The 144,179-nt window shown below is 44.6% G+C and overlaps 2 protein-coding genes across 6 annotated transcripts in view; one reads left to right on the top strand and one right to left on the bottom strand.

Annotated features, from left to right (window-relative positions):
• Positions 1 to 19,927, top strand: part of SUGT1 (SGT1 assembly cochaperone of MIS12 kinetochore complex) — a 126,665-nt gene extending 106,738 nt beyond the window's left edge. For all 5 annotated transcript variants that reach the window (XM_088481965.1, XM_088481962.1, XM_088481867.1 and 2 more), the window contains exons 12-14: positions 7,791 to 7,878; positions 13,834 to 14,015; positions 19,459 to 19,927. In XM_088481965.1, the coding sequence (XP_088338091.1) occupies positions 7,791 to 7,878; positions 13,834 to 14,015; positions 19,459 to 19,560 (372 nt within the window). In that variant the 3' untranslated portion in view covers positions 19,561 to 19,927. The remainder of the gene's footprint in view (positions 1 to 7,790; positions 7,879 to 13,833; positions 14,016 to 19,458) is intronic.
• A 7,350-nt stretch (positions 19,928 to 27,277) lies between these two features.
• Positions 27,278 to 94,004, bottom strand: CNMD (chondromodulin). The gene is made up of 7 exons (XM_088476148.1): positions 93,886 to 94,004; positions 91,976 to 92,116; positions 73,348 to 73,488; positions 48,398 to 48,511; positions 41,991 to 42,144; positions 40,350 to 40,540; positions 27,278 to 28,075 (listed from the first exon to the last, which is right to left on the bottom strand). The coding sequence occupies exons 1-7, from the start codon at positions 93,955 to 93,957 to the stop codon at positions 27,860 to 27,862; spliced, it is 1,029 nt and encodes a 342-aa protein (XP_088332274.1). The 5' UTR covers positions 93,958 to 94,004; the 3' UTR covers positions 27,278 to 27,859.
• Between the last annotated feature and the right edge of the window lie 50,175 nt (positions 94,005 to 144,179).

Here is a 144,179-nt window from a genome sequence, read left to right as displayed (position 1 = left end):
ACCAAAGGTCCTGTTCTCTCAACTGCCTATCCATTGTATGCGTCACGTCCGCCTTCTGCTGCTCCACCTCTAATCCGCCCTGCAGTCTCCTCCTATGAGCAATTCCTCTGGCCACGGGGTGGACTGGAGGCCTAGCAGCAGAGGGCCAGCCCAGGGACGAAGCACTCACAGTAACATTGCAGGTGTCCTGCCCAGTGGAGGAGAAGTGCTGAATACTCATCCAGACGAGGTCAGATTTCTGCATGAGACAGGCTGAGTTTGATCCGTGGGCCATAGTTTGGCCACCCCTGCCTTAGAGTAGTGCACATAGTGCTTTTAAACTAGAAAACCACAAAAAGTGACGGCATATTCAGATGGTGCCATAGGGGTATTAAAATATTGGATAAGTGACCTTATGTCACTTATGCAGTGTGTTAGATGTCCCTTAACCAACCGGCTAGGTTTACCTATTGGCAGTGCTAGCCCTGGAAACATTGATGTGAAGAGAACACCTGTCACTGGAGTGATTCAGCCTTGGAAATGCTACATGCAACATCTTTACAGTTGAATTGTTTTGAGGTGGAAAGAGTTTCCCATACTAAAGTAATAAATCTAGAGCAAGTTTCTCCACAAGCTGCCCTTTCTATCCAGCACTTAGGTGGGCTGTTACTTTATCTCTGCAGGTCTTCATTACAGGAGTCTTGCAGCAACAAAGTTATACCCCTCAACCTTACTATACATGAAATGTATCATAGCAGAATGCACAGCTGATAAAATAACTTTTAATAGACAGTTTATATTCTAGCTGTCTATTAAAACAAAGAAACTCAGCTGTAGGAAATGCTTTTTTTTGAAGTTATAAGTTAAATATTCTACCATTTTGTATGTCTTTATGGCATGGTTTTAATGTATTGTTACACTTTGGCACAGCAAGTAATGTGGCAGCTACTGTTCATTATGAAATACAAGTATGCTAAGCAGTGCTTTATTCTGTAATATTTTCTTATTCATCCTCTGTACTTACATTGAAAATGCCAAGGATGAGCCAGGACAGGGTATTCAGGCCATTTTTTAGTTATTTCACCCCACTCTACAGAAATACTAATAGAAAGGATGGAGGAGAACACTTAGTGCTGGTATCCCTATCCTGTCACCTACTCACTTGGGGCACCCTATTTAATGCAATAGGCCCCTTATTACTTTTTGTTTAATGATTACCAAAAATTAACACCTTAAGGTGCATACACACGTAAGGATTTTTTGAACGATTTGTCATTAACGACGACGTAATCGTTCAAAAAATCGTTTAGTTTCTGAGTTATAACGATGAACAATAATTGTTCAAGCGCGCTCCCATTTGTAGTTATCGTTCATCGTCCATTTCAGACTGTCCAACATAACAATTTTCATTAAGGGAAGGAACATTTTTCGTTCAACGTTGTAAAAATCATTCATTACACTTCAAAAAATCGTTTATACTACAGAGAGCATTAGGAAGTTCAAATATGAGGTAGTGGGTTTCTCAGATCTCCCCCATCTTGGGTTCCGTAAACTCAGGGGTGCTCTGATTTGATATGAAAGTTTACCTGGTTTTCAAATTATATGCTTTGTTAGACTTTCATATTATAACTACACTTCTGATTTATTTCAATTAGAAAATTAAAGCATTCTAACTATTAAGTGCAGGCTTTATTATGAAAACCTAGAAAAGTCTAGAATTTTAGCATTTCTGCATTTTGGAAAGTTGGATTAATACTGGAGCAAGAAGAAGTTATGGATAAAAAAAATACACACTTTGCTATTAGTTTCAATTTCAATAATAAAAACAATTACATAAAAAACACCCTAAGAACTATTGGTATTTTTAAATAATCAAAGTCTTCTGGAAGCTGCATATTAACCCCTTCTCTGCTGGGCGAGTGGGGCTCATTCTCCGGATATGCAATAAGACTACAGAGGATGAGCTCCACTGCCCTCCGCAGAGAGGGGAAATATAAACTTTCTTACCTATCCCTCACCTGTCCCAATGACTGGATCGGGATCACAAAGTGACATCTGCACGCTCACGCCGACATCGCTTTTGGAAGAAAGAAATTAATACAAATGATGGGGGGAAGGACTTTAAGTCCCTCTAACTCATCGCATCGGGAAAAAAGCTATAATTTGTGTGGATACAGCATAAAAAAACTGATATTAATGTTCGCATCTGACGAGCGCAAATGTGATAGAATTACCTCTGCACAAGGGTGAGAAAACACTCATTAGCAAAGGGGATAATTGGTCAGTTCAATTACCCACACTTGCAGTAGCCCTGGATTTGCTGATTTGTTTTACAGCCTCTCAGAGCTGTGTACAAGAACCTATGGTGAGACGGGGGTAGATGTGGTGCTGTTGATGACATTTCCACACCGTTGCAACAGCACTTTGTCCCGTTCAGGTCTAATTCAATTGACCCCTATAGGTTTATTCTTTCTTTCCATGTACTTTCCATAGTGTTCGCTGGTTAGTTTAGCTGTGTTGCACATAGGGTAAAATGTATTATAGTACCATGATTATTCTACAAGTCAGATTGCCATAATGCAGTATGCTAAAGTCTCTTCCCTCCCATGAAACCACCTTTTGAATGCTGCCTCCCAATCTTCAAGCTGACAGACCCCCAAACCAACATTGTCCTGCATCAATCAGGACAGTTGGAAGTATGTAGTGCAGAGCCCCCTATGTCTTAGACAAAGCCCCATGGAGCGTCTAAATTCCATTTTCACAGGACTCCTATTACTTCCTGGCTAGAACCTGGAGGGAGGGAGGGAGGGGGGGGGTGGTAGGGATAGAATGTTTTTGGTCCTCTAGCTCACCCCACCCACTGCCTCATTTCTGAGTTGAGTAGCAAAATTAATTCCCCTGTTGTGTTTACTAGGTGGTAGCCATATCTGTAGCTTTTAATGTTTGTTGAAAAAGAGAATAAAAATATGGATTCAGCTAGCTAGCCCAGGGAGCAGAGGAAGGCAACATGTGGGCCTTGTACTGATATTAGTTTTTACTATCTGCAGTTGAGCGAATAGATTAGTACAGGTTGTATTTCGTAATGACAGAAGTCAGTTAGGGCCCATTCTTTCCAAGTGCTAGTGTCAGCTCAACACTCTACAAAAGGCTCCTTGTTGCAGGGTCTGCAGGGCTCCCTGGGATACAGTGGTCATAGCTAATGCTTGTAACACTTCTTTCACAGTTCTCCAGCGTAATAACAGGAAGCCTGCCTTCCTAAATGTTTCTATAGTACAGGTGGCTCTTGCACACTTGAAGTATTATATGCCCAGGGAAGTATGCGTTACCATGGGGTTAGGATTTTGATTAAAATGTCGGGTCATTTTGTAAGGGAAACTGGTCAGACTCATGTTCTCTAATAGTCCAAGGAAGAGGAGCCAAGAAAACTTTGGCGAACTTTCTCTTTGAGTCGAAGCATTTTTAAAAAAGCAGTTTTATGCTTAATTCACAAGTAGGATTTTGATTTGGTCTAATTTACATCCACACATAATTTATCTTATATTTTATGCATCTTTTTTTTCTCACATTCATCTTATGTTTAAGTTGTTTCCTTACTTGGGCATCTTTTATTTGTTTGCACATACTTTGTCTTTTAGTGCATATGGCTCTATCTTTATCTTGCTCACTTATATATGTTTCACAAAGTGTCTGCATTAACCGTATAGCATGCATGGGAACACTAACATGGCAATAGCACTAAAACTGCTTGTCCTCTTGTCTCAATAAAGCATGAAAACCACGTACGTGTAAATTAACTCTTAAGGCTACTCACATTTTCCTGTTAAGTAAGGCGCTTTTACGGCTATTATCATTAAAAATAGATTAATTTACTTTTGATGATACGGTCCACAATAGTGGATTTGAAAATATTAACTTTTTTTTTTCTATTTATCCAATGTAAATTAGTTGGATTTAATACTATTCAGCATGAAAAACTCAAGATTCTCCTGGCCTCAAACTTGTTTGGAAAAAAAACCCAGCACCTTTATATTTACTAGTTATTTATTTTCCTACAGGTAAACTGTGGTTTAGATATGAGCTAGGACATGCTAAACCTGCACCTTTTCCAATTCCAACACCCCCTATAACTTCACTATTTACAGCCATAGTTTTTTTAATCATTTTTAGAGGGCATTAAGCTGGCTGATATGTCCACTCTTGAACAACAGTAAAGATAACAACCTAGATGCTCAAATGCAAAATAAGCAGCACATTGTTGATAATGGTTAAACCCTAATAACCAGAATACAGTGAGACAGATATAATATTGATCTGTTAGATGCACTATTGTTCAAGTTAAGGAGAAATTAAATAAAGGAAAATGTACTTCCCTTAGGAGCCTTGCTCAATCCCAGATGAGATTTTTCATGATTCTCAAAATATGACATAATAGGTAATATTCAATACATATGGAGAAAAAAACATAAAGGGAACATAGTGTAATACAACACACACACAATTTATTGTTTCCATAAAAACATCAAACAAATACAAAAGTCAGGCAAGTTGGAGGTTTACTAGATACTAAGTAGGCATGTAGATATATTAGAGTTGCAGGCTCCGGAACTCCTTTCTGGACAGTCCCACTACCGGAATCCGGGTCAGCTCCAATACAATTCAAGGATAGCACTCCTGTCACCTGCTACCTTATCTTATATATAAAATTCATTGGTCTATTTGTCTGTATGTCCGGTTATGCATTGGGATACTCCTGCACCATTTGGGATGAAACCAACGTGAGGTGGTCCATTTGGATCCTGGCCAGGTTTTAAGGGGGTTAGGGTCCCGGTCGGACCTTATGTTGGTTTACACTGGCCAGAACTTTGACCCAGGAAGCCTGTTCTGAGCCTTCCACTAGATGGATTTGGACAAAAAATTCACAGAGTAGTAACATTGGATCCCAGAAGACATACTAGGGGGTTGAAGTACCAGTCGGACCTCCTGTTAGTGTACGCTGGGAGGTATTTTGATCCGGGAGCCTGTTCCGGGCCTTCCACTGGATTGATTTTGATGAAAACTTCACATAGGGGTGGCAATTGGTCTAGGAAGTCTAATAAAGTGGTTGGGGTCTCGGTCGGACCTCGCAGCGGAGTGCGCCAGACAGAACTTTGACCCAGGGAGCCTGTTCTGGGCTGTCCACTGGATGGATTTAGATGACATCACATAATAAAACTTAACTTGAAGATTTAAACCCAGGCAACATCGGGTACTTCAGATAGTATCTCATATGTCCACACTGCCCAATGGACTATCCACATCCATACACGTGTATAGACAAATCTGAAAGATCTGACTGGTCAGCACTTGGTGTGAATGTCTGGATCTGATAACCATCATTAATGCAGTTGGATGATGACCCTTATAAACAGTCAGATGTGGGTATTGTTACACAGGGTTTATCATCTATCTTGATCAGTTATCTTCTAAGTTTCCAGTCATTTCGTCAGTGATGACAGTGATCCATAAATGGTCAAATAACTAGTAATTTATGTCATTATCTCCTTGGAGTGCTTACTAGTTCCATGGCAAATTTGTGACCCTTGAGCTGCAATTGGTAGCCATTTAGGTCTAAAATGTCAAAATTGTAGCATCTATGGGGAGCTCTTATAAAATTCTGCTTGTAACTATGATGGTCACCAATAAAATGGTTATGTTGACATTGACAATGTGTATTGCTATAAATAGTCCATTATTATGTCAACTAAGCAAAACCCATCACCAGACAGGTCTTAAAAAGATGACCTTTATAAAATGAGTCGTTAAGTAAAAATCACTGAAGATCATAACATCACTGGCTAATAGTGGCCTGGCTGGAGAAGATGAAGGCCCAAGTTGAATACAGGCTACATTTTAATTTTTTTTTTAAATTCTAAAGTCTACTTTACTGGTAATGAATGAGACACTGAACAAGAGTGAGCTATACCTTTAGTCAAGCAGATAGGACACCAGTCACCAGATGCTGAATATAAGAGAATGATGGATAGTAAAGCTGATTGGTCATTCCTGCTTGGTACCCATATCACTGAGAACCTGTACTTCTTGCCAGCAAGCTACTCTGATCCCAGTCCTGTCACAATATCGGACGCTGTTACTGTGCCAGCAGATTTTGAGCTGGCTATCTGGCAAATCTTCCAGGCATTACTAGTAAAATAATGCCAGGAATAAAGCCAGTCTACTTTAAGAGCTGCGTAAAGTAAGTTGGTTTAAAATATGTTTAGTGTAATTGTGTGTGGTATTTAGTTTTTTCAAACTATGGGGGGAATTCAGTTCCTGGTGATGTGCAGCTGTGCATCTCTGCAATGCCCGACTGCGCACATTTCAGCAAATTACGGTAACATGTTCATTGCAAGTTTTCCCGAACACCTCTATGGGCTGCGACGGAAACTTGTGATGCCAGCAGACTGTATGGGCTGTTCAGATGTGGCACGTTGCATCGATGTCAGCGAGTAGAGTTCGCCCTTATTAATGGACTATTTTAGCATCTGCAGTTGAACTGTTTTCTGCAGGTAAAGATCCATGGATTGTTTAACAAATACAACTATATGATTGGAGTTTAATTCTGAATAACAATATGTTTGGAATAATGTTAATCTGATCTGTGCACTTTGTTTACTACATAGGATAGATGGAAAGTGGTATTCAGTTGGTAGATGGCAATGTTGTCGTAGAATAATAAGATTGTGTTATACAGTGAGGCTGTCAGTGGAGTATGTGTCCTGTATAATTACAACAGTGCATTCATATGTGTCACAATCAAGCATGTCTTCTAGTCAGAGCATGCATACATGCATACCTTGTACATTCATAGGTGTTCTGACCAGTGTGTACATACATTTGTTGTGTCCATGCATGAATTGGAGTAAACAGTAATGTAAGCCAGGGATTAGGCCAAACCATGTTCATTGTTGTAAGGCCTAATCTGCAGCCTTAATAGTTAATACTGGCCAGAAGTTTGAAGCAGAGTAGGTAGGAGAGGTTAGGACCAGGGCAGGAGTCTGTGAAGTAGTGAGAGGAGGAGAGCTGTTTTGAGGTCTCACCTGTGAGGTGCATGTTGTAACAAAAGCTGCCAATGACATGTCATGTTCTTTTTTTTTTTTCTTCTCCCACTTCTCTTTTGGTATCATGCGCTGAACACCTATAGCAGGGGTCAGGGAACTTTTTTACCTTTTACCCCAAAAATATATTCAGATACGCCGATGTTACCCCCTTGATCTGAAAGGAAGGAAATCATATAGTAGTGCCCCCATAGATATGGCCCTGTAGTAGTGCCCCCATATAAAGCCCCTGTAGTAGTGCCCTCATATAATGCCCCTGTAGTTGTGCCCCCATAATTATGCCCCTGTAGTGCCGCTTGTTCCAAAAAAACCCACCTTAATCCCCGCTCCTGCATCCGCCGCCGTCCTCTCTGCCCGGCTGCTCCTCGGAACTATGGGAGAGACGTTATGAGAGCCGGAAGCTGGAGTTCAAAAGAGAACTCCAGCCTCCGGCTAAAGTGGCGCTGCAGGGAAGGAGCCGGGTGCCCGCTGGTAATAACATGCCAGCGGGCGTCTGGCTTAGAGCCTCCCTGCGGCACAGCCGGGCATGCATATGAATCATTCTATATTATAGAATGATTCATATGCATGCCCGGCTGTCCGTCCATTACCCCCAGGAATTTCATTTTTACCCCATGTGGGGTAATTTACCCCTGTTCCCTGACCACTGACCTATGGCTATAATGTATGCTGTCTGTATAGGACAATTACTTGATGTGATTTCTCTTTCTATTTTAGATTGAGATAAAAATGAAGAAGACTGAAGTGATGCGGTGGGATAAATTAGAGGGCCATGCAGACCAAGAGATAAAGCACGTCACACCAGGTATTTGGCCTCCATTAGAAGAATACTTAATGACCATTATTTTCTTTCATGTTTAAGATGTTTGCCTTACATTTCTTCATGTATAGGTTGTTATATTTTGGTCTGTAGCACATAGACTTTTCTTCACTTACTGGGTGAGCAAGTTGTGGATTGCGACCTATGGGGTATTGTGTACTGTAGCACGCCCTGAGATTGCCGGGCTAACTGCGATCATGGTATCAAATTACCTTGTACATTGAGTTCTTATGTTACTTGCTGGAATTTCACTCACCCCCTGAGTCTTTCCCATAGGGAAATGCACCAATGCTCACAGCTGCTATCCTCAGTAGATGATGCAGTCCTCTGCTATTGAATGGTAGACATTCAAGAAAATCCACTTTGCATCACCCTGCCCGTGGATATCCAGGCCTGCAAATCTATCACAGCATCATTTACATCAAATACAGACCTTGTTTAAAAGTGGCCTGTCTTCCAGTTACGCATCATATTTCCACTGAATATATTCCTGTCAGATTGAGGGGACCCTGTCATGGACTTTTAAAATGCACCATCTGGCTGAGAGTGGAACTGTATCATAACCTAAGACAATGGTTCCCAAACTGGGTGGCGATGCATTTGCAGGGGTGCTACGGGTTTGTGGTCCAGGACCATATCAAATTATTTATAGTCGATTTGATAGGCAAAACCAGTAATAGTGGCTGCCAATCATAAAATGGTGGACAGGATTGCAAATCTGTTTGTCCACACATCGCATAACTAAACCAAAGGATGACAGGTAACCACAGTTTACTTAATGTATATTTTTCTGAATTTCTCAATAAGAAAATTTTGGCCTAGGGGTGCCGTGACAAAAATGCTGATACTCCAGGGCGCCGTGATTCAGGAAAGTTTGGGAACCACTGACCTAAGGTTAAGTTCTCACTGTTCTTACTTTGGACTATTGCTGAGTTTTACTGTACTAAGTTCTAGGCCATTCCTATCTTCAGTCCTACTAACAGTCTAGGTTATAAGGATATACAGGCTTAAGTATAAATTGCTTAATTAGAATTGGCATTGGTTTATTTATCGAACGCTTGCATCTTTAGATTTCTTTCCTCTATTGATATTTGAGTTTGTCATCTTATCCATAACTCTTTGGTCAGTATGAGGCAGAATGAATACATTTACACAGATTTGTTACTTTATTATTAGCTGTATCAGGAGATACCTGACCACTCATCATTAATGTCACCCTTTGGTAGCAGAATAGTTTTTTTTTTTTTTTTTTTTTATAGAATAATTGTATGTAATAGTTCTCTTCATTCTATGTACTGCACAGTGCTTGGTTGAGTTAATGTACCTGAAGCTGGGTACAAACCTTTGCGATCCCAGTCTGATGGGGTTAAACGCTCCCGATCAGCCAAGCATTATATCACTATCTCATAAAGTGGCTTTTTGTAAAGTTAATTTAAGACTTTATAAAAGAAGTGCAGCTCCGATGTAGTTTTGTCTATTTGTGTGGGGTTTCATGTAGGTTTTCAGGCCAGTATAGTGCTATCTGCAGGAATGCAAAATTATAGATCGTCTAATGGGAAGAGAGCATGACTAATGGACCCACATGCAAAATAAAGATTTTGTTCTGTCTGACAGCATTATTTATATTACCTACAGGAAGTATAGAAGCTATGCTAGGGCGGAGGGAATAGTCCGTTTTTAGTTGTGTGACATAGTGTTTTCCCCATATCAAAAGGGCTTGTTCTTTAAAGGTACTCTTGTAGGTGTTGGCAATTTTCTCCTGTTGCACGCTTTTAATAGGACACCTTTTGCATCTTACAGGTTCCATGTGATTTTTCGTATTAAATTGACAAAAACATACTTTGTTGTGCTCTTTCCCATTTAAACAAACAAGTCTTGCAATTTACTTAAGTTCAAACCAAGAAGTATTTTAGAAGACAAACTGATTAGTTAAAATGAACAGAGGGGGTCCAAAAAGAGCAGAAGGCAGGCCTTTGAAGTTAAGTACACAGAGTCAGAATATTAATAAATGTTTCGTAATGGGTTAATAAGAGTTGTGATGCCAATTGACATACAGAAAATAAAATAAAGCAGAAATAGAAACTGAAAACTCAATCTGCTGCCTTGGGAAGGCGAGATGGTGGAGAGTGTCTAATAAAAGACTCACCGGACCCTACATTTTTGCACTTATTGAGTCCCCCTTCCTTGTGATCTCATTGTGGGGGATGTGCTGATATGATATATAACTCTTTTATTACTATGTTGTTTATGAAATTCTATTACTAGAACACCTCTCTTCTGGAGCATAACAGATAAAATTACATCAACCAATTTAAAGCGCAACAAGAAATGCTGAGGCTAAATAAATCTACCAAACAGGTTATCATTTTCCAACAATATACATGGGAAACATGCACGTTCGATAGATACTCTCCCTATCCTCTGTGCACGTCTGGTATCTTTAGAAGACCTATTTTATGTGACCAGTTTTTCTCAAAGAGATACTAAAAATTATGGTATTGTGGTACAGTATGTGGAGTCCGATCGAAATATATAATGAACTCACAGTGTTAGGAATGTCTGACAGTAAGAATCTCCACATAACATTTAAATAAAGTGACACAAAGCAGATCGCTAAAGTGAGTATCTATGTCCATTAAACCTTACAGGGATTTGCTGCAAACATTATTGAAATCCACTAATATCTATGGGAGATATCATGATAATGTTGTTATATTATTTTTCAAATTCTTGATTATGTGATAATCATGGTAACATCTATGAATTCTGTAGACTTAGTGTTATGTGCATTTGCCTGCATCTGTCTGTTTTCTACTTTTATAAATTTGTAAAATATAAAGGTAAACTGCGTGATGGAAAACTGAAAACATGTTACTGCAGAATTAATTCACTGGGGAACAAAAAAATATATTATTTTTCTTGCCAAGGATTTAAGATCAGTTTGAGAGTACTGTTTTCGCATTAGATCTTCGCTATAGCCGAATTGGCTCCAGTTTTCAAATTATTGAAAAATTATAAAATTCTATTTTCTCCATTTGAAGTACCTTACTAATCTAGGCCTGCTTTACTTAACAGAATCGACTTAGTTTTGCTTTTTTAACAACTACCCTCTTTCAACATTAGCAAGAATTTGTTTTATTTGTGATAACATAGCTGGTAGTCACGTTTGAGACACACAACACATTCATATCTCCTCACTAACGCTGGGAGGAGGCGTGGCAATGCACTGCTGAGCCTGCTGGGACATCCTCAGACCACAGCCACGCCTCCTCCCAGCATACAGGGAGGAGCAACTGAGAGGACCGAGTGATGCAGTTAGCACACCTCCTATTCCTTTGTTCGGCCCTCTCTCTGTTTCACCACAACCAATTTCCCACCGTTTGGGCTTGTTTTGTTCAGTACATCCTAGGCTTTTGTTGGGAGGTAGCACTGAATATGTGAAACAAAACGTTTTCGCCGTAAAAATTAGCTTCTCGGAGACGGTGTACTAACAAATCTGATGTTTTTTGTAATATTTGTGTCAAATATAGTGTTGCAAAAGAAAGAAAAAATATAACTGTATTCGTAAAACAAGCGTATCAGGCTTTTTTTAAATGTTGCATAAGCCAGCAAGACAAGATTTGGGTGCCTCACAAAGTTTATAAAACCTGCGTGGAATCACTCCGCAATTGGACTAAAGGTGATCGAAAAGCACTTAATTTGGGCATACCTATGATGTGGTGTGAGGAAAAAGATCACTTGAGTGACTGCTGTTTTTGTGCTGTAAATGTGAAGGGTATGAATCGATTTAAGAAATGCAAATGGGAATACCCAAGTATGAATTCTGCAAAACAAAAGATACCACATAGCGAAGATTTACCTGTACCATCATTCAGTTCTTTGTGCGAAGTTGAATGTGATGATGTGGAAATGTTAATTTCATCCAGTGCATGTGACAACACAGATGAAAGTGAGTGTGAAGAAAGTTCCTCTACTCCAAACAAATTTTCTCACAAGGAACTAAACGATTTAATTTGTGATTTGAATTTATCGAAAAAAGGAGCTGAGCTTTTAGCATCCAGACTTCAAGAAAAGCACTGTCTTCAGCCGGATGTTACTATAACGTCATATCGAAATAGAGAGCAAGCCATACTGCCATTCTTTAGCCAAGTTAACAATCTTGTGTATTGCAACAATATTCCGGACTTCTCCAGATGATGGGCTTACCAGAATATCGAGCAGAAGACTGGCGGCTCTTTTTGGATAGATCTAAAAGGAGATTAAAATGCGTATTACTGCACAATTGCAATAAATTTGCGTCGATTCCCAACGGTCATTCAACAAAACTGAAAGAACAGTATGAAAATATCAAGTTAGTCTTAGAAAAAGATCCTTATTCTCTGCATCAGTGATCTGTTTGTGTCGATTTAAAAATGGTAAACTTTCTTCTTGGGCAGCAAAGTGGATATACTAAATATCCTTGTCACATATGCTTATGGGATAGTTGTGCAAAACAAAAGTACTGGCAGCAAACCGTATGGCCTCCAAGAGAAGTTACAACTGTTGGAGAAGCCAACATCATTCATGAGCCCTTAATTGACAGGAAACAAATCATACTGCCGCCTCTCCATATCAAACTGGGTTTAATGAAACAATTTGTAAAAGCATTGGACAAGTCAGGTGACTGTTTCAATTATATTTGTCGAACATTTCCATCTCTTCGTATTGAAAAATTAAAGGCGGGACTTTTTGACGGCCCACAGATACAGAAACTGGTGAAGGATCCAAATTTGACCACATCTATGACTGAAACCGAATCTGAAGCATAGCTGAGTTTTATGTGTCTGTCATTCAAAAAATTTTAGGCAATCACAAGGCAGACAACTATCATGAATTAGTCCACAACATGCTAAAATGTTTCAAGAAAATAGGTGCCAACATAAGTATTAAAGTACATTTTTTATACAGCCATTTAGATCGCTTCCCGTCCAATCTATTAGATTTAAGCGAAGAACAGGGTGAACGGTTCCATCAGGACATTCAGGTAATGGCAGAAAGAGATCAAGGAAGGTGGGATCGCCACATGATGGCCGATTACTGTTGGAGTCTGCAGAGGGACTGGCCGCAACAAGAATACAAAAGAAAATCCTACAAAAAACGGTTCTGATAGCTTCCTAACATTTATGTATGTAATTATCCTGTGTCTTTTTATAACATTTTACTAAATTTAATCAGAATAAAATAATATATCTTTTTAGCTATTTTTAACATTGTTTAATTTAATTTTTCATAAATATTAAAGACATATGCATATCTCAAAAACTAGAGCCAATTGAAAAATAAGCATGACATATTCATTATCAGGAGCACAAAATTAATCGAAATCAACTCTTAAATCCTTGGCAACAGATTGACTGTTCCCCAGTGATACATTATGGGACAGAAGGTATGTATGTAATATCTCAATCAGTATATATATATTAGAGATGACGTTCGGTTCGGTTTTGGCTCTGATCTCCCCGACATGTTTAGAGCAAACAGTCATCTTTTTCCATGAAAGATTTTTTGCCTCGTTCTGAAATCTAAACATGGCGTAAAGAGCCAAGCCAAAACTGAACTGCTCATCTTCAATATATATTGGAATTATTTGTTGTTAGCAGGGATAGATTATTTGCATTATTGTGTAATCCTCAGAGGATATTGCCCATTAGTGGACATATAATGATATCTAGAAAGTAATAGCAGTATGTACAATATTCATGCATTTTGCATCCTGGATGCTTGAAAATTGATGAAATGAAATTATACAGGGAAAAGAGAATGGTGTATGGCAAAGGTTAGGCTCTTATTTTTAGTATGTGAAATGTAATAAAAGACCTGTTTACTTCAGTGCAGTTTGTGTAAGATATACAATGCCCTCTGCACAGTTTATTTTAATAAAAAATATGCCTGTGTTCCTAGAATCCATGCACAAATATCCGTCATCCTCTCATTATACCAAGAACTGGGATAAAATTGTTGTTCAGATCAAAGAGGAGGAGAAAAATGAGAAAATGGAGGGAGATGCAGCACTAAACAGCCTATTCCAGCAGATTTACTCAGATGGCAATGATGAAGTGAAACGTGCCATGAACAAGTCATTTGTAAGTATATAATAAAACGTGTTTGTGTGTCTGTATGTCTCTAGCTGTGATGAAACACATATTAATGCACCATTATTTTATATTTGTCAAGTAAAATAAATAAAAAAAAAGAAAACCCAGAAAGTGGAATATACTTGAGAGCCCTCCTATATCAGTGGTTCTCAAACTCGGTCCTCAGGACCCCACACAGGTTACTTTTTCCAGGTCACCCTGCAGGTGCAGAGGTGTAGTCATTACTCACTGACACATTTTAAAACATCCACAGGTGGAGCTAAGTATTTCACTTGTGATTCTCTGAGGAGACATGGAAAACATGCACTGTTTGGGGTCCTGAGGACCGAGTTTGAGTACCTGTGTCCTATATGATTCATTGTGATCTTTCCAACCGCTTAGGATGCTTATTCTCCGCAAACCATATTCCCCTATGCAGCCAAGTCACCGAAGACTTGAAATTAACCCCTTTGCTACTAAGGACGAGTGCCACTGTGTCTTGTGAACACTGCAGGTGTTCAAAAAGTGAGTGGGGCTTACCTAAAACGATCTCCCTTATAGTTTCCACTCAAACCTGGGACAGATCGAGGCTTAGCATAATTATGCAAATATCCCGAGGATGTCATTAACCATCGCTCTTCCAGGATAAACATTGCAGAAATGTTTAGAAGCCAGAAAATAGTGGAGAGAACATTAAAAGTGCTTTTCATAAATTTTTTATTGTATATATTCTATGGGAAACATTAAATTCTCAGGGATCTGTAACCTCGATGTTCAGGTGCGTACATAGTGATGTTAGTGATCACAAAGTGCCTTCTTCTGACCGTTCTGGTCGGCACTTCATGGCCGTCAGAAAATTGAATTGTATTTATTTTGAAGTTTGTTCATATTTGTGGTGATGGGTTTATGATATTTATTTTTGCAAAATGCTACTTGTGAGAAATTGATATAGTTTATAATATTTTTTGCTCGATCAGCGCTGTAGAGAAGTGTCCCAGTACAGCCAGTGCGCTTCATATAGAGGTGAATGATCTCTATATTAAAATCTATTTCCAATGAGAGATGGGGAAACTGTTCTTAATTACAATGAAGTTCATGTTTGTCAAAATGTTCCCAAGCTCACTGTATGTATATATCAATATAATGATTGTGTAAGGTCCGTCCCGTCTCCAACATGCATGCGCAATGGGAACTGGGGCGCATCCAGCCCCACCAATGTTTCCCACTGCTAGGTAGAAGGATCAGACCTAGCGCCGCGAAAGAGGAGGACCCAGCCAGCCACCACAAGGGGTGTTTGGGGTACGGGACGAGCAGTAGTCAGAGTGGGGGTGGAGCAATGAAAAGATGGGATGGGGCCAGACAGAGTGGGGAGAGGCAGACTAAGGTGACCCTTTACCCTTTACTAGTATATCTAGTAACAGCGCTGACCTATCCAGACTCCACCAGGCATGTTGGCATGTGAGACAAGACAGACCAGGGGAGAAGTACCAACACAGTGTAACTGTGGCTGGCTGGGGTGGCCGACATTTAATGTGTCCATATTATTGCTATACTCCTTACAGAATCACAAGTCAGATAATTAGTAATGTGGATCTTTTAAATTGGAAAACATGCACTCTTAGGGTTCCCTGAGGGCTGGTGTGGGAAACACTGATATAAAATAAGAAGTCAGTAAATTAATGTTTAAACTATGTATTCAAAATCTACCTCTTCTAAAAAGAAAGGAAGTCTTAATATGTATGTTTACGCTGATCTATGTAGCACATAGCACCGCACAATACACAGATCGCACATATTGTAGTAAGAAGAAACAAAATGCGATTTTTAGACTTTATTTATTGAAAAACTTACTCTAACTTAGGAAGGGGGTGGGGGGGGGGGGTATACAACAACAGTAGGCAGGATGGTGTAAATGTTGTATCCCCTACGATGGATGGATCAGGTGTAACCGATGTTACTTGGCTGCCAGGTAGAATATTTTGTTGAACCACTCTTTTGTCTTTGTTTTTTTAAAACAATATGTTTTATTAGGGTAGACCAACAAACAAAGGAGAACAAGTTGCAGAATAGATTATACAGGCTTTTGTGAAAAATATCAGAAATATATAAAAAGCCACTAACCAGATATAGGAATAAAACAATCGTTACACATGCATGCATATATTCCTTCTAAAAGCAGACTACAGAAACCTAGTCAAAAAAGGTGCAACTGAAGGGAAAACTAGTATTTAGCAGTCTACATTTTAGTGTTAATAAAAAAATATAAGAAGGAAAGGAAAAGGAGAAAGAAAGAGAAGTATCAAAAGAAAAGCATGTGTTAGGTGTTGCCGGGAAGATAGCATGGAGTTTAGTGGGTACTAAGTACCATCGGGTACGGACTTTATAATAAGATTCCCTAATTGCTACACTAATAGAGGCTTTGGCTGTATGCAGTCTGATTTCCTTCCATTGTTCCTTGTCTGGAGCTAGGGATAGATCAGGTTCCCAAACTAATTTGTGTGGCTCACGAGTAGGGGAGTTGGGAGCTAAAATGGAATTGTAGATTACGGAGATGTTTTTCTTCCGTCCATCCGAGTACAGTTATAAATGTTCAAATGGGGTAAGTGAGCATAGCGTGGTAGATTTAATTTGAAAGCGGAGGAAACTAGCAATTTGAAGATATTGATAGTGACACAAGGAGGGGAAGCTAAAGCAGTACGTACTGTAGGTCTGCAAACGAGGATGGGGCAAATTTATCTTTGAGGTTGATGAAACGTTCAATGCCACGGTTGCGCCACAAAGCGGCCATTTTACTTACCATCACAGCCTGAGGTAAAACCAAAGATAATCCCATAATGGTGTCAGTGGGGAAGGGTAGGAGGAGAGATCACGGTTAGCACAGAGCTTATCCCATAACTGGAGAGCAAAGGCAATAGTGAGAACCGAGTAAGCCAAGGCTGGTCTACACCATCTGGGAAGCCAAACCAGGGAACCAACTGAGCCTACCTGAAATAAGGAGTCTTCAATATCCACCCATGCCTTAATCCCTGGGGCAGAGTGCCAGGACACAATGTGGTTGAGTTGGCATGCTGAGTAGTAGGAGTGTAGAATAGGAAGGTGCAAACCACGCAAATCTCTACGCTTGGCCAGAATAGGCTTCCTAAAGCAGGTTTTTGACACTTCTCTTTTCTGTGTGTTAAGATAACTCTATATTCCAAATTCCTGTTCATAAGTTAATGTTTAAGCGCACACTTCACATATACTCTCTTCCAAGCCTGGTATAGCTATATAGATTCTGTTTCTTACAGGTAGACCTTAGCTTGAAAAACCTTGTGTTAAGAACTTATTGCTCAGACTAGCAAAAATAAAATGTCCCAGTATAATGACGCCGTGACACTTGTGCTGTCAGCTGAATTGATTGACCTCTGCTGATTTTATATCATTATTAAGAGGAGATTTGTACAAGTTACGATGCAGAATTGAGGATGGGCTGTAGGTTGGCAGTCTGGAAGTTGATAAGCCAGTTAGCAAGAAATTTGTGGTGTTCTATTCGAGATAAAATAGCTGATATTGTCGACATTCTGAATGATGAAGTGAGCAACACAGAAAAGGTAAAAAGCACCATATACCAACAAATTAAAGTATTGAACATTGTTTTTTGCTGGACATATAAATTAAATTGAAAAAAATTACTTTTTATATTAAGTTGATGTTTGGGGCATCCAGCTCTTACAAAGTCAGAAGTTTTAAACTGGATCTCTGCAGTCTGAGTCTATACGGAGAATAATAGAGGTCTTGTTAGTAGAGCCTTGGTGCACCCCTAAGGACAGTAGGAATGATGTACACAGAGTGAAAGATAACAGTAACGGTGTGATATTGGTACATATGCAGTTTATACTGCCAAGGTGTTACAGGGATTTTATTGGGAATGGGTGAGGTTTCATATAGTTTATAATTATTATTTATTATTGAAAATGCATTGGTTGCATTACTTGTAATGCACCATTTATAATCATGTACATTATAAGTAAGCTTTAATAGCTAATGTTGCAGTGTAGCTGGGACAGTGGAGTTTTACTGCACTCACTTTTGGGATATCGTCAGCATTAATTAATACGAATTCATGCAAACAAATGCCTAATAATTAGAGGCGTCACTCATGGCTAAGATAATAGGAGCAAGCTGTCTCCATAGTAACAGGAATTGGGTACCTATGTCCGTCCAGTACGTATTCTACTACAGCCGCTGGAAAAAAAAGATGCTGCAACTTGTATCTACCATAGAATTATAGAACCGCTGAATTATACAATCATTTAATGACTATCTCAGTACACTAATATCCATTTGTGCTTAGATATAAATATTTGGCCACAAAGGATTGAGTAGAACACATGACTAAACCCCAGTTATGTTTACTGGTTACAATTTATAGATTTGTTTTCATCCTCTTCCTCCTTATTTAATTTTCCTTCCTGATCACTTTATTTGCTGTGAAATCCTGTGGTACCTATCTATTTCGTTAAAAACAAAACAATATTGTAAAATGATGTGACGGGCTCATAAAATTGGACACAAATAAATTTTGCTGCTGGAATAAGTTTTTCCCCGGCCTGCAATTGTACCAGCTTCTGGATAGAAAAATGACTGATGCAGAATAGAAAATTAACATAATCTTTTTGTGCAATAAAAACCTTCTAGCTCTATTTAATGAAAATGGAATGTGACTAATAACCATTTAACAGGAGTTTTACTTTAGCAGCGTGAATTTGTAAGTCTGAAATTTTGCTAAGGGAAAAAAAAAACACCTTTTCTTCTTTCCGGCATAAAGATTGTTCACAATGAGAGCATCAGTCACGTAGTAATGCAATTACTGACACAAGGGCGCTCTGTTCCCTTCTCTCATTTGGTGGGGTAGAGGTGAGAGATCAGGAATACATTATTCCAGTCTTCAATAATGGCATGGAAAAATCTATAATAGTCATCCATACTTCCTATTTCTAACCTATTTATATTATTGAAATCCTTGTAGCCTATATTACCTGGTCACAAGGGAGGGATGTATTAAAAGTGGTAGGAAGGAAATATATGTAGTCACAAATTAACAAGATCATAAATACAGTATCAAATACAGCAAGTTTGTCTGAACTTCTAGTGATTAAGTTAAAGCAATTATATAATTGGGCTTTTATACGAAGCTCAACACTGTCCTACAAGCTAAGATCTCACCTGTTTTACAGGGGAAAGGGACTTGTAGTAAATATATTGGCTTTATAGCTACGTGTGAATATTAAGCTGTAATGGCTGAGAGTTATTTCTGGCTGTAGCACAAGCTCTGTGTATGCCTTTTATGTCCAGCTTTATCCTGTCATCTGCACACGTGTCCTGCTTTCCATGTGTATGACAAGCTAGCAATGTTTCATGTTTACCTAAAATGTAACTTGTCTCACTGCAATTACTGTTCCCTGCCTTACAGATGGAGTCTGGGGGTACAGTTCTTAGTACAAACTGGACAGATGTGAGCAAAAGGAAAGTGGATGTTAATCCTCCAGATGACATGGAATGGAAAAAATTCTAAGTTTTCATCCAAACAAGATAATGAAAATTGAAATCTAGTGTCCAACAACTGGTTCAGTGTTTCATCTCCTTACATCTGTATGTTTTGAAAATGCTGTTCTTTACCCAGTCACATCAAGAATGCTTCGTGTTCACTGCTCCTTGCAGCGGACTGAGTCATAAGTCTATTTTATCCATTTATTCCAGTGCTATGGGAAGGAGCCAGCCTGGGAGTATGCACCACGCTTCCTAATGTGCATTCTGTTATTTTATTAGTACTCGGGCTGGTAGAGTTAATCACTTCTGAAAGTCTACTATAAATCTCTGAGTGACCTACTGTTTGCCCTTTTACCAACTGCAAAATATAAATATAATTTTTGAAATAAAAACGTGTTGCTTATTTATTTTTCTTGCTTTGTAATATACAGAGGTTCTTGCTAAGCTCTCTGCAACTTTATACATTAGTACTTTGTAATTTATACAGTAGCTATGAGAATAGATGTCATGTTTCATTTGCATACTGAATCGGAAAGCGTGACTGTTGATTGGCATTACTGGAATAAGCATTTGAACTGTGGGAGTTGTACATTGCATATCATTCATGTGTTTGTCACTAAATAAACTAAATTGATTTGTACAGGTGTAATCTCGGGACTGAATGAGAAATGATCTAGAGGAAGAAATGATTATTTGGAAACCTATAATGCATACATTTCAAATTCCATTTCCAAAATGATGTACAGGTACAGATCTGCAATTTATTATAGTCATTAAATATTGTTGTTTTTTGTTTTTAAAAAAAGCAATTTATTTTGTATATATTTTCAACAATGTTGCCACTTCCATAAGCACAGTAATATTTTCACACACTTGACTTGTATTAACATGCAAGAAATGAGAGCACTTTTCTATACAGAATAATGATCACCATGATTATGCTATTTCTCATCTGGGCTAAGTACATTTCCTTGTGTGCACACTCTAGAGACAGATGCTCTCCCGGTGGCTAGGATTTGGGAATTACTTGATGCCATCTAACATGAGCTCATGACTACTGAATCCCCTACCACGCCTCTTCTCCTCCGTCTTTGACTCTCTTAACCTTGCAGCTGAGGATTATGCTCCTACTTATTTTCTTTCATCTGGTCACCTCTGCTTCATCTTTTTCACTTGGAACTTCACATTTGATTTGTCTCATTAATTACTAGCACAATCTCTCCACTGGTATATTGCTATCTCTTTCCATGCTGTAATGATCTAATTTGCTCCACTAGACTTCAAATTGTTTTAAAGTTCTAAATCTAATATGGTTTATCTATAGAACTAAGTTACAGTATAGTCCCCCCAACCTGGCTTCTGCCATCTATAATCCCTGACATCATTGCTTGTAGGATCAAGGAATAATATCCTACCCCATTTCCCCCACGCTGTTTGTTCTTCCATTTCTCTGTGGCGCTCTGGGGCTCATGCAAAGTTGACCTCAAGTCATAGTTAATTACACCCACATTGTGTGCGTGGAGATGAAACCAGAACCAATCCTTATGCTTGGTTTCATAGCATTGTTATCAGTGTGCACTTGTATCAGTCCCTGTCCCTGGTGCAAACAGGCATATCTATGTGTACACATAACTGCATAGGCTGCAATTCCATAGACCAGAGGTTCCCAAATGCGGTCCTCAAGGCTCCCCAACAGGTCAGGTTTTAGAGATCTCCATGGTTGAGCACAGGTGGTTAAATCAAATTGACCGAGGCACTAGTTAAGTCACCTGTGCTCAACCATGGATATCTCTAAAACCTGAACTGTTGGGGAGCCTTGAGGACCAAATTAGGGAACCTCTGCCATAGACTCACTGATCTTTGCCTACGTGTGAATGCCCGTTCACACTCTGTTACACCCCTACAGCCACCAGTGCAGATGTGACTGAGCGGAGTACGGATCCGCATCGCACATATTTGTAAACATCCGCAAAACAAATACATTCAACTCTGCATCGGCCTTCTGTTCATATACTACCCCTCTCAGCGGCCCTCTGCCTGCTGTAGGTTATCGCTTCTCCTGTATGCAGAATTAGATGTAGGTGCCCCATTCTTACTTCTCTGGTTTACTGAAAAATCAATGTTTTGTTGTCAATGTCTCCATGAATGATTCAAAGGCATTAGAAGATACTGTTCTCCCTTTTTATAACCGTGCCCCCACACAACTTTTTTGCTGTGAATACACCTGTAGTAAAGTATATTGTTTCCATTATATTGCATTCTCTTTATAATACCACCCATTCAATAATGCCAGGTTTTTTTCAGTCATTTAAACGGTCTGTAAAAGAGGGAGCTATGTAGTAAAGCAAGCAGCACATTATCTTTTCTTCATTTATTTTTTTAGGACGGAAGGCTTACACTTTTATTTTAAACTGTCCCTAGTCGTTAGAGTTGCTGGTCAGTGCATCTATCTATCTATCTATCTATGGGCCATATTCAATTGCAGGCGAAAAGCCTTTCTCGGCAAAAAGTTTTCGCCAATGGCGTCCTTTCGCCTGTCTGAAACTTTCCGCCCTATTCAATTGCAATGACTTTTTGCCTAAGCGGAAAGTCAATGCATTCAGATAGGTGAAAAAGATTTGCCTCTGAATGGAGGCGGAAAAAAGTGCAGTTTTAAGGTGCAGAGTTGCGGGAACAACCGTGCAGTGTTAGGACAGTCCCCCAAAGCTAAACTGCGTCAAAAAAAGTAAAAAAAAAACCTTTAGAACACTCCGAAAAAGTGCAAAATCTAGCTAAATAGACTCCAGGGCGGGTCCCCAAGTAATCCCCAGTTGTTTTTATCTTTGCAGATGTTTGCGGCAGGTGGATTTTCCATGATTTTTAAAACTTCACTTTAGCAACTTTTAATTATGCTAGCCCCCATTTTCACGTACCCCAAATTTGCTGGAACTGGTTATTTTGATGAAGAAATATTGCAAACTGCTATTCTTCAACCAATATGCAAATACAGTAATTAGCACCTATTGAGACCATTTAAGTACCCCAAATACTTTCAGCAGGGCTATTCGGGGGTATCCATACTGATCCCCCCCCATGTCAGTGCATCTTTTAGGGGGTGTCAGCCTAATTCCCCAAAAGTGACAGCACTTTTCGCCTGTTTGAGTTTCGCTGGGTTCCGTTTTCGCATCCCTTGGAATTTAATAGGGAGAAAAACCAGCGATGTAGGTGGAAAGTCCGGGACTTTTCTCCGATGATTGACTATGCCCCTAAATCTGATAACTACAGTATGTAAAGCTGCACTTAGACCGTAGAGCTGTGTGTATTTCTATTTACATGTACATTTACTGCATGTTATTGTATAGTGTTGTTCACATGTACATTCACCGCATGTTAGTGTATAGTTCTGTTCACATGTAAATTTACTACATGATACTGTATAGTTCTATTCAAATGTACATTCACTACATGTTAGTGTATAGTTCTGTTCACATGTACATTCACTGCATGTTAGTGTATAGTTCTGTTCACATGTACATTCACTGCATGTTAGTGTATAGTTCTGTTCACATGTAAATTTACTACATGATACTGTATAGTTCTGTTCACATGTACATTCACTACATGTTAGTGTATAGTTCTGTTCACATGTACATTCACTGCATGTTAGTGTATAGTTTTAACCATATGTACATTCACTGCACGATCCTGTATAGTTTTATTCACATGTGAATAGAACTATACAGTAACATGCAATGAATGTACATGTAAATTACTTTTTTCCTTTTTTTTATTTGCTCTTTTAGGTCTCACAATTATTAGTTCAGCTGAGTTTGATGTAGTAATGTACATAATGTAATCTTTTCACCTATACAAAAAAAACACAAGTGCCGTATCCATGTAATAAGAGAGCATATTGAGTGAATTGTCACTGTCACAGTATCATTAATACCTTCTAGGATATAACACATTCGCTAACTTAAATGTTGAAGTGTGATGAAGATGTGCTCCCTTCATGAACATGAGCCTAATTATCTCACTGCTAATGTGCACTTCAAAACTCTTGAAACAGCAGCAATTTGGTTTCTACTTTTTTTTTAGGACACTGCAATATTAAGAAAACATGAAGCTTTTAGTGTTAATACTGAGTAAGATCCACTGTTCCAGCTATTAAAAACAAGAAATTAAACATAACATTTGCAAAGCAACCATATAGTGGTGTGACTTTACCATAGCAGTTCTTTCATTGTGTAATTGGATTATTCTAATGCTGGGTACACACTTCACAATATGTCGCTCATCCTATTGTCGAACAATAGATCATGTGTACAGCCAATATGACTGTGAACTACGTTGCTCACAGACATTCCGTCGGCCTTGCAGCACAGCCGATGCCGATATATGTGAAAGATATATCAGTGCATCCGGCTACGGGTATGGGCTTTATCGACTGATTCATCTGCTGACCGATTCATCGTCAGTGTGTACCCAGCATAAACGTATGTGAGCTGTTGCAAGAATGTGCAGAATGTTCATGTGGACAGTCCTTTAGTCATAATCTCTGTAGGTTTCGGGACTTCGATGACCTGTAGCAGAGCAGAGACAGAGCCCACACAGCACACTGCCTAATTCAGAGGTGCACACAGTTTATCGATGTTAGAAGTCCTGCTCATATGTCCCGATGGTTAACCACAGGGTCACTGACTGAATTTAGACATAGACACGGGTGTGTCGCAGACAGTGACTGTGTCTAAAGATGCAATTGTGCTGACACAGGATGCCGTGTTCACATGGAGAAATGGCACCTGCCATTGAGCTGGTGCCAGTTTCGATGGTGCGTCTGAAGATGCAGTGAGGCGGATCAGTGCCGCGGTCTGTGGGCGTCTCAGGAAGTTCCAACTGAATCATGGCATTAGCATAAAGACACTGGCACCTCTAAATGCACCTCTGAGTCAGGCCCACAGTGTAACGTCTCCGGGTATTTAGGTTAAACGTTCTCTTGGAAACTTCTTGGCATCTGCAGTAATGCTTAGTTCTATGATAACTTGCCTCAATGAGGCCATTTCCAACACAAGCTAAAATGCAGTAGTCGCTAAAGCTGGTGCTCTGGATGTTTTACAATCCTTGACGTTACACCTGGATTCATTGTATACTGTGCAGATGTCCCATTAGCTGTTTGATGAATTATAGTGATCTTAACTTTTATCAGCAAGTTGTAGAATTCTGTGTTAATAAAAACAAATGCCTTAGCTTATTATAAATGAACTGATAAATGGGATATGTGAATCTGTGCGCTAAATAGGGTTTCTGGTTTTAATGTTTAGGTAATTTATTTTGTCCTATATGTGAAATAAAGTATTTTCATTAAAAAAAGAAAATATATATATATATATATATATATATATATTAGTCCAAAGTTACCGGCACTCCTTTCCTCAAACAACTGCCCTGGTGCCTGTCCTATATAAATCCATGAACACAGCAGTTGAGTGCCGTCCATTCTGCTGTGTTCACACACACATATATATATCTATCTATCCCCGGACAGCAGGTACACCAGCGCTTTTGTAATGGGCCTCCACAGGTGGCAGCTGCCCTCTCTACTGCATAGGGCTGAATATATGGGATGCAGTCAGGATACTGGCGGCCGCTATCCTGGCCGCCGAAGTACCAACACTACAAGACCGACATGGGACTAAAGATAGGTGTCACGAAATCCTGACACCCGACATACCAAACGAAGCCGGGTGTCTTAGGTTCTCGCCAGGGGGGGTTTAGGCACCCCTGGGGGAAGTTAAACACCCCCCGAGAGGGTTAGGTTTAAGGTGTGGGAAGGGGGGGGGGTTTAGGGTAGGGAGAGGGTTGTGGTACTTACCACCCCCTTTTAGGATACCGATTCCGAACATATTTTAGACTTGCAGAGAGCACTGTAGTAGGCCCCGCCCACATTCCCTTGATGACTGATCGTGATGATCCTTGGCCTAAAACCTGCCTGGGAGAGTTACTTACACAATGGTGACAACAGCAACACAATCGTTTCAGTGGTTCTGAAGTTTACCGCAATCAGACCAACAGATGTTGTCATTATTAAGTTAATAGAAGTACTCCGTGTTACCCAGGTGTAAATATTCTTCAAGTTATTACGTTTTATTATGTGATGTCGTCCAAATGCATCCAGAGGAAGGGCCAGAACAGGCTTCCTGGGTCTGACAGCTCTTTGGTTCTCATATTGAGAGTCGACAGCAACTGATTCCAAATGTAAATGTCACACCTAGAATCAACTCCAGACCTTTTACCTGCTTTTGAGTCGATAGCCCCATTACTTTTGGCCCCTTAAAAAGTGGGAGGCACATATAGAAACCGTTGTAATTCCTACACCGTTCACCTGATTTGGATGTAATTACCCTCAAATTAAATCTGAAAGTCTGCTGTTAAAGCACATCTTGTTTGTTTCATTTCAAAGCCATTGTGGTGGTGAATAGAGGCCAAAATATGAAAATTCTGTCAATGTCCCAATATTTATGCACCTGACTACATGGGAGAAAGAGTGATCTGGTTTCTGTGCAAGAATGAATAAGTAGGGGCGGTGCATTAATCTTTTTTCTGCCTTTTTATGGGGTGAGGGTTTTCACTTTTTTCTGTTTTAGTTAAAAAAAAAAAAAAACGCGGAATTCGCTCAGATAAATAAGTCTATAGTCAAATTACCCACAACGACTTTTAAAAAGATTATGTAGTGAATTAGAACCCTGATATATAAAACGAAAACCTAAAATGGGGCACATGTAATTTCCATCCACTTTCTGACAGCTTTGTCTACATGGTTAAAAAATTGGTTTAACTTACAGCTAAATTAATTGAATAATATACTGTTTTGTAAAAAAATAAAATCTGTTCTACACTGCAGACAGTACCAAGAATCCTATTTGTGTAAATCTTAAGGTTTAATGGCACAGTCCCATGGCTTCCAAAGAGTGGTGAGGTCACCGTATTGTGCTATAATAGCAGCTACTCCCCTCCATTCAGGGAGGAGTCAGATAAAGCGAAATTACAGTACATGGTCTCCGCAATGTGGGGCGTGCTATGAAAAAGACACCTTTCTTTCCCCTTCATATTTTAGCCTAAACCAAGCAGTAAAAATAACACTAAAATGTACTGTCAACATTCTGGTGTCTGTCAATATTCAGAACATGCCAAAATTCTGACCGGATATCTCAATGTGTACATTACAGCTTATGTACAGTACTAATATTATATGTAGAAGTCCAATTTGCAGTAACCATGGCAGCCATCCAAATAATAGCTAATTGGTTATTCTGACACTATGCAAAGTTTGGACCCGATTCCAATGTTAGGAAACGAGCCCTATTGTCTGTCTTTCTGTCTCTCTCTCTCTGTACAGAGAGACACACACACAACGTGTGTATCTGAATTGGGTGCCAAGGAAAATGTGCTGTAATTCATAGCACTTAAACATGCATTTTGCTTTTATTTTTATCATGTCTATAGATAGTGCTAATCGTATTGGGCAGTCCTGTACAGAGACTATAATCTTCCACATCAGTGTAGGATGGACAACATACAAACTCCACACAGATAGGGGCCTGCTTGCGATGGCACATTTTTCTGTGCACAGCTTTCATAAATATCCAACATCCTAATAATTCCTTCTAATGTTTTTTTGTGCCAAACATTTCATTTTTGTGAAAAAGCAAAACATGCATTGATTTACATATGACAAATTCATAGTGTAAATGGCATTAGTAATTTTATTGCAGTTAGGTATAAAATATGCTGAAGTTGTGAATGATATATTACACTGTCAAAAATTATAAATAGTTTTTCAAATATTCTAATATCATTATCCAGAAATCACTGCTTTGAAGGAGCAGCGAGCATGATGTGCTTCTGCTGTGTGAAATGGAACGGATTCAATAACAACAGGGTGCAACGTCACTTAGATTTATTTACACCAAGCTACAGAAATGTGAAACACTGCAATGCATCAAGTTCACCTTTTGAAATTAACTCTTCTCAAATGACGTCGGCAAATAGGTCTCATGGCTGGACCGGTTTCTACATTACAACACTAATCCAGAAAATGGTAAATCTTTCCATAAAGGCTAATATATGCACATTCAGTGCAGGTACAGTACCTATCAAACCAACCCATTCCACTTAATGAATGTGTCATCCTTCATTAATTTAGTTCTTTATTTACAAGTTACGTGTCAAATCACATTTTCAGACCTTGATTCTTTTATACATTTTGTGTTTTTTGTTCCGGTTTGGGCATTTTCTCATTAAAAATTCTTTTTTCTCCCAGTCTGTTAATTTCCAATCCATCGGTGTTACACCACTCCTAGAATGCGTGCCACCCACCAGCTGCAGGGCATGACAATTCTGCATGCTGAGCGACACCCCTGATAGTTGTATGGAAATGGATAATAGCCACCGAAAGGCTCGCAGATTCTCTGGCAGTGGGTGTAGCTTCTTCTGCAGTCAATGCAGCATATTCCTTGGTGGTCCAGCATGGGGTCAAATGTCATGCCACCTTCTCCTTCCAGCTGGCATAAAAACATATAAAACAATATTGGTCATTCTAAGCAATAGCACAGATATCAGCATTAAGTGTGGAGATACTTTGAGAAGTGGGCAACAGACACTGTATTTCTGATATATATATATATATATATATATATACATATACATACACATACACCCTTTCATCTGCCACTATGGACAGCAATGCAGTCTGTACTCCCTGTATTTGTGTGGGTTTTCTTTGGCTGCTTTAGGTTCCTAACACAGTCCAAAAACATACTGGAGGCTGACCTTAGTGTGTTGATGTGGTAGATATTACAGGGCTACAATGGGGGCAGGCAGGGATCGAAGTTAATTATTTATACAGTATATATTGGGACTTCAGAAATAAAGGAGAATATATCAGTACAGTATAATAATTCCTGCTTTATCACGCTATGGCCATAGGGCCTAATGTTGACCTATTGCTACAAAGAGGGTAAGATTGGCAGCCACACTTCTTTTGAGCCTGGGTGTGTGTGTAATGAGTGGTAGTATATAGGGCTGATTCTGCAAGGAATGTAATTGCTAAGCTGCACGCAGGCTATAGATATACTGTATGATGTATGCACGCAGGCTATAGATATACTGTATGATGTATGCACGCAGGCTATAGATATACTGTATGATGTATGCACGCTGGCAGCTTTGCAATTCCACCCTTGCAGATCTGATAATGCAGCAGGAGGCATCACGCCCCCTGGCCATTAGATATCCGAGCTGCATTGTCCAACGCAGCATCGGATAATCTTCGTACCATTGGCCGGCTGCGATGACCCATGGGGTCCCGCAGCCGGCCGCTGCAGTTTATAGGAAGAGGCCAGGAAATCTCCGTCAGCTGACTGAGATTCTGGCTTCTTCCATCCCCCCCAACGGCGACAACACGCCTCCATTTCGGGAAACGGAGGCCATCGCCACCCCCAAACAGCATGCAATGCTGAATTAGGCCCATAGTGTTCAGAGGTTCCCTGATACTTGTAGTTCCACATCGCTGATAAGCCACAGCAGGTTGCCTGCCTCGATATGGAGGAAGTAATCACTCGCTGAATACCTACAGCCATGGGGAAAAGGGGTTATACAGTAAGATTGTTTCCCATTTGAAGACAATTTATATTATGGGGTTTCTGTAAGTCTGCAGATCAAAAGCTATTTATGACAGGTAAGCAATCATATTTTATGAGCGCATGATTTGTGCAAGCTGCATTGGAATAACACAATTTAGGGAATATTTTGTATGAACTCCTTCAAATTTGTATTACTAGCGCTAGAAATTGTGCCATAATGTAACAAATTATAAACCCGAAAATTTTAATGATCATGAGTATACTGTTTATGCAATTGTATTATTTTATGAACACAAAAAAGGCTTCTTTTGATGATGGGAATCACATGAGGCACTTTGGTGAAATGAAATAAGGTCTCAGCTTGATATGAAATGCTATGCAAAGCATTAGTGTGATTTTTATTTTTTTTATACCAACACCACGGTCTAACAGGTAGAACCTGAGAAAATATCAGGATATAGGGGCAGATTCACTTACAACCCCGCGGCTAATTGCCACGCCGGTCCAATTGAATTGCCGGGGATTTCTCGCCCTGGAGTTCCCGAGTCCCCGCAGTCGGACTTTACCTCACAGCTCCTGGAGGTGCGAGGTAAAGTCCACTTAAAAAAAAAACAAATTGGCCTCGTGCGTGGGGGAAAAACACATTGATTCCGCAGTTTATGCAGAATCAATGTGTTCACGCGCGTGAGTCCCGATTTTATGGTGCGGGGAAAAAGGCTATTTAATAGCTTTTCTCTGCGCCACGGAGATTATGGACGCCAATTAATCGCGGGGACAACCCCGCGGCTAATTGAATCTGCCCCATAGTGTGGGACTATGTAGATGTAAGTTATGGCATACTGGAAGAGATACAGTGCAGGCTTAGCACAATTAGGCTGATGCAAACACCACCAGCTTGCATAATGTAAGTTGTGTAAAATTGCTCTGGTCCTGCCAGGGAAACCACCTGCATGTATACACTCCTATGAATGGCGGGGTCATTCTGGCGCATGCGTCTGGAGGGGAGGAACAGAGTGCTGTAATGTAGGCAAGATCAGTCAAGTATTTTTAATGCACTATCGCTGCTCTAGCCTGACTTCGCTAACAGTCGATTGGTTGCTATGGGATACAGGTATTTAGTACATATATATATATATATATATATATATATATATATATATAAAAAAAAAAACAAGTTAAATGTAATGGAGAGACAAACAAACATACTAAATGGGTTCAATATTCATAGGGTGCTTTCAAACTATACTGTTTTTTCTAAATCTAAGTTTTCCTTTTATGAAGTTTGTTAGAGCTGAAAGTGCAGTGTCAGCATTCCTTTATTCATGGTCTTGTGAGTAGATTGTTAGGATGAAGTTGGAAGAACAATACTTTATTGATAGGCCTGACAAGATCTCCTGCAGGGGATGAATACTGATGAAATATAGATATCTGAGCTCGCTTTAAATACTCACATGTTAAATCACTCAAATGACATTGATTAGGAAGCCAAGCAAACACCATATTGATTTTCCAGAATGCATTGCTAGTTTCTATTTCTTCTGCTGGGATTGCATTGGGTTTTTTTATATTCTTTAGCAAAAAAAACCATTTTCTTTAAATTCCCTTTATTGTGCATTAGAGTACTGAAATATATTTTGAGCAAAGATAAGGAACAAGTAGTGTGTATGCATCAGAGATTTCACAATTTAAATGACTGTTTGTGAAAACATTGTACACCTTGGAAAGCATAAAATGCTCAGCAATCTTAGAGAAGAGCGGTTATGGAAACTGCCTGCTACGTGGGCTTCATGTAAAGTGCTGTTTGCAGAGGGGAAGTGTATTGCTGAATTACCTGCCACAAGAACTTAGGTGAGTGTAATCTGTGATCCTATATACTAAGCAGCATGGAGAGGCAACTTTCCAGTATCACATAAATACTCCCCCATGTCGCACAGCCAACAGCAGTAATATCAAAGGGATATGTTATAACGTGCTGCAAGGTGAATGCAGCTCTGCATCAATCCAATGCTAGAGACTAAATCACGGGAAGTGCACTGTAAGCACAGGCTGACATTTCTGTCAAATGTTGACTGGTCCAATAATACTACACTCAGCACCCAGCTCCAGGTAGTACACGAAACAAAGGGCCTGATTCAGCAAGGATGGCAACTGCTAAAGCGTACGCAGTCGATTGTTGCGTACTGTGCATGCTTATGCATCGCAGTACGCTAATGCCTCACTGCAATCGGGACTGCGATCGCAGTGAGTATGCAGACCCATCGCAGAGTCACTGACAGGAAGTACCGTTTGGGGGTGGTGGGAGAAATGCAGACGTGCCAGTGCATAAATTAGCTACTGTGATGGCATACGCAGCTTTGGAGTTTCACTGCGTGCGATGAGGTTAGCAATTTATAGGTAAGGTCAGGGCATACTTGCCGACATTCAGCTCCCTCCTTCCGGGAGGGAGCTGAATGCCTGCATAGAGGGGGAGGCGTGGCCGGCTATGACAACGTTTTGGGGGTGGGGCCAGGGGCGTGACTGCACGAACGCGTCATCGTGGCCCCGCCCCCTCTTCACAATGCCAAAAATAAAGGCATTGTGAAGCAGGGGGCGGAGCCACGATGACGCGAATCGCGTCATCGGGCATCCCCGCTGCGGGGGTTTCTAGTAGTTGTGCGGGGGGCAGGCGGCAACCGGGAGGCTAGCCTGCCTTTCCGGGGGGTCGGGAGCGGCACCCGATATTCGGGAGGCTCCCGACCAAATCGGGAGGGTAGGCAAGCCTGGGTCAGGGCTGCAGTAATTCTGCGTGAGGGGTCGATGGTACTCTGTTTCTGATGTTTGAGGAGGTTTGCAAGGTATTACGGATGTGAGAAAGGGGAAGTGGGCGTTTGCATGTTGTCCGTGCGAGTGTTTTGCGATTACAAGTATTAGCATACTTTCGCAGCAGACCTGCATCACCGATCCTTGCTGAATCAGGCCCATTGTCTGTATAGGCTACACATGTTTCCATTGAAATCAATCTATGATATTTGTATTATATATGTTTAAGCTGTATTTGCCCTATTGTGACCACTGGCTCAAACCATTGGGAGGGAGTCGCATTTAAATTTGTTGCGGGTATGTTCTCAAAAGTGATCTACTTCTGCCTGTGCCAAAAGGTATCTTGATGATCACTATGATCCTCTTTATAAACCTTTAATATTATTTTGTACAAGAAATTACTTTCCTAACAGCCATATACATTTAATAAAAAGTTTACTTGTAGACTCTCAGGGGTAAATTCACTAAGATTTGAGTTTTTTTTTTTTTTTTTAATCTCTATTTGCATAGTCGACTCTCAGGTGATCTTCCCATTTTTCATCTCGCAAATTTACTAAGAAGTGAGTTTAGCTGAAAGTGAGTTTGCCGATGGTGATGCAGATCGAGATATCTCCCCCGAGTTGCAAGTTAAGATGAGGTGACTCACCCGAGATTGCAGTGTTTTCTCTCTGCACAACTCTCCCGAGCTAGCAGCCTAAACATATCAGTGGGATATGTGAAGGCTGCTTGTCTGTTATATCTGTAAAAGAAGGGTTAAATTTTTTTTTTTTTAAATGACGTAGGTTCCCCGCCAAAAGCATAACAACCCCGGACTGGTCAGCCAGTCCTGGTTTCAAAAATGGCCAGTCCAGGGCTCCCTCTCCCGAAACCCCAGGGCTCTTCCCCGCACCCCTGGAGCGGTGGGTACACGGGTAATAAAATGTTAAATAGTAGTAAACTATTGTATATGACAGTGGAACTACAGGTGCCAGCATGCCTGCCCCTTGGTATTTGTGGAACTACAAGTGCCAGCAGGCTGCCAACACCCATACCCCCACTGTAAAATAAATAGTTAAAAAAACTACAAGACACACACCGTATCTAGTACAACTTTATTCCATACACCTAACACACTCACACATACTTACCTGTACCAGCCGGTCGGTCCTCTTCTCCCATGTAGATTCCACGGATGTACCTGAGAAAGGTCCCATACTCCCCTCCATTCTGGTGCCGCTCTCCGTAGTATCCATGATCTTGGCAAAACAAAAGAAAACGAGTTACGTGAACCATGTCGAACAGGTGTAAGTATATGTTGTCACATACTGTATACTTACACCTTGCGAAACGACATGTAGTGGACGCTCATTGGCTGGGACCCATGTGGAACCAGCCAATGAGCAGCCGCTGCATGTAAAGCTGCCGCTGATTGGCTAGCGGCCCATGAGAAAAAACAGATGATTTCGGTCAACTGTCGTTTCGCGAGGTGTAAGTATACAGTATGTGACAACATATACTTACACCTGTTTGGCATGGTTCACGTAACTCGTTTTGTTGTTTTGAAAAGACCCCTGGATGCTACGTAGAGCAGCGTGAGAATGGAAGAGAGTATAGGATTTTTTTTTGGGCAGGTACATCCGGCTTTCTACATGGGGCAAGGGGACGTGAACATCTGGCAGCAGGTAAGTATGTGTGAGTGGAATAGGTGTATGTAATAAACTTTTACTGTATACCGTGTGTGTGTGTGTGTGTACTGTCTTTGTTTAACTATTTATTTTACAGTTTGGGTATGGGTGCCGGGAACCTGCTGGCACCTGTAGTTCCACAAGTGCCAAAGGGCAGGCATGCTGGCACCTGTAGTTCCCCTGTAAAATACAATAGTTTACTACTATTTAACACTTTATTACCCCATACCCACAGCCCAGGGGTGCGGTGAAGAGCCCCGGGCTTCAAACCAAGGGGTTTTGGGAGAGGGGGGACCCCTTTTTTGGGGGGTCCCCACCTCCCCTGAGATCCCCAGCCTGGCCTGACCAGCTTGAGGTGTTAATGCTTTGGACATGGAGCCTTGGTGATAGGGGGTATAATGCCACAGCCAGGAGACCCTGTCAGTTTGGGTCCGGTGCTGGTTTTAAATATAGGTGGACCCCTACGCATTTATTTTTCCCCTTTATTTAAAACCAGAACTTGCGCTGCAGCCTGGTGCTGGTTCCTAAATTAAGGTGGAATCCTACTTGTTTTGTTCCCTATAATTTTTTGGGAACCAGGACTGGCTGACAAGTCCGGGACTGGTTATGGCTTTTGGGGGGCGCGGACCCTACGTAATTAAAAAACAAAAAAAACACTTTTTCATATTTACAGGCAAAAACATACACAAATCACACTGATCTGTGTATGTTTCTGGCAAACTCGCAGCTCCGGGGGTGAGTGCTTAAAACTTCAATTTGGCAGAGAGTTTGCTGTCATCTCACCCGAGATTGACATCTTGATTCTTGGTAAATCTGCGAACTGTGGCCCTCATTCAGAGCCGCTCGTTAGCGGCAGTACGCTCGTTCCGAGCGATGTTTGCACATCTGCGCATGCGTACGGTTTTTAGTACGCATGCGCGAACCAGTCAGTGCGGCCGAAAATCGTTTGTACGCTATATAGCGAGTGCCTGCTATTTTGAGTGACAGAATGAGGCGTATATGGGTGGTAACAGGGGAAGGTGCTTGAAAATGGGGAGTGGAGATCCGAACGCAGGCGTGCTTAAAGGTCAAAACGGGCGTTTTATGGGTGTGTATATTTAAAACAGCAGCGTCATTGACCACGTCACTGGGTTATTTTAGAGCCAGAACTGCTCGCAAATTTGTGGTAGCAAACACCAACCACAAGAATAGCGAGCAGTTCATACGCTGGTCGATGTACTCGATTAATCTAATAAATAGCGGACATGACGTATGGTGCGAGCGGCCAGGGGGCGTTTTTAACAAATAAACGAGCGTATGTTTTGCTCGTTCGTTCAGACTTAGAGGTGTGAACAGACTGCAATGTGCGTACGGATCATTTGAATAGCCACCCCTTGTTTTTAAACGAACGACCGCAAATAGTGAACGGCTCTGAATGAGGGCCTGTGTATTTTAGGTGAAAAGTACTTCCAAGTTTGCCAGATGGTGATAAGATTCGAGTTTGCGATCTCACCTGTTTTATGAGTGAGAAGAGATAACTCTCTCCCGAACTCACCAGAGTTTGCCTTTAGTAAATTTGCGAGATCAAAAACATGCCTGAACTCACCCGAGATTGTCATTTCGACTAATCTTGAATCTTGGTAAATTTACCACTCAGAGTTATCTCGGCAGCCAAGCATCAGGGATCACGGTGTGCGTCTCAGCCCTTCCAAGTTAGAACAGCATGGGAATTGGTTCAACCAGATTTGGCATACTCTCTGGCACCAAAAGGAGATCAACAACAGCCCCCTGCCCTTTATGATACACACTACAGAAGTTGGTAGTTATGATACTGCTGAAAAAGGGACCTCCACAAACGTGAACCATAGAGAAAATGCAGTGAGTACAATGGTAGACACAGCCCAGGGTTCATTCATTACTTTTATGAAGTCAGAAGACAAAATACCTTGGGACAAACAACAAAACCTCGGGAGAAAATGTGTCGGGAAAATATGATGACTACAGTTTCCTGAGCTACAGCTTTATGGAAGCATTTTCTTCTGCAGATTCCCTTTGTCTTAAAAAATAGGATTGGAAAACTGGATAACACCATAGACCAGAGGTTCTCAAACTTGGTCCTCAGGACCCCACACAGGTCACGTTTTCCAGGTCACCCAGCAGGTGCACAGGTGTATTCATTACTCACTGACATAGTTCCACTGATGGAGCTAATTATTTCACTTTTGATACTGTGAGTAGACCTGGAAAATATGCACTGTTTGAGGACTGAGTTGAGAACCTGTGCCATAGACAAGGAAGGACTCTCTGATGAATACTCCTCACTACCAAACCAAAGTAGCAGAATACTAACTACACTCCCTGTTGTCCATTGTCACCTGATCCAGTGAGGGAGAGTATCTCTCCATATAGTCAGTGGATACCTACAGGGCCAGCTCTACCATTAGGCAGCTTTAAGCAGCTGCCTAGGGTGCCGGGATCTGGGGGGTGTCACGGAGTCTTCCATTCCCACTATTAAGGATGTCTCAGAGAGAAATTGTTGTTGTACTAAATGCAGGTGATGACTTCTAAGACACCGCCTCCTCACTTTCACCTGAGGGGCTGGAAAGTGGGTCTTGGTGGAGGTGGGGGTGGTTCAGTAGGCTGAAGTTTTGCCTAGGGTGCCGAGACACCTTGCATCGGCCCTGGATACCTAAGCAACTGGAGGAGATCACCTATCAGACCAAATCTGTTTCATATAAGTGAGTTAAGGCTGGAACCATAAGCTGAACCAGAACCTGCAGAATATGGACCTTCAGTCTACATCAATTACATATTCTGAATACATTGGTTCTGAACACAAAGATACCATTAAAGATTTAGCAGAACATTAAAAAAGGTATTTGTAATGCTGCATACACACCAGAGCCGGCCCTAGGCATAATAAGCGAATGCCTAGGGGCATTCCAGGACTCTGCCGCAGTTCCCCCCCACTGGCGCTGCATGCCCCTTCCCTGCTGCCGTGTGGAAAGCCGTGCTGGGACCAAGTGGCTGATCCCAGCATTGGCACAGCCTGAGGAGATGTGTCCCCTGTGGGACACATCAGCGTCTGGCGCCGTGGAAGAATAGGCGGCAGGTAGCCGGCGCTGGGACGGAGTATGTGTTCCCAGCGCCGGTCAAACATTTGGTGCGGCAGGCAGGACCTGGCTTACTGTAGCCCATCACCCGGTAGACTTGGTACAGCGTCTGCCACGGCGGGTGTTTGGCTCTGCCCGCAAGCAACCAATAGGAGGCAGACGCGACGAGCCAATCGCAGCTTTCCGCGTCATAGCCCCACCCACTTGCGGCGTCTTGTATCAGACGCTGCTGAGCGGGAAAAGGCAGAACGGCGGCGGAGAGGGATGAGTGAATACCTCCCGAAGAGAGCATCGTGGCAAGAGTTCCGGCGGCTGCGGAAGAGGCCAGAAGACGCCATGATCAACAAGGAAGACAGGCGGTGTCGGCTGGGAGAAGCAAAGAGGCGGTGCCGCTGGCCAGGACGAGCCAGCGGCTCGGAGAGGACTGCTGGGGTGGAAAATAAAAGCCAACGAAGCTCCCCCCCGCAGCCTCTTCCAATGGAGCAGGTAGGCCCTCCATGAGGCCTACCATATACCCCCTACCTAGACCACCAGGGTTGTCAGGCACTAGGCTTGTGGGGCCACTGTCGGGCAATAGGCCCGTGGGCATATAGGCGGGCGCAAGGCCCTAAAGGGAGTTATTGCCCTATTAGGTGTAAGTAACCTGGGTACTAGGCCCAGGTCACTATTGAATAAAGTAGGTGGGCACTAGGCCCGTGGCCAAAAGGAGGGCCACATGTTTTTATGGGGCACCAGTCAATATTTTGCTTAGGGCACCAAATGGGCTAGGGCCGGCTCTGATGCATACGGTCAGATTTTGTTAAATATTTGAACAATAACAATTGTAAAAATCGTTCATATCGTTGACATGTTGGGCATGCATCGACCAACGATACTCGTGCCCGCATGTCAGATAATGATATCTGACATCGACTGTGTTTGCAGCAAGATTTGGACGATTTCATTTATTTTAAATAATGTCAGAAATCGTTCATCGTTGATAAAATTGTTCAAATCGTTGATGAAATCGTTCAATCGCTCATCGTTATCGTTGAATGAAATCGATGATCTGACAAATCTGACCGTGTGTATGAAACATAACTGACTGTTAAGCAATTAAAAGTTATGGCTGAACCATCACTAGCAGGTAGACAAGAAACATAATATTCCTGATTGGTAAGACTCATGCTATCAGATTGCGGGGAGGGGCTATGCTGCAATGGAAAATGATCTGGTGTTGGGATGAAGAGTTATACCCATCTTGTAAAAAACCCTCTCCTCATTGTGGGCCTGATTCAGAAATGGACGTAATGCCGATATTTATGCAGATTGAACGATTGTTAGCCATTGCGCATACGTGTAAGCTGTATTGTGCAGGCGCATCGATTGAACTGTGATTACGCTAACACATAGGATTCACTCGCAAAGTGAGTGACCGGTAATCAGCGTTTGGGAGAGGTAACAGCGGAAACATTTTCTGGGCGTGCGTATATCAGTCAGACACCCACTGCGTCTACAACAGGATAGACTAACTTAGATGGCTGGTGGCCGCCTGATCTGCGTTCAATGTTTCAGGTTGTGTGTGTGAGCATCGGTGCAGAGATGCTGTCAGTGGGTGTCTCTAAGCACTGGACAGTGAGTCATTAGCATATTTTCACAATTGCGATCTGTGAGAGATCGCAGCCGCGATTGGATATGAATCATGCCGTATGTGTGTACGCCTAAGTATAGTTGCACCCCTTGAATAGCAACATGATTTATTCCAGATGCAAGTTACTTTTTTTAAAAATGTATTTACTCCCAACTCAGATTCAGCTGCATAATGCTCAAAGGAGACGGAAAGCACAAAAAGATACCAGTAGGTAATGGAAGCAATTTGTACCACACATTCTGAACTATTTTGTAATATCATTTCCATCAGTTTCTCCATAAATGCCACTGGCAGGATGTACAAATGAGTGGATAGAGTTATGTTCACCATCCACCCTAATCTATAATCATTATTTTTATTATCATCCTTTATTTATATGGCGCCACAAAGGTTCTGTAGCGCCTTACACAGTACATAAATGAGCACACAAGAAAAACAGTTAATAGTAATATAAAACAATGCAGGACAAGGCCTGGTTTATATACATAGCTGGATAACACAAGCAGCAGGGCCTCAGCAACCAAATGTTAGGTGCCATTGGGCAGTTAGGAGTACATGATAGTATAAGTAGGGATAGGAGAAGCACGTGAGGGACGAGGGCCCTGCTCCTGAGAGCTTACATTCTAAAGGGGAGGGGCAGACAGACAGGGGCGACACAGATGGGGTAGATAGTGAGGAAGGAGCATGGAGCAGTGGGTTAGGATATATGCTGCGGAATGTGTGTGTTTAAGATGACCTGATGTTATGTCAAAATTAAGTCCTTCTTACATCTATCTCTATGACAGAAACTAGATTTTGTTTATCTGTTATTTACATGAGAGATAGACAAAAATTAAAGTGCTACAACTTTATTTTGTACGTTACATTTTAGCATCTAAATACATCCAGCTAAAAATGCAGCTATTATGGGACTGTCCCGCCATCCTAATACTGAATAATTTAGTCCCAGCTTCTGGGTGCTATGCCATACTCCCGTGAGTGGGTGCATCTCACATGCTAGACCCACCCACAAATGGGTGCAGGTCCATTATGAGAGGAAAGCTGGGTATGAAAATTTCTGTTTTAATGAGACAAATGCTGAAATCATCTGTGTTCTAAAAGTGGCTATTGTTGTTTTATGGGAGGGTGAGATGTTGATTTTATGCATGCTGTATGTATTTAGTCAGGATACACTACACTATATCTACAATCTGGAGCATGGTTGGTTTTAAGCAAGACTTAGGTTTCTATTTCCCTGTAATTTTATGACACAGGACAGAAGGTTATATAATTCTAGGCTACTCCTGTTTAAAGGCGACCATACATCAATCAGTTAGGGCAATCTGCCTTTTGCAGATGATTGTGTAAGAAAATTGGCAATTTATGGGGTTCACCAATAGCGGATTCTGGCCAAGAAGTGATTGGAATTTGTGAATCAAGATGTCCAACATGTTGGATTTTGCCGACCAATTAGAGCTGTAGATTGTTAGTGTATGGTAACAATCGGTCGATTAGCCGACTGTTACTAGTAAAATGATGATCCTTTCACGATTGGCGGATCCTTACTTTGGTGAAAATTATCTGCAAATCGCTGGTACACATCGCTATTGGTGGATTGGAGAATTGTTAAATCGGAGGGCAGGGTAACGCAGAATTGGTGAATTGTGATTGCTGACGTATGGACGCCAGAACTCTAATCTGCAAATATGAATTTGGTGCATCCCTATTATGATGGCTCTGCTACATGACCTGGATGATCCTTTTGAATGTGATCAAATTACACTATCACATCAACCTTGTTTGAGGTTTTGTAACCAAAAGGTCCTTACTTAGTGACTCAGTTGTTTAAAAAACATCAGACAAATAGTACCATGTGCAGACAAATATATACCTATATGGGGGTCACTATTGTGGCACCAGGTATTGTTGGACACTGATTGTAATCAATGTTCTGTAAATTGTACTGTATTTAGAACCTGTAATCTATGGAAAACACCATAGCATTGACTGTACACTTAGAGTTTACTTACATGATAAGGGTTCTCTGGGTTGAATGGTGTCTCTCTCTCAGAAGATGGTTGGGTTTCATTGACTCTTTGAGCGCGTCGGTTTCCTTGGCGTCTAGTGTTTACTTCTTCTGCCGCGGCTTCAAACTGGTCCAGGTTTAAGTTTTGAGCTTGTCTAACCTTTCTTGCAACATCTCTCTTACCTCTTTGACTTTCTAGATACATGTAAGACATAAGTGGCATTTAAAATTAAACACATTTACTATTATTTAGAATGTGTGTCTGCTATACCATCTGTGAGATATTGGTCATAAATTGCTGTATATGTAGGACAAATAAAATAGACAATTCCAATCAACACATTAGCTGTCACTTAGAGCACATGGTATATGTGGTTAGAAGATGACCGTGATCTGACAGTTATGCAATCATTGGCTGACCTCAAAAACTGGGGCTCATAGTATCTGTCTGTTCAGATCTGTTACAAACTAATGTGTGACCAAAATGGAAATAAAACCGGACACAATGACTGCCTCAATCTGACTGTATATGCACCTATTGTAATAGGAAATCACCATCAAATACTCATAATTAACATTATTATTAACAGTGCTATTTTTCAGCAGGAACTCAGGCCCTGATTCAGAGCGCTTGCTCTGAATCAGGGCGTTTTTGGTTTTTTTTGTTTCGGCCTCCTGGCCGCTCACATAGCTGTGGGTGACCACCCACAGCTTATGCGAGCGGCCAGGTGATGGTCGCGACCATCGGGGCTTGCGACGAGACCCTTGTGGTAGGGTCTCTTTCCCGCAAGCTCCAGTGAGCTACCGGCTCTAAATAGAGCCGGAAGCTCACCACTGACATCACTCGTGATGTCAGTGGGGCCGCCCCCAAACGGCAGGCGTTCCTTCAGGAACGCCTCCGTTTGGCCAGCCACCCCCTCTGCCCGCCTCCAAAACGGGGCGAGCTGTCGATCAACAATCGACAGCCGCCCCTTTTGGATGTGTGCGCTGGAGAGAGTGATTTCTTGCTCGCTCCGGGGCTCGCAGGCGCACTGCCCGGCCATCGACCCGCTTGCACGCGGATAGCGCTTGCGAGCAGGTCTGAATCAGGCCCTCAGTTCCTGAACCTCTCACTAACTATGATGTCCTGGACCAAAATGTATTTTCCATAAAATAAGTTTTCTTTTAATGTCTCTTTTGAGTGCCTTCTTTTCTAAATATAAATATACAGTATATAATATATATAGCTATTTAATTGTTTTGCTATAGCTCCACCCACAGTTCCTGAACCTATTTTCCCAGAAAAATAGCCCTAATTATTATACAAAGAAACATTACATTTTATATTTCTAATTTGCTGAGCAGCCGGAAGAATAGCAACTTTAGTATTTTCTGGATTTAGCAGCAGAAGCTGTAGGTCTCTGATACTACAGTACATATTAAATATACAAAAAAAAAAAAAAAAAACATTTTCCCAAGTGGTAGTATCTTTCTCCATCCATAGCTGGTCTGGCATAAGCAGTACTTCCTACATGCACATATGTGCACACAGGCGAGTGAAAATATTTTCTATTTATTTCTAGGTTTGTTAATATTTGTATTTCCGATCTTTTAGACACCTGCAAAACTGTGTGTACACTTAGCAGTTTGTGTATAGAAGATGCACCTTTGGGATATGTTGGTCGGAGCCAGAAGATGGGAAGATCTGCACACAGTTCCAGGATCTTTGAGCTCAGGAAGCTGTTATCCTTTACGGGCTGTTCGGCAGCCACCCAGATAAGAGAATTCTCATCAAACTTAGCCGGCATGACCTCATCTTCCTGGCAAGATATAAATGGCGTGCAAACTATAAAACATCACAACATGCAGCGATATTTACATTACTTTGTTTTTTCTTATTAGTGTTTGGTGCAAGTTATTGTGAGCTTAAATTAGTAGTTGGTTTAATGAGGACGCTAATGCCTACATTTATCAAAGGCAGCAAATACTTTTATTCCTTATCTGCCACTTATGCAAATGGGAATTAAACTAAAGCATAACACCATTTGTTAAAACTAGGTCTTGGTGTTTTATCTGTAAATTAAAAGTAACATACTTTAAAATGACATATGAGTTTGGAGAATATAGGTCAAATGAGCCTGCATCTAGATGATAAATCCTCGTAGTTTGACGTTAACATGAGCACGTTCTAGATTTCATATGTAAATGCTGCGGACCATATATTACAAATGCAATTACACTGAACCAGAGGTTACGATATCCGTTGTACGGTTTCTAATATATTTTACTATGGATTTAAAATTTATCTTAAAAATTAACCCATTCTGTCCAACTCTTTTAAGACTTTACTTGATAGATTTAATTGTGCCATAGTCCGTGGCCTGATCTATACTCTTCATATTTGTACCAGTGCTGTGTTTTGAACTCCTTGCTGCTCCCTTGAGTACTGAGCGCACTGCCCCGATGCTGCCCAACTAGTTCCTCTTGACACAAGTAGTAACTTCTCCAGCTGGAGCAATGCCTTACAGGGGTGTGTAGTGAGTATCTGGTGAGCAGTGATCACCTTCTAGCTGGGTATATTGGAATTTACAATGTAATTGATGCTCAGGAGGAGTGACGTTCTTCGCCAAGGCTGGTGCGTTAGTGCCATACTTTTTCATTTGCCACATTTTGATTTGATCGTGAGTGCTGCCTTCAAGTTTTCCTATATACATATTTATACACAGACATATAATGGTAATGTGCATTCTTATGTATAGCTGCTCCAATCTCTAAAATACATAAATTTCATTTATTTTGTTCCTATTTTAATTACCTGAAGAAGGAATACATGGATGAGTGGGAAAGCAGGCTGGTCTCTATCCTATACTGAAAGAATGTACGTTACTCATACCTAACTAAGGGCCTGACTCAGATGTGCAGTGATAATTGGTGATCTGCGCTGCGTCTGAGTCGCACTGTACATGCGTCATTTGCATTGTCGCTCGCAGTGAGGATTTATCTGTAAAGTGATTGACAGACAGGGACCGTTTGTGGGTGGCAATGGGGAGGTGGTGATCCAAACGCAGGCACGTCATAACCATTTTCAGGACGTGTCTCTGCTTGTGACCGCGATCCCATACGTAGTCAAAATGGCTTCGGCATCTCAGTTCCTGTGTCCATCCTGCACATCCATAGGGTTACTCAGAAGTCCAATAATCCACTGATCATCGACCGATGCTGCATCTTTGTATGCAGTCACTTGGATTTGGGAAGTCCCTTATTTTGCTGCGGTACGTAATCTGTATTACCACTGCAGCAATACAGAATGTGTTCCGCTACCATTTGTCTACGTAGACAATTCACGAGATGGTTTCTGAAAGCTGATCCCGCTCGTTCTTTAAAATAGCCTTTGCTGGCCACATAATGCATAAGATTTATTTGTATTTAGAATCTGATCACATTACTGCACATGCACAAACGCCCAGTAATCACTTGGCCTAAATAACGGGCATGCATGAGCCGATAAGGCCGCACACGCTCTGTAATCACTTGGCCTAAATAACGGGCATGCATGAGCCAATAAGGCTGCACACGCTCAGTAATCACTTGGCCTAAATAACGGGCATGCATGAGCCGATAAGGTCGCACACGCTCGGTAAACACTTGGCCTAAATAACGGGCATGCATGAGCCGATAAGGCCGCACACGCTCTGTAATCACTTGGCCTATATAACGGGCATGCATGAGCCGATAACGCCGCACACGCTCTGTAATCACTTGGCCTAAATAACGGGCATGCATGAGCCGATAAGGCCGCACACGCTCTGTAATCACTTGGCCTAAATAACGGGCATGCATGAGCCGATAAGGCCGCACACGCTCTGTAATCACTTGGCCTAAATAATGGGCATGCATGAGCCGATAAGGCCGCACACGCTCTGTAATCACTTGGCCTTAATAACGGGCATGCATGAGCCGATAAGGCCGCACACGCTCAATAATCACTTGGCCTAAATAACGGGCACGCATGAACCGATAAGGCCGCACACGCTCTGTAATCACTTGGCATAAATAACGGGCACGCATGAGCCGATAAGGCCGCACACGCTCTGTAATCACTTGGCCTAAATAACGGGCACGCATGAGCCGATAAGGCCGCACACGCTCTGTAATCACTTGGCCTAAATAACGGGCACGCATGAGCCGATAAGGCCGCACACGCTCTGTAATCACTTGGCCTAAATAACGGGCATGCATGAGCCGATAAGGCCGCACACGCTCTGTAATCACTTGGCCTAAATAACGGGCACGCATGAGCCGATAAGGCCGCACACACTCAGTAATCACTTGGCCTAAATAACGGGCATGCATGAGCCAATAAGGCTGCACACGCTCAGTAATCACTTGGGCGCTACACCTGCTTGTGTATCCTATTTAAATCACTATGCGAATAAGACACATTTGAAGCACAAAAAGACGCTCTGCGCTACCGTGTCACACCACGGCATGGCGCAACAAGAAGGGCTGTTGAACGCAGGAGAAAGTAAGATGTATGTGGTCACATCTGTAACATTGTCAATAAACATTTGTATCATCCTGAGTTCCATTGTGAATTACTAGTTTTGGATGTCAGCTTGGTGAAAACAGCTACAGTATGACCATATTGTTTAATGTCTGTTCAGCAACAACATCATCTCAGGACAGTGATTATTACTCTCCCTGGTACTCACATAATGGCAGAATGACCAGTCTATAAAAGACAGAAATCACATACACTTAATTTGCTCTTTGCACAGAGCCATCTAGGCAGTGACACACACATAGCTACAGCCGCAGTGTATTACATTCAATAATAAGATAATATAATAATATGACTTACTGCTATTCAAAATAATACAATCATGTAATGCTGCCAGTAGACTAGCATAAATAGCTCCTGAGATTCGGAGAATATGACCTTCAAAATAAATAAATAAACAACTTCCACTGCGCTATAAAAAAGAACATTACTATATGGCTGACAACATTACCTAGTATTACATTTCCCCCACATTATCATCATGTCTTTATGCTATCTTTATAAACGATGCATTTATACAGCCAATAACAATTATCATAAACATGACTGTATATCACTGCACAGAGAATTCTCTTAGCGAGGACATATTATTACAGCTTTCCTGCTTCAGACTTGCTGATCATCAAATGATGTGAAACTTACACCGGGGACAAAACGGATATATTAAACGGCTGTGTGTTTTCTATACAGTAATACACAATGACAGCGAGACTGGATAGTAGGTCTCATTACTCAGGTGACTGCAGGAATACATGCAGCATTAAAATGCAAAAACATTATCATTGGACAGGACACGGCATTACACCCTGGTGGCTAACTGTACTACTATCTATTAATAATGTGGCATTACTATAGTAATTACTCCCCATACATGTAATCATGACACTGGGTAACAACACAGCAATGAGGAGAGGGGGGGCCTAATTTCTTTATTGTACACATTGATTTGCATTCCGTCTCCAGGGGAATAACGTTATGCTGCAGCTTTTAGAACAGTACATAATTCATATCCCTTTTAGTTTATGACACCATTTGAAATTAGCTGATGTTGATTTTCTGAAATATATATCGACGGCAAAATATTTATTATACAGATAAAAACCCTTGGACGGACGAGCTGGCACCACATACTAGAGGGGCAGAATCATATTTAATGTTTATATATCTTAGGCAATTTCTTTTTAGGTGAAATATGTTTGTATGGGTGATTCAAACAGGTCTATTATTTAACATTTCTAATTTTCTTTATTTTTTTCTTTATTATACCAAGTTGATAAAGGGTCTGTAAAGAAAAAAAGTGTTCTTAAGCAGACCGGTCAACTGCACACCAAGTGTAGATGACCATTTTGTGGGCTTTAGGCTATCAGTTCACTGAGAACTAGTGACATCACTATCTTTTCTTTTTAAAGCAATATTTTGTTACAGCGAGCACTGTACACAGTGCAGGCTGCCAGATTTTGTACTGATGCAATCTCGCTTCACAGATATCACTAGTTTCACAGGTAAATCATAGGATAAATATTGGTTAAACTGACAAATGTAACTGTTTACAGGTAACGGGTTCACTTTAAAAAATAATAATAATATCTGCTACTAATTTTTTTTCTCTTCATATAACTGTGTTTTTCTTTAAAAGTTAATGTAGTACATTTTATGAATGTTCATAGCAGTGTCAATTATTTTAAATATATATCTCCTCTAGCATGCATCAACTATGAAAAGCAATCTAGTGCAAAAATGCTTGCAAAGGTTTTGAGTCATAATTATGATTGAGAATATCACCTGGTAATTGGTTTTGATCTGAACAGAGGACAATATAACCATGACGCGTGTCTGGGATATGAATGATGCACAAGGCATATATATCTTGTAAAGAAAAGATAAAAAATAAAGGTGATAAACAGTATGATGTGGGCACTAACATGCCTAATCCTCTCTAAATTTACTGACTGAAGTTGCCACTGCAGAAACATTTGTGAGATAATATACCCTGCAAAGAAGAATTGGTATGACCTAAAGGCAGCAATTTATATGATATATTACGCAAGTACATCAAGTGCATATGAATATCCTTGAAAGATCAGTGGTCTGTCTAGATATAATTGACTGATTGTGCAGTACAGTGTAGTAGTAGGGGCTCCTGGCTCATTGAGTAAGTAGCACACATGGTCTGCAGAAAACAATATCTCTGTAAGCTTTCCATCGAGGGTTCGGATCAAAAGAAAACTTCAGAAATACCTGAAACATGGATCTTCTAAATATTACTGCTGCAGAATACTCGTTAATGAACATAATTGCCTTTGATGTAGGGAAGACTGAAATAGGTCTCCATCAGGGCCAGTCTTTTAGAATACATATTCACTGATTACATGTTAGAATACATATTCACTGATTACATGATGATAGAATACATATTTACTGATTACATGATGTTAGAATACATATTCACTGATTACATGATGTTTCAATTTATAATGTTTTAAAAATGACAATTTCTCTTGACAACAACAACAAAAAAAATCTATTCAATACTGACCCATCAGAAGAGAGGCCTATCCCCAATGGTGCTGAAAGAATGTAAATAGTTCTTAAAAATAGAGAAAAATATGATATCTGTCAAGTCACCTGCGCTAACTGTGTGGTCAGAGGTTCCTCAGGCACATGATACCTTAACCACTCTTTCATCCCATGCTAATAATAATGACAAAAGACCATAAGAACATTAATGAGGATATTAATTTCACTTCTGTCCATAACAAGAGACAGAGGACAGATGCGTGGGTCTCGCAGGTCATCATAGTGATAGCAGCTTGGGATCGATAACTGCTGTGAAACTGTCTCAGTGAAAACATGTCATCACAAACTCTGCGAGGGCCAGAACGACTGAATATAAAATGACTGTTGGCTAACAGCATGTGGGGTTAACATACAGTAGATAACAGAATGGTGACGATGATGATTTTTATTAACAAGATATGGGGACAGCCGGATATAAATGTATCATGATGAGAGAAGGGTGGGACCAAAGTCTTTAAAGGTTATATTCTATTTTTATATATATATACTAATTACAAGCCATAAAATTGTTTTATTGTGATGTTAGTCTTCATTGATCCTTTGTATTGATAATAAAAACAAACAGTTGTATATTCATGTTGGCAATTCTCTATACAATTGTAATAAATACCTGTTTTATCACTGTCACTATGTAGACATACCCTACTAGTGATTGCACATTGGTAGCCAGACATGCAGATGAGTGCAGAGTGGTATTCTTACCTTAGCAAAATAAATACATTATTAAATACTCCATACTAATGCTTCTCTTATTATGTGCAAACCCTTAAACTAGACAGGAGTTTAGTTGGTCTCTTTCATACTGTACTACACATGCACAGGAGGCTAATGCTTCTTACGATGTCTGAAATAACAGGACACATATCTTTACACTGAAACTTCTTGGCACAATGGATTTAAACTCTGACATTTTCATTCTTTTGTCTGGTTCTTACCAACTCAAACGAAAGGCTTTCCTTTGTCACACTGTCAACATCCGGAATGTGGGTCTTAGCTTGAGCTTTAATGTAACATTTCTCTCCTCCAGCAAAACGAATTCCGGTAATACCCTAAAAGATATACACAATTATGCACAATGCTGATGCAACTAGCACAGAACAGACCCTCGCAGACCTCTCCTGAGAATGTGCATTATCTGTCTGAGCTGCACACAAATGTTCAATTAATCTTATTTTTAAGGAACAAATTATTGAGATTATTAGCATTTATTTACAGTATTATAGTGCCAACACATCATACAGTGCTTTAACCATTCTGATCAGTTCTTGCCCCAAGTGGAGTCATTATACTTTTGGACTATGGGGAGAATAAATAAAAGATGTAATGGTCATAAGTTCAATTCCTGACCAATGTCCTGTTAGGAGTTTGTATGTTCCCTCATGTTAGTGTAGGTTTCCAAAACAATAAAAATAAAAAACCCTAGTGAGTGTGTTTGTTTGTATGTCCATGTAGTAGAGAATATACATTGTGAGCACCACAGGGGCAGAGACTGATGAGAATGAAAATATCTCTGTAAAGCACTGCAGAATAATCGTATAATCAATTAAGCATCAGTATAAATTACTCATTGGCAATAGGGTCGATTATCTGAAGGGGAAGTATCCATTTGGAAATACATTTCTTTACTTAAGGAGTATATAAGATCCTGGTAATTATCCAGTTAATGAACAGCCTTGATTACCATGCCACCAGTGACAGGCTGATAAAAGGTGTGTCAGTTTCTCTGCCAGTCTCTCACTACCTGGGGAGCAGACTGATAGAGGTGTTTGGAGACACTGCTATGGTTTTATATAAATGCTGTATTTAAATGCTGTTTTGAGTGAGTTGGACATTAGGTCCTCCCACCACTAAAGAGGGAGACTTATGTATAGTTAGTGCTGGACAGGCCAGGATTTATTTTTATGCTTTGAGTATTTTGTGCTGCGCAATATAACTAGCTGTGTATACTTGTACCAAGGCACCAGTATACACACACATGGTTGGATATGGGATGCCTGCACTCAGGATCCGACAGGGTTAGGATAAACCTAACCATAGGGCAGCCTACCATCCCCCCGTAGCCCAACCCTCCCCCAAGTGCCTAACCCTAAACCCAATCATTACCTGTCGGGATGTCGGCGCTGGTGTCGGGATTCCGGTGCCGGCATTGTGAGTGCCGGCTTTTCGTCAACCGGATAATAACTACATATACACACTCAAAGTTTTCAGTCTTATTGTTTTTGTGTTCTGACTTCTGGGGGCGGAGCCGGCTACCGTCTCAATGTCGATTTGCCGTGCGCCCACTGCAATGTTTTTATAAGTAGTGCACCTGGCTCATTCTCTGCAGTCTCTTTCCGGCTCCCGCAGGGCTGTCGGAACTTCAGGAGAGGAGAGGGGGAGTGTGAAGTCTTAGCACAGGGGCTCAGCAACAATTATATGACAGAGTGATTGAATAAGAACGGAGTGGGTTAAACCTCAAGTCTGGGGGCTGGCTTAGGTAACACCATGTGACTTAGTTTGGATAGGTGTGTGTGTTTTATCTTGTATGTGAGGCTGTGTGGGCTGAGACAAAGCCTCTTTTGTTCCTGTCTTCCCACCCTCCCTCCTTATGTGTTTCCTGGGAATTTTGTAGTTAGCTGTTTTCTGTTGCGGGAAAGAACTGCAGGTCGCCACTTAGGGTGCAAATCTCTTTCAGTTGTAGTATTATAGTCTTTGGGTGTGCTCACCTTCTTTGACTTTTTAGTTGTCTGGATCACCTTCCCGGGGATAGAGTCATCACCCTTCCGGGTGGGTAGTTATGTTAGAGGGTTGAGTGGATACCTTTTTGTTGACAGTTGTTTAGTTACTGGTTGCTCTGCACCTTGGGCGGTGTCCGCTTGGTATGCATGTCTGCGTGCTGCATGTCTGGTAGTAAGCTGAATGTTGCCGTCCTTTCTTTGCCATTATACTTTCGGTCAGTTTAGATAAATTTAATACTCATTAGATAATTTGAATAAATTGCTAACTATTTTTTCTGCCAAATCTCATTTCTCCGAGTCTTTATTTCATAAAAGTTATTAAAAAGGTGTTTATCGCATGGTGTTACACAAGGCACCCCTCTGACGATTGAAGGTTTAATACACATATATTTTATATATATATATATATATATATATATACATACATACATATACACACACACATATACACACACATCTATACAGATATATATATCAGGACTGCAAATAAGCAAGTCCTGATGAAAAGGTCTTAGGACCTTGAAACGTCGACCTTATCTGTACCCATGTTTTTGGTCACTTCAATATATTTGAACATCATTTAACCTAGGAGTGCTGCCTTGTTTTCCTTAGTTTTGCGGTGCTGCCGTGCATCGCTATAGGAATTCTCCGTGTATGAAACATTAGGAAGGCACCCTAGTTTGTACATTCGTCCAGAGTGCTGAACTGAATAGACTTTTTATACACACACCAGAGCCGAAGTTAGACCTCATGGGGCCCTAAGCAACATATCAGTTTGGGGCCCCACTCCCTCAACTGAATGCCATTTTAGACACACACACACTGCCCCCACAGCCTCACATACACAATGCCACCACAGCCTCACACACACACACAATGCCCCCATAGCCTCACACACACGCAGCCCCCACAGCCTCACACACACGCTGCCCCCACAGTCTCACACACACGCGGCCCCCATAGCCTCACACACACGCGGCCCCCACAGCCTCACACACACACGCTGCCCCCACAGCCACACACACACACACACGCTGCCCCCACAGCCACACACACAATGCCCCATAGCCGCACACAAACACTACTGCCATACAGTAGCTGAACGCACAGACACTCTTACTGACAGGTACCACTTTCTGACACAGACCCCTTACTGACACTGATATGGACACACTTACTGACAGACACTTACCGACACAGTTACTGACACACCTTACTGACACACCTTACTGACACGACATGTTTACTTACACAGACATCTCTAACTGACACAAACGCACTTACTGACAGACAACGCTTACTGACACAGATACCGCTTACTGGCACAGCCACACTTACCTACACAAACACCTCTTACTGACACAGACACACATACTGACAGACATCGCTTACTGGCATAGATACTGCTTACTAACACAAACACCACCTAGTGACACAGGCACACTTACCTACACAGACACTTCTTACTGACACAGATACCACTTACTGACAAACACCACTTACTGACACAAACACCACCTAGTAACACAGACACCTCTTACTGACAGTCACCCCTTACTGACACAAACATTTCCTGACACACACACACTTATTGACACATATACCACATACTGAAAGATTCCCCTTACTGACACTACTTATTAGCACATTATTATACAGTACATACAGACAGACACCCCTTACTGGCACATACCTTACAGAGACACACACAAAACTTACTGACACAAACACACTAACACGGATACCACTTACTCACACAGACACCATTTACTTACTACCACTTACTGACACGCACACTTACTAACACCACTTACTGACACACACATTAATTTATTATGTATTCACAGAGCACAAGAAGACACACAAACCCCCTCCCGGACTATAGCAGGTGGGTGCTGAAGCATCAACCAACCAGCCGCGCCCCCTCCCCCCTCGGGAGTAACTGTGTCGGTAACAGTGTCTGTCAGTAAGTGTTTCTATATAGTCCCTCCAGGACTATAGAAGGTTGATTGTGAACTGCAGCACAGCTCACCTCTCCGTGTACACAGCAGCCTCCTCCACTAATCTCTTTCCTCTGACTGTCAAGGTGATGGCACTCCTGGACTGGGTCCCCACACACAGCACCATTATTCTAGCGCCCAGGGGACAGAGCCCCCCCAGTGGGCCGCATGGAGCTGGCTGGAGCCGGGAAGTCACACCCTGCTTTCAAACATGCACTGCAGAGACTACAGTGCAGAGTGCAGCCGATGTGGGAGTGCAGAGCGGGTTCGCGCTGTGCTCCTCTGGGAACAGTTTACACTGGGCAAAGGAACAGTGATTCCGAGTCCGAAAACATGTCGTCTAGTTTTGTCTGGCCCTGCCACGGGCACCTTGGGACCTGCCGGGCCCTAGGCGGCCGCTTATGTTGCCTTGTGGCAAATACGCCCCTAACACATACACTACACACATATAAATATATATATTTATGTGTGTGTGTGTGTGTGTATATACATACATATACACACACACATACATATACACACACACACGCATACATTATATATATTTATTATAGGAACAACTGCCCCGCTGAGATCCTTCAAAAACTGTGTGCAAGTGTACCTAGAAGAACTGATGCGGTTTTGAAAGCACGGGGTGGTCACATCAAATATTGATTTGATTTAGATTTCGCTACTGTTCATTAACTTTGCATTTTGTTAATTGATAAAAAATGATAACACTATTTTTTTATATTATATTATTTTGTAGCATTTTTTCCACACCTGCCTAAAATGTTTGCACAGTACTGTATATACACACACACATACAGTCAGGTGCATAAATATTGGGACATTGACAGAATTTTCATATTTTGGCCTCTATTCACCACCACAATGGGTTTGAAATGAAACAAACAAGATGTGATTTAACTGCAGACTTTCAGATTTAGGGGCCTATTCATTAAACTTAAAAATTCTCTGGAGATAATTAGCTTTAGAACTCTCATGGAGTTCTAGCTAATTATAGGTGGAATTCATCATTCCACCTCTCCATAAGTATCCATTCCGAAAAGCTGTAATTTTTGCGATGACAGCTTTTCGGGAAATAGATACTTTTCCCTGCCTACACTACCTTATCGCATCTGGAAACAGTGCTGCGCATGCGCTGTTACATCTATAAAACCAGCGCATGCGCAGCACTGCCTACAGATGCGTTAAGTTTGTGTACCCCCCTCCCCCCTCCGCTCACCTCCCCCCCCCCCGACTTACCTGTCCGAGCAGCAGCCTCCGGCTCCGTCCTGCTGGTCTGTCATGTGGTTTCCCAGCAGACCACATGACAGATTAGAATAAAAAAATATTTTTTTTTCTTTTTCTAAACTTTCTTGTGCTCTGCTGGGGAGCACACATGTCCGACAGGCCTCCGGAGCCTGAGGACGGAGCAGAGCACCGGAGGGACTCGTCGGGGGACCTGCACACGCGGATACAGGTAAGTTTCACCTGCTATTCACCACCTCACAGTGGCGAATAGTAACTGCATCAAATTCCGAAAATTGATAATTTTCGGAATTTGATGAATACCACAATTTCCACATCCCCATACTAATGTATGGGGAGTGTGGAAATTAACGCAGGGGAATTTAGCAAGGAGATATCTGTGATATCTCCTGTGCTAAGTGGCTACATGAATACCAAAATAACGTTATTTAAGGAAAATGTCCTTAAAAACGTTATTTTAGTGTTGATGAATAGGCCCCTTAATTTGTGCCTCCCACTTTTTAAGGGGCCAAAAGTAATGGGACAAACTAAACAATCCTAGATACCGGCAGCCGGCTTCCCGACTGTCATATCCCGGTGAGGGATGAAATGCTGGGCGTCTAGATGTAGACGCCCGGCATTTCCCCGACGCCGGAAGACCGGCGCCGGCATCCCGATCGAAGGGATGCCGGGCACCGTGAGCGGACAGCCGCGGGGGGGGGGGGGGGGAGGGTTAGGTTTAGGCCACCCGGGGGGAACTTAGGGTTAGGCACCCCCTGGGAGGGTTAGGCTAAGGAGAGGGAGGGTTAGGGTTAGGCACCCCCCCGGGGGACTTAGGGTTAGGCACACACACACACCCCCCCCCCGCCCCCCCCCCCCCCCCGGGAGGGTTAGTGTTAGGCTAAGGGGAGGGAGGGTTAGGCACCCCCGGGGGGGACTTAGGTTTAGGCAGTGGGGAAGGGGGGGTTAGGGTTAGGCACCCCTAAGGAGGGTTAGGGTTAGGTTAGAGAATACTTACCCATCCACGACCGGGATTTCCAGCGCTGTCGGGCTTCCGCGGCGGTATTTCATACCGATTCCATATACAGTACCGTGCAAAGTTTTAGGCAGGTGTGGAATAAATGCTGTAAATGTAAATATATATATATACACACACTCACACATCCATATTAAATATATATATAAAAATTAACATACATACACATTGTGTATATATATATATATATATATATATATACACATACACACACATACATACACACATATATATACATACATGCCATATATATATATATATATATATATATATATATACACATACATACATACACACACACATTTGTCAATGTTTTTACGTACTATTGTGATTGCTATGTAAATAGTTGGAGGCTAATTTATATTTTGCATGAAGTGATGGTAGCTCTCTGGAATTAGTACTTATCACCATTCTGTACATGATCCTCCATTTGCTATTTTATCAGTAAGAGGATTATCAGCTTTCTTACTTTTTATTACTAAGCCAACAAATGTCCCCTATGCCAATGACCAGCTTGAGGAAAAATAAAAACATGTCAGATCCCTAGAGATTTTAGAATTACAAATGTCATAGCTTTATTGTTCTCGCCATACACATTGAAATGACAGCACAGAATGCAAACAGGAATAGTCAGAGTCCTAACCTTAAAAAAAAAAACACACACTATAATGATTTGCTGCTAGGTAATCCCATATTTATGCTGCAGTTCCTCTCACATTTGCTATACCCATAAGGGCATATCCTGTAGCCCAAACAACACCAGTATAAAGTGGATTTTATATTCACACTTGATAAACAGCAACAGAAGCAAAAAATAGGATGCTGAGTGCTTCTGGTTGTCATCAGAAAAATATAATTCCATTTTAGCTGACATCTCACAAATATTGTTCCAAGTGCATCTTGTTTGTGATATGTAATTGAAGTGGAAGTTTAATCCCGGGGCACATAAATCACACGGAAGCTCTGGGCCCTCCCTCATGGCTGATACAAGTAAATTATCAGTTTGTTAGCGTGTACTTCACTCAAGTTCTTTCAGGGTGTATCAAGCCATTAACACATTCAAAGCTTTCTAACAGTGTTGATAGGTGCAGAAACCATTTTTGCTGTGTCCCACTTCTGACACCTCTTATTAGGAGCGACAGTCTTATTGAAATCATTTGTGCTTGTGACCTAAGATTTGTTGTCAACCCTGAGAAAATGAAGGTCAAAGAAAAACTGCACCTACTTGGAAATTGTGTTTACAAAGGAAATTATTTTTACATCTATGACATCTCTACATCCCCATATTATCTGGATATTAGGGGCTTATCCTGCTGTCTCCACAATAGGACTTCTGTCTGTCCTAACTGCTGTTACTGGTGGGAGGTGCAGGTCAGATGTGCAGACAATGTGCTCACTGCAGCTTTGGTGTACAGGATGGGGTGGGCAGGTCGTAATAAAGGCAAGATTTTAGGGGCGGGAAGTGACCTAGCGCATAAAAAGTGCGATGTATGCCCCAAGCTATATGGTACACACCAAGCTGACATTGTCACGCCGCTAGCTAGGAACACAGTTAAAATATTGATGGATATGAATAAACCATTTGCAAAGGACACAGGGCATAATTTGGCAAGGATCGCAACTACTAAAGTGTATGCAGATGGACACTTGTTTGGCAATATTCATCACAGTGCACGTGCATGAAAGCACCACTGCGATCGGGTCTGCAATCACAGTGGCCACATAGAACCATCGCAGAGTGATAGACAGTAAGTACCGTTTGGGGGTGGTACTTCGATGTTACTGATGTTTTGGCTATAATTGCAAGGTATTACGGATGTGTGAGAGGGGAAGTAGGCGTCTGCATGTTGTCCGTGCAAGTCCTTTGTGATTGCAATTATTAGCATACTTTCACAACAGAACTGCGTGCACGATTGCTACCGTGATCGCAGTAGCAATCCTTGCTGAATCAGGGCCCAATTCATTACGGATCACTGCTAAGACGCACACAACTGGATGATTGTTGCGTACTGCGTATGCATCGCAGTGCGCGTGCGTGAACCAGTCACTGTGCTAGGGAATGAGTTCGTAATGTGTACGCAGACCCACGGCAGAGCGATTGACAGGAAGTGCCGTTTATGGGTGGTCACGGGGGGGTGGCCGGGCGAAAGCAGGCATGCCAGTGTGTTTCAACGGCGTTACAGGGGCGTGCATTAATTATTCACTGCGATACCATATGCAGCCTGAGGTCTCATAGCGTACGTGGCTGTTAGCAATTCCTGAGTAAGGTCAGGGCTTGTGCAAGTGTGCTTCTGGGTTGTTTCGCTATATTGTCAAAGTATACGGATGTAAGTAAGGGGAAGTGGGCGTCTTTATGTTAGGCTGTGATCGCATTGCGAATGGGAACATTTGCATATCCCCGCTGATATTAGCAACTGCATTTGCGTGCGTATAAGCAGAATTGCGATCCATAGTGAATCAGGCCCCCAGGCCCATGGGCTGTAGAAATTGTGCAGATTTCTATTATGCATTGAATCTGACAAATTCCGCGAATTGGTTCCATTGTGATAACTGTGAAGTCCAAATAACAACAACTATTCACCTGGAGGCACAGATTTATAGCAAAGACAAATACAAATACCCAAACCTTATACACAACTAGAAGACTGCTTTTGTGAACTCCTTAGATCTCATTAGTGAGGCATCGCACAATCAAGTTACCTTCACTGAACCTTTCTAGGGGCTCTCTGTGTAATCTACGCATGAGCACCTGAGAAGCTCTAGTTCCATATATTGCATTTTTGAGATGAATATAGGAGTCTTTATATCTGGCTGGAATTATGCTAGTAATCTAGAATTTAGGAGTTGTACACCCATAGTAACAGTGGTGTAACTATAAATTTTGATCCCCCCTGCCAAAAAAGTTAGCAGTGCCCTGTACATTTTATGCCACACAGTAATGCCCCTTACACATTATGCCACACAGTAATGCCCATTATAACCCATTATACCACACAGTGATGCCCCTCACAACCCATATACCACAGTAATGCCCCTTACAACCCATTATGCCACACAGTAATGCCCTTTACAACCGATTATGCCACATAATAATGCCCCTTACAACTAATTTTGCCCCACAGAATTGCTCCTTACAACACATTATCTGACAGTAATGCCCCTTACACATTATGCCAAAGTAATGTCCCTTACATATTAAGCCACCAAAATACCCCTTACACATTATGTCACAGTAATGCCCCCTACACATTTATGTGTAACCCCCCCAAAAAATTCTCACCTTTTTGTCCCCAGGATTTGAGCTGCCCACTCACCTCGCACTGGCAGGCAGCCGCCCATAGCCCTTGAGAGACACAGCAATCAGGGCCAGGCTCAGACAGTCATGTGTGCCCCCAGCCCCCCCATCTGTGCCCCTTCCCCTTTGTAGCAGGCGGCTAGTACCTTACACTAAAGTACGGTTGCAGCCTGGCACAACTGTTGCACCAGAAACACATACCTCAGGGCTCAGAAGGTAGCGACTCACACTCTTCACTTACCCCTGTGCGCATCCTGGCTCAGGAAGAGATAGATCCCTTTCCGTAGATGTACGATGACGTCATCTGCCAGTATCCAACGTCATTCCCTACCAACCAAGTGGGCATAGAGGGGGAATACATTCATGTGGTGAGCGAAGTAGCCACCGTGGCTGCAGCGTGGCGAGCGAAGTGAGCCCGCAAGGGGCCAACTTACTTATTTTTGGGTAGAGTGTGGGCAGAAATCTCCACTTCCGCCCTCACTCACGTCACTTCCAGGTACGGCTACGGAAGGGGTTTTATGTTCTTCCATCCTGGCTCCTCTCACTGTGCATGTGACGTCATATGCACATGCGTCAGGACTGGTCACTTGCACAAGGCTCTGAATGTGAGTGGATGCAGGCGTGCACTGGAGCTGGCACCCGGCAGCTGTCTAATCATTGACAGTTTGCCGGGACTCAGCCAGTTCAGCGTTCTGACATTTTTGGCGGAGCTTGCGGTCTACCGGAAATTACAAATACCCTTGTCTCCAATGCATCTGTCGACGGGCCCCCTGGGATGCCTAGCGGTAAATCCGCTGCTGCCTGCGGCCCTAGCGTGCGCCTCAAAAATGCCACACTTGCAAGCGCCCCCCCCCCTGCCCACACTCCTAAGCCACCACGGAGTCTTCAGGGGCTGTTGTTACACCCCTGCATAGTAACAAAAGTGATGATTAAAACACTTACTATAGCTTTACCGATGGAAACATATGGTAACAGTGCAATACCACATTTCATTTGGGTAGCAAGTTTTTCTTTTTACTTTTGTGATAAAGCTGATATTTTTCTTAGTTTGTTCTGCAGAGGCCTAACTAGACAATTGTGGGCCACAGTCCCATAGCATAACTATTTGTAAACAAAAACATTCCAAGGACCACAAGGGTGAAAAAAACTCTATGATGGGTATTGACACTGATTAGTTGTACTTTGTTTCACTGGCCCTAATTTGTGCTACTAAACACTACTCTACAGAGTGAGACTCTGCAGAGAGGAGAGGGGGGAGGGGGGGAGTGTAGAGGCATGCAGTAGTACTCCCAATACATGATGTGCCACACATATGTGCCCCCATTACATGATGTGCCACATCAGTGCCCTATTACATGATGTGCTACACATCAGTACCCCCAGTAAATGATGTGCCGCACACTAGTGCCCCCAGCACGTCCACTCACATTTCCTATTGATAGCAGCATCTCTTACTCTGCTAATAGGTTATGGGCTCAGCAGCTACGCGCTAACAGACACCATCATCCCCAGACTAAACATCTCTCTAACCACAAGACTAAAGCAAGAGTGATCTGTACCAAGACCGTTACCTTGCACAAATCCGGCGGCCAAAAGTCCAGATATCTTTGTTGTGGAACATGCAGATACCCTCATGATATGATTGTTGCACATAAGTGCCCTAATGACATGATGTACCGTGCACCAGTGCCCCAAGGACATGACGTGCCGCGCATTATGTGCTTATCTCAGACCAGGTTGACGCAGAGGCAGTGAATTCAGCAGGATCTCATCCAAACCCGCCCCACTCAACACCTCACCAAGAAGTCATTAATGAAATAACGTGCCAGGCTCCATTCAGCAGCAGCTCCTCGTGTAATCTGAGGGGTGGAACTTGTGATTGACAGGCTGGGAATCAGAGGGAATGTCGAAGCTGGATTATTGGCTGAGACAAGACCAGTTTAAAATTGAATCGCAGCGACACCATCTTGCGACTGGCCGCAAGACGCCATTTTGCGAAATGGCCGCCTAAGCGCCATTTTAGATAAACTCACATTTTAGTACATGTGGCGATAATACCATTAGCATCATGCGAATGCATCTGTGACCATTATCATATGTTATGGTGATTCACTAAAAGCCTATTTCATTACTTTACGTATTATAAAGGATATATTCCAGAAATGGCTTTAAAGTATTGCGTTAAGCAAGTGGCCAGGTGACAACTGGCTTGTGTAGATAAGCTTCCTGCATAGTGTTTGTTCACTACGGGTGGTCTGGCTAGAATAAATAAGCAAGCTTCCTGCAATGACACAGGAAAGGTGGGAGGGCCTGCTGACAGGACATGTAGAACTATCTGGCCCAGCATGCTAAAATGTTAGAGACAAATGCACTTATCTTCACACACACATTAAATATGTCTTTATATCAAACCCCGAATACTCACACATTTCATATTCACACATAAGGTTCCATAAGCATCAAAATGTATGATCCAAATTGGTTAAGTTAGTTTAAATGCTGAAAATAAAGGTTTTTGATAACTAAGGTATTATACATGATAAGCAAGGTGTGTTTGGTTCTGATGCGTACGTTTTTTACAGCATCCCGGTGTTATCGGTGGAGAGATCGCATCATGCAAACTCAAGTTACGGATCGCAGAACTTACAAGCAACAAAATGTTTAGCTGTTGGAATGTTACAGGAGGCATTATTAGAAAGATTCCCCTGCTGTTAGAGGCAGGGGGAGTCTATTTGAACCAGCCTGTTAAATGTGCTGTAACATATGCTTCTCCTCTGGGAACCAATGACATCAGCAGGAAATTTCCCCTTTGTCCTGTTTTAGTCTGGGGGGGATAAATACATGTGTCCGAATACTGGTTAGTGAGTCCATGCTGAAGGTTGTATGAACTGAGGGTCTCTAGTCTGAGGTCTATCTCTGGGTCTGGAGGCGCAGCGTATGTATACTGTACTTGGGTCTGTAATATTGCCTTTTACGCCTAAATTGTGTATGTATCAATTGCGTGTAACTGACTGTACTTTTACCTGAATAATACTTGTGCGTTGGAACCACAGATTCCACTCCTGTCTTTATTTGCGGTCAGACTGCGTACGCAAATTAGCGTTATTCTTAGAGGTTTATAGGAAGGATATTTAGAAGGTATAGGCAGGGGTATATAAAGGTTCTGATCCAGTTTCGTTAGGAAGTAGAGGACTTGAGGAGAGGAAAGGGACTGTTCCCACTGCCTGCATAACTCTAAGCCAGGGCCATAACTAGCATTGTACACAGAGCACAGAGCTCTGTGGGCGGCACCATCGCTGCCCCACGGCTCTTGCTTCTGGCTAGCAGAGTGCCTGGACGGCACCCTGCAGCCACTATAGCTGCAGCAGTGCCATCCAGATTGCCCTTTGGACGCTCCAGGCATGCACCATGCCCTCTGTACAGCCGCTCTGGCAGTGATGCACTTCCTGGTGCTTGCGGGCCCACCACCTCTGTGTGATATTATGATTTCATGTGCTCAGGGGTAAGGCCCAGCACAGGGTACACTGCTGCCCTGTTACATCACTAACTGAGGTCACTGATAGATGAGTGCAAGGGTGGTGCTGAGGGCTGGAGGAAGCTTGTCAGATAATCTGGAGCTGAAATATTTTCATTAAGGATATGGATGTTAGAGACATCCTTAATTTTTGTGCTCAGTGATACCCATTCAGGTGTAGGGCCCTAGGAAGCTGCCTAATCGAAGCGCTGACCTCGTTAGTGGAAACCACACACCTTGCTGATATAGTAGTTATGAATCTAGTGTATGCAGAAACCTCCCAACCATTCCAATTTTAGTGGGAGAGTACCTCTTGTTTGGGCAGTCTGGGACACTTGGCAGAGCACTCAGCATCCGTTTAGAGCACAGAGAGGCTGAGGGCAGCCCAGCAGCCGACAGAGTGCTGCGCTCACACTTACCCCCAATGTGACAAGTAACATAATCGTGGACAAGCCCCCAAAAGGCATACATCAGGAGTTGTCACCTAGCGGACATGTCACACATGAGGAGTTTGCACAATGAATCTGTTGGAAATCTATATGCACATTATTTTCATATTAAGACTAAAGTTCGTTCTCAAGCAGATAATCACCTCATCACAGAGTCAAAGTCAGGGTCTGTGATTTCAGGTGACTGGATGGTATGGTGCAATGGATGAATTATCATAAATTGCTCACATTACTTAGTATTCTCAGTGGTCACATCCTGGCAAAGGAAGAAGTGTTTGTGCACTGGACTCAAAAACTGAGAAGAGGAGAGTCTGATTATGTCATGTGACTAGTTTCCTTGGTAACCACATGACAATGAGCATATTGTAAATCATTAATAGCAGCTTGAAAAACAACTGTAATAAAAAGGAACAAAATGTATTTTCTTACAAGTAACCAGATTTTTACAGGGGATTGTACCTTAGGGGCTTATTCAGAGATGGACACTGTAAGCATTGCTGCTGCGATGCTAATGCGTCTGAGGAGAAAAGATGCCTCCTGTCAGTATTGCAGGTCCGAGAGCTGCTTCCCAAGACGCAGTCGGATCTTCTGCGACACTATCGACCAGATTGGACCTTGCAGCTCAGTTTCCGAGGACAGGAAATCTGCGTCGACAGATAGACCCTGGCCTTGGCATTCCCAGAAAACAGAGGCGTCACGCCCAAATTTTCCAGGACAGAGGCCGGCACCGCCCCGGACCTTAAACGCTTGTCAATCAGGCTGCGGCTCGTGGGGCACTGCGTGCAAACACATGTTACAAGCTTACCTTCTGAAGAAACCGTGACTATATTTAAACGGAGAAACGCGTTAAGGACAAGAATACTGGGACTGTATGGATTACTCCAAATCCTTTAATTGGATACTGGATTTATGAGGATCTAAACTTTCCAGCCACCCTGGATTACCTCTTAGTAGGATCAAGTCCGACCATCACGGTGAACAAGTCCGCTTGGAGATAGCCACCGTTACACACACTGACTGGGAGGATCACCTGGGATATTGTGAGTATGTCCTGCTAATTGCATTTAGTAGCGGATATAAGTGGCAAGCTCACTCAAACAAGGTGACTTTACATTACCCCGCCTCCATAGGGATGCATGGGGCGATTGCAGTGCATGCCATATCGTACCATGGCGTATGCACTCACAGGGAATCACATGGCATGATGCGTGCGCACGTTTGTGCCACGATCAGCCACAACATAACTGGACGCATCTGTAGTGTACAACTCTGAATCAAACTGATAGATCAGTGTATGCATAGGAAATCACCCAAAAAGAGGAATTACCACTGCAAAACATACGTATTGCCTTGCTGATCCCAGTTTAGTTGTGTTAACAAGGTATATACAGGCACAGGTATCAGAACAGGGGGTGCAAAGAGGTGGAGGTGTAATATGCGGTCTTTAAGTTAAAAGACCGCAAATTACACATCCTCCTCCTCCGTGCAGTGCAGGGGCCGTGCAGCCTATTGTACACAGGCATAACATTGGAAAGGTGTGACACCACAACTACTACACTATTTCCTAAATAGATCTTTAACATTTGTTGTTGTTTTTTTAATGCAATTTCTTTGTCCAGAAACCAAATACAATATGTTTACAGTAAAGTAATACAATTGCAGTGGAGTGAGCACATTTAGAGAGATATATATCCTTAGAAGAGTTCTTCTGGAACTTGCTGAACGAATTTGGAAATTGGCATATTATTGATCTGCCCTGATATGCGGTTACCACTTACTGCAGCGAAGGAATGATTTTACATTTCCCCTAGGGAGGTAGAATTAGGAAATGTCATACTATTATCTGTAGTTTCTTTTTTTCAGAAACCAGGGGGCTGGAGCTTAGATGATTATCTTTGACAGAACCTAAATGGATAATGTACTCTTTTGACTATACTATGGCACATAGAAGATCAACGCATAAAAAGCATGGTTCACCATTTAATAATAAAACTAAAAATACAACTGTAAAATATTCCTAATCTACCCAGCAAGTCTTCCCCTAGGTCTGCAATAACATCTTAGAAAAGTCTGGCATTATCCGAATGGCATATAAACTCCTCAGGCTTCTAGAACATCAGACATTTACACATACAGAGGATGTCACATTGTGTAATATTCCAATATCCTGCTGCCACACACAAACCTATTAATATTTATAACTACAAATCAGTATTTTGCAGTAAACAGCCAGCAAGTTGCGGACCTGACAAGAAATTATTCTGTAAATGTAATTCCGGTAGTTGCTCATCTGAATTAAGTCAGGCTAGAACTGGAACATAAAGTGACGACTCCGACCCGGGGAATTGTCCCATGCTTTAGGCATGCCATTTACCGGCGTGCACGTGTGTGTGTGTAAGTGGCGTGGTGGGGGTTAACTATTAATGTAGATTAGAACAACTTGATCTGTGACCACTTTGGATTATTCTGCTGTCCTGATTGACTTCACTCAGGTAGGAGGGGCAGGTAATTTTGTGCACGCTCAGCCGTATGGAGTATTTGACTTTATATAGATGTACTAAATTCTCTGCATTGCACATAACAGGGAGTGCACTCAAGCACAGCTGCCAGCTCTCTGGGTGCTTAAATAACCCCAATATTTGTGTTTCAGTATTACTAAAGAACGGCTGTGAACTTGAGCACGACTAATCATTTAAAATAGTTGGCTCTATGCGCTCACATACATTCTGATGCTGTTATTGTGGGACTGCAGGTCTGGCCGGCAGATGCACACAGTGCAAACAGTAAGGATATCCATAGGCAAATGTATTGGTCAGGCCGCCCCTAAGCATAACATTACTATGTAATCAGTGTATGAACCTGAACCCCCTCTATTATGTACAATCACTGGATTTAAAAAAAAAAAAAAAAAAAAAAAGTGGACACCATAATTGTAGCAGACAAGGTAAGTCTCAGAGAGCAATTAAACATGTGTGAAATAGTTTAGGACACAGGTTCTCAAACCTTTAAAATGTGTCAGTTATACCCCTTACACACATGCGACCTGGGAAATTGCCAGGTCTATAAATCCAGCAAATTCCCGTGTCTCTCAGACCGACCCTGGTAAGGAGCAGGATCATGGACCATGGACTCTGACCCGGGTTGGCCCCTTTCACACAGTCTTATCCCTGGTCGGTGCACGTGCACTGGCAAAAACCCAGGTATTTAGAAGAAGTCTGAAAGAGGTATGGGTAATGAATACACTTGTGCACCTTCTTGGTAACCTGGATACAGTGAACTGTTTGGGGTTCTGAGGACCATGTTTGAGAACCACTGGTTTAGGAGGATCAGTTATGTGTCAAAAGAATGATGTCACTGTACCCCAAACCTCAGGTACACAAAGCACCCTCAATACTAAACCCCTTACCTGCCAAGACTCTGAGCTGAGGACTATTCTCCAGTGTCTCCTCAGTGATCAGCTTGTCATTACAGATCATGGTTTAGGTTACATAGAGAGACATGGATCTGAGCAAGAGTTACAGAAACAGATCTGCATCTAGCTAAGAAACACTGGCAGCGGATGTCCCACCCCTAAATGAGCTCATTGGGTGGTCAGAGCTGTCAGCCAGGGATCCAGGATGCCACTTGGTTTGTGGAACATTGGGTTATTGGGAGCCGCACTGCCATGTGGAGATTTGTGTCTGCGATGTTGGTCGCAGTCCGGGCTGGTGCCAGGTGACTCGGCACCCAGCACCGTCCCGTGCACCGCCTCTACCCCTTCCCCATAATATTATCAGAGTCGTAGCTAGTTGGAGAGCGGGAATATTTTCCAGCAGACTCCCGGCGCCCCTGTGCGACCACACTTACAGAACATGCCAGGAGCCGGCCCTGATCGCAGTGCCCCAAATGACGCAGCGTGATTGACATATTGCTGGTAGTTGGGAGTGGTGACGAGCTCATAGAAAATGGGGGCGTGACGGCCCCATTCTCTGGGGCGTACCGAAGCCATTGGCTGCGTTCTTGGATGTCCTACCACGGCATTGTGCGTTCACCAGACATACTGAGGGGCCCATTTATCAAACTGCATTTGAGGTAAATTCCCCAAAAACGCCTGTTTTCGGGGGTTTACCTCAAATACTAAGTATCCCCCAAATGTATGAAGGAGGGACCGCAGCAGGTATCTCCGATACCTGCTGCGATCCCTCCATTGCCGCCGGCAGCCGCCTCCCCCATAGGTTTCTATGGGGAATGCGATGCTGCCAAATGTATCAATATCGGGAATGCTTCACATTCCCGATATTGACCCCAGCAGCTAACGCTATCTGAAGATAGCGTTAGTCGCTGTGTCCTATGGGCACTTACTGCATTTCAGCCGGCGGAGGGATCTTCCAGATCCCTCCGCCGGCAATGGGCGCCTGTCATGTGCAGTCCTCGGGACTGCGCATGCGCAGCAGCCCGGAATGCACTCCGGCCACATCGCAGGGACGGGCTCTTTTTGGAGCCCGTCTCCCTGCATGTGCCGGGTCATACATTCGGCCGGTATGATCGCATTTTGCAATACGATCATGGGCGGTACTGCATGCCCTGATCGCATTGCAAAATGCGATCCTTAATAAATGGGCCCCCTAGTAACATGAGGGGACTCAGATGTCGATGTCCACGCAATTAATCCGATGCTCTGTCTTCAGACGCAGCAGTGGATCACAGAAGCCGGAATTTGGGCGTCATTTTACTAAAGACGCCTCCTGCAACTGCATACATAGCAAACATCTCTGAATCAAGACCTCTCCTGACAATTTTGAATCTGTGGCCACCCCTCTAACCACACTATTGCCCATGAGATATTGGCCCTGATCATGCACTCCCTTGAACTATGTCCAAATTAAATCTAGAACTGGGTTCTGGGTCCTCTCGACTCTTTCCCCCCCCTGCTTTTCCTTTGTCCCTCACTTTATGCAGCATTACTCAGTCCTTTTTTTGTTGTAATATTGCTCAGGTTTGTTTCTGTTATATATACTTAATCTACAAGGCATGTTAGATCTATGAGACTGCAGAGATAGCACTACAGCTGTGGTTCTTCCAGATTTCTGCATTGCCTTATAGCTGTCACCACAGTACTATATAAAAACCTGAAATTTATACTGTGCCCCACTAACATACTGTATAAAATCGTGTAGTCTGCTGCACTTTATTGTCAGTTGTACCTCAGTATTCCAAATTAGAACTGATATTAATGTTCTATAAAAAAAAAAAAAAAAGAATTGTGGGCAAAAAAATTAAACAAAAAAAGCTTTCTGAGAATATTCAGACTACAGAGCACTTGTGGACTAGCGTACGTAAAGCCCACAATACTTTATTAGGGGAGCACAGCCACTTCATTTACATTAGTTAGGCTGATTGATGTTCTCTATCATATCAGAGAATTGATTAACCCAACTACAGTATATGCATGTCCTAGCTCTGCCCTGCCCCCCCCCCCCCCCACAAAGGCACACCCCCATCAGACAGCAGTGCAAAGCAGCCAAGGTAGGGATGGCAATCGGTACAGCCTCCATCGAGGGGTAAAGCAAAGCGATCATCAATAGTATCGAAATATGTGGTAACAAACCATCGATGGTATTGCCCATGCGCTGTGCTGACTGCTAAGTTGGCCTCCTCTGTCTTCTCTCTCACTAACAGCTAGCACTGGCACGGCACTGGCTGAGGGCTGGGCTAAGTGGGCAGGAGCTGCTGCTGCAGTGGCAGTGCTGAGCTCCTTGCTGCAATTGCATGCACAATCATTATTCTTGACCCTTTAATACTATATACTGTGCTTTTTTTTTTTTTTTTTTTAAATATAATGCACCCCCCCATTGATGTGACAGATAGCTAGGCAGAGTGGACACACAGGACTGCTCGTCAGACTCAGAGACTCCTCCTCCCTGAGGCTGCCCACACTCCCACAGAAACATATAGACTAGAGAGAGTGGGCAGGGTAAGTGAGCTGACGTACAGCTGAGTTCAGCCAGTGTCTGTCATGTCAAGACAGTGAGTCGGGCCAGCAGCCCATGGCCCCACCCAGCCTGTCACTTAGGGCTCCATTTACAAACGAGTTTCAGCTGTTAAAACTCGTTGCACATGATAAACAACACTTCGTCCTATTTATTAATGCACGTTTATGGTTTGGGCATGTAAGCGCTATTTGTTAGTGTTTTATCATGAAACAAATGGCAACCTTTATTTACTAATGAACATTAATGATAACACCGTTCGTTTTCCTTAAATGAACTCTCCAGGTGCTGGCTTCTGTTAAACAGCGCTCACAAGTGCTGTGGTCCGTCCCGTCCAATCAGTGTACAGCACCCGGCACACCGCCCTCTCTCGGCACCCCCTCTGTCTCTCTCTCCCCCCCCCCTGGAGTGTGCTGCACTTGGCACCAGACCCCCCTCTCTCCCCTCGTAGAGTGCACATCAGCTGGCGCCCTTCCCTCCATCAGTAGCCGGCACCACCCCTCCTTCCACAGCAGCCAGAAGCCCCTCTTCCTCCCTTCAACCCTCTCCCCCGTAGCAGACAGCGGACCCCTCCCTCTCCCAGCAGCTGACAGCGCTCTTCCTAATAGCAGACAGCCGACCCCTTCCTCCCTCTCCACAGCAGCAGACAGCGGACCCCTTCCTCCCTCCCTCCCTCCCTCCCTCTCTCCCTCTGGCAGCAGCTGGTGGCCAACCCTTCCACCCACTCGCCTGCAGAACCCCAGCACACAGCTGACCTTTCCTTACTTATGAGACAGCAGCAACAACCTCCCTTCCCAGCCCAGCAAACAACACGCTGGGCTGGGAAGGGAGGTAATTCCTGGTGCTGCCGGGGATCCGAGGGGAGCCAGGTCCATCTTACTGTGCATGTGCTAATACATAGGGCCTGATTCAGACCCGCTCGCTCCCAGCGTATGGAAATTCAGCTAAGTGACATCAAGGCGGCCGCTCGCATGGCAAGGCATAAGCATGCCCACTATGTCTTGGCGAGCGATCACTTTGTGTTTATAGACGCCCACCAGCCTGTCTTTAGCCGCCCACTAGCGTACGTCATCTACAGGAAGTATATACAACCATCTGAATATCGGGAACCATCGGATCAGACCGCAGCGCTTGCGGTTGACTGTACCCTACCGCAAGCACTGCGAGCAGCTCAGTGTAAAAATCTACCAGGTGACGTGTACTGTGATGCTGGCTGTTAATTATGCACGCCCCAGAAATGGCGTGAAAACACTCTGGCACGCCTGCGTGTGCAGCTCCACTCCCCCGTTACTACTGGCCTGCCCCTGTTACCACCCACAAACGGCCTCTCCTGTCACTCATTCCACTGGGCTGTCTTTGCAGGGCGAGCGAGCACATTCCGATCGCTCGTACTAGTTTGCGCACTCGCACTGCGAACTACACACATGCGCACATTAGCGAACATCGTCTGCAACGAGCGCCCGCTTGCTAGCGAGCGGGTCTGAATAAGGTCCATAGTACATGCACCTACTACAGTAAAAAAAACAAAAACCCATTCGTCAGCGCTGTTTGAAGAGAAGAAACAGCGCTGATGGTATTTTTAACATTACCGCTCGCTGGTGAGCAAGCTATTAATAATTACAAGTTAAAAAAAATAAAATAAACGCAGTGAGCGGTAAAGTTAAATAACACAGCAGGATAAACTCGTTTGTAAATGGAGCCCTTTGTATAGTATTACTGTAATTACTTTGAGCTGCCGGATTAGGAGCCGATCGTGACACAGGGCTACTGACTGACAGCCCTAGTAGCTCTGCGCTGCATCGGTTTGCACTCGATTTCGATGGTGAAAAAGCATGTGGTTCTTTGCCATCGATGGCAACACTAATTAACAATGGGTGGCCACCATCAATGTTCTTAAATCGTCGATGGTCAGTGGCCATCCCTAAGCCGAGGTGAGGCAGATATGTACAATATAGTGAAACTATACCCACTAGCACACGCATGGGGGGTTTCTGAGTACATAGAATCCTCCCTGCACCAATCCATCACCTCACAACGCCGATTATTCCAATTACATTTTTTGGGGTAAGAAGAGTACATTATCTCCGTCTCACCTGGCCACCTTCTGAGCGCCGAACAAGGCACGGGCAGTGATCAGATGATCGGAGCTGCAGCACATGCGCAGCAGCTCCTGGAGAAGCCACAGAGATGGCAGAGTCCACCTCCTTCTAGGCTGCTCTCATGGGTCTTTGAGTGACAGTGACTCAGTCACTGCACTCCAGTCTCCTCCTCTTTGGCTCCGGACAGAGCAGGTAAGACGCAAGCAGTTAACAAAATGGCATGGTGGGAGGTCTGAATATGTATATACATATGTGCACACACACAAACTTTATATGCAAAATATAAATTATATATATATTATATATACACACGTACATGTCATGTATACATATACGCTAAGCATAGACAAATAGAGTGATGGGCGTTTTGGAATATATACAGTACCAGTCAAAAGTTTGGACACACCTTCTCATTCAATGGTTTTTGTTTATTTAAATTATTTTCAACATAGTATATTATTACTGAAGACATCAAAACTATGAAAGAACACATATGGAATTATGTTGTAAACAAAAAAGTGTTAAAGCAAAATATGTTTATATTTTAGATTCCTCAAAGTAGCCCCCTTTGGCTTTGATGACAGCTTTGCACACTCTTGGCATTCTCTCAATCAGCTTCATGAGGTAGTCTCCTGGAATGGTTTCCAACAGTCTTGAAGGAGTTCCCAGAGGTGCTGAGTACTTGTTGGCTGCTTTTCCTTCACTCTGCGGTCCAACTCATCCCAAACCAGCTCAATTGGGTTTAGGTCGGGTGATTGTCGAGGCTAGATCACCGACGCAGCACTCTATCACTTTCCTACTTGGTCAAGTAGCCCTTACATAGCCTGGAGGTGTGTTTGGGGTCATTGTTGAAAAACAAATGATGGTCCCAGTAAGTGTAAACCAGATGGGATGGCATGGCGCTGCAGAATGCTGTGGTAGCCATGCTGGTTGAATTCTGAATAAATCACCAACAGTGTCACCAGCAAAGCACCCCCACACCATCACACCTCCTCCTCCATGCTTCACAGTGGGAACCACACATGCAGAAACCATCCGCTCACCTTCTCTGCGTCTCACAAAGACACAGCGGTTGAAACCAAAAATCTCAAATTTGGACTCATCAGACCAAAGTACAGATTTCCACTGGTCTAATGTCCAAACAATTATCTTCTTCTTGTTGTTCATCCTCAGTAGTGGCTTCTTCACTGCAATAGCACCATGAAGGCCTGATTCACGCAGTCTCCTCTGAACAGTTGATGTTGAGATTTGTCTGCTACTTGAACTATGTGAAGACTTTACGTGGTCTCTAATCTGAGGTGCTGTTAAGTAGCGGTTTCTGAGGCTGGTAACTCCAATGAACTTATCCTCTGCAGCAGAGGTAACTCTTGGTCGTCCTTTCCTGGGGCAGTCCTCATGAGAGCCAGTTTCATCATAGCATTTGATGGTTTTTGCAACTGCACTTGAGGATACATTCAAAGTTCTTGAAATTTTCAGTATCGACTTACCTTCATGTCTAAAAGTAATTATAAACTGTCGTTTCTCTTTACTGAGTTGAGTGGTTGGTGCCATAATATGGATTACAACAATAGTCAAATAGTGGTGTCCATTGTGTACTAACCTTACCTCTGCACAACACAACTGATGGTCTCAAACACATTAAGAAGGCAAGTAATTCCACAGATTGACTCTTGACAAGGCACACCTGTTAATTCAAAACCATTCCAGGAGACTACCTCATGAAGCTGATTGAGAGAATGCCAAGAGTGTGCAAAGCTGTCTTCAAAGCAAAAGGGGGCTACTTTGAGGAATCTAAAATAAAAAACATATTTTGATTTGTTTAACACTTTTTTGTTTACAACATAGGGTTAGATGTATTATAGCGGCACTTAACCGATGAGATGTATAAACATGTCATCGGCCGGAGAGGGGAACCGTTAACTCCCCCCTCCGGCGCTACCCGCTAGAGATGGCAGCGCATCAGCCTAGTGCAGATGCGCTGTGTCTCTTCCCGGCCGGCTCCACTGAGCATGCGCGGGATCTCGCAAGTATCGCGAGATCCCCGCGTGGAGCCCTGGAGCCGGTAGCCGCCGCAGCAGGGACAGCGCTGTCCCTGCTGTGGGGATAGGCTAGCGCCAGGCTGTAGCTGTCGGTAATGACAGCTACAGCCGGCCGAACGGTCAGACGATCTGACCGTTCGTACATAGCCCAGGCTATCAGCGCTGCTATCTTGTAGATAGCAGCGCCGATAATGACAGGGGCACATAGCGCCCCTGTCATTTACCGCCCAGACCCCCGTTCATACATCGGGGAGAAGCGGTATCAGCGCACATAACGTGCGCTTATACCGCTTCTGGGCTTCATACATCTACCCCATAATTCCATATGTGTTCTTTCATAGTTTTTATATATTCAGTATTAATCTATTATGTTGAAAATAATTTAAATAAACAAAAACCAATGAGAGGGTGTGTCCAAACTTACACACACACACACACACACACACACACACACACACACACACACACACACACACACACACACACACACACACACACACACACACACACACACACACACACACACACACACACACACACACACACTTAAATCTACTGTTTGGAAACCCCTCTTTAAGAATCCTGCGTTTGCCCTAATAGCGCTCGCTCTATATTTGCCTTAATTTATAAAAACATATTTCAGGGCATCTCTTCTACTACAGAGCACCATTCTGTTTTGTTACTACTGCAGTAAAATACAATACAATTATGTGAAAATCTGTCTTCACTTAACAGAGTCTATATTGTTTGCAAACAACTGTAAACCTATTTAAATGCTAATAAATAAATCAATCAATATTTCTTTGTAGTCAGCAACAGAAATTGCAAGAGTTTGTAACTCTTAAAAAACCCCACTGTGCCTGGTCAGACTGGAATGGGATCCTGTTTCTCAATGGTGTTAGATGGATTTATTGGGTGTTATGCTGTCCTACTGACATATACTAGAGGTGTGGATACATTTATAGTTCCTTCATATACAGGGCCGGATTCAGAGATGTACACTAATGCAATCTCAGCTGCTATTTCGCATGGAATGCTTACCAAAGTTTACCGGAGCATAGGTACGGCCACTGCTGCCTTCTCATATCTGTCCGATGACGTGCAACAGAGTAACCATCAGTACTATCGATGCAGATCAGGCAGTCACGCAGCTCATAAGTCAAGTCTGACCAGCCGCAAACACTGTAGCTGTCCTGACATGCAGAGAGCTCTCATGCTGTGAAAGGAGATTGCAATGGCTAATTTATGCATGCCCATGAAACGGTGTTTAAACTGTCTGACACGCCTGCGTTTTTCTAAACCCCCCCCTCATTACCACCCCTAGACCCTGACTACCTGTCACTCACTGTACGAGTGGTTCCTATGTACGAGAGTAATCGCATGCAATAGAGTGCAGCTTTCGCGCATGCGCATTTGTAAACAATCGCTCGATCTGTGAAAATTTCAGCTTTGTGTAAGTCTCTGAATCAGGCCCTGGATTCGCTCAGCGACAGCCAGGTCAGACCTGTAAGAGGTGAGTGACAACAATACTTACAATCTGGAAATCATGCACTTCCACAGCTTCATCATTGCCGGTTCCAGTCTTGAATGTTTCTAGGTTGTTCCCGGCATCAATTTCCATTGAACCTTCTTGTACTTTGCCATTGATGCTCATAGTGTAATGGACATTATAAACCTGTAAAAAATATAGGCTTTAAAATAGAATGAATTTTATATTTTTTGCAATGAATAAAAGGATATTGTGATTTAAATCAGCAGTACTAAAAAACAAGTAATAAGGACAAAAATACATTAAAACAGCGCATAGCACAGGCGGACGAGATCTTCCTGGGGAAGATTTGTTCAACATATATATATTTATATAGGACACTACACCTAACCAACATAAATGCACAACTTCATATAAATCATAGAATTATTATATTATACCCTCTACAGACATAGGGCCCGATTCATTTCCAAATGCAACTGCGATTACGCACACAGACGGACGATTGTTGCGTTCTGCGTAAGCATCGCAGTACGCATATGCGAAGACTCCACTGATATCGGGGCTGCGATCACAGTAACTACACAGACCCATTGCAGAGTGATTGACAGGAATTACCATTTGGAGGTGGTGACGGGCGGTGGTCAGCAAAACGCAGGCGTGCCAGTGCGTTTGAACGCCGTTGCATGGGCTTGCATATATTAGCCACTGCGATGCCATACGCGGCTTGTGTACTCACTACGTGCAATGAGGTTAGCAATTCCTGAGTAAGGTCAGACCTTGTGCAAGTGTGCGTGAGGCTGCAATTTGTACTCTATTTTACCAATGGTTTCGCAGTCTTGCTAAGTATTACGGATGTGTGTAAGGTAAGGTGGGCGTCCTTACGTAAGACATTAGCATATCTTCGCAGTGAGACTGCATGCGTAATCATTTTTGCGATCCGTACTGAGTCAGGCCCAATATGTCTACCAGTCACATACTTGCCTACTCTCCCGCAACTGCCAGGAGGCTCCAGAAAATTGGGTGGTGCTTCCAGGTACCCGGAACAGTGGGCAAGTCTCCCAAACTGCCATCCGCCCGCAAGCTCCACTTAAAGGAGCATACACACTAGACGATATCGCTCAGAGAGCATATCGTCTAGTGTGTCCCTGGCAGGGTGTGCTCAATGTCGTTCATGACATTGAGCACACTCGCTGAATGATATCATTAACGATATCATTCAGCGACAGGCCCTCTCCCCCATTCCCCAATATCTTCAGGTTGGCCTACATGTTTGCCAGATGAACGATAAAGATGAACGACATACGGGAACGCACATCGTTGGTCATTATAGTTCAGGTGAAAAAATGGACGATAAAGTGAACGACTGAACGATAACGATATCGTTCAGTCGTCCACTTTAATCGCCCAGTGTGTACGCACCTTTACAGGGCGTGAGTGGGTGGTCCAGACGGCTGATAACGCAATTTGTGTCATCGTGGCCCCTTCCCCACTTCATATTGCCAGTAATCACGGCATTGTGTAGCAGGGAGTGGGGCCATGATCATGCGATCACGTCATCATGCCCAGGATAAATACTGGCTGCTTTTACATGTAGCCCACAATGTTGGACAGCTTTATTTTTTCACTGCAGTTTAGATTTGTGCTAAGACACACCCCTCTCAAATCTAAGCCACATACACACTAGATGATTTTTATGAACTATACCATTCAGTGTGTATGCAATGAGCGACCAACGATGCACACTCCCGTGGTCGTTAACAATGTCTTTTGTCGTCCGTACTTGCAGGCCAATATGACGATATTACCAGGAATTGCCCGTTCAGAGATGTGGCAGGATGATTTTACTGAAAGATATCTATCAGTGTGTACCCCCAATATCATTTGCCCTGCACTACAGCAAGTTCAAGGGAAATCTTTCACCAATTCTGTTCATACAGCACATCGTCCCGTGTGTATAAGCCTTAAGGAGCAGATTCAATTAGCCGCAGGACTTACTCTGTGGCTGCAGCTCTGCCCTGAGCTTTTTAGTAACTGCCGCTATCACACGTGGTAAGCCCCAAAGGGTACACTTACTGCAGATTTATCCTCACAGCCTCAGGAGTTGTGCCCCCTCTGGGGCTTACCGCACAGGGTAATTTCATAGCTCTGGGTACTTAACACAAGAGGTTTTCATAGCTCTGGGTACTTAACACAAGAGTTATGAGTTTTAATGCACATTAGCCGCAGGTTTACCACGCACGGAAATTGCAATGTAATTGACTGGCTCCAGGTGTTAAACCTGGGAGCTGCAACTACACTGTAAATCCCGAGGATAATTGAATCTGCCCCTTAATCTCTCTGCAAATTTTAAATCTGCCCCTTAATCTCTCTGCAAATTTTAAATCTGCGCAACCTGCAGTGTAACATGATTTTGTCATGGGTCTCCCAACACTGAATAAGCCCCTATACAGACATAGACAGTGGTGGAGCTGCCAACATTGCGGAAGATGCAGCCACTACAAGGCCTGAATATTGTGATCTCAAGATGTAATCAGAAAAATAATAGTTGATGCAATAATTGTTCTTATTTACGATTCTTACAAAAGGACGAACAGTGAAGAAAAATACACTTCCCAAGATCTTTCTCTATTTCTTCCAATTTTTAAGGTAAGTAGTAAACTGCTAGAGTTTAAAAAAAAAAAAAAGTAGCAAAACCTGGAAAAAAATTTAATTTCAGAGTTCTAAAAAACAAACAAAAAAAAAACAAAACACCTTTTTCTGGGAAAAAGTATTGGGTTAAGAACTTACAGCTGTCCTGCAGCAATGAAAAAGAGGTTTGCCTGGATCATGAAGCACTATCACTGGGCAGGTAGAGAGGTCTTATGGACCAACATATCAGATTTGAAATTTTCGGTTTAGCACGCAGGGTTTTTGTGGGCAGTCAAGTAGACTAAAGGATGGTTTCTCAGTGTGTAGGATTTAATTAATAAGTGTCATCTGAGTAAACAACGCTCCCTGTAAATGTTTAAGCCCAAATTTTAAAGGGCAATGTATTTAATAGTATAAAAACCCATGTTTTGCTATTAAAAGCATTGCCCTTTTAAATGTTGTCCTTGAAGCCACTGATTTGTAAATAAACCCATGACACAAAATAATCTACGCCTAGTTGGTCAAGGGTTCATCCTACAGCAAGATAATGACCCAAAACATACGTCCAGATTATGGCAGAACTACCCTTGAGGAACAGAACAAGACTGCTGCCTTCAAATAAAGGAATGGCCGGCACATCCTCCAAACTTAAACCCCATTGAGCTGGCTTGGCATGAGGCATTAAACTATTAAAATTTAAATTAAAAAAAATGGAAAAATGGGTGTTTTCTAAAAGTTCTGACGGAGTGTACATTCCCATTTTAAATGTATGTTTTAATATTACTCTTCCCATTGAAGGAGACACTGATGGGGGCTTTGTCAAAGTTGTTTGCCTCAGTTGTCTTCCCCTTAAGCCACTTGAAATAAATATGCTTTAAAATACAGCATTGTATAACTTATTTTCCTTGAAGATAAGCATTGAAGACAAAGTAAACTTTATTATGATCATGTGGAGATACCCGTCATAGCTGTGCCCTTTATTGCGCACATGACCTCCTAACAAAAACACACTTCCAGCAGCAAAATGAATGGAACACAATTTTAATGCTGTTAAATGTCCTTGAAAAGTGTTTGAATAGATGTACGCACATTATCGTTTGGTGGCAAAGAATATTCAGATAAGTTGAAAATCAAAATAATAGAGCAGGATGAGGAAAGTGTTTATTTTGCATGTTATAAATAAAGTAGTGTTTGCAGACGCTCTAACTTCAGAATTCCATTTACAATTCCGCTGCACTAAATATTTATTCTGATGAAAGATGTCACTGACTCACATGCTCTGGATGAAATATATGTTTTTCAGATCCTTACATGAAATATTTAGAGTGATATTTCCCATAAACACTATATCTAAGCATTCACACATTTACTAAGAACATGGTCATTCAGAACTTACATGTAACACATGTTGGTGCCACACGTGTATTTTTGCTGAATAAATGGAGCAGTTTTCATTAGCGTTTTGAGCTGCAAAGGAAAATGCTGCTTTGATGCTGCTGTTTTATATCTTGTGTATACAACATGTATTCATGTCAGTGGACCTGGATTCCAGCAGCTTTTTATTTATCTGCTACTGTAGGTGAGAATGTTACATGTAGCATTCCTGAGCATTGGAATTGTTGACAACACGCAGGATTTCTAGAGGGGGAGTTTCCAAATGCTGGATTTTAGAGTGCGTGTGGCCAGTCCATGAAGAGGGCATAACTAGCACTAATCCAGCTTTAATATGCATCATACAAAGTGTATTGTGTGTCATCATTCCAGCATATATAGGACCAGAGATCACGGTAAGCCATTAGATGCGTCAGTAGGGCCATCCGGCTTGAACTGAATGTTTTTATTTTAGATGTGGACACCATTCCAGGGCATGGGAGCAAGTCCGGGAGTCTGGGGGAGCAGCAGAAGAACCTAGCACTGCCCTGGACATATATGTACATATTGGGCTCTATAGCAGTGCATCCCTAGTAACGGTGCATGTTTTCCAAATCCCCTAATTGGTGCACAGGTGTATTTATTACTGGCTGAAACATGTTAAAAGATCCATAGGTGGTGCTATTTATTTCATTTATGATACTGAGAAGAACATGCAGCGCTAGTAAAATTCCATTATATTACTATTCATGGTGTGGGCTGGGAAGGGGGGTTTCCAGGTAGACGGAAACCCCCCCCTGCGTTTGCCTAGACCAGCAAAGAGTAAATACTATATAGACTGGGATTACATGAATTAACTGCAGATTATCTGATGCTTTTTTACTGACACATAAAACACTGCTTCCAAAGTGCAATTTATAATCAGGTTTAAGGTGTATTAGAAGGTAATGTAATGAATCCATAGCAGATAATAATAATATACATTTTTAAATAAATAACTAGTCACATTATTCAAAGTTTATGCACAAAATGACCCTAGCTGGGAGAGTTTGTTACTTTCAAAATTAATTCTTTTTCTGCCATTATCATTTATTTTTCTGCAAACTGTAGACAAAACAGGACAGTGGCCCTGATTCAGAGCCGGACGCTCTGACCAGAGCGCTCGCTCTGAATCAAGGCCGTCCTATTTAAATTTGGAGCGGTCTTTTGGACGCTCGCATAGCTGTGGGTTACCACCCACAGCTTATGCGAGCGTCCATGATGATGGTCGCGATGGTCAAGACCATCGCGACCATCGGGCTTGCGACGAGACCCTTGCGGTAGGGTCTCGCTGCCGCAAGCCCTGGAGTGATTTTGATTCTATCAGAGTCAAAATCACTCCCACTGACATTACTAGTGATGTCAGTGGGGCCGGCCCCAGACGGTAGGCGCTCCCATGGGAACGCCTCCGTCTGGCAGCCATGCCCCCGGCACGCCCACCAAAGGGGGCATGCTGTCACTCACCATCGACAGCACGCCCCCTTTGGTGCGAGACCCGGAGTGACAGCTTGGCTGTTGCTATCCGGGTCCGCGCATGTGCACGACGGAGCTCCCTCCGTCGTGCGCATGCGCATTTGGGTACCATCGACCCATTTGCGAGCGTCCTGTGCTTGCGAGCGGGTCTGAATGAGACTCAAGTGTCCCTTAAATATTATGGTAAGTTACTTAGTTTGGCATGTTACACCATGTAAGCAAGTAATAAGGGCCTGATTCTGCAATGATCACTATTCTGCTAATACACACGCAATGCAGTTGCTAATATCAGAGGTGATATGCAAATAATTGCATTCGCATTGCGATCGCAGCCTAACATAAGGACGTCCACTTCGCCTTACTCACACTAGTATACTTTAGAAACATAGCGAAATAATCGGTAACATCTTCTCACCTCAGCATTGAGTCCTTCGGGTTCTAATACTGAAATTGAAAAGCGCAATGGTGTTACTAAATATGATTTGCTAGTAATATCATTGCTCTTTTAAATTTCAGACATATACACAGAAGTGCTGGATTTAGAACCTGACGCTTAGTAAATAAAGCTCCATGTAAAAATCCAAATTGAGAGTCGTTTTTAATCTAGTTTTAGAATATTCTCTGTAGGACGTAAATAAATACTGAGAAAATGAATATGTAGGTACAGTAGGAGGTAGAAGAGAGAAATGATAGTTCCATCCAGCTGCGGGGCTGTTGCCTCCAGTGGTAGTTGTGACAATGTTTATTTTGTACATTTCTAACTTGTAACCGTTTCAGATGCTGTATGCTTTAAAATGTCCCAGTTGGCTAAAAATGTCAAAATAAATGTTACTAAAATCCTTTTAGAGAATATTGTGACCCTGTGTGTAATGATATTTCCAGTACAATTTTATTAGAAAAGAGGGAATGGAGGCAGTTTCAGATCATAAATGGTCTTTTTTTGTCACAATAGTGGCTGAGGGATGGGGGTTGTTGGTAAGTTTGGTGTTCAATTTCTTGGCAAATACATATATTTTTGCAGCAGTGTGGCTGGCACTCCTCCACTGTACGTAGGTGCCTGGATGCCCTTGGTAAAATGATGTACAAGAAGCAGAAAGCCGCGGAACTCACAGGTCTTGCTTAGTCAGAAAAACGATGGTGACAGAACACCTATTTTCTACTTCAGGGTCCATAGGGTATCCACAGGATACCTTGGGGTATAGGTGATGACATCAGGCATCGGGCACCATAGAGTTAAGTTTTCAGCCTCCCAGGATGCACTAGGGTCCCCCTCCTATACCCCGCCCCCGAGCCAAGGCATCTCAGTTTCGTTTGGTGCCCGGCCGGAGTCGGATGCACATGTTTAGAGGGGGGCTAGAATTGGCCCCTGAAGTTTTCTACAAGCAGCTGTGGCTGCTCATCTGTACAGCATGGACAGTCAGTACTGACGTCCATGCTGTCTTCCCTACACCCCCGCCGGTACCAGAATGCCGGTACTGATCCGGGGATGCTGGTAGGCATCTGGGGGTCACAGCTAGCGGTGACCCCAGATGTTTGGGACCATGGCCGGATTCAAGGGGGCAGCAGGTAAGCAGCGGGGTCCTGCGGTGGGTCCCTGCTGAACACATGGTCCAGAGTCCCCAGGCAGGGGGCTCCCTGGGGACTGGCTGCAGCGTGGAGCCAGGTTTCGGACCTGCGCTTCCACTACCCCCCCTGGGAAAGCGGACCGCAGCTGAGCGGTAGCGCTGTGGCGTCCCAGTGGTTAATTGCATGCCAGGGGAGCGCGCCTTCCCTGTAACACAGCCGGCGCCTCCCCCGCTGCACACAGCCCTCTCCGCTCTGCTGACTGGCCCTGTGGCAGCGCTCCTCTCCCAGGCCGGCCTCCTCTCTGCTCCTCGGTGGCCATCTTTTCCTGGAAGCATGGTGAGCGCTGCTGGACGCTGAAGATCGATGGCATCGCGGTCTGGGTCCCCCGGCATACCTCTCCTCCGTTGGTCCAGGTCTGTGTATGCAGCGCTGTGTCCTACCAGGCTCTGTGTCTACGTAGTTGAGAATCAGCGCTGATAGTGCAGGAATTGATTTCTTTGCATTGTATGTGACTTCTGCTAGCGTCTGCTGCCTGTACTTTCACTTTCTACTGTCAGCCTTTTCACTGTCCCTGTTCTTCTTCTGCTAAAGCCCTTGCGGTGCGGTGCTTGCAGGGTGGTTCTTCCACTATACTAACAAGTATCAGTGAGAGGGGTCACATACTTACCATCATGTCAGAGTGACTTTCCTCTTCAGCTTTTATGTACTAAGTGTAAGGTACCAATAGCGGAGGGGGAGGGTAACGCGGAGGGGCTATGTCGGCAGTGTTATTTATTGGTGCGGCCAATTACTGTCACGGCTCCGGTACAGGAGCCGCCCTGGGCTTGTTTCGCCAAAGCGCTTACAACCCTCGTGGGCCAGTTAGCTCCGCAGCCTACCTTCCCACAGATGGGATTGTCCCAGCAGTCAGTGGTGTCATCGCCCATGCAGGGTTTCCCGAGACAATTGATGGTACCCCACAGTCTCCCTATTTCCCCTCCTCAGGTCTCTCAGGAGCCTGCGTAGGTTAATTCGCTGACAAGCTCTGTACAGCATTTGTCGGACGTGTTACAAGGGGAGTCTGTGTTGTGGCCTCACAAGCGGCCGGTGGCGTCTCTGTCCGCTCCTTATGAGGATGACGACGGAACGTCCGATGATGGGGAGATTCTGGATCTTTCTGACCAAGAACCTCCCTGTACTAAAGAGTCGGACGCTAAGTCTAAGGTTTATATTCCTGGCCTTATTCGTGCAGTCCGCACTGCTTTAGTTATTGAGGATGATGAGCCTCCGGTGTCAAAATCCAAATATGCCTTTTTCAAGGATGTTAAGGGTGACGCCACAGTGTTTCCTCTTTCGGGTCAATTAGTAGACCACTTAGAGGAGGCGTGGAAACATCCAGGCAAACGGTATCAGCCTCAAAGGCGTTTAGCAGTGGCGAATCCGTTTGCAGACAATTATTTTGCTAAGTGGGAATCCCCGCCACAGGTGGATTCACATGTGACACGCCTGGTCCGAAGTGCCACGTTGCCCATGTCCTCCATGTCCTCCTTAAAGGATGCCAAGGACCGTAAGGTGAAAATCTGCCTAAAGTCCGTTTATTCCCTTGCGGGGGGGGGGGCAGCCAGGCCGGCTATGGCCATTTGTTGGGTAGCCAGAGCTATGGAGCGCTGGGCAGATACTTTAGAGGCGTCTTTCGATTCCGACTGTTCGGCTGAACAGACCGAGTTGATAGGCAATCTCAGGGATTCGGCCACTTACATTAACGAAGCAGCTTTAGATATCAGTATTTCTTCGGCTGCAGTGGCGGCTCGTCGCACCTTATGGTCGCGCTCTTGGAAGGCGGACGCTGATTCCAAAAAGGGCCTGGAAGCCTTGCCTTTTAATGGAGAAGTCTTATTTAGTCCAGATCTGGACAAAATTGTAGCCACACTGGCGGCAGCCAAATCGGCATGTCTCCCTTCTGCTGCAGTTCCTTCCAGTTCAGGTACGTCGTCCTTTCGGCCTTACAGGGCCCAGGGTAGGTCTAAAGCACAGTACTTTCCCCAACAGGCTGGCCCCAAGAAGTCGGCCAAGCCCCGGAAACAGGCCTGGAGTACCAGACGTCCGAGCCCTAAGTCCGATGACAAACCTGCGGCCTGACGGTCCGGGCCTCCCTTTGGGGGATCCCAAAGTGGGAGGCCGCCGGCTACGGTTCGCTCAGTGTTGGTCGGTGACCACGACAGACAGTTGGGTTCACGAGGTGGTTTCTCACGGGTATGCCCTCTCCTTCCGGCACAGGCCCCAGTCCCGATTCTTCACCATGGGTCTTCCATCAGACCGGAACAAAGCCACGGAACGGCGGAAGGTTTTGCACACTATGCTCCAGGCTGGAGTTATAGTGCCTGTTCCATTTACCCAGAGGGGCCTGGGTTTCTATTCCAATCTGCTTTTGGTGCAGAAACCCAATGGGTCGTACCGTCCGATACTCAACCTCAAAGCACTCAACAAGTCATTGCGGGTGCCGAGGTTTCGGATGGAGACCCTACGGTCCATCATTCTGGTGCTGGAACCTGGGGATTACATGGTGTGGTTGGACATACAGGACGCTTATCTGCATGTCCCTATTCTTTTGCGCCATCAACAGTTCCTCAGGTTTTCAATCCGCAACGATCACTTCCAGTTCTGGGCGTTACCTTTTGGCTTGGCGACAGCACCACATGTGTTCACCAAGGTGATGGCGGTCATGGCGGCTTCCCTGCGGCTGCAGGGAGTCTGCATGTTGCCGTACTTGGACGACCTACTGTTGGTAGCAGGATCTCCGGAGCTCCTTCTGCGCCATTTGGATCTGATGATTGCAGTACTGCAATGGCATGGCTGGTTGATAAACTGGCAAAAGTCCACCCTGATCCCGTCTCAGAGGATTCTGCACCTCGGAGCCCAGTCAGCAGCGGATCTTTGTGACGGGGGAAATGATCTCTGCCTTGCAGTTGAGGGTACGCAGTTGTCTGCAGAGTCGCCGGGTGTCTCTTCACTCGGCAATGAGGTTACTGGGCTCCATGGTGTCCGTATTCGACATGGTGGAATATGCCCAGTTTCACTCCAGACCTCCGCAGCAATTGATCCTGTCCAAATGGAATGGACTGCCTCAGAGTCTCAAATCCCAGACGATGGTGCTCACTCCGGAGGTTCGCCTGTCCCTTGCCTGGTGGTTGCAGATGACCAATCTCAACAAGGGTCGTCCATTTTGGGTGCCGAACTGGGTCTTATTGGCAACGGACGCCAGTCTTCGGGGCTGGGGAGCGGTCACGGGTCCACACTTGTTCCAGGGCAGATGGACTCCAGTGGAAAAGGAGCTTCCGATAAACATCTTGGAACTCCGCACCGTTTTCAATGCTCTCCAGCAGGCCCATAGGGTTCTCCAGGGTCATCCCGTGCAGGTCCAGTCGGACAACGCCACCACCGTGGCGTACATAAATCAGCAAGGAGGAACCAGAAGTCGGGCGGCACTCGTAGAGGTGTCCCGCATCCTGATCTGGGCAGAGCGCAATCTCCCGGCCATATCAGCAGTATTCATCCCGGGAGTCCTCAATTGGGAGGCCGACTTTCTCAGTCGCCAGGACGTTCATCCGGGGGTATGGTCTCTGCACCAGGACGTCTTTCAACTTCTGGTGGACAGGGGGGTCTTCCAGAGATCGATCTCATGGCATCACGGCACAATGTTGCCGGTGTACAGTTCTCGCACAAGAGACGAAAAGGCGTCTCTGGTGGATGGTCTGTCCGTCCGGTGGACTTTCCGGTTTGCATATCTCTTTCCTCCGTTTTCCCTTCTTCCACGGGTAATCCGGAAATTCAAACAGGAAGGAGGGATGCTCCTATTGATAGCTCCCGCGTGGCTGGCCCAGACGGCGCTGGTTCTCAGACCTTCAGGGTCTGTCCGTGGACATTCCTCTGCGGTTGCCGCTACAACCGGACCTACTGTCACAAGGTCCTTGTCTTCGCCCGGACCTGACTCGGCTGTCTTTGACGGCGTGGCTGTTGAGACGGCCATGTTAAGGTCCAGGGGGTTTTCCAGCTCTGTAGTACGCACTATGCTGAGAGCTCGAAAACAGTCTTCTGCAAGAATATACCATCGTGTGTGGCATACGTTCTTCCAATGGTGTCGACCGAGAGGTTATGCACCTCGGGAGTTCTGTCTGTCTAGAGTGCTAGCCTTCCTACAGGCGGGACTTAACCATGGGCTTCGCCTTGCTTCTTTGAAGGTGCAGGTTTCTGCCCTGTCTGTCTGGTTCCATCGTAGGATTGCTACGATCCCTGATGTGCGCACCTTTATGCAAGGTGTTCTTCGAATCCAGCCGCCATTTGTTCCACCGGTGGCGCATTGGGATTTGGCGGTGGTTCTGAGGGCTCTCCAGGGACCGTCGTTTGAACCACTGGGCTCAGTGGATCTTAAATGGCTGACAGCCAAAACAGTTTTCCTTCTGGCCATCGCTTCGGCCAGACGTGTTTCTGATTTAGGGGCTCTATCTTGTAGACCCCCTTTCTTGATTTTTCATGGGAACACGGCGGTGCTGCGCACTCGTCCTGATTTTCTTCCCAAAGTTGTTTCCCGGTTTCATATCAACGAGGAAATCATTGTGCCGGCTTTTAACTCACCTGACCTTTCAGTGGGTGAGGCCACTTTGGACGTTGTGCGGGCCTTAAAGATTTATATTGACCGCACTTCTTCGTTTCGGAAGTCTGACGCCTTGTTTGTCCTCTATGGCTTCCGTAAAAAGGGTTGGCCTGCTTCAAAGCAAACTTTGGCAGGTTGGATTCGTATGGCAATTTCAGAAGCTTATCTTCATGAAGGCCTGTCGGTTTCTTCCTCTGTGAGGGCTCATTCCACTAGGTCTGTGGGTCCTTCGTGGGCAGCTCGACGTGGTGCCTCTGCAGTCCAGATCTGCAAGGCTGCCACGTGGTCCTCTGTCCATACCTTTGTGAGGTATTACGCGTTTGACACCTTTGCCTCTCAGGATGCTTCCTTCGGGCGGCGGATTCTCCTTTCAGCACAGGAGCATCCCCACTCTTGAAGTATACTGCTTTGGGACATCCCCAAGGTATCCTGTGGATACACTATGGACCCTGAAGTAGAAAATATGAGATATGGTAAGAACTTACCTTTGTTATCTCTATTTCTACGAAGTCCATAGGGTTCCACAGGACTCCCGCCCTGTCGCACCTGTGCTGCAGATGGGCTTTGCTCTGGTCACCGGTTTTTCCATCTCCCTCTGGTGAGAATGTGATTCTTGTGTGTGTCCAGATCTTTTTTCTCTTTTTTCCTTCTCCTCCTCCGGCCTATGGCTTGGTTCGTAACTGAGATGCCTTGGCTCGGGGGCGGGGTATAGGAGGGGGACCCTAGTGCATCATGGGAGGCTGAAAGCTTAACTCTTTGGTGCCCGATGCCTGAGGTCATCACCTATACCCCAAGGTATCCTGTGGAACCCTATGGACTTCGTAGAAATAGAGATAACAAAGGTAAGTTCTTACCATATCTATTATTGTTACATATGTGCTGTTGCTTGTCCTATCAGCTGTGTATGTAAACAGTACGGTAGCATCACGGGAGTTAAATGAGGAGGAGGAGAAAAAAAGACAGAGAAGAAGAAGTCTGGAACACACAAGAATCACATTCTCACCAGAAGGAGATGGAAAAACCGGTGACCAGATCAAAGCCCATCTGCAGTACAGGTGCGACAGGGCGGGAGTCCTGTGGAACCCTATGGGCTTCGTAGAAATAGAGATAACAAGGGAAACCGACTTCCTCAGCCATCAAGGAATGGGGGGCAACATGAAAGAGCCACCAAATCTTACACTCTTCTGGCCGAGGCAATTGCCAGAAGAAAGACAGTCTTAGCTGTGAGCCATTTTAAATCCACTGAGCCCAGTGGTGCAAATGGTGGTCCTTGGAGAGCCCTAAGGACCACAGCCAAGTCCCAAGGAGCCACAGGTAGAACAAAGGGAAGCTGTATGCGAAGTACACCTTGCATAAAAGTGTGGACATCAGGAAGCCTAGTAATCCTATGCTGAAACCACACTGAGAGGGCAGAAACCTGCACTTTCAGTGAAGCAAGGCGAAGACCGTGATCTAAGCCCGCTTTTAGGATAGCCAAAATACTGGATATCCTAAAAACCTGAGGATCATAGCCTCTAGGTTGACACCATTCAAAGAAAGTATGCCACACTCGGTGGTAAATTATTGCAGAAGCCGGCTTCCGAGCTCTGAGTATGGTGTTAACAACAGAGCTGGAAAAAGCCCTGGACTTCAAGAGGGCAGTCTCAACAGCCACGCCATTAAAGACAGATGGCCCAGGTCCGGGTGACGGCAAGGACCTTGAGACAACAGGTCCAGATGTAGAGGCAACCACATCAGAGCTTCTGTGGATAGGCTCCTGAGATCTGAGTACCAGTGCCGTCTGGGCCATGCTGGAGCTATCAGCAGGAGCATGCCACCTTCTTGCTTGAATTTGCGAATCACTCGAAGAAGAAGGGAGAATGGAGGGAAGAGGTACGCAAACTGGAAGGTCCACCGGACCGACAGAGGCACTTCTAGTAGACGCTCTGTGTCTCTTGTTGTTGACCCGTACACAGGAAGCTTGTTGTTGTGTCAGGAAGCCATGAGGTCTATCTCTGGAAGGCCCCACTTGTTCACCAGTAGCTGAAACACCTCCTGGTGAAGAGACCACTCTCCTAGATGCACGTCTTGATGGCTGAGGAAGTCTGCTTCCCAGTTGAGGACTCCTGGTATGAACACTGCCGAGATGGCAGGGAGATTGCCTTCCACCCATGCTAGAATGCGGGACACCTCTGTCAGGGCCGCCTGACTGTGGGTTCTTCCTTGGCGGTATATTTTAAGCCACCATGGTGGCATTGGCCGACTGCACCTGCACGGGCTTTCCGTGGAGGACATGTCTTGCTTGTTGGAGAGCTTTGAATACTGCCCTTAGTTCCAAGATGTTGATTGGAAGCGCAGATTCTGCTGGCGTCCACCTTCCCTTGAAGAAGTGTGGACCCACTGCTCCCCAACCTCGAAGACTGGTGTCCGTCGTCAAAAGGACCCAGTCCGCAATCTAAACGGGGCACCCCTGTTCAGGTGAGTAGTCTGTAGCCACCATACTAAAGACTGTCTTTCTTCTGGCAATTGCCTCGGACAGACGTACTTCCGATGACAACACCATTGTCTGTGTCTTTATCAGGTGGGGCAACCCATTCCATCTGGAGAGGATCAACTTCTGCAGAGGTCTAGAGTGAAATTGGGCAAACTCCACCATGTCAAACATCGACACCATGGAACCCAGTAATCTCATCGCTGAGTGAATAGACACCCGGCGAGTCTGCAGGCAACTGCGTACCTTTGCCTGTAATGCAGAGATCTTTTCTTCCGTAACAAAGATCCTCTGATGTTGGGAGTCCAATAGGGCTCCGAGATGGAGCATCCTCTGTGATGGCTCCAGGGATGACGTCTTCCAGTTTATCAGCCAGCCGTGAGCCTGCAACACAGAGACTGTCAATTGCAGATGGCGCTGAAGGATCTCTGGAGACCATGCCAACAGCAGAATGTCATCCAGATAGGGCAACAAGCAGACCCCCTCTGCTTGCAAGTGATCCGACTCCTGGCCAGACACCAACGAAACTAAGATGCCTTGGCTCGGGGGCGGGTTATAGGAGAGGGACCCCAGTGCATCCTGGGAGGATGAAAATTTAACTCTGTGGTGTTCGATGCCTGACGTCATCACCAATACCCCCAAGGTATCCTGTGGATACCCTATGGACCCTGATGTAGAAAAGGGAGGCAACGGGAGTGCAGTAGTACTTTTCACGTTAACTTTATTTAAAGAAACCCGATCCCGCCCCCTGTCATTTACCTTCCAAACTCCAGAATAATACAGGGGGGAGAACCGGTATCAGCGCACATAATGTGCACTGATACCACTCCTCCCCCATATCGCCACTTAATACATCTACCCCAATATTGGGTGCAGGGTTATGGGGTAAGTGCACAGTATTGGTAGCAGTGTTAGGGGATAAGGGTACAATATTGTGTTAAGTATTAAGGGATAAGGACACAATATTGGGTGCAGGGTTAGGGGGATAAGGACACAATATTGGGTGCAGGGTTAGGGGGATAAGCACATAGTAGTTGTTTCAGGGTTAGGGGGTAAGTGTACAGTATGGTGTGTAGTGTTAGGGACACTACACAAGTGTGAGGGAGGGGTTGTATTCTATGCAGGTGAGGGAGGGGGGTGTCAAATGTGTTACTACAGGGTGAAGGAAGGGAATGTGTTACAACACAGGCGAGGGACGGGAATGTGTTCCTACAGAAGTGAGGGAGGGGAATGTGTTACTATAGAGATTAGGGAGAGGAATAAATTACTACAGGTGTGAGGGTAATGTGTTACTACAGGTGCGAGGGAGGAGTTGTATGTGGAGGAGGAGTTGTAAATGTGTTACTACAGAGGTGAGCGAGGATAGTGTGTTACTATGGAAGTGGACTGTGTTAGTACAAAGGTGGGTGAGGTTAATGTCTTACTATAGCAGTGATGCATTACTATAGAGGTGAAGGATTAATGTGTTACTGGAGGGATGAGATGAAAATGGAAACATTAAAATCTAAGGTCTACCCGGGTACATCTACAAGTAATATATAAAAATAAATCTACCAACCACACGCCTCCAAATACCACCTCACATGCCTCCCTGATCATCCCACATGTCTCCACATACAATTCAGAGACGTTCCATATAATTAACATAGATAAAGTATATTAAATTGTTTTTCCATAGCTCCACCCCCAGTAGCTCCACTCACAGTTCCTGAACCTATTTTTCACACTAGTTAACACACTGTGCTCGATTCAATGCAACACGATGCTGAATAGCCTCGGCCGGGAGCTCACAGAACTATTCAATTCAGCGCGGTTTGGTCCGACAGTTGCCAGTTAAGTCAGAGAATGCCGACTTAACCTTTGTGTTTAAATCACAAGAGCCGGCATTCTCTGACTAAAGTACTGGCCGCTGTTAGCGCTACACTAAGCCGGAAAACAGCCTCGCGGCCGCCACTTTTGTTGGATGGCGTCAGGCATCATCCCAGAAAATTGGGATGTCGGCAACGTTTTCTGAGTGCGCTGAAGCCACTGGCTGCGTCAGCTGCGTGAAAACACTGACCATCCTGATAACCTGAGGGTTACTCAGATGGCCAATGTTCACGCAAGTGATCTGATGGCTGCGTCCTTGGAAGCAGCAGCAGATCACAGAAGCCAGCAGTAGAAGTCTTTTTACACAAGAAGCCTCCTGCAGCATTAGCATATTATTGCGCAGTTGCTGCATACAAAGTTGCTGCGATTGTGCAATAGCCGCTATCTCTGAATAAGGCCCTATGGCATCTATTTCTATATTAATGCATTACTTTAAGGGGCCCATTTGTCAAAGTATATCTGAGGTATAATCCCCGAAAACACAGTTTTCGTGGGTTTACCTCAAATATTAAGTATCCCTCACATGTATTAAGGAGGGACCACAGCAGGTAACTCCGATACCTGCTGTGATCCCTCCATTACCGCTGGCAGCCGCCCCCCAATAGGTTTCTATGGGGGATGCGATGCTGCCAAATTTACCAATATCCAGAATGTGGTGCGTTCCAGATACTGGCCCCCACAGCTAATGCCATCTGAAGAGAACGTTAGCTGCTGTAGCCTATGGGCTACACTGCACATAATTAGCCGGTGGAGGAATCCACCGGACCCCTCCCCGGCTATGGCGGCTGTGCATGTGCAGTCTGTGGGACTGCGCATGTGCACCACCCCCTGCACTGGCCGGCAGCTCTCTGTAGACATTGCAGGGACGGGTTCCTTTCGGAGTCCATGTCCCTGCATGTCCCAGATGATACATCCGGCCGCCATGATCACTATGTGCAATGCGATCATGGGCGGTACTGTCATGCCCTGATCGCATTGAAAAAGCGATCATTGATAAATGGGGGCCTAAAAGTGATAAGATAACCTATTTAAAGTCTTGTACAAAGTTGGTAACATATGATCTGTCTGGTCAATTTGATAGTACTCGAATATATCTGCCCAATGTTGTACAGTGTGTGAGCCTTGGGACATCCCTCATATCAGTGCAGAAGTTTGTCTCAAACACTACATCTTGTACAAATATTATGCAACACATTTATCAATTCACCTCCTGCCTATAAATAAAACCTGCAGCAATCGCTTTGGTATGATTCTAGTTTGAGGTCTAGACATATTAGCATAATACCCTACTACAGTTACCACATCCTAAAACCTAACCAAATAATAAACACTGTGTCCTTTTCCACTTTTAAATTGCAATAAAATAATTAGAACAATGATGATTTATGGAACAATGATCCATTAAGTAGCGGAAGCAGAAAGATAAATGTGCTCTCATTAATAGATTACCAGAACACTTGTATTTTCCTTCAATATTATGTGTAAAGTTAAAGTATTCTACAACCCTCTGGATACTGTATCCATTAAAACACTAATATTCATCTGAAATGCCTTAATGTGAACCTTTTTTAATTTAGCAGAGATGTACAGGGTAGGACTGTGTAATTAATAAATAGCAGAATTAGGCCAGTAACAAACCCTCTATGATGTTAGTACATAAATGCACATTAGCTTGTTTGTACAGCAGCCTGGCTGGTTAGACATACTGGAATACATTCATGGCATGCTGCTGATGGGGAAGTAGCTGGCTGATATACAAGAGCTGATTGAGACCGAAATAAAAGGGTCTTTTGTCTGCAAGCAGTCACCACTGACCCAGCGCAGCCTACAGGACCATAAGCAGCAAAGAAGGAGTAGGCCATCCCTGAACATATTCCTTAAAGGCACATCAGGAGCTCTCACATTTAATATGGAACAACACAATCACTTAGTGAAAAAAAAATGTTTTAAATACTTTTTTTTTTTTATTTTACACGGAGAAAGAAACCGCAGCTTCTTACTAGTGGCTAATTATTACTGTAAAACTAATTATAGTGACAAGTCATATGCATTTTCCCACTGCAGCTATAATGATCCATTTTAATAATGTATGTCTTTTACATTTCCACCAATTAAATATTCCATCTGTACTCAGGTTAAATAGTCAGGCTGAATTAGTATGAATTTCTATGTTGCAGATTATCCTGAAATAAATAAATATGTCAAATCTTGTCAGTTTGAACAGGAACACGGTTCATACATGCAGTACTATACCAGTAACCACATAAAGGCAATCATGCTATATGAATATAACATAGTGTTTACATTTTTTATGCCAGTGTTCTATTAATTTCCAATTAAGTAATGTGATATCATATTCCATGTTATTATTGTAGTATCTATCCTGTGTGTAATCATCTATATGGTTAGTACTATCCGTTTAGAGTAGGAATTTATCTCACTAGTTTGAGACAAGTAAAGGGAATAGGCTCCTTCTAAATCAACATCTCATAACTTCAGGACCACCACCTGTGCTATTCAGGAGTAGGAGCTTCAGTGGGAGCAGATCGTACAGATGATCATTGTGCGAGCTGTACTCTGACATGACATACTACTGGCATAAAGAGACTTATGTGTTCACTTACATGCTTGTCATTTACTTTCCAGAAATAGAAGGCACCAATAGCTCCAAACAAAAGCAGAAGAGCCCCGGAGATAAGCACCACGGCTCCGATTCGGAGGAGACGGCCACTGCTCGCTGGCTTCACTGTAACTGCTGTATATGCCTACAGTCAAATGGGGCACAGCTGTCATAAAATATATAACATAACAATAGAGAAGCCTTGGTTGTAACAGTTTGCAAAGAATGAGGGTTATTAAACCAGAATGACACTTTCACTCTCTTGGTTACCTGTAAAAGACAGGAAATGTCCAGCCACTCTACAGATGAACACTGATGGAGCTGGATTGTATATAGGGCCTGATTCAGAGTTGGGAATAGAGTGAGATATCTCTCTCAACTGATCATCTTGGTGAAACCAGGCTGCACTGCAGGTAGGGCAGATTTAAAATGTGCAGAGATTTAGATTTGGGAGGGAGGTGTCCAAACTGACATCTAAATTGTAAAGTAATAATAAAGCTGTGCAGTATTTGTGGGCTACATGTAAAAGCAGCCAGTATTTACCCTACATGCAAAAATATATATATATATATATATATATATATGTATTTAGACTCCTTGCATTGCAATATGGTTTGTCCAGGTACACAGTTAAGTGCTAGCTCTCTCTCTATTCCCAACTCTGAATCAGGCCCATAATACCCTGTAGTTATGTACTAAGTAATGGCTTTGCAGGACTAAATCTTCAGCAGGAACAGGGTTTTATCTACAGTATGTTGGATTATTATATTAAAGGGGTCACTTTCCCCATAAGGTTTTCATTATGTATCACATGAATACTGCAGCTCTCTAGCTGTTGTGGAACTACAGGTTCCAGCATGACATGTTTAGACTTGTAGTTCCATGACCACTTGAGTACCACAGGCTAGGTATATAGGGTATGGAATTTCACCAGTGATGTATCTTGTGGTAAACTGCATCTGAATGAAATTTGTTTTCATAGCACTGCCCCTGAAACATCAGTTATGCATTTTTAATAACATAACAATCATATGCCAGCTTGTAACAGTCTGATACTGCAATTCCCATTATTAACATCATGTCTAGTAGCACAGCTAGTTCTAACATCAATAACATTATATTAATAGCAAACATACACCAATACTAATCTCTGTATTTGCAGGTGTTCAGGGAAATGATCTAATTAACCTTTCTCTAGAGGTAAACAGAAATAAAACACTGGTCCTGCTGTACTGGTACTCAGTCAGGCTTTGCCATTGCATGCATGCTAACATCTAAAACTTTTCTTTATGTAGGTGCATATGGAGAAAGTCAATTTCCAATTGAATGAATTGCCCTAACCTTTCCAAGTGTATGTTCTCTTCCCTCATAATCCAGTATTTCATGCATTTCACTGTACTTTGTGTGCAGCCACTTACATACATTATTTTATATACATGCGAGAACCTGATGTTTAATGGCTTTAACAATTACATTGCTAACATCTGATCCGGCCATGGGCTATGGCTTTTATGGACAGAGTGATGCTGCAAGTGCATGATGGAACTTGTAGTTCCACAACATCTGGATTGTGATAGGTTACTACTATGTTTAAATTACAACTATACACATGGTGTTAAGTTATCTACAGGACCAGACTGTAGGAGGGTGATCTGGAACCCTGTACTTAAATTCACAAGATAATACTGTGTTTCTTGCCTCACACAGCACAACTTGTCCCATCTTCCAAATGGCAACCTCAAAGTTTCTGCATACTTCTAATAACATGTATCTGCAACTCATTATCGCCATTGGTCAGTCATGTGGATTTGATTTGCATTGATTAACCCCTCCCGAAGTGCATTATATTCGTAACTCGTATTAGTACTTGTACTGTATACAAGTTTGCAGAGTTGAAGGTGCAATATTACTCACTGGAGGAAGACACTGCTCCACATCTTCGGGCCCTGCCAGGGCAATGGGAACTTTCTCAGAGCACTCTGCCATTGTGTACTGCTGGTCCCGATCTGAGCCCCCAGCCCAAGCTGAGCAGTCTCTGCAGGACATGGAAGAACCACGTCACTCCGCCTGTCTATCAAACGTGCCATGAGCACATGCCCCCAGCAGAGTGCCTGTCCGCCCATGCCTGGACCCTCCTGTGCATTCCTCCTCCACCACGTCTCCCCCATCTCCTGCATGTACACACACATGCCCTATTATTCCTCTCAGCAGCTCTAGTAAGTCCCCTCCCTCATGTTCTGTAGTGCAGGATCTCAGGTGCTGTCCAGAATAAATACCATTTTTTTTTTCTAATTTAGACAGCAGCACCATTCACAACTAGCTGCCCTCTGCTTCCACTGCGGGCTTGTAGGGAAGGAAGGATGCAAGCAGGATCTTCATGAGACGACTCTGAGCTCAGAATATGTAACACTTTTTCATGGGCTGATGCAGAATTTGCACATAATATGCAATGAGCCCTTTCCCTTAGACAAGTGCAGCTCTACATATGTGTAGTATGTTGGAGTAAACCATATTTATACACTATATTAAGTGTATTACCATGCTTAGATACGGCTGTCATCTTACAAAATAAAAAAAATATAAAACCAATGGTAAACCTCCCCAAAGAAAAAAAAATAAAAAAAATAAAAAGAAAAAACAATCTATAATTAAGAAAAATGAACCAGCACTAGCGTCACAGTTTAGGCTGGTAGCGGCAACAGCATCGCAAGTCCCAAGGGTATATTTACTAAAGTGAGAGTTTTTAGAAGTGTAGATGTTGCCCATAGCAACCAATCAGATTCTACTTAACATTTATCTAGCACCTTCTGGAAGATTATAGCTAGAATCTGATTGGTCACTATAGGCAACATCTCCACTTCTAAAAACTCTCACTTTAGTAAATTTACCCCCCAGTGTAATAAAACACTACCAGCAATAGGTCTGGACAGACTGGACTGGGCACTAAAGTAGGGAAACGGCAGCATGGGATTCCCCTGCCAGTACATCCACCAGTCCTAGCCTATTCAGCATGGGCCTGAGTCATGCTTGCCAACTCTCCCTGGGAGACTCCCTGAAATAGTAGCAATCTCCCTGAAGAGCCTAGCAATCTCCCTGTCTCCCCGAAGAGCCTAGCAATCTCTCTGATTGCACCTTACCCCCATCATGAAGCTGTTATATTAAAAGAAAAACAAAGATATATATCATTAGTATCATTTCCCAGCATTGGTTGTAAGGCACAATGGTCCTTATGCATTTTCTGAAAAGTATCAGTGTGTTTCCATCAACAAATAGTTCTTACTAACTGCTTTTGGGCTCATTTACATTCGGATGTAAGTCAGTGTTATGAGTCTGACACACCCTTAGATGTAGCAGCACACTTCCACTGTAACGCGCGCTCATTGGTGCTGCTTTCACAATCTCCCTGAAATGCTAATTCACAAGTAGGCAATTATGTCCTGAGTTCCCTAAGGAAATCACACCTGGCTGGTGGATGTGGGATAATAGTGTTAACAAAAAAAGTGTTTTTGTTTTTTTTTCTGGTGAACTACAGGATCCAGGAAGCCCTGACATGCCTAAAGTGTTTGGGTATGCTGACACTGCTAGAACTGCAAGTGCCAGCATACCCATGGCCAGGGTCGAATCTATGGGTGCTGTGCGAGCGGTGCCACTGCACAGAGTGCCGCACCACCAACCCACGGCCCTGCATCTGGCTAGCAGGCTGCCCGGAATGGGAAAGGCAGCCTGCAGCCAGAATCTCTGCAGCATTGGCGCCTGGAGCGTGTTTAGGACGTTTTAGACGTGCACACCGCTGCCCTTACAGCTCCACGAGCGATTGTGGCCCTTCCCCCTCCATATGATGTCACGTGGAAGAGACGTGGCTGGCACCGGGACCCTTAGATACGTTGCTGCCCATGGCAGCCAAAGTATGCTGGCAGTTATAGATCTTGCAATATTGTAGATTGTGAAACACAACCCACATCCCACTAACTGCAGATGTGCTAGTCTGCACCCGTAGCATATGTGCCCGTAGCAGTACGGTATGTTATATTAATGTGACATACACTTATGCCTTTGCTTTTAGACATTTATTTTGCTTGTAATCCTGTATATATACGTTAGTTATTAGCTTTCAATACATTCTAATACATCATATACCACTCTCCATTTCACATGTGAAATTTTCTTTTTGCTAAAACATGAACACAAAAACTTTTAATGCATAGGAACAATTAAGAAAGCACCTATCGGCATCAGCGGTGCGTTTGCAATCAGCCAATCACAATACGACCGTGAACATCATCATTATCATAGTGTATTTGCGCTTGCTTTTGAAAATTGCAAATAATACGGTTTTCACAGACATATGCTTCTGTGCATGTGTTATGAAATGCACGAGCACGCCTTTCCTGTACGTTGCCTATGTTAGAACGCCACTTCTCTTCCTGTCCGGCATTCCCAGGCACAAGCAGATTAGCAGTGTAAATTGCATAGTTGTAACTCTGTGTCAGCCCCAGTAAGTTTAATCAACTACAGACTAATATATTTGTTAAGCATGTTGTATTATAATTCCCTGTGGCATCTATATTATACAGAGCTGCATGCATTATTAGAGCTTAGTAAATTGTAGTGTGTGTTGCCATAGTTATGATTGAGACAGCTATATAATACATTTATCAGAATTTTCCATACCAATCAGTTTGTCATATCTCATGACTGACTGGATGAACTTGTTGAATATGTATTAGTTGCTGCCGTGTAACAAAGAATTTATTTTCAGCCTATTCATCCATACGTGTTCAGCAGTTGTGAAATTAGATGTGAAGGTGTCTGTGTAAGCCAATTTTAATTGACCGAGCTGTGTGATTGTGACTGAAATGGGGGCACATTTTATTTACATTACTTCAATATGGAATATGAAAGACACAACCATTTTTTCTCCAATTTCTTCAGCGGTTTCTGTTTCTGTCTCCAGAGGCCTATTTTCTTATTTACTCTTCTAGTCTCCCTGTCTCTGGGGACGGCTGGCATGTAGTAACAGCAGGATCTTTGCCACATGGGCTAAGCATGGTATAATGTTTGAGGGCTGCTAAAAGAGTGGGTTATCCTTCAGTGCAGCAATTAGTGTACACTGTCCTCGTTAGTGTATTATATACACAGCATCAATGTGACTGAGTTGTGTCGTGTCCCTGAGATAAAGAGGCCTATTCATCATAACTTAAATTTCTCTGGAGGAATTTATCATTCCTCCTCCCTATAACTATCTATTCCAAAAAGCTGTCATTTTTGCTATGACAGCTTTTCAGGAAATAGTTTTCCCTCTCTACACTAACTTACCGCAGCTGGAATCCATGCTGCGCATGCGCTGTTACATTCGTAAAGCCAGCGCATGCGCAGCACTACCTACAGCTGCCATCATTTTGTGTGTGTCCCCCAACCCCTCCTCCCCCCTCCGAAAACCTCAGAAAACCTCCCTCCCGTCATGCACTTACCTGCCCGCTGCCGTGCCTACGGCTCCGGTGTCTGCTCTGACACATGTTCTCCCAGCAGACCACTGTACAGTTTAGAGAAAAAAGAAAAATTGTTTTCCTTCTAAACTTTATTGTGTTCTGTTGGGAGAACACAGTGTCCGAGCAACCACCGGAGCCAGATGAGGGACCAGAGCGCCGGAGGAAGACCCCGGAGGACCTCACCAGCTTGAAGAAGGTAAGTCTCAACTGCTATTCGCCACCTCATGTGGCGGATAGTAACTCCATCAAATTTCGAATATACATAATTTTCAGAATTTCATGAATACCATAATTTCCACATCCCCATACTAACATATGGGGAGTGTGGTAATGAACGCAGGGGGACTTAACCAGGAGATATCAGTGATATCTCCTGTGTTAAGTCTCTTCATGAATACTAAAATAACGGTATTTAAGGAAAATGTCCTTAAAAACGTTATTTTAGTGTTGATGAATAGGCCCCATAGTTGCAGAAACAGTGTCAGGGCCTGATTCAGCAAGAAACGCAAGTGATCGAACGCACGCACTCGGCCGATGTTTTTGCACTGCGCATGCATCGCACTGTGCGTGCACGAACTATCCAGTGTGATCGGGTAAGGGTACGCAGACTACACGCAGTGTGTACGCAGACCCTTCTGATATTGTTTGATAGGAAGTGTCGCGTGTGGGGGGTGGTTGGACGAACGCAGGCGTGCCTGTGCATTGGGACACTGTTATAAGGGCGTGTATAATTAAGGCAGTGCGGCAGCATACGCAGCCAGACGTCTCGATGCACGCAGGAAGTGGCCAAAATCCTGCACGACATCAAGTCAACCTCTATTGTGCGTCTGATTTCGATGGTTCTCGATGTTACTGATGTTTCTGCTGTCTTGCGGACAACTCAGGCTTTGGGTAAAGGGAGATGGGCGGCATTGTGTAGTGATGGGCGTCTGCATCTTATGCTGCGGTTGCCGTGCGTATGCATTCATTAGCATATACACGCAGTGCCCGAGTGCGTGCGGTCTCTCCCTTGCATTCCTTGCTGAATCAGGCCCACAGTCGCATTGCTAGAAATCCATATGTGCATCTAAACTGCTCAATAACTTCTAGGTTAGGTTTTTTCTTTCCCCATCAGTTTAAACCATACTTGACTGCTCTCTGGAAACTCTCAAATGTGGGGGAGTCTCCCCAGCTTCTGGGAGAGTAGACACCCCACCCACATCCCGCCAACTTCTGCAGTGAAGTCTGCAGGATGTGATTCGCAAATGTGATGCAAGGCCACAATGTAGGAAATTGCAGGTGTCAAGAACCCACTGGCACCTGTAGTCCACCTGTAAAAAATAAAATAAAGTAAAGACTATATAGCAGTCTTTTAATAAAAAAAAAAAAAAACACTCCCTGACACCCCTCGTTTACCCATTTATTACTCAATCAATCCAATGGGGTAGGTCTTCTTTGGTACATGCAGGCATCCAGGGTTTGTGGGAATAACCCTAAAACCATAATAGACAATTTGACTTGTCCCTTTGGGGAACCCTCCGGGACCTCTGTACCCAAAGCTCCCAGGGTCTACAGAGAATTGTCCTTAGGGAGGGGGAACTCCATTTCTTAGGGGACCATTACTTCTCTAGGGATTCTAGCACTGGACTGAACAGTCTGTGCAGTGCTTGAAAACTGTGGCAGATTTACAGTGGTTTTTCGTTGGTATGTCAGCGCGACTGCAGCGGTAATAGGGGCTTAGAAACAGATGGGCATTGACAGTGGTTTTGGAATGACAGTAAAAACCAATGCTTAGTAAATACTATATTTGAAGACACTTAACTGCCAGGGATGTCCATCGGTTTGCAATTGACAGCAAAGCCAACTGTTAAATGTACCCCCTGTTGTCCTCTCCTCCAGTATCCATGCCTTCAAATGGACACTGAAGACTCACTTCTTCATAAAAGCCTTACAGCCCTCCTCATAACTCATTAGTCTCTATGGCCTCCCACCTACCCTCTTTCCCATTTCACCCTCCTGGTTATGCCCCTCTTTTTAGACTGTAAGCTGTTACGGGCAGTGCCCTCTTCCCCGTTCTATACTCCTAACACTATTCCTGTCAGCGTGCCTCTGTTCCCCTTTCTCCCATCCCCAAACACCAACTCTGATCCTATGTGTCCTCCCTCTGGGTACAGATTCACTGAATGGCAATTTCCACCTTCTCCTCCTCCAAGTATATTTTCATTATTTGCTTTCACTAGCTATAATGAGATGCTCTACTCTTGCCCTCTCCTACCCCAAGTACCTCCACCCTATTGTTGTTAAATTTCGTTATAGTTTTCCTATATATTGTTGTTTATTTGTTTTATTTACCTATGTGCAGTTTGTCACTGTGGATACCATGTTGTGCCCTATAAATAACAGTTAATAATAATAATAATAATAATAACAATAATAATAATAATAAATGTAGGACAAAACAAGACTAAAACAAACTATAATTTTGGATGAAAACCTTAAATGAGTATTAGTTAGTTGGATCTGCAAGCAGGAATGGAACTACCGGCTGTACAACCGGTGAAAAGCATCTTGGCCCACAGTGTTGAAGGGGCATGCAGCCGGATGGCCATGGACTCACTAGTCCATGGCTAGACAGCTGCAGACCCTTCATCACCGCGAGTTGCCGGCACATCTGTCAGCATTAGTATACTAAAGTGGCTCATCACACTATGGGGTATATTTATCAATATTTTTTAACTAAAAAAATGTGAACATGGATGTCTTCAGCATCTTTTTGCATTATTTTAGTTTCACTTAAATGTAGTAAAGGGCATTTGGAGGAGATTTCACAAAACTTTCCTCCATGCGTTAAAAAAAGCATCTGATTCGAATCCTGATTGCATTTCCCATACCTGTAATGGTAAATGTGATCAGGTCAGATTTACCATTGTCAAATTGTGAAATAACACCGGAGGGAGCTTCACTAAACTAATGCCATCTTCAGATGGTGTTAGGCCGTTAGCAATGGTTTCCTTCCTTTCTGCAGCTGGGAGAGGGATCTTTGCGGATCGCGCTTCCATTGCCCTTCTCTGCCCGCACCCCTTCCAAACCAGAGCAACAGACCCAAGCCACTCCCCCACAGTGAGGTTACATCTGTGCAGCCGGGCAGTGGAGCAGAATTGGTCTCTCACCTGTATGGGGTTCTCACAGGGTTATTGCCACTCTGGAAAAATCCTTTCTTCTACGTGCCTGGAAATGTAGCTGCGCCACCCCCATCTCTAGCTCCAGGAGGGATAAAGGCAAATTTGTATCCCCAACTCCAATCTCTACCACACTGACAGGAGTGATAAGGTGCTCTCTCCCCTCTCTTGCTGTCCCCAGGGTAGCCCCGCATATCTCTGCAGCAGTCACGGGCTCCTCCCCTCCTGCAGCCTCAGGACAGTCCTGCAGATTACCAAATTTACCAGCAGGCATAGCAACATGAGGGGACTAAGGGTACACCCGTACCAGGCCCCGATGTCCAGAGGGGGCTCGAGGACAAGACAGGCACAAAATGGAGCCTCGGCCGCTGGGACCTATAGCCGCCGCCGAGCCCCAGCTCCGCCTCCCTTGTAGCCTGGCCAGGGCAGCTCTGGGCTCTACCAGGTGGCTCAGCTGCGGCCTGGGCATGACCTTTACGTGAGCAATGTGGCGGCCTGATGTCATAAGTCACTTTGCCGCACGTTTTCTCTGCCCGTCAGGCAGGCTGCGCTGCTGCGCTGGTGAGGGGACTTGGATCTAGCAACAACCTTGAGGAGTTTAGGGGTTGATAGAGGAATAGGGACTAGGGGCAGAGGAAGATAATAGGTGTTGGCGTCAGAAGGTAAAGGGGAAAGCTGATAGGGGCTGGTGGCAGAGGAAGTTGAAGGGGGCTGAGGACAGAAGAAGGTGATAGGGGCTGGGGGCAGAGGAAGGTGAAGGGGGCTGTGGACAGAAGAAGGTGATAGGGGATGGAGGAAGGTGAAGGGAGCAGAGGAAGGTGAAGGGGACTGGGGCAAAGGAAGGTGATAGGGGCTGGGGACAGAGGAAGGTGTTGGGGCTAGGGACAGAGGAAGGTGATGGGGCTGGGGCAGAGAAAGGTGATAGGGACTGGGGACAGAGGAAGGTGATAGGGACTGGGGACAGAGAAAGGTGTTAGGGGCTGGGGGTAGACAAAGGTGTTGGGGCTAGGGGCAGAGGAAGGTTATGGGGCTGGGGCAGAGGAAGGTGATAGGGACTGGGGGCAGAGGAAGGTGTTAGGGGCTGGGGGCAGACAAAGGTGTTGGGGCTAGGGGCAGAGGAAGGTTATGGGGCTGGGGCAGAGGAAGGTGATAGGGACTGGGGACAGAGGAAGGTGGTAGGGGCTGGAGGCAGAGGAAGGTGATGGGGGCTGGGGATGGAGGAAGGTTATGGGGTCTGGGGATGGAGTAAGATGGGGGCTTCTGGGCTGAGGATGGTGATAAGAGGCTAGATTTGAGGAAGGTGATGAGGGGCTGGGGGCAGAGGAAGGTGTTAGGGGCTGGGGACAGAGGAAGGGGTTAGGGGCTGGGGCAGACAAAGGTGTTGGGGCTAGGGGCAGAGGAAGGTTATGGGGCTGGGGCAGAGGAAGATGATAGGGACTGGGGACAGAGGAAGGTGGTAGGGGCTGGAGGCAGAGGAAGGTGATGGGGGCTGGGGATGGAGGAAGCTTATGGGGTCTGGGGATGGAGTAAGGTGATGGGGGCTTCTGGGCTGAGGATGGTGATGAGAGGCTAGATTTGAGGAAGGTGATGAGGGGCTGGGGGGCAGAGGAAGGTGTTAGGGGCTGGGGGCAGAGGAGGGTTTTAGGGGCTGGGGGCAGACAAAGGTGTTGGGGCTAGGGACAGAGGAAGGTGATGGGGCTGGGGCAGAGAAAGGTGATAGGGACTGGGGACAGAGGAAGGTGGTAGGGGCTGGAGGCAGAGGAAGGTGATGGGGGCTGGGGGGCAGACAAAGGTGTTGGGGCTAGGGGCAGAGGAAGGTTATGGGGCTGGCGCAGAGGAAGGTGATAGGGACTGGGGGCAGAGGAAGGTGTTAGGGGCTGGGGCAGACAAAGGTGTTGGGGCTAGGGGCAGAGGAAGGTTATGGGGCTGGGGCAGAGGAAGGTGATAGGGACTGGGGACAGAGAAAGGTGGTAGGGGCTGGAGGCAGAGGAAGGTGATGGGGGCTGGGGATGGAGGAAGGTTATGGGGTCTGGGGAATGGAGTAAGGTGATGGGGGCTTCTGGGCTGAGGATGGTGATGAGAGGCTAGATTTGAGGAAGGTGATGAGGGGCTGGGGGGCAGAGGAAGGTTTTAGGGGCTGGGGGCAGACAAAGGTGTTGGGGCTAGGGACAGAGGAAGGTGATGGGGCTGGGGCAGAGAAAGGTGATAGGGACTGGGGACATAGGAAGGTGGTAGGGGCTGGAGGCAGAGGAAGGTGATGGGGGCTGGGGGGCAGACAAAGGTGTTGGGGCTAGGGGCAGAGGAAGGTTATGGGTCTGGCGCAGAGGAAGGTGATAGGGACTGGGGGAAGAGGAAGGAGTTAGGGGCTGGGGGCAGACAAAGGTTTTGGGGCTAGGGGCAGAGGAAGGTTATGGGGCTGGGGCAGAGGAAGGTGATAGGGACTGGGGACAGAGGAAGGTGGTAGGGGCTGGAGGCAGAGGAAGGTGATGGGGGCTGGGGATGGAGGAAGGTTATGGGGTCTGGGGATGGAGTAAGGTGATGGGGGATTCTGGGCTGAGGATGGTGATGAGAGGCTAGATTTGAGGAAGGTGATGAGGGGCTGAGGATTGAGGATGGCTGGCTGCAGACACCATCCCTCCTACCCCTGACAGCACTGCCATGAAGAAGACCTTGCAAGAGTTGGCAGACAATAACTACAGCCTGCATCATCAGTGACACAGAATTACAGCAGCTGTAATCAGTGCTGTGCATGCGCCGCTTTTGCGAATGTAACGGCGCATGTGCAGCACTGATTACAGCTGCGATAAGGTAGTGTAGGCAGGGAAAAGTATCTATTTTCTGAAAAGCTGTCATCGCAAAAATGACAGCTTTTCGGAATAGATACTGATGGAGAGGAGGAATGATGAATTCCTCTGGTAATTAGGTAGAACTCCATGCGAGTTCTAAACCTAATTACCTCCATCGATTTTTTAGTGTTGATGAATAGGCCCCACAGTGTGGTAAGTCATATTTAAACATATCATGCTTAACATATCACACATGCAGGGAAGGGATGTGCGGAATCAGGGTGGTGGTGATAAGGTGGGGCCCCCAGAGACATCAGTGTCCCGGGCCATAGGCAAACGCAGGGGGGGGGGTTCTGGCTGCCTGGAAACCATCCTCCCCAGCCCATACCATGACCGCAATAGAAATAGTAATATAATAGAATTTAACTAGTGCTGCAGGTTCTTCTTAAGGTGCGTATCCACTAAGCAATTAAACAGGCCGATTGAATGATAACGACATAGTTCTCGTTCGATCGTTTGTTAATCATTCGCAAATCGGCCATGTAAATGTCGAAAACGACCAGCAATGTGTGCGCCGCTGGTCGTTTTTGACATCTATCATCACCCGAACATGCTGGTCATGTTCGGGGATGATTGATATGCCTATACTGAATGACTGAATGTTCAGTGTAGACACATCACAGACTGTGAAACGACTGCATAATTACAATGTCGTAATCGTGCACTCATTTCACGGTCGCGTAGTGGATAGTATCGCAAATGAAATAATTGGCACCACCCAAGGATCTTTTAACATGAGTCGGCCAGTAATAAATACACCTGTGCACCAACTAGGAGATCTGGAAAACATGCACTGTTAGGATTATTAATACCATCTAATAATACACTATCCAGTGCATAACAAGACCAATATGTACATATATGTCCATGGCAGTGCTAGGTTCTTCTGCTGCTCCCCCAGACTCCCGGAATGGCTGCAATGCTCTGGAATGGTGCCCACATGTAAAATAAAAACATTCAGCTCAGGAAGGATGGCCCTACCGCCGCATCTAATGGCTTACTGTGATCTCTGGTCCTGTACTGTATATGCTGGAATTATGGCACAAAATACACTTTGTATGACACATATTAAAGCTGGTTAAGTGCTAATTATGCCCTCTCCATGGACTGGTCACACTTGCTCTAACAGCAAGCATTTGGAATCCCCCCTCTAAAAATTCTGCGTTTGCCACTGCCGGGCCCCGAGATTTCTGTTGCCGGCCTTGTTTACCAGCAGCAGCTGCTAGCTCCCCTCCTGCTGCCCTCAGGATAGGCGGGCAGGTCACCGGCAGCAGCCGCAGGCACCCCTCCAGTGGACCCAGGACAGTCCCACAGGTCTCTGGCAGCAGATGCAGACTCCCCTCATGTGGACCCAGGGCAGCCCTGCAGATCACAGGCAGCAGCCAGTGGGTCCCCTCCTGCTGCCCCAGGACATCCGAGCTGGTGTACGTCAGCCGCAGCAGGCTCCAGTCCTGCGGCCCCAGGACAGACTCAAACATCCCTGGCAGTAGCCAAAGGCTCCCTTCCTGCTGTTCCAAGGACAGCTCAGCAGATCTCCAGCAGCTCCAAGGTCCCTGAGAGACACACAAGCACTTCGTATGGGAAAGCAGGGTCATCTCTGCTAGAGGTATTATTTGCCAGGACAGGGCTTTCTCGCACATGAAAGATTATACATTGTTGCAAAAATATTTAACATTAAAATGACAGGAGCTGGTTGGCTGGTACTTTATCTCTGTTCACTCTATGTAAATAGACCCCTCAGGGAGCAAAACAGTTGACTCAATTCCAGATGATTGGTAATATTTCCCTTAACATTATATCATTCTTCCTCTGTGATCCCACCTGGTGCATTTCCCCCCCCCATCCCCAGAAATACCTGGTAAAGTGTTACCCTACACCCTGCCCCCCACAATAAGTAATATGGCATTATTCCATACCCCCTTTAATCTATACTGATGTAGTATTCCATCCATCCTCCTGAAATCTACCTATAGCATTATTCTACCCCCCCTGTAATTTCCTCCTGTAGCATTATCCCCCACCCTGTAATTCACACGTGTGGCATTAATCTACCCTTCCACTGTAATTACCTCTTGTAGTATTATTCACCCTAATCTTCAAACCTTGGCTCAAACTGACTTGTTTTTTGAAGTTGCAAGCAGTCCAAAACCTCGCCCCCCCCTTCATGTAAAGCACAGTGGAGTGGCATACTGACATCTGGTACAAAAGGGACCATAACAGTCACTGCTGAGAAGGGACTAGTTAAAGTAGGGCGGGACTGTGGGCCTGATTCAGACCCGCTCGCAAGCACTATGCGCTTGCAAGCGGGTCGATGGTGGCCCAGTGCGCATGCGCACGATGGAGCCAGCTCCGTTGTGCGCATGCACGAGACCTGGATAGCGATGGGCAGACCGTCGCTCCGGGTCTCATACCAAAGGGGGCGTGCTGTCGATGTTGAGTGACAGCACGCCCCCCTTGGTGGGCGGGCCAGGGGCGTGGCTGCCCAGACGGAGGCATTCCCATGGGAACGCCTACCGTCTGGGGCCAGCCCCACTGACATCACAAGTGATGTCAGTGGGAGTGCTTTCGGCTCAGTTAGAGCCGAAATCTCTCTGGGGCTTGCGGCAACGAAACCCTACCACAAGGGTCTCGTTGCAAGCCCAATGGTCGCGATGGTCTTGACCATCGCGACCATCTTCCTGGCCGCTCGCTATAACTGTGGGTGTTCACCCACAGCTATGCGAGCGGCCAGGAGGCCGCTCTGAAAAACAAGAAGGACGGCCCTGATTCAGAGCGAGCCCTCGGTCAGATCGTCCTGCTCTGAATCAGGCCCTGAGCTCTGGACTTTAGGCAGACAAGGCTGATAATCCCACACACCAGTGAACAGCCCCCTCTGAGTTCTCAGCAATGTCGTAATGAGGGTGGAGCAAGAGGGGCATGTGCCCGGTGCGCCAGTGAAGCTACTGACCTGATCGCCCTGCTGCTCCACTGGTAGGCATTTTAATGCTTCTGCTGCCGATTTTAAAGAACAGTTTCTAAGGGGCTCCATTTTTTTTATTAGTCCTAGAAGCCATCAACCTTACTTCCTCCTCTGGTGCTCAGTAAAGTGGAGTGGGAGCCATGACATAGGGTTTAGAGGGGAGCTCCAGTTCCCCTTTCAGTTCATATTTATTTGTTGCACCAGAATGCAAATTGCAAGGCATTCTGAAATTCATTCCGAAGTCCCTGCACTCTATGCTGCTTTCTAAAGCTGCCTAATGGTAGCTCCGGTCCTGTTGACAGGGCCGTAGAAAGACAGCCCAGGCCCCATTACTATCGTGAGACGTGGCCTAGTTACGGGAGGCATGACTGCGCCCCCTTAGAAAAAATAAAAGTAAAAACCCTTCGCACTGCATGCTGTGGAGGGAGGTACTGTGAGCCCCTCAGCCTGGCGCAAATCCAGGGGGGGGGCATGATTAGTGTCATCACTCCCCCCCATATGCAGAAGAGAGGAGTCTGCTGCTGCTGCAGTGGCAGCAGTCTCACTGATCTACCACTGCAGCCCAGCACACAGCAGCTTGTGCTGGGCTGCTGACAAGTAAGAGAGGGGGTGGGCAGCATCAGCCCTGTCCCCACCAGGCCACTCCAACAAGCCAGTGCCCGGGTAATTAGCACCAGTGCCCCCCCCCTCTTGGCGCCCATGCCTGTTGTTTGTTTAAACCATTGATAACAAGTCTTTCAGGGAAGAAATAGATGCATGGGAGCTGGTTCATTAATAGTAGTGTTTAGGAGTACACAGAAAAATAATAATTAATGGATTGAAAGTGTTAATGAGAACCATGAAATGCTGTATGCTAAATATGTTTGAACTTATAGTTTCTCTGTAATATAGATAAGGTGTAGAAAAAGAAGTAATAAAAGAAATACAGTAATTGAAAGAATGGAGAGAGGTACAGTAATAGGAAATACTGAAGTAGGTTTAAATAATGCCAAGAGAGATACAGTATAATAGAGTTTTGGGTAAAATAAATAAATACATATTTGATTGAAATAAACTACATAAAATAAATAATGAAATAAATAGATAAATAAATTAGTAAGTAAAGACATGGGCCCTCATTCAGACCCACTCGCGAGCGGCTGTCCGCTCGCAAGTGGGTCGATGGTCTGCACTGCGCATGCGCACGACGGAGGGAGCTCCGTCGTGCGCATGCGCGAGATGCGACGAGCGAAGGACTTTCCTTCGCTCGTAGTGTCTCATCAAAGGGGGAGTGCTGTCGATGTTGACTGACAGCACGCCCCCTTTGGTGGGCGTGCCGGGGGCGTGCCTGCCAGATGGAGGCGTTCCCAAGGGAACGCCTACCGTCTGAAGCTGGCCCCACTGACATCACTAGTGATGTCAGTGGGAGTGATTTTGGCTCTGATAGAGCCAAAATCACTCCTGGCCTTGCGGTTGAGAAACTCAACCGCAGGCTTCTGCTCGCAGTTTCGATGGTCGCGATGGTCAAGACCATCGCGACCATCATCCTGTACGCTCGTATATGCTGTGGGTGGTGACCCACAGCTATACGAGCGTCCAGGAGGACGCTCCATATTTATGGAGGTGGGCCCTGATTCAGAGCGAGCGCTCTGGTCAGTGCGTCCGGCTCTGAATCAGGGCCATGGTACAAATAGAGAGATAATATTGAAAAACTAAATGAAATTACAGATATGTAGGTAAATAATACAGAAATAGCACATACTATTACAGCTGGATTCTGCTATATAAATATTTCATATATATTTATTTACACCACTTAGCAATTTACTATTTCTATTAATGTATATCACTGAATCTATATGTACTTGTTTTGATTTGTGTTTTATAACTTTACAAGCTTGAACTTGGTCCTATGCTTTCCAGAACTTTGGAACAAGAACCTGCTCAGACAATTACTGTGTATCCCAGTGATGTGTCTGAATGTCAGCATGGGTTCTTAATTCTCTTTTCCCCTATCCTTTCATATTTGTACACCTTTATTAGCCTATGGTCAATGTAATCACTTCAATAACCCCTTTCTTCTACACTTTTCTATTCCTAGATGACCACAAAGCAGCATTTTCCGCATGTTTCTTTGAATGCTGCTCTCTGTTCAAAGAACACAGACATCTTCTGGGAATGAAAGGATGCCTAGCAACCCGTATACACCTTGTAACCAACGGATTTGTTGAAAGCAGGAATTAGGTGGCCAGATGGGATAATGATAGTCATTAATAGTTGTACATGTAAAAGTGGAGAAGCATCAACATTTCAAAAATATGACACTGTAGGTCATTAAGTGCTAGGTGGCGTAATACTATTATGTTGTTAAATAGTAGAAATGATGTTATAGATAATGTAAAACATTGGTGTGTCATGTAGTATGTTTGTAAGAAAAGGTAAAAGTGTGTGCAATCATAGACAAATCAGAAAGAATCACCCCAAAACTCAAGTCTTTTTACACTCTGTAGTTTTTATTTTTGCTTATGTCAAAGAAACAAAATATATATTTTTTACACACAAGGATTCCTTGCATTACTGATAATAATGACAAATTTAAACACAAAGTGCTATTAAAAAGTTACCATTATTTAGATATTTGAAAACATCTAAATCGTTCTTAAACAATGTTGTGTTTCAGGGGCTGCATCGCACATTTTCTACTAGACAATATTTTTATATTGCTTTTTAAATGTTACTAAATGTACGATTTAGCCCCTGAAACACAACATCAATTTAGATTGATTTACCCCTAATGGGTAGATTAACTAAAGTTTCTAAAAATGAAAAGTGAAGGTGTTGCTCATAGCATCAGATTCTAGCTATCATTTCTCATTGGTTGCTAAGGGCAACAACACCGCTTGTCTGCTTTAGAAGCTTTAGTAGATCTATCCCCTAGTTTGTGTCTGGATATATTCTGTCGGATAAGTGTGTTACAATATTGCAGAGGTGTTTTGTGATATGGACAGTTATTTTTTTTTTAACCAATCAGTGGCGGGATGCATGATGCATTTCAATTTGCATGCGATGCCTCCCGCAAGTCATTGCATGCATGCCGGTGTTAATTACACCGTTATGCATGAACAAAAATGCAAAGGACAGTTCTCTCGGTAAGAGCTGTCCTTTGCGATAGAGAGACTTCCGGGTCTATGATCTAGAAGACCCTCTGGCGTTCTTCTGCATATGCAGAAAGCCGAGGGTGCAGCAGGGAGTGCTGGGAGGGATCCAATTGTAATGACAATACACATGCAATATTACAACAATGCAGCAATATAAGGATAACAGCAATGCAATGTGCATAAGACACTATGGTTAACCTAGTAAGCATCGAGAAGAGATTGAGGCCAAATATCGGTAGTATCATATCACTTTAAGGGACCGATTCAATTTGATGCATTGTTGGGTAGTGTACATGTCCACGTCCATCTTTATGGAGTGTAAGGAAAAACTTGCAATGTTGTTGGCCCCAATGCTCAGTTCCAGAATGGCACTTGAGGCCATCATTCTGCATTTAGATGCTCATAAGGGACTGATTCAGAGTCGCTGCATCTGTAACTTTATGCTAATGCTAGTATCAGCCCCTCCCCTGGTGTATACAAAAAAACAACAACCTCACTTGCGCTTATGAGTTGTTCCTTCAGTAGTTCATGTCACATGTGTCCAAAATGTTCCAATGTAGGTAATCCATAGTACATGAAAAGGATAAGTAAAGTACAATGGGGTAATACAGTCACTTCCTGGGTACACTCCACCGCAAGATAGTGTAACACAAAAAGCAGAAAGGTGATCGGGGATCCTCTCCCAGCTTCAGTTCCTACTACCTTGATGAAATCTCACCCATCAGTGAGGGGAAAGTTGATATAGTGAATTCCTTACACGTATACTTACTGCTGATAACGTGGTACTTGCACATAAAGGTGTCTTTGATTATCCACGGCGTGGGTTCCTCACATTGGAATAGGGCTCGCCAAAAAGTGCAAACATAGAAACGAAAACAAGGGAGTCACCCAGTTTCATATATGACCCACACAATGGGATGTTTATTGAAATAGCATGAGAAATATAACAATTAATAAAATTCCAAAATTAAAAATTATAAAACCCTACCATCAAGATGGACTAATGCTCAACTCTCTGTCCTCACTATATCACCATTCTCCTCACTGATGGGTGAGATTTCATCAAGGGAGTAGGAACTGAAGCTGGGAGAGGATCCCCGATCACCTTTCTGCTTTTTGTGTTACACTATCTTGCAGTGGAGTGTACCCAGGAAGTGACTGTATTACCGTATTGTACTTTTCTTATCCTTTTCATGTACTATGGATTACCTACATTGGAACATTTTGGACACGTGAAATGAACTACTGAAGGAACACTCGTAAGTGCAAGTGAGGTTGTTGTTTTTTTGTATACATTGTTTCGAGTTGGTAACTCGGTTGCAACCTTTGCTGCTTTGAGATGCAGCGCCATTGTGTTGTTAATTATCACTTTTTCTCTCTATTCCTTCCCCTGGTGTGTCTGAGTGTGCAAGGACTGGGACGGCCACTTTGTGCATCTTCAGATGCCACAATCTAGAATATCCTAACCATCATGTTAGCGTTGATTTCTGAAACAGGCCCAGAGTAAACAACACAGACTGTGCTGCATACTGTATTATATAGTCTGTTTTTCTCTCCAGCAAAATACTCCATACTGTATAGTAAATATGAAATACACTATTACCCTGCAAAATAAGGGATGAACATTTTTTTTATTTTGTATTTCAACTTGGTCTTGGGTCTTTTGGCTCAAAATACTGCCTCCCATACTTTATATTAAATACTATTTTGTGTTTAAGCTAAAAGTTCTAATTTATAATTATTTAAGAATGCCACCACCAAAGAGAAAATCTCAGTTAACTGAAAAATTGCGTAATGACTTTCCTTTTACTAAGAAATGTAAAGAAAATGACAATGAAACGTGTTATGCTCAATGGGCCTGATTCAGAGCTGCTCGCTAGCAAGCAGCCGCTCGTTGCATGTAGTTCGCAGTGCGCGTGCGCAAATTAGTACGAGTGATCGGAATGTGCTCGCTCGCTCACCCTGCCAAGACAGCCCAGTGGAATGAGTGACAGGAGAGGCCGTTTGTGGGTGGTAACAGGGGCAGGGCAGTTGTAATGGGGGAGTGGAGTTGCGGACGCAGGCGTGCCAGAGTGTTTCAACGCCGTTTCAGAGGCATGCATAATTATCAGACAGCGTCATAGTACACGTCACCTGGTAGATTTTTACACTGAACTGCTCACAGTGCTTGCGGTAGGGTACAGTCAACCACAAGCGCTGCGGTCTGATCCGATGGTTCCCGATGTTCCAGTGCTTGTATATACTTCCTGGAGATGACATGCGCAAGTGGGCGGCTAAAGACAGGCTGGTGGGCGTCTATAAACACAAAGTGATCGCTCGCCAAGTCATAGTGGGCGTGCTTATGTCTTGCCTAGTTTGGACATGGCAGCTCAGAGGTAAAGGGGACAGGACTGAAGTCCCTGCGAGAGAGGGGGTGGAGGGGGGCACCTGCAGGGTGAAGACCAACTTTCCTACACTCCCCAGGCACAATGCAGGTGGTCACCCACATAAGCTATATGTTGCAGAACTACAATCCCCAGCAGGAGACTTGCATGGCATGCTGGGACTTCTAGTTCCACAGCAGGAGATTCAGGGGTTGCATATAATTAATGAGTATGTACAGAAACATAAGAGCATGGGGTATACATATGTGTGCAATAAATAGGACATTTCATGTAACAATCTACATATACCCAACCTCTGCCCTGCACATGCCTGGGGATGTAGTGAGGAAGCCGGCGGTCAAAATGCCGACCACCGGCTTCCCGACAGTGAAATCCCGAAGCCGGGCCGGGAGGATAGGGTTAGGCTCCCCTAAGGGAGGGGAGAGTTAGGGGTGTTACCTGAGTCGGGATCTTCAACTGCCGGCCTTCCAGCGTCTGTAATTCTTCCGCCGGGGTTAGGTCCGGCAGTGATTCATACAGATTCCCATGCCTGTGTGACTAGGGATGACTATACAGTAATGTCCACTTCTAATGCAGGCTCTGCTGGGAAAATTTATTGCAAAAAAGTTTTGACCCAAAACAAATGTGGCTTTATAGCAGTAATTCTGCTGCAGAAAATGTCTCATGTCCTACACACATCTAACTGCATACAGTATTGCAGCTGGCATGTAAGCATTTTTTTGATGTGTACACAGGACAGGACATGTGTGCAGTATAGTGGTCCCATGACTGACAATATCAACTTATTAAATTCTAAAACCCTGGATACAAACTGTTATGTACATCACATTACATGTCTGATAAAGAGCAACATGTGTACGTGAGTGTGTGTGTATGTATCATGTCCGGCAAGATATGGTGAGCCGGCCCTGTGCCGCTGCCACCGTGTAAGGGGCACCACTAATGTGGGCATTGTGTATAAAGGGCACTACTATGTGTTGTAACATGAAGAAACGAAACTGCTGTATGGTGTAATGTGAATCGGGCACTATGTGCAGTGTAATATGTAGAAGATTTTTTTTGAAGCGAGCACTGTCCATTAATAAAGAATGGGAGGGAGGGCGCAAATTTATAGTTTGCATGAGGGCGTCTAACACCCTAGCACCGGCCCTGACTGAACTGTATTATGATCCTTCTTTATCCTCCTCGCAGACACCGGCGCCTCTGCGGAGGAGCTACTGTGGTCTCGCGAGATGATGACATCATCATCATCATCTCGAGAGTCTCTCTCTTGGACTGGGAGGCGAGAGCGGAAGCAGCACTGGAATCTACCTGGGTGCATTGAGACTAATGATGGCCTCCCCGTGTATGTGTGACCAGGGCCTTGGTAAGGTAAGCTGCAGGTCTCCCCACAGTGCGTCACCTTCACCAGTCTGTCACTCTTATATTTAAATATATAACATGTAGGTTGCATTGCAAGGTGTGAGATATATATGTATACATATATGTATATATGTATGTATATATATATATATATATATATATAAACCATAATAGTCCGGCACTCTGTAGAACATATGATACTTAACTGGTTGCCCCCACAGAAGAGATGATCTAGAAGTACTGTAGATAAGTGCGGCACTCCATGGTTCTGATGAAAATGCTTTGAAGTAGCATTGAAACGTTAACCCTGTCAGCTGTGTCTGTGTATTTCTTTCTGCTGGAGTACCGCACTTATCTACATATATATATATATATATATATATATATATTGTGACACAGTTAGGTCCTTCTCCTAGGTAGAGGACTCCTTCCTTACACACACACACAGCAGCAGGGAAGCAGCACACCAGTCTGGATGCAAGTACAAGCTGGTCGGCGCCAGTCTTTATTGTACAATGTCAGAAATAACATAAAGACAACATAAGCATAAATCCTAGCCCTGTCGGGGCACTAACTTCACAGGTAGTTCCCTCACTACCAGAACCTGGCAGGGCCTAATGCCCTCGCCAGCAACAAGAGCACAGCACAACACTCACAAATGGGTTTTTCAAGTGTCTCTGAGCAAACTCCCTGCCTGCTCTCCCAGGTGAGACACTCAGCCCTAAACACACTAGGCTTATATTGGCCACTCTCAGGTAGAAACCTTAACAAGCCTGTTACCAGGTTGCAAGGCCCAAAACCTGGAGTGGCCGTGGGTGGAGCCCTCCCTCTCCTCTCACCCACAACCCCCAGGTCCCAAACCGGCTTTTCAAAAAGCTGAAACTCAAGCCTGCTATACTGCAGACTTTCTCCTGGGGGTTTAAAACACATAAGACAGGAATCTGGGACAAATGTACCTGCCACAGACCACTTTACCAATGATCCTATCACATATCCCCCCCCTTTGTTTCGACCTGTGGGGCGGAACAACTGAAGCCCCCAAACAATGAATGCGTGACAACGCGTCAGCATTGGCCAGCTGGCTTCCTGGCCTGTGTTCCACTGAAAATTTAAAAGTTTGTAATGCCAAGAACCATCTCGTAATTCTCGCATTACTGTCCTTATTTTCGGACATCCACTTCAAAGGGGCATGGTCAGTGATCAATTTGAACTTTCTTCCGACCAAGTAGTACCTGAGAGCCTCTAATGCCCACTTTATGGCCAATGCCCGCATTCTCCACCATATTGTGACACAGTTAGGTTAGGGGGTCCTTCTCCTGGGTAGAGGACTCCTTCCTTACACACACACACAGCAGCAGGGAAGCAGCACACCAGTCTGGATGCAAGTACAAGCTGGTCGGCGCCAGTCTTTATTGTACAATGCCAGAAATAACATAAAGAAAACATAAACATAAATCCTAGCCCTGTCGGGGCACTAACTTCACAGGTAGTTCCCTCACTATCAGAACCTGGCAGGGCCTAATGCCCTCGCCAGCAACAAAAGCACAGCACAACACTCACAAATGGGTTTTTCAAGTGTCTCTGAGCAAACTCCCTGCCTGCTCTCCCAGGTGAGACACTCAGCCCTAAACACACTAGGCTTATATTGGCCACTCTCAGGTGGAAACCTTAACAAGCCTGTTACCAGGTTGCAAGGCCCAAAACCTGGAGTGGCCGTGGGTGGAGCCCTCCCTCTCCTCTCACCCACAACCCCCAGGTCCCAAACCGGCTTTTCAAAAAGCCGAAACTCAAGCCTGCTATACTGCAGACTTTCTCCTGGGGGTTTAAAACACATAAGACAGGAATCTGGGACAAATGTACCTGCCACAGACCACTTTACCAATGATCCTATCACAATATATATATATCAATATCGGGTGGCACTAAATGAATAGTCCAGAACAACACAGGTCACTCCAGGGCTTGCAAAAAAATTTCCTTTATGTGTAATCAACGTTTCGGGACTGCGCAGAGTCCCTTTGTCAAGATTCTGGGCTGTGACGTCATCCAGAGTGCGACCTCGGACGAGCGTGGACGCCACTCTTACCTCCGGAGGAAGCTTTGATCACTGGATTGGGATATAAGGTAAGCTCATTTAATATTGCATTTTATACTGTTTGAATCTTGACAAAGGGACTCTGCGCAGTCCCGAAACGTTGATTACATATAAAGGAAATTTTTTTGCAAGCCCTGGAGTGACCTGTGTGGTTCTGGACTATTCATTTAGTGCCACCCGATTTTGATCTGCATCAATTCAACAGGAGCACCCGGGCAGCTGTCCATTTTTACATAGGAGTGCCGGACCATTGGACGCATATATATAGGCATATATATAATAAACAGTTGTCGATCCTCGGACAAAGGTATCCACTTGAGTCTCATATATATATATATATATATATATATATTTATATATATATATATATATATACTGTATATATACACATATACATACAGTGCTGGGGCCACTTGCTTGTGTTTGCCCCCCAGGCTGAAAGTTGCTAGCCAGCCCCTGAGCACCCTTATGTGACATTTACTGTAAACTGATATGCTCATTTTGTTACACTATTTGTTAGGACTGTTCCATGCAGTTACTCTAATACTGCTTTATACTGAAATTCCGGGTCTGACCCGGAGGTTGGAACAGGGTTCCAATCTGGCTCAGACCCGGAATTTCCCCGGCGCCGATTGGAGCCGTTCACACCGGAGCCAAGTCTTTAGGGACCCAGCTTTTCTGGCGTTGAAGTGGATGCTTGGAGATGACGTCATCTTCAAGCGCCACTGAAGCCGGCCAATCGGCAGGCATGCGGCATGATCCAGGTCACCGTGACCCAGATCGCGCCGTTTACACTGCAGGGTTTCACGGGTTATTCCCGTGTTTAACCCTGCAAGTTACCTGGGTTGGATTGCCGGGTCACTCATCCCGACAATCCAACCCTTTCCCCTTGTTTCACCAAGGAGCTACCCGGGTTAACCCTGCAATAACCTGGGTTTTAGCTCTGGTGTAAAAGGGGTATTAGTGAGTTTTCCCTAATCAATTCCTTATCAGCTGCTAAAATATTTTTTACTGTAGCTTCCTTGACGCTGTCCAGGATAAACCCCTTCCCCTTCTTTTCATTTTACTTTCATTAGTCTGTGGATTAATACCTTAGTGTTAATGACACACTTTAAACCTGCATATCTCATATGTATTAAAGTAAAAACAGCAATCTAAATTGTGTTAGATGAAAATAAGCCCAGTGGAACTGGAAAGTAATCTTTGGTTATCCAGTTATGTTTTTGTTCTCCAAGGAATTTTAAGAATCATAAGAAGTAGCAGCCAACTGTGCTTGGAGGGAACCTAAGGTATTGTGGAGCATTGCCAATGTCAAGCATTCGCAAGAGAGTGGCACCAGCAGTTTGTCATTGTCAGAGGCAAATGGTATGAAAGCCAAGCCCATTACTCTCTGCGCACAGCCTCATGTTTTTTATATTACCAGGAACAAGCTTGTGACAGGCGACAGCAAACCCACTCTAAGAACTGATTTCAGATGTAATAAAACATATTCAGCTGTATTCAGACGCTGCTTCTAGTTAAATATAAGGCATTTGCTTTTACATTTGCACCTGTTATCCATAGTAACGAGATATGGTTGTGTCTGCAGGTCTTTTCATTCATCTTGTTGAAAGTGCTGAAAATAGCAGGACTGAAAATGTTCTGTAGCAAGTTAAGGCGCAAACTTAGAAATATGTTTTCTTAACAGCATAAGCTCTTTTTCCCCAGACTAAATGCTAAAACATGATTTACTTCCTTTATCAAGTGCAAAATCACCTTTACAGAGAGTGGACTCTCTGTTCTAGGCGTCACTAAAGAGTGATAATAAGTTGATGAGGATGAATTGCATGGTCATTTATTAATAGTTAACAGGGATAACCTTGAAAGTAATGATAATGAAACACAGTTATGTTGAACTAGAGATACAACTTATTTTTGTAATATAGTCCAGTTTGTGGAATGGCTGTAACACAGTGGCGGAATTAGCAAGTGATAGGCCCAGGTCCAGAAATATGATTTGGGCCCCTTCACCCCTGAAGACCCCCCTGCCCACAAAAGAAAACAACATGCTGCTAGTAACTTGTACACATATGCAAATGATGAGAATATTGAGAATATTTCAGTCATTCACGTCAGATCCTGCCCCAGTGGAACTTGCAATCTATATTCCCTATCACATGGACACACACATACCAGGTGTAATTTTTTTGTCAGGCGCTTATTAAAATACAAGTAATGTGGAATGTGGGAGGAAACTGGAGCAAGTCTGATGCATTGTGGTGCATGCTGGAGAGACAGGTGGGGGCAGGGCCCAGGAGACAGGGGGTGTGGCCTAATCATGGGAGGCATGGTCATGCCCCCATAGGCATAGGAGACTGCTCCTGCTGTTGCTTTAGCAGCCGCGAGCAGTCTCCCAATGCAGCCCAGCACACAGCAGAGTGTGATGGGCTGCTGTGACGTAAGAGGGAGGGGAAGCAGTGCCGGACCCGGGCCCCCGCTGGGCCCCTCCAGCAAGCCCGGGCCCGGGTAATTAGTACCCGCTCCCTCTCCTCTTTGCACCCCTGGGTGGGGGTGTCAGAGAATAGGGTGCTGAGACATGGCTGGGGCTGTCAGGAATGGGGTGCTGAGACATGGCTGGGATAGTTAGGATGAGGTGCTGAGACATGGCTGGGGTTGCCAGGATGGGGTGCTGAGACAGGGCTGGGGCTGTCAGGAATGGGGTGCTGAGAAATGGCCGGGACTGTCAGGATGGGGTGCTGAGACATGGCTGGGGTTGTCAGGATGGGGTGCTGAGACGTGGCTGGGGCTGTCAGGATGGGGTGCTGAGAAGTGGCTGGGGTTGTCAGGAATGGGGTGCTGAGACGTGGCTGGGACTGTCAGGATGGGGTGCTGAGACATGGCTGGGGTTGTCAGGATGGGGGTGCTGAGACATGGCTGGGGTTGTCAGGATGGGGTGCTGAGACGTGGCTGGGGCTGTCAGGATGGGGTGCTGAGACATGGCTGGGGCTGTCAGAAAATAGGGTGCTGAGACATGGCTGGTACTGTCAGGAATGGTGTGCTGAGACATGGCTGGGGCTGTCAGAGAATAGGGTGCTGAAACATGGCTGGGACTGTCAGGAATGGAGTGCTGAGAAATGGCTGAGACTGTCAGGAATGGGGTGCTGAGACATGGCTGGGACTGTCAGAGAATAGGGTGCTGAGACATGGCTGGGGCTGTCAGAGAATAAGGGTGCTGAGACATGGCTGGGGTTGTCAGGATGGGGTGCTGAGACATGGCTGGGGTTGTCAGGATGGGGTGCTGAGACATGGCTGGGGCTGTCAGGATGGGGTGCTGAGACAGGGCTGGGACTGTCTGGAATGGGGCACTGAGAAATGTCTGGGACTGTCAGGAATGGGGTGCTGAGACATGGCTGGGGCTGTCAGGAATGGGGTGCTGAGAAATGGCTGGGGTGGTCAGGATGGGGTGCTGAGACATGGCTGGGGCTGTCAGGAATGGGGTGCTGAGACGTGGCTGGGGCTGTCAGAGAATAGGGTGCTGAGAAATGGCAGGGACTGTCAGGATGGGGTGCTGAGACATGGCTGGGGTTGTCAGGAATGGGGTGCTGAGACATGGCTGGGGCTGTCAGGAATGAGGTGCTGAGACGTGGCTGGGGCTGTCAGGAATGGGGTGCTGAGACGTGGCTGGGACTGTCAGGATGGGGTGCTGAGACATGGCTGGGGTTGCCAGGATGGGGTGCTGAGACATGGCTGGGGCTGTCAGGAATGGGGTGCTGAGAAATGGATGGGACTGTCAGGATGGGGTGCTGAGACATGGCTGGGGTTGCCAGGATGGGGTGCTGAGACATGGCTGGGGTTGTAAGGAATGGGGTGCTGAGACATGGCTGGGGCTGTCAGGAATGAGGTGCTGAGACGTGGCTGGGGCTGTCAGGAATGGGGTGCTGAGACGTGGCTGGGACTGTCAGGATGGGGTGCTGAGACATGGCTGGGGTTGCCAGGATGGGGTGCTGAGACATGGCTGGGGCTGTCAGGAATGGTGTGCTGAGAAATGGATGGGACTGTCAGGATGGGGTGCTGAGACATGGCTGGGGTTGTCAGGATGGGGTGCTGAGACGTGGCTGGGGTTGTCAGGATGGGGTGCTGAGACATGGCTGGTTCTGTCAGGATGGGGTGCTGAGACATGGCTGGGACTGTCTGGAATGGGGTGCTGAGAAATGGCTGGGACTGTCAGGAATGGGGTGCTGAGACATGGCTGGAGCTGTCAGGATGGGGTGCTGAGACATGGCTGGGGTTGTCAGGAATGGGGTGCTGAGACATGGCTGGGGCTGTCAGGAATGAGGTGCTGAGACGTGGCTGGGGCTGTCAGGAATGGGGTGCTGAGACGTGGCTGGGACTGTCAGGATGGGGTGCTGAGACATGGCTGGGGTTGCCAGGATGGGGTGCTGAGACATGGCTGGGGCTGTCAGGAATGGGGTGCTGAGAAATGGATGGGACTGTCAGGATGGGGTGCTGAGACATGGCTGGGGTTGCCAGGATGGGGTGCTGAGACATGGCTGGGGTTGTAAGGAATGGGGTGCTGAGACATGGCTGGGGCTGTCAGGAATGAGGTGCTGAGACGTGGCTGGGGCTGTCAGGAATGGGGTGCTGAGACGTGGCTGGGACTGTCAGGATGGGGTGCTGAGACATGGCTGGGGTTGCCAGGATGGGGTGCTGAGACATGGCTGGGGCTGTCAGGAATGGTGTGCTGAGAAATGGATGGGACTGTCAGGATGGGGTGCTGAGACATGGCTGGGGTTGTCAGGATGGGGTGCTGAGACGTGGCTGGGGTTGTCAGGATGGGGTGCTGAGACATGGCTGGTGCTGTCAGGATGGGGTGCTGAGACATGGCTGGGACTGTCTGGAATGGGGTGCTGAGAAATGGCTGGGACTGTCAGGAATGGGGTGCTGAGACATGGCTGGGGCTGTCAGATAATAGGGTCCAGAGACATGGCTGGTGCTGTCAGGAATGGGGTGCTGAGACATGGCTGGGGCTGTCAGAGAATAGGGTGCTAAAACTTGGCTGGGGCTGTCAGAAATGGGGTGCTGAGACATGGCTGGGGCTGTCAGAGAATAGGGTGCTGAGACATGGCTGGTGCTGTCAGGAATGGTGTGCTGAGACATGGCTGGGGCTGTCAGAGAATAGGGTGCTGAAACATGGCTGGGGCTGTCAGGAATGGGGTGCTGAGATATGGCTGGGACTGTCAGGAATGGAGTGCTGAGAAATGGCTGAGACTGTCAGGAATGGGGTGCTGAGACATGGCTGGGACTGTCAGAGAATAGGGTGCTGAGACATGGCTGGGGCTGTCAGAGAATAGGGGTGTTGAGACATGGCTGGGGTTGTCAGGATGGGGTGCTGAGACATGGCTGGGGTTGTCAGGATGGGGTGCTGAGACATGGCTGGGGTTGTCAGGAATGAGGTGCTGAGACGTGGCTGGGGCTGTCAGGATGGGGTGCTGAGACAGGGCTGGGACTGTCTGGAATGGGGTGCTGAGAAATGTCTGGGACTGTCAGGAATGGGTTGCTGAGACATGGCTGGTGCTGTCAGAGAATAGGGTGCTGAGACATGGCTGGGGCTGTCAGGAATGGGGTGCTGAGACATGGCTGGGGCTGTCAGAAATGGGGTGCTGAGACATGGCTGGGGCCGTCAGAGAATAGGGTGCAGAAACATGGCTGGTGCTGTCAGGAATGGGGTGCTGAGACATGGCTGGGACTGTCAGGAATGGGGTGCTGAGAAATGGCTGAGACTGTCAGGAATGGGGTGCTGAGACATGGCTGGGGCTGTCAGAGAATAGGGTGCTGAAACATGGCTGGTTCTGTCAGGAATGGGGTGCTGAGACATGGCTGGGACTGTCAGGAATGGGGTGCTGAGAAATGTCTGAGACTGTCAGGAATGGGGTGCTGAGACATGGCTGGGGCTGTCAGAGAATAGGGTGCTGAAACATGGCTGGTGCTGTCAGGAATGGGATACTGAGACATGGCTGGCGGTGTCAGGAATGGGGTGCTGAGACATGGCTGGAGCTGTCAGGAATGGCGTGCTGAGACATGACTGGTGCTGTCAGGAATGGCATGCTGAGACATGGCTGGGACTGTCAGGAATGGGGTGTTGAGACATGGCTGGGGCTGTCAGGAATGGGGTACTGAGACAAGGCTCGGGGATGGCGGGGTGCTGAGATACAGCTGTTTATTATTCATGTATTTTTTTACATATATTTTAACCTCTCATTCCACACTTAATGATTACTCACACACAACTATACTTTACACTGCACTGTCACTCTTTTTCCATTTTCGTGTGATGCCCTGGGGGGGTCCTGGGCTGGACGTTTTTTGGGGTGCACTGTGCCCCGGACGTGAACCTCTTTGTGTTAGGGACTGCTGGTAACAGAGAAGCCGTGACGTGGCCCAGCAGCCTCCCATGTATTTGCAAATGCATGCAACTAATATCTCTGAATTTCTATGACCATATAGTCTTCATATATTGTTGCAGGTATTATTCAGTGTGCTGAGGTACAATAGGGGGTTAAATCCCCCTCCTTTTTCTACTTAGTCTGACCCCTCCCTTTCATGCACCTGATTAGTACTGCTAGATTGATTGAGCAGCTGCCATTTTTGTTTGTTTGTTATGAGTTGCATGAAGGAGCCAGCATTAGTAGGGCATGCTGGTTCTAGTAGTGCTAGTTGGAGTTCCCAGGGGTGACTCCCAGGTAAGCTGGCTCTCAATTTGGATGCATTTATGTATGTGCCTTTATCATGAGGCCTTACATTTGACAAAATTATATATGTGCCTTTATCATGAGGCCTTATAATTGGTATATTTTACATTTGGGGTGAGCGTTTGGGCATAGGGCCCCTGGGACTGGTCTGGCTGGGCCTCCTCAGGGCATCACCACTTAATACACATAGTTGCTTTTCACATCACCTTTTATGTTTGTTTATTATTCATGTATTTTTTTACATATATTTTAACCTCTCATTCCACACTTAATGATTACTCACACACAGCTATACTTTACACTGCACTGTCACTCTTTTTCCATTTTCGTGTGATGCCCTGGGGGGGTCCTGGGCTGGACGTTTTTTGGGGTGCACTGTGCCCCGGACGTGAACCTCTTTGTGTTAGGGACTGCTGGTAACAGAGAAGCCGTGACGTGGCCCAGCAGCCTCCCATGTATTTGCAAATGCATGCAACTAATATCTCTGAATTTCTATGACCATATAGTCTTCATATATTGTTGCAGGTATTATTCAGTGTGCTGAGGTACAATAGGGGGTTAAATCCCCCTCCTTTTTCTACTTAGTCTGACCCCTCCCTTTCATGCACCTGATTAGTACTGCTAGATTGATTGAGCAGCTGCCATTTTTGTTTGTTTGTTATGAGTTGCATGAAGGAGCCAGCATTAGTAGGGCATGCTGGTTCTAGTAGTGCTAGTTGGAGTTCCCAGGGGTGACTCCCAGGTAAGCTGGCTCTCAATTTGGATGCATTTATGTATGTGCCTTTATCATGAGGCCTTACATTTGACAAAATTATATATGTGCCTTTATCATGAGGCCTTATAATTGGTATATTTTACATTTGGGGTGAGCGTTTGGGCATAGGGCCCCTGGGACTGGTCTGGCTGGGCCTCCTCAGGGCATCACCACTTAATACACATAGTTGCTTTTCACATCACCTTTTATGTTTGTTTATTATTCATGTATTTTTTTACATATATTTTAACCTCTCATTCCACACTTAATGATTACTCACACACAGCTATACTTTACACTGCACTGTCACTCTTTTTCCATTTTCGTGTGATGCCCTGGGGGGGTCCTGGGCTGGACGTTTTTTGGGGTGCACTGTGCCCCGGACGTGAACCTCTTTGTGTTAGGGACTGCTGGTAACAGAGAAGCCGTGACGTGGCCCAGCAGCCTCCCATGTATTTGCAAATGCATGCAACTAATATCTCTGAATTTCTATGACCATATAGTCTTCATATATTGTTGCAGGTATTATTCAGTGTGCTGAGGTACAATAGGGGGTTAAATCCCCCTCCTTTTTCTATACAGCTGGGGGTGTCAGAGAATGGGGTACTGAGACATGGCTGGGGCTGTGAGAGTATAAGTTGCTAAGACATGGCTGGGGCTGTCAGAGAATGAGGTGCTGAGAGATGGCTTGGGTGTTAGAGAATGGGGTGCTGAAACATGGCTGGGGGTGTCAGAGAATGGGGTGCTAAGAGACAGCTGGGGCGGTCAACGATTGGGGTGCAGAGAGATGGCTAGGGGTGGTCAGTTTTTCAAGGAGTCAGATTAAATCAGTGATGTGATGTCAGGTGAGGCAGGCTAGCAGAGCCTTTTCTGTCATACTTAAGTATACTACAAAGTTTTGACTATAAAAATTATAAGAAAAATGTAAAGAAAGTATTCTAAATATCTTCTTTGTATTATTCTAATACTTTTTAAGGGTATATTTCCTAAAGTGAGTGTTTTTAGAAGTGGAGATGTTGCCCATAGAAACCAATTCGATTCTACTTAACATTTAACTATCACCTTCTAGAAGATAATAACTAGAATTTGATTGGTTGCTATTGGCAACATCTCCACTTCTAAAAACTCTCTCTTTAGTAAATATACCCCTTATAATCAAAACTGAGGAGTAAAAAGTGTATGGCAGGTGAGGCACTGCCTCCCCTGTCTACCTTTTCTGCACATCCCTGATAAAAACTCACCAAATTTCCAGCACCATATTCTGCTGCAACCGGAGACGTAACTAGACTTTTTGGTGCCCTGTACCAGAAAGAGCATTGGCGCCCCCCTCATTTTTCAAAGAGATATAATGCACCCAAAAAAGGGCCATGGCTTCATGGGGAAGGGCCAGGGAAGAGATAGGGGAGGCCAGGATATGCTGGGGATGAAATAAGAGGAAGCTACAAGCAAAAATGATAATAAACAGAAATTTGACAGGCCCAAACAGCGCCCCCTGACCTGTGGTGCCCTGTGCGATGGCACCGGCCGCACTACCCTAGCTACGGCCCTGTGCTGCACCTTTGTATAATGCTCACATAAACCATCGGGTTCATATATGTATCTGTATATCTGGCTGTGATACTAGCCAGTGCCTACCCAGTCATGTACCTCACCGCACATCACTGCATTAAATAGAAGGCTGAAAATAAATAAAAATGTCCATAAAAACATCAAGACCACCCCATAAAACCTCTCTTCTCCCCCCATCATAGTATCTGTGTCATGTACTTGTAACAAGCGACGCTCTCTTCCTGCAGACCACACTCCCTGCCCGCATTTCTCCCATCTCTGACAGTCTGAGCCAAAAGGGGCAGGTCAAACTCCCAGAGCAACACGTTGTCACAGCCAGGTTGGAGCAGTGAACAGTGACGTCACCGACACTGCACTTCGCTGTGAAATCCTGACTTGAATAGTGCTGCTGTAGGAATCCCAACTAACTCTCTCTGGCCTGGAAGGAACAGCTGTTAGCAGACCAGCCAAGACTGCCCGGCTGCGGGCCCCCTCATCACCACGGGCCCCAATGCGTTGCACCAGCTGCACCGCCGGTAGTTTCACCCCTTCTGTAACAGCAGAAGGGTAGGGGTGGTAGAACAGTCTGTAATTTCTCATCTTCAATTTGTTTAGTTTTCTTTTTTAAGTTACCACCACTGCTTGTTCTGGATGTCTAAATAATTGATGATACACTCTAAAGCAGAGTTTTCCAAACTTCGCCATTATAGACAAGGTTTTAAGGACATCCATGTTTGAGCTCAGGTGACTTAATTAGTACCTCAGTCAATTTGATTTAACCATCTGGACTCAAGCATGGATATCCTTAAAACCTGGACTGTAATATTGGGGTTTGGGAAACTCTGCTCTGACTCTCAATTCCAACCCTAAAGTATTCCCAACATGTTCTAAGGATTTTTGTTGGAAACAGGTGGGATAATTGACCCAGCAAAATAGAATAACTCTCTTGTGCATGTTTAAAGAAATCCATAAGACATGACCTGTTGGGGGTACTTGAGGAGTGGAGTCGAGAACCTCTACTATACACTATTGTGATGTCCCCAAAGTGTAATAGTTGATTGGCCTGCATGTCAATCTGGCTTTTATTTTCCAAGAAGGTATGATGCTGATTCCAACCAAATGAAGTATGTAACAATTTAATTGTGAATATAGAGATAATGAATCTGATAGGCACACTTTAAGGGAATAACTAATTAAAACAATAATACATTAGCAATGTAAATTATATAATAAATTATGGTTAAGGATCACAATTAGTTCTAATTTATTTAAATATGTGCATCTAATAAACATCTAATATCATGGTTATCTTTTTTTATCTATGAAATTTGGTCTAATTCTAAGCAAATGCAAAATACATACTGTACTTATAATCACTATTATAAATATGTATCTTAAAAAAGAATGACCTTTTCCTGCAGTGTTATAATGAACAGCCGTAACAGTTTTAGGCATTCAGTCTAGTTTTCTTTGTTTGTTATTGATGCCTTTTGGTTTGTCTCTATGGGGATCCTGGTATTTCTCAGCTAATCATTTTTAAATAAGTCTCTCTGTTTTGTTATTTGAACTAGCTGTCCTCCAACCTCAGTAGCTTTCTAAGCTTCACATGGCCAGGACACTGGTGTGTAGCCAACATCCTTCTGCATATTAGGTGGTGGTGCCTCTTTTCTCTCGCTGAATTGTGTTGTTATTGGATGGTCCCTGCTGATTCATTTACTTTAGAAAGAAGATGTCTGCTGTTCTGGATGCCGTTTCTTTTCTCTGCGTAACTGATGGAGGAGGTCTCCTAATGACACATTTTATGTTTTTACTAACTATGTGACTAAGGGCTCTATTTATTAACATTATTTTTACTAAAATAAAGTGGAAAAGGGTGTTTTCACACCCTTTTCACATTATTTTAGTATCACCTACAGTTACTAAAAGGCAATTGGAGTAGAATTCGTAAAATTCTACTCCAACTCCTAAGTATCACTTATTTTTAGTAAGCAGATCGCATTTCCCATTTTTGGAATGGGAAATGATTATTTTATCTATTTATTACCAGTTATTTATATAGCGCACACATATTCCGCAGCGCTTTACAGAGAATATTTGGCCATTCACATCAGTCCCTGCCCCAGTGGAGCTTACACTCTATATTCCCTATCACATGCACACACACATACATACTAGGGTTAATTTGTGTTGGGAGACAATTAACCTACCAGTATATTTTTGGAGTGTGGGAGGAAACCGGAGTACCCGAAGAAAACCCACGCAAGCACAGGGAGAATATACAAACTCCACACAGGTAGGGCCGTGGTGGGAATCGAACCCATGATCTCAGTGCTGTGAGGCAGTAATGCTAACCATTATACCGTCTGTGCTGGAAATGTGATCTGGCCAAAGTTACTAAAACTAAATGTGAAAAAATACAGCGGAAAGCCCTGTGATAATAACGCCACCTAGAGGTGGCGTTATCCAGGGTCTCCCCTGGTTACCGGACTCCTGCTCCTCTATAAAGGGGAGAGCAGAGCCCGGAGCCAGCCCCAGTGATCAGCTGTGTGGTCTAAACAGACCACACGCTGATTCATAGTAAAAAAAAGTAAAAAAGAAAACAAACTTACCTGACTCCATGGACCGGAGTTCGGGGCTCCGGTGATGTCCTCTCTCCGGTCAGCTGGTCTCCCATGGTGCACTGGGGCCCGGTCGTCACCTAACAGGGACCCAGTGCAGTATGGGATGTCAGCTGACCGGAGGACATCACCGGAGCCTGGATCATGCAGGTAAGTGTAATTAAGGGGGAGTGGGGGTCGCTGGGCCCCAGTGCACCATGGGAGACCAGCTGACCGGAGAGAGGACATCACTGGAGCCCGGATCACCAGTCCCTGGAGTCAGGAAAGTTTGTTTTCTTTTTTACTATTTTATTTACTTTTTTTTACAGTGAATCAGCGTGTGGCCTGTTTAGACCACACAGCTGATCACTGGGGCCGGCTCCGGGCCCTGCTCTGCCCGTTATAGCGGAGCAGGAGTCCGGTAATCGGGGGAGACCATGAATAACGCCACCTCCCGGTGGCGTTATTATCACAGGGCCTCCCCAGGTATTTTTTTCATGATTTATTTTTAGTAACTTTGGCCAGATCACATTTCCCATTACAATTATGGGAAATGCGATCTGCTTACTAAAAATAAGTGATACTTAGAGGTTGGGGTAGAATTTTACGAATTCTACTCCAATTGCCCTTTAGTAACTGTAGGTGATACTAAAATAATGTGAAAATGGTGTGAAAACACCCTTTTTCACTTTATTTTAGTAAAAATAATGTTAATAAATAGAGCCCTAGCTGACTATGAACATTTTACTAATAAACTGTTGACTGACTGAGTGACTGAATAACAATAAGTTAATAACTTATAGACTATATATTTTACTGACTGACTAAATGTAATGTACAATGCGGATGAGATTCCCAAACTCTGCCATTACAGTCCATGTTTTAAAGATATACATGCTTGAGCACAGGTGACTTATTTAGTACACAGTCAATTTGATTGAATCATCTGGACTCAAGCATGGATATCCTTAAAACCTGTACTGTAATGGCGGAGTTTGGGAACCTCTTCTTTAGGCAGTGGACCCCAGTGGCTGGTGGCAATGAAAGCCTTCCAGAAGAGAAGAATTATTGCTTGGGTACAGACTATTATATATTGACAGATCTTCCTGGTGTGTATATAGGTGCCATCTGTGTGTATTGTAGGTCAGTCCACATGAGCAAACATTGTTTTTTTACTTAAATTGCTCTCATAATGTCAGTTTGTGTATGAGTTTAAAATATGGAACTTGACGTTTGGGCTACGTAGGGTCTAGTGTTAGTAGGGATTATTCATTTTTTAAGGAAAAAACAAAACTAACTATTAATACATCATACATAAAAAAGAACAAATAAACCACATCAATAGCACTAATTAAAATTAGTAAGCACATTTGCACAATATCCAGTACAGCAAAAAGGATAAAAATTGAACAGCACAGAATACAATTCGGCTGTCAGATAATTAACAAACTGTCCAATTCTCCTTATAAGAACACTCCTATGTATTTTATATTCAAAGCCACAGTACATTTGTTGGTCTGCTGATATAATTGATCTTATTAAGGTTCTCAGATTATGTAGCAATATGTATCCAATAGCCCAGAGGTGGCCAAAGCGTTGATCGCGATTGACAATCGACCAGTAGTTCACGGTGGATGTCCAGCAGCAGCCAATAAGAATCCGGATGACTATTATTGGTTAGCTGCACCGAAACCGCAGCTGGGTGCAGCTGCAGCTAGCTGAAACGGCGGCTGTCATGTCTCCATCAGCTGTGTGACAGCAGCAGCCAATAAGAATTAAGTTCTTATTAGCTGAGGACAGGGCTGTAAGCCCTGAGGAGACCCAGACCCAGCCTGGCATGCTTGCCTGCCTCTGCAAAACATGAGCGGAACAACTGGCCATCTTTTGTGGTGAGCGCTCCCTACTCCTTGGCAGCAGCGGCTCCAAAACCCCAGAATAGCCATTTTCCAGCTGCCCACTAGGGGCGTATTTATAATGGGAGCAGGGGGGCCCACACCGCACACTCAGTTTTATATTATATAATAATATTTTATAATGCCTACCTCTCCAAAGTCCTGCGTTGGGTGTCACAGCCCCTCTCAAAATGCCTGCAAAATGGCCACCATGGCCATTTTCCCGGTGTTTGGCGCATACGCAGTGGGGAAATCACAGGGAAAATAGCGACCGCACCATTTTCCCGGTGACCTGCACATGCACCATAGGCTCTGGGCCCAGAGTATACTGCTGCAGTCAGTCTACTACCAGCCACTGGAGAGAGAGGAGGGGGCCCCGGACAGGGAATGCACACGGGCCCCCTCCTCTCTTAATACGCCCCTGCTGCCCACCCTCAGGCTGCACAGTCCCCTCGCCCCATGCTGAGAGGCCATCTCCCTCTTTTTGCCTTCAGCATGCACAAATGTCCCTACTTGGTAGATCGCAAACATTTTTTACCTTTTAGAGTAGATCACCAAGTCTAAAAGTCTGGCCACCCCTACAATACACGGATCCCTACAAGATAATCGGCCAGAGTCTATACAACTGAGAATATTATATGGCTGAAAGGAGTGTTGAAATCCGCAGCGTGTTTAATGTAACTGAACTTAAGTCCCAAGAACAAATATGGAATAGCGATGATATGCGTGCCGGGGCTGCTCCTGAAGTATGCGGCCACTCACGCGCTGAAGCCGCCGGTAGGAACTCTGGCTGTATCAGCTGTTCACCTGCTAGGGTGCTGGTAAATGTGGAAACTGTATGCTATGAAGTGCTGGTGTAAGCAAAGGCTGAATTTTATACTGGACTGTTCCATTATTATACTTTTTACCGTTCAGGATATTGTGTAAACATGCTTACTAAGTTTAATTAGTGCTATTGATGTGGTTTATTTGTGCTTTTTATGTATTATGGATTTTGTTTTAATATTTAAGTACCTTATGATTCATTTACACTGTTTGCACTTCTATTGGTGGTTGAATCAATGTGACTACAGGCACCTTAATGTATTACATTTTCATCTCTTGCTTGTCTGATATATACTTTGCGTAGCCAACCACATTATCAGAATGTCCACAGCATAGCCAATGAGATCATTGAAATTAATTGATATAACCCATTGGGTTGTATCTGGGTGGTCATAATAGGTGTCAAGTGGAATGTGAAAATGGATGTTAGGCCATACAGATGTCCTTAAGCAGGTTTGCAGGTTTATTGGTAACAACAGTAGGCAGTGGTAATGCAATGAGTTACCAGTGATAACAGCGGTAACACAGTGATGTCTGTGGTAGCTAATACTTAGGGTAACAGCGGTGATCACACAGGGTAACAGCAGTATATGCAGGGTAACACCTAAAAGGAGCTAAGTACAGTGCGTCTGCACAGAACTGTGACACTCTACACAGTAGCGCATCAGACCATGCTCCGGGTCCTAGTTCCCGAATTGTATACCTGAGAGGTGTCACCGGGTCTGGTGACATCCACTGCGCACACTGGATACCCTCTGCACGCCCGCCCGAAAAGGGAGCTTGCGATATTTGCGGGGGATCACGAGGGGATCTCGATAATACCACTCCAGGAGCAGCCCAGCGTCCCTGGAGACTGAGCAGTCTGCATTATCGGATCCTCTTCTATGACAGGAGCCGGGTGCTACAGGAGAATGATGCACTGCAGCACTCGGCTCCTGTCATTGCAGAGGAGCCAACGTTTTGTTGTCACCCCCTCCGAGGCCACTTCCCAGGGCACACTACAAAACTCAAAGCTGCATGGAGATTTTTAGTTATCTTGTGGGGTATGGTATGTCATGTTGACATTCAGAATGCTCCGTTTTCTGGGACTGGCTAGGCCAGGGGCAGACGTAGTTTCCTGGCCTCGCAAGCCCGCCAACCTGAGTAAGCTGACCGGCGCCATCCACCATCACGACCGATGGTTATCCCAGCCTGCGATCTTGGTTACAGTGCTGGGATCGCAAATGCAGGAGGTAGTGTCAGACACCTCTTGCTGCATTTGCAAGGACAGAGTTGCTTGCAAGCAGCTTTGCAATTCGTCCTGTGCTGAATCATGTACACAACTAGTGGGACCAAAACACATCTGAGTAGGGTTCACACAAAAACTCCTGAACAATATAGACGTCCCAACAGGAGGAACGCAGAACATAATGACTTTAAAAGTACTCCCAATATGAATTATAGGATAAGAAGAAATTACACTACTAATTATCAAAAAAAATCCAATTAGAAATGGGGGCTCTAACATTCATAAGCATAATAGTCCCTATAGGGATTTAGGTGCAAGACCCAAAACATATCCCAAACCACATTTTAGGGAAGAATCTGAATTGTCTTCACCTTTTTTAGAGCAGGATCCAAATTTAGAGCATTTTCAACATCCAAATCCGTATCACCCCTTACTAGGTCGTCCAAAAAGAGTAAGAGAAAATTTAGAGGAAGGAGGGGAGGACAAAAAGGTAAAAAGATGGTAGGGACCCGTAAAGGAGTATTTAACATTTCCCAAAAAACTTTGAGTTAAAATCAAATTAAATTATTGAGCAAAGGGCTCACATTCGCCCCTTCATCTGAAGCGAATATATTTGATTTGTTTGTGGAACTTAATCGGTTCACTCGCAACCTTTGCCGTAAAAAATACTTTGCAAAAAAGAAATTTAAAGATAAAGACGGTTTTGTGACCCCTATTTCACTTGATAGTTCAGATTCATTAGCTATTTCAGCTTTGGAGGATCTTTATGAAGAGGGTAACACTGGAGAAAGGACAGAAAACTGTGTACAAATTTATAATTTAAATAATGAGATAATGGCATTTAAACTTCCATCTGAATTTTTTCCTTTGATGGAAAAAGGTCCATCGATTGACTGTTTCTACCGGAGCACTCTCGAAGGGTTAAAAGATATTTGTAAGAATAAAACAAATACATTTCATCACAATCTATCCTTACAAGAGAAAGATGCAATTAAGGAGCTGCAATCCGATTCAACCTTAATTATAAAATCAGCAGATAAAGGGGGAGGAGTGGTGGTCCAAGATCGCACTGAATATCTAAAGGAGGCACAGAGATTATTATTTAATACCACCTTTTATGTCCGATTGGATAGAAATCCTTCCTCTGCTTATCAAATGAAATTAACAGGCATTCTAGATGCAGCACTAAAAGATGAAGTAATTTCCATGGATTAATGGAAGTTTCTGTATGTTTCTTTTCCGGTTACGCCCACTTATTATCACTTGCCCAAAATCCATAAGTCACTCACATCACCCCCGGGGCGCCCCATTATTTCCAGTTTAGGTTCTCTCACTAATAATTTATCACATTATGTTGATTCATTTTTACAACCCATGGTTTCACTTAGGTCGTATGTTAGAGATTCCACACATATTTTGAATTTAATTGGGACTTTAAGTGGAAGGAAAGTTATGGTTTTTTGACCTTGGACGTTGAGTCACTATATTCAAACATTTCCCATGGGAAAGGATTATCTGTTATGAGAAATGTTTTAAAAACTTCTGCACTATCAGTATTACACCAAAAATTTGTGGCTGATTCAATTGAGTTTATTCTCACACACAATCACTTTATCTTTAATGGTGATAATTTTTTACAGGTGATGGGCACGGCCATGGGGACGAGATTAACGCCAAGTTATGCGAACCTATATGTAGGGGCGTTTGATGATGATTATATTTGGGGTGGGACATTTGGCGCAAATCTCTATGGCCGTTACATTGATGACTTATTTATTATTTGGGATGGTGAAGAAATATTAGCACAATCTTTTGTTGATTTTTTGAATCACAACACATATAATTTAAAATTCACTTATCAGTTTGACAGATCTTCCATTTCCTTCCTGGACATTCATTTGCAGAGGGTGGATGATGGTATTGTATCATCCACATTTAGAAAAAGGGTTGATGCTAACAATTATCTCCACTATAAAAGTGCCCATTATAAACCATGGAAGGATAATATCCCGAAGGGGCAACTAATGAGGTTGAAAAAGAATTGCAGCTCAGATGTAACCTATTTAAAACAAGCTGGTGAGAGGATTGAGAATTTTTCAGAAAGGGGATACCCTTCAGACGTATTAAATAAAGCTTTTAACGAGGTATGTATAATGGACAGAAATTGTTTATTGGGATCTTCTCAAATATACAAAAACAAAAATAATAATGAAAATAAAAATCTAATCAGAAAAGATGCTGATACTATGTGCGAGTCTTTAAACGGAGAGCTGGTTGAAAGAATACCATACATTTGTAAGTATAATAAAGCAGCTTATCAAATTAAAAACCTTATCAAAAAGAATTATCCTATTCTTAAAGGAGATCTTATTCTCAGAAATATTATTGAGGATGAGCCATGCATCATATTTAAGAAAAATCGTAATTTAAAAAGTATTCTTTCCCCCAGTTTTTTCAAACAAAATAAACAGTCGAACATACAGTCAACATCTTCTTGGATCCCAAGTATCCCCCCAGGTTTTTACAAATGTGGAAACAGCAGATGTTTGATGTGCTCACATGCCAAAAACAAGACTAAAGAATTAATTTTGAGTTCTTCAAACAAAACTTATAAGATTAAGGAGTTCATCAACTGCAAAACAGATTATGTAATCTATTTGCTGCAGTGTGGTTGTGGACTTGCCTATATAGGTAGAACCACCAGAAACCTTAAACTTAGGTTTGGAGAGCACAGAAGGAATATATTGAATAAAGTGATGACACATAGTGTCTCCAGACACTTTGCATCGCATCACAATAGTAATGTAGAAAGTCTTGTTATAACCGGGGTGGAACATATAAAACAGACATGTAGAGGAGGGGATAGATACAAAAAACTCTGCACACGCGAAGTATATTGGATATATGAGTTCAATAGTTTATTCCCTGGAGGTCTGAATGAGACCTTGGATCTCAATGAGGTACTCTAAAAATGTCAGCTGTCCATTCCACCACCAGGATGAACGTTTTTGCACGTACATGTGTGTATATTATATGCACACATGCGTGTATGTATGCATTTTTATACAATTATAGGTTCATCAGCATTTCCTCATCATACACCAGCTTATTCATTGTATATTTGTTTATTCCTCACCGAGGTTGGTGTGCAGACATATTTGTTTGCACACGTGCACACACAGATTTGTGTAGTTAAGTGTGTGCATATGAATAAAGTGAGTGCGGGCCGGTAGATATAGATGCACATCTAATACTAGACGTAAATCGTGTAAACACACTGGTTCATTTGTACAGATTGATACATGCACTTATTTATATTCAGATGCATGCTTATTTATATTCAGATGCATGCTTTTGTGTCCAAAATGAGTGTCTGAGTCTTACTTGTGTGACTAAAGGTGCCAAGTTTCTAGCCAGGGGCACTCATATGGCATATTATATTTTCATCCATGTATGAACAGTAATCGGTCTGTATGTATTTAAAGAGCAGCTCATAGTTTCAAATATTAAAATTTGTGCACTTTGAGATATTCATATGAGGTCCGATAATTTGATATGTAAATATGATATATGAAGAAATAGTATTAAGAATTATAAAATGCCGTATAGAAAAGTCTAAAACATTTGAAAACATTTGAGTTTATAGCTGTATTCTTCTTATCTAATTAATTAAATAATGCAATAGAATCCAGATCAGCCTTCCTGTTTGCTATTAAAAACTTTTAGAATCTTACATTTATTTTTATATTTCTATATGTATATTGTATAAATGTAGGAATAATTAGTTTTATATGTGGGTTTGTTGTTGTATACGTGCATTCAGTGTATACTATTAAGTTAATGTTTAACACTTAATACACATGCAGTGGTTATACATTCGGAGCACTATATGTAGGAACAAATAACTAAACCAATATGTATGATATAAATCTGTTTTTGACTGTTTTAAAGAGAGAGGTTCTATATCCCATTGCAATAATTATAGCTATGTCAGCATTTCCATCTAGTTGATTGACTAAACTGTCTGCAGGTGTCTACAATTTGAACTTGGTATTTAAAGAGTGAACAGAGATCACTGTAGACACACCCCCTCTGAGGAAATCCCGATGGGAAGAAACGCGTCAGGGTATTGCATCAGCAGCCATCATCACTAGCACATGTGAGAGACTTGCCATCCTTTAACCCCAAGTACTGGGATATATAATCTTGGAGCCCGAGGCAGTGGCACGCCAGTGATTTTTTTCTCTATCAGCGGTCGATGCCGGCTGTGGCAGCAACCGCCGACACCACACTGAAGGGAAGTGCTTGCAGCGCACACACAGACTGAGGCAGGGTCTGGAGACCATACGCGGCTACAAGGTAGACGGAGTCCGGAATCCGCCACCGATCATCTGCACTACATGTGAGGTACCCTGCAGAACATTGTGGTGTTTATTTATATCCCCGTAATACGGGCTCATATGAGCCGGGAAAAGTGAGAGGCTCACGCTGTAAAGCCATTGGAATTCGGCATATGCACAGTGAATGATTAATGAGCCATTTGAAGTTAATATCACTGCTCTCCAAATATTAGCAAATTGTTGCTAATTGATACATTTAGATATGGTGTTTCTACAAATTGTGATTGTTCATCACAGTGTTACATATTTTTTATTTATTATATTGTGTATGTGTCTCATTGGCCAATGATATATTTATTTTAATTCATGAGTTTATTAAATTCATCTTTTTGACATAGCTGGTTATATTTTATCATTGGTTACAGGTGTTTCACAGCGCTGTTATTTCTTCTTGTGCTGAATCATCGTGTGTGTTTGTGTGTTTGTTTGTGTGTGTGTGTTTTTGTAAAAAATGAATAATAAAAAAAGTGCAAACATGAAGGACGGAGTTGCTTGCAAGCAGCTTTGCAATTCGCCCTGTGCTGAATCATCGTGTGTGTTTGTGTGTGTTTGTGTGTGTGTGTGTGTTTTTGTAAAAAATGAATAATAAAAAAAGTGCAAACATGAAGGACGGAGTTGCTTGCAAGCAGCTTTGCAATTCGTCCTGTGCTGAATCATCGTGTGTGTTTGTGTGTGTGTTTGCGTGTGTATTTTTGTAAAAAATAAAAAATAAAAAAGTGCAAACATGAAAATGATAAAGAGGGTGTATATATAGTATTTTTCATTAATAAGGGGGCAATATTATTTTTCAAAAATAAATGGGACACAGATATTATTTCAGTTATAATGGGCACACACAAATGAATTGCTATAATAATGGGGCACCCACAGATATAATTTAATTAGGGCGGGGCACAGATATGAATATTAATTATGTAAGATATTAATTTCAAATAAGGGGCGTACAGATATCAGTTAGATTGAGCATCCCTAGATGCAGAGGGCCCAAATACATGCTCTGTTCCCCCTGTATATGTATGGGATCAATGCAAAGTAGCACAGATCACTCAGAATTGGGATATTTCTTAATTCACGATGGCAAACAATAGTTGCATTTCAGCTAATACACCAATCACAACCATCCCTTTTTTTGGGGGAATTTTTTTCAGCAGGACACCCTGCCATTTGTATAAACGCATGTTAATGTATCTGGTGCTTTTTTAGCTAATGAAAAAATCGGGTTGGAGATTTGCGGTGGGTAACGTTTGAAAATGCCAGTTTTACAGCAATAGTTGTGAGTAGAGTTTCTAGGCCAAGTCTGATGACTTTAATAATGCCCATAATCTCACCAGAAAGCAATGATTGCACACAATGAGCCTGATTTACATATGGGCGGTATTGTACAGCTGTAGGGAAGCGGCAGTGCAATACCGTCCACATAAATGCAAATGCAGCAGAAGGTGTCTGTAGGAAATAGCGATCTGAGAGCAGCATACATAGATACTGTTTGGGATCATAATGGTTGCTGCCCATAGGTGAAACTAGAGATCTGGTAATGGGTGGTCATAGTTTTAGCACCATGCCATGTCAGATTTTATGTTACTGTCCAGCACGCAAGACCTAGAGAAAGGGCACATAGCGTGCCCAAAAGCGGGCGTGGCCAAGTAAAAGGGTGCATGTCTTTAAGATGCGTCCCATTTTCGCCACTGTTGGGGGCGTGCCCGGCACTTCCGGACATGCCTGGCTGCCCCCAAGCGCATGCACCCGGCATCCATTCATCAGCGGTGAGCGCTACGCCGCAGTTTTCACCGCATTTGAGGGCAGGGTGCTTTTTGCCCTTTAGAAATAGGGCAGGGCACAGCGCCCGCTGAAACAGCCATGCGGGCGGAAACTCTGATATATATATATATATATATATATAAAATGTAAAGTTGCAGGGGGTAGGGCGTCTGATAGGGTAGAGGGAACAGGGAACGTTTGCCTGCAGCGCGTGCTCCACAAAAGGGGCATGGCCACTCAAATAGGGGGCCTGGTGTCCCCAGCTAGCCCCCCTTCTGTGTTCCCAGCATATCTCGGGTACATTGCTCTGCACATGCTCAGATAGTGAACATGTGCAGACCTGCATGCATTTTCAACATATCAAACCTTATGACCAAAGACAGAACTATGGTGGCAAGAGACATTTTCACTGTAGGGCCGGCTCTAGGGGTGTTCAACCTGAGCGGTCGCACAGGGGCGCCACCCATAGAGGGCGCACCCCTCCCCAACATCCCGATTTCAGCGGGACAGTAGTGTCCCGCTGTTCCACCCGTGGGCCTAAGTGCAGTTAGGCAGTTGTGGGGTTGTGCCGGATCCCCAGAGTGTGAATGGATGCAGCACGCGCATGCGCGCGGTATCCATTCACTGACGGGAGAGGGCTGGGGGAAGCCCAGCCAGTGATGGAGGGCTGGGCTTTACCCCTAGCCTGATGTCATTTGGAGGCATGTCATGTGGGCACGCCTCCTAATAATGTCACTTAGGGGCGTGGCCTAAGTGACGAAGCTGCGTGCGATTACAGGGCGCATCGTGACGGGCCGACACAGGGTGCTCAGACCCCTGGAGCCGGCCCTGTCTCACTGTTCAGTAATTCTGCACAGACCAGCAATAATGTACATATACACATGTTAGGAGTCATATTGGGAAGGTGCCAGTACATACTCACTAATGATGATGACTTGTGAGATGGGATGGGCTCTACGTATGTGTGAAAACACTATATTACCGCCTTTTTCATTGCTTAGCTCTAATAAGCAGGCTTTCAAATTAAGAGATATTATTAATTTGAGGCATATCAGATAGAGCAGCTCAGAAAATGTTGTCCTAGATCAGATATTGTTGGTTGTACATATACAGAAACCATTTAAAAGCAGTGCTGTATAGAACATACTTGCAGCACACATACAGTGATTCTTAATACACCAATTTAAAAATAACAAAACAAGATAGTCTCCTATACATCTGTATGTAAAAAAATAAATAAAATGTCCCAACAATAAAAAGCAACTACCAGTGATCGTTTTCTGAAAGTTCTGTATTATGTCTTCAATACTGTATGTCAATATTGTACCTTTCAAAATATAGACCATGCAGTAACTTGATTAGCAACGAGATTTGAACATGTATAAATTGACAGCCAGCCTTCCTTATGTGTCTCCAGCTCAGCCCCTCTTATGTGTCTCCAGCCCTGCCACACTAATGTGCCTACAGCTCAGCCCCTCTTATGTGTCTCCAGCCCTGCCACCCTAATGTGCCTACAGCTCAGCCCCTCTTATGTGTCTCCAGCCCTGCCACCCTAATGTGCCTACAGCTCAGCCCCTCTTATGTGTCTCCAGCCCTGCCACCCTAATGTGCCTCCAGCTCAGCCCCTCTTATGTGTCTCCAGCCTTGCCACCCTAATGTGCCTCCAGCTCAGCCCCTCTTATGTGTCTCCAGCCCTGCCACCCAAATGTGCCTCCAGCTCAGCCCCTCTTATGTGTCTCCAGCCCTGCCACCCTAATGTGCCTCCAGCTCAGCCCCTCTTATGTGTCTCCAGCCCTGCCACCCTAATGTGCCTACAGCTCAGCCCCTCTTATGTGTCTCCAGCCCTGCTACCCTAATGTGCCTCCAGCTCAGCCTCTCTTATGTGTCTCCAGCCCTGCCACCCTAATGTGCCTCCAGCTCAGCCCCTCTTATGTGTCTCCAGCCCTGCCACCCAAATGTGCCTCCAGCTCAGCCCCTCTTATGTGCCTCCAGCTCAGCCCCTCTTATGTGTCTCCAGCCCTGCCACCCTTATGTGTCTCCAGCTCAGCCCCTCTTATGTGTCTCCAGGCCGGCCAACCAAATGTGCCTCCAGCTCAGCCCCCCTCTTATGTGTCTCCAGCCCTGCCACCCAAATGTGCCTCCAGCTCAGCCCCTCATATGTGTCTCCAGCCCTGCCACCCAAATGTGCCTCCAGCTCAGCCCCTCTTATGTCTCCAGCCCTGCCACCCTAATGTGCCTCCAGCTCAGCCCCTCTTATGTGTCTCCAGCCCTGCCACCCCAATGTGCCTCCAGCTCAGCCCCTCTTATGTGTCTCCAGCCCTGCCACCCTAATGTGCCTCCAGCTCAGCCCCTCTTATGTGTCTCCAGCCCTGCCACCCTAATGTGCCTCCAGCTCAGCCCCCCTCTTATGTGTCTCCAGCCCTGCCACCCAAATGTGCCTCCAGCTCAGCCCCTCATATGTGACTCCAGCCCTGCCACCCAAATGTGCCTCCAGCTCAGCCCCTCTTATGTGTCTCCAGCCCTGCCACCCAAATGTGCCTCTAGCTCAGCCCCTCTTATGTGTCTCCAGCCCTGCCACCCCAATGTGCCTCCAGCTCAGCCCCTCTTATGTGTCTCCAGCCCTTCCACCCTTATGTGTCTCCAGCTCAGCCCCTCTTATGTGTCTCCAGCCCTGCCACCCTAATGTGTCTCCAGCTCAGCCCCTCTTATGTGTCTCCAGCCCTGCCACCCAAATGTGCCTCCAGCTCAGCCCACCTCTTATGTGTCTCCAGCCCTGCCACCCTAATGTGCCTCCAGCTCAGCCCCTCTTATGTGTCTCCAGCCCTGCCACCCAAATGTGCCTCCAGCTCAGCCCCACATGTGTCTCCAGCCCTGCCACCCTAATGTGTCTCCAGCTCAGCCCCTCTTATGTGTCTCCAGCCCTGCCACCCAAATGTGCCTCCAGCTCAGACCCCCTCTTATGTGTCTCCAGCCCTGCCACCCAAATGTGCCTCCAGCTCAGCCCCTCTTATGTGTCTCCAGCCCTGCCACCCTAATGTGCCTCCAGCTCAGACCCTCTTATGTGTCTCCAGCCATGCCACCCAAATGTGCCTCCAGCTCAGCCCCCCTCTTATGTGTCTCCAGCCCTGCCACCCAAATGTGCCTCCAGCTCAGCCCCTCTTATGTGTCTCCAGCCCTGCCACCCTAATGTGCCTCCAGCTCAGCCCCTCTTATGTGTCTCCAGCCCTGCCACCCAAATGTGCCTCCAGCTCAGCCTCTCTTATGTGTCTCCAGCCCTGCCACCCTAATGTGCCTCCAGCTCAGTCCCTCTTATGTCTCCAGCCCTGCCACCCAAATGTGCCTCCAGCTCAGCCCCTCTTATGTGTCTCCAGCCCTGCCACCCTAATGTGCCTCCAGCTCAGCCCCTCTTATGTGTCTCCAGCCCTGCCACCCTAATGTGCCTCCAGCTCAGCCCCTCTTATGTGTCTCCAGCCCTGCCACCCAAATGTGCCTCCAGCTCAGCCCCTCTTATGTGCCTCCAGCCCTGCCACCCTTATGTGCCTCCAGCTCAGCCCCTCTTATGTGTCTCCAGCCCTGCCACCCAAATGTGCCTCCAGCTCAGCCGCTTTTATGTGTCTCCAGCCCTGCCACCCCAATGTGCCTCCAGCTCAGCCCCTCTTATGTGTCTCCAGCCCTGCCACCCTTGTGTCTCCAGCTCAGCCCCTCTTATGTGTCTCCAGCCCTGCCACCCTAATGCGTCTCCAGCTCAGCCCCTCTTATGTGTCTCCAGCCCTGCCACCCAAATGTGCCTCCAGCTCAGCCCCTCTTATGTGTCTCCAGCCCTGCCACCCCAATGTGCCTCCAGCTCAGCCCCTTATGTGTCTCCAGCCCTGCCACCCCAATGTGCCTCCAGCTCAGCCCCTCTTATGTGTCTCCAGCCCTGCCACCCAAATGTGCCTCCAGCTCAGCCCCTCTTATGTGTCTCCAGCCCTGCCACCCTAATGTGCCTCCAGCTCAGCCCCTCTTATGTGTCTCCAGCCCTGCCACCCTTATGTGTCTCCAGCTCAGCCCCTCTTATGTGTCTCCAGCCCTGCCACCCAAATGTGCCTCCAGCTCAGCCCCCCTCTTATGTGTCTCCAGCCCTGCCACCAAAATGTGCCTCCAGCTCAGCCCCTCATATGTGTCTCCAGCCCTGCCACCCAAATGTGCCTCCAGCTCAGCCCCTCTTATGTGTCTCCAGCCCTGCCACCCAAATGTGCCTCCAGCACAGCCCCTCTTATGTGTCTCCAGCCCTGCCACCCAAATGTGCCTCCAGCTCAGCCCCTCTTATGTGTCTCCAGCCCTGCCACCCCAATGTGCCTCCAGCTCAGCCCCTCTTATGTGTCTCCAGCCCTTCCACCCTTATGTGTCTCCAGCTCAGCCCCTCTTATGTGTCTCCAGCCCTGCCACCCTAATGTGTCTCCAGCTCAGCCCCTCTTATGTGTCTCCAGCCCTGCCACCCAAATGTGCCTCCAGCTCAGCCCCCCTCTTATGTGTCTCCAGCCCTGCCACCCTAATGTGCCTCCAGCTCAGCCCCTCTTATGTGTCTCCAGCCCTGCCACCCAAATGTGCCTCCAGCTCAGCCCCACATGTGTCTCCAGCCCTGCCACCCTAATGTGTCTCCAGCTCAGCCCCTCTTATGTGTCTCCAGCCCTGCCACCCAAATGTGCCTCCAGCTCAGACCCCCTCTTATGTGTCTCCAGCCCTGCCACCCTAATGTGCCTCCAGCTCAGCCCCTCTTATTTGTCTCCAGCCCTGCCACCCTAATGTGCCTCCAGCTCAGCCCCTCTTATGTGTCTCCAGCCATGCCACCCAAATGTGTCTCCAGCTCAGCCCCCCTCTTATGTGTCTCCAGCCCTGCCACCCAAATGTGCCTCCAGCTCAGCCCCTCTTATGTGTCTCCAGCCCTGCCACCGTAATATGCCTCCAGCTCAGCCCCTCTTATGTGTCTCCAGCCCTGCCACCCAAATGTGCCTCCAGCTCAGCCTCTCTTATGTGTCTCCAGCTCTGCCACCCAAATGTGCCTCCAGCTCAGCCCCTCTTATGTGTCTCCAGCCCTGCCACCCAAATGTGCCTCCAGCTCAGCCCCTCTTATGTGTCTCCAGCCTTGCCACCCAAATGTGCCTCCAGCTCAGCCCCTCGTATGTGTCTCCAGCCCTGCCACCCAAATGTGCCTCCAGCTCAGCCCCTCTTATGTGTCTCCAGCCCTGCCACGATAATGTGTCTCCAGCTCAGCCCCTCTTATGTGTCTCCAGCCCTGTCACCCAAATGTGCCTCCAGCTCAGCCCCTCTTATGTGTCTCCAGCCCTCCCACCCTAATGTACCTCCAGCTCAGCCCCTCTTTTGTGTCTCCAGCCCTGCCACCCAAATGTGCCTCCAGCTCAGACCCTCTTATGTGTCTCCAGCCCTCCCACCTAATGTGCCTCCAGCTCAGCCCCCCTCTTATGTGTCTCCAGCCCTGCCACCCTAATGTGCCTCCAGCTCAGCCCCTTATGTGTCTCCAGCCCTGCCACCCAAAAGTGCCTCCAGCTCAGCCCCTCTTATGTGTCTCCAGCCCTGCCACCCTAATGTGCCTCCAGCCCTAGCCTGCCCCCACATTCAACTTTTGTTGCTCCAAGGCAGTTCCCTCCTCTTGCGATGCGGATCCTCCCTTTCACTGGCCTGGTGTGTTGTCATGATGTCACGTGTCCAATGACGGATTTAGACCTCATTGGGCCCTAGGCAAGATACCAGTTTTGAGGTCTCCTTCTTTCTCACATCACTGACCACTCTCACCTCTCAGCACAGACAACACATAACAGCACAGACCCCTCTTTCTCACATTACTTACCCCTCTCACCCATCCCTCACAGCACAGGCCCCCTCTTTCTCACATTACTTACCCCTCTCACCCATCCCTCACAGCACAGACCCCCTCTTTCTCACATTACTTACTCCTCTCACCCAGCCCTCACAGCACAGACCCCCTCTTTCTCACATTACTGACCCCTCTCACCTCTCAACACAGTCCCCCCCTCAGCACAGACCCCCTCTTTCTCAAATCACTGACCCCTCTCACCACAGTCCCCCTCACAACAGCCCCCCTCTTTCATCACTGACCCCTCTCACCACCATCCCCTCATGCTCACAGCACAGATCCCTTCTCACATCACAAACCCCCTCTTTCTCACATCACTGACCCCTCACAGCACAAACCCCCTCTTTCCTGACATCACTGACTCCCCATCCTTCACAGCTCAGACTGCTGTCCCCTTAGAATATAACAATGGTAGGAAGGAGATCAAAGGCGATACACACAAATAAATTGTAATGAGTAGATAATAGCTAACCAAGAATGGTCCAAAGTTCAAGAGAAGATTTCTACATCAATCTAGGCGGTACCTTCCTCTCTTCTCAAAATCGCTCCATGGTGTAGGGGATAAATATGCAAAAAAGGAAAAGGCACACATTGTGAAGTACTGATGGGTAAAATAAATAAATGTATCCCCCTGTGTTGATCGTGGAAATGGTGCTTATATAGTTCCCGATATATAGAAGTGAAAGGGACTCAACACCAATATCTTCCAAAATTGTTGCGTACCATAAACTTACAGGAGCGATATGACAGCTAAACACATAAAGGTTTCTTTAGAAGGAATTCACCACTTAGAGATCACACAAAGTAGATCAGATGAGGCGTACCTCTACTCACATCTCAAATGGTTAGAATCCACGGATCAAGGTTTCTTTATACTTGTAAATATTTTTGTCACACATGAAGATTTAAAAAAAAAAAAAAAAAACAGCAATATTTTATTATCAAATTAATGTAAAAATCCGTATTAAAAAGTCTTTTTCACTTAAAAAACTTCAAACATAAATAAAGTCCAGGATCCAAAACAATGTCCCCTTAGCACCGGATCCGGAGCACCTTACTCCGTCCTTAGATTCCCGCAGCTGAGTTTGGCCCCACCCTCAGGTCCTTCCGGCGCAGGGGATCTAGTTGCTAGTGTCCTCTCGCCGCGCGTGCAGATTTGTTCTCTCGCCGGGC

The sequence above is a fragment of the Taudactylus pleione genome, unplaced genomic scaffold (assembly GCF_031769625.1).
Source record: "Taudactylus pleione unplaced genomic scaffold, aTauple2 ptg000005l, whole genome shotgun sequence".
Taxonomy (NCBI): Eukaryota; Metazoa; Chordata; class Amphibia; order Anura; family Myobatrachidae; genus Taudactylus; species Taudactylus pleione.
The sequence above is the reverse complement of the archived record's forward strand: the minus strand, read 5'-3'. Positions and strand labels throughout refer to the sequence as shown.

Excerpts from the sequence above, each read along its gene's own strand:
- CNMD (XM_088476148.1), bottom strand. The coding sequence starts at position 93,957 with ATGGCAGAGTGCTCTGAGAAAGTTCCCATTGCCCTGGCAGGGCCCGAA. Across the intron at positions 92,117-93,885 it reads TGGAGCAGTGTCTTCCTCCA|GCATATACAGCAGTTACAGT; the intron begins GTGAGTAATATT and ends ATTTGACTGTAG. Across the intron at positions 40,541-41,990 it reads CCGACCAACATATCCCAAAG|AAAGTCAAAGAGGTAAGAGA; the intron begins GTGCATCTTCTA and ends ACATGTATCTAG.